At 34.6% G+C, this 109,474-nt stretch overlaps 2 protein-coding genes across 6 annotated transcripts; one reads left to right on the top strand and one right to left on the bottom strand.

The window, feature by feature from the left end:
* Positions 1-15,204: 15,204 nt before the first annotated feature.
* On the bottom strand, positions 15,205-41,707 carry LOC128555748 (ATP synthase mitochondrial F1 complex assembly factor 1-like). Of its 4 annotated transcripts, none has more exons than XM_053539086.1 (11): positions 41,587-41,707; positions 29,323-29,512; positions 27,582-27,689; positions 26,511-26,670; positions 25,761-25,823; positions 25,076-25,126; positions 24,648-24,695; positions 23,148-23,243; positions 20,081-20,147; positions 19,109-19,149; positions 15,205-15,406 (listed from the first exon to the last, which is right to left on the bottom strand). In XM_053539086.1, exons 2-11 carry the CDS (start codon positions 29,490-29,492, stop codon positions 15,230-15,232), a joined length of 981 nt encoding a protein of 326 aa, XP_053395061.1. In that variant the 5' UTR covers positions 29,493-29,512; positions 41,587-41,707; the 3' UTR covers positions 15,205-15,229. The 4 variants fall into 4 exon arrangements, with proteins under 4 accessions (XP_053395061.1, XP_053395063.1, XP_053395060.1 ...); XM_053539088.1 differs by having other exon boundaries at positions 41,598-41,628; XM_053539085.1 differs by lacking the exon at positions 41,587-41,707 and adding an exon at positions 39,318-39,652.
* An 83-nt stretch (positions 41,708-41,790) lies between these two features.
* LOC128555747 (neurogenic locus notch homolog protein 1-like) lies at positions 41,791-81,252 on the top strand. Of its 2 annotated transcripts, none has more exons than XM_053539084.1 (18): positions 41,791-41,953; positions 43,659-43,846; positions 44,449-44,529; positions 45,867-45,949; positions 47,722-47,878; positions 49,701-49,850; positions 51,826-51,966; positions 52,986-53,165; positions 56,570-58,060; positions 59,559-59,780; positions 60,027-60,269; positions 61,016-61,135; positions 64,456-64,572; positions 66,829-66,888; positions 70,981-71,072; positions 75,001-75,139; positions 75,645-75,848; positions 79,891-81,252. In XM_053539084.1, the coding sequence occupies exons 2-18, from the start codon at positions 43,777-43,779 to the stop codon at positions 79,929-79,931; spliced, it is 3,591 nt and encodes a 1,196-aa protein (XP_053395059.1). In that variant the 5' UTR covers positions 41,791-41,953; positions 43,659-43,776; the 3' UTR covers positions 79,932-81,252. The 2 variants fall into 2 exon arrangements, with proteins under 2 accessions (XP_053395059.1, XP_053395058.1); XM_053539083.1 differs by having other exon boundaries at positions 66,829-66,969.
* The last annotated feature ends 28,222 nt before the right edge of the window (positions 81,253-109,474 follow it).

Raw genomic sequence — 109,474 nt, 5'->3', positions numbered from 1 at the left:
GTTGGCACACTTTTCAAATAAGCAAAATTGTATCATATTCTATTGCCTCCATTATAATAATGGCATCATCTAAATCCATTTCTTTAAACGAAAGTTACATGTATTTCCGCCATGTCGACAGTAGTTTATGACAGTGTCATTGCAAAATCAAGCATTACTTTACTACGTAATGAAACCACATTTTAGTGTAATTAACGAGAAAACGTCATAATACTTTATTTGGCTATGGATCTTTGTGATGTACTTTGTATAGATTATGTAAATTGTGTAACCAAAATATTACTGAAACTGAGCATCACGTTATGTTGTGCTTAACAGATATGACCATTACTTGACCTAGTATACAGAAATTTAATTATCTAATGTCAACGAGAAGTAAAAGGAAAATGCTAGAAATAGCAAATTTGTCAAAAAATTCTATGTCTTTAAGGAAAAACTACGTCGAAAGTCTAAATGTTTCTTAATATTGTGCACTTGTGGTATATGTGTTGTGTTACCACGTAATTTGAATTGTCTAGATTACTGCGTGTCTTTGACAAAATTTATTATGGATGTAAACGGCCAAAGGTAATATGAGCCGTGCCATGAGAAAACCAACATAGTGCGTTTGCGACCAGCATAGATCCAGACCAGCCTGCTGGTCGCAAAGCCACTATGTTAGTTTTCTCATGGCACGGCTCATATATATTGTCGATATGTCAATGAATTTGAAACTGTCCTGTATTCCAGACGCATGCTCGATTTATATTTGTATTTATCTATGTGAATTTACAAAAAAAAAGAATGTTAAAACTATCCATCTTAGCACGTAAACACGCTCTCTACTCAATGAAATTCATTAATTTAAAAAACATCATCCCTGTTTTCTTACGTCTTAAATACCATGACGTCTGTACCACTTGCAACAAACTTCAAGTAAGGCGAGTAACGTGTTGCAATATTATATCTTCTATAATTATTGTCTTTCTTTATGTATTTCAATGAAAATATAAAATTTAATATTTCAAAAGATAGAAAAAAATTAAAAAAAAAAAAAACATATGAAACATTGCACAAAAAATTCTGTTTTACAATAAATATTTTAAGACATTGAATAAATATATAAAGATAGGCAATAATTATAGAAGATATAACATTGCAACACATTACATGCCATATTCAAGAGATATATAATTCAAAATACTTACTACATTTTGTAAAACGGAGATACCTACCCAAAGACAAACCTTGTCTGGTTAATGCCTATATATAGGGTGTACGTAGCCAAACTCATGATGAAATTATCACTGTGGACGGACCGTAAGGGGAGGTAACTTGAGTCGTAAATCGGGACTAGGGGGTACTTATCTTTGGAGTTATAATTATTCAATAGGTGCGAACACTTCCGGATTTATCTCTGTATATTGTAGAGTCCGGGGTTAGTTGGAACAATATTTACATATTTTCCATAATTTTTGTATACCATTTAAGCGTTCTAGCCTTATGAAGGGCAACATTTTACACTCATTTATCATCAATGAAAATTAGAAAAAGTCCTTTCGTTTCTTAACCATTTTTTTTTTTCAAAAATACACGATTCATTTCAACAGGTTACTTGCTAAAATGTTATTTTCCTCAATAAATGTAAAATCTTCAACACAGGATCATTAGGATACTAAATGACCAACATAAAACCAGTAAGATGGAATATATTGTTATTCTTTTTTCTGTGTTTAAGCAGTGTCTACGAGACAGGCTTTTAAAAGAACGGAAAACGTCTCATTAAAAAAATGCTCGGAGCTTGATTTTCAAAAAACAATTAAATGTTGTATCCAACAGTTTGTTAAGAATACTCTTTTGATGTCGAAAACAAGGCTCTCATAATTTAGAAATTGACTCTAATAGATATCATTTTGTTCTTAAATGTAGAGTTTATATAGAGAATATTAGGTTACTGTCTGATAAATTTAAATTTATTAGGCGAGTTGAAAAAAAATATATTAGGCGAGGCTCTACTGGGCCTTATATTTTTTCGTAGACGAGCCTAATAAAAAAAAATTTCAGACAGTAATCTAATATTCTATTTATCCTACCTGCTCAGAAAATTGGGAAAAAGTCGTTGGAAAGAGCAACAGCGAGCGGACTTGACGTCATATATGACGTTTGCAAGTGCAATTAAATACAGTAGGCCCTATGGATAAAATTGAAAAAATGCAATAACTTTTTTGTTTCTGGATAAAAACTTTTGACATTACCAATTATTTTCTTAGTTAGAACATTTCCAATACAAGTGATTACAGTTTCAATAAAAAAATTCGGAAAAAAAAAATGTTGACCACTCATTTTATATGTTCAGTTTTGATAAAATTTGTGATTTCAAAAGTTCCCGCAAAAGTGATATCTTGACACAGACTAGATAAAGCAAAGTTTATTAGGCAGGCCGATTTGGTGCTATATCTTGTATGAGGGTAGGATAAAAAGAATTACGTGCAAAGTTCATTAAACGTTATTTCTATACTCATACAAGGATGTACAAATTCTTAAAATTGCTACAATCAAGTAATAAATCTAATTTGTGTAAATTTATACATAATTGTAAGGAGTTTAAGCTCGTGTCTTGCATTTGTTTGTGATAGCATTAATTATATATCATATATCGCCATTCAGTTGATCACCATGTAGTATACAACCTATACAATTCGTAAATGTAGATTATTTGTGTGTATTAATTTCTGTATATAACAAGATTGACATCGTTTAGGCCTATATCGTGATAGCGTTTTAATATTATCGTTAAATTCAGATCTGTTCATTCTCTGCAGATGCTCAAAAGTCCTTTTGCCCACCACGTGTATTGTGTAATGTGTATTTATAGGTTAATAGATTTGTACCGAGAAATTTGCATGAGCTCTGCAGCGGAAATATTGCTCGGCTTTAGGAGCGCAATATTAGAGCTATTCCGCAAGAAACGACTGCATATTTCTTGATGCAAATCTAATAATCTTTTTTATTACATACGCCTTTTCACTAAATATTATTATACAAATGATACAGATTTGCTTTTAAGCCTGAGTGAAATTGAAAATATCGTCGTAAAAGAACTTTTATACGCGACGACATACATGAAACTGACGTCACAAATGATGTCACACATACGATATGAAATTTATCGTCATTATGGAAAAATGGAAAAATACTGACGTTTCAGGTTCAATTGAAACTTAACGGAGTTATTAAATGAATATTTAATAAAATCTCATGTTCTATTAAGAGACATATGTCGTAGGGGCCTATACGTGAATCAAATATCTGTTATGGTCTGTTCTTATATTTAAGTAGTTAGAGGTACTAAAAATAAACGCAAATGTAAATCATTTACATAAAAATTTAATGCCGTTGAATCAGAGAACCATTTTGTACTTTGTTGTATAATATATGTTAATCTAAGAACCAAACATTTGGAGATATTTCATGACCTTCTTAGCAAACGTTTGCAAATGTAGATCAACAAGTGTCTAAAAGCTTATACAATGTACTTAATTATTGTGTTCGACGTGTTAATGACTCCTTAACATTAAACCATTGTCTCCAGTCTACGAACCTGTTTTTTCTTCTTTTTAACATATACTGTAAAAGCATATATTTCCGCTGGGTCTAAAATTAGCAAAGATTTTTTTAGTTTTAGTATGTTTGGGAGGTTTAATATTTGAGAATTTGTAAAAAAAAAAAGGGTATCGTACTTTAAATTTGAATTATATTAATGGTTAATTTTTACGCGAGAATTAATTTTCGCGAGATGTAGGGCCTCGCCAATATAGCGAATATTAAACCCTTGCGAAAATTTCTGGTTTTACAGTACATGTATCTAGCACTATTCCTAAGAACTGATTTGATAATGAATTGATACTTTATGTATAATTATGTTTATGTTGAACATGTCATTGTCATATCATCATGTATCATGTAATTTTGTAAATGACAATCATCATGATAATACAGTAGAATGAAATGACTTTGTTAATCGATATAACATTAGAAATTAAGTGAGAACTGTCCATTGCTAAATGAATAGTGCTTGTTCAGGTAGGCAATATCAATAACCAGGTTGACTGTCTGGTCATTTTGGAATTGTGTAAACAAACGCATCACAGCATTTTGGGCTATGCGATCTTATTGTTTGATAAAATAATATTTTTGTTTTATGTGTTAATAGAAATTGATAAAGAAATCTACTTGTGGGTGGGTAAGTTCATCTCTAAATTCACAGCATTATGTGGTTTGTCTGATAATATATAAATAAAATGTTTGTGTACGAGTACTACCTTTCTTGTTTTTAATAACGTTATCATTATTGTTCAATATTGTCATGATAGTTATATCTAAAAATAGTATTATTCCTAGTCGAAATATTACTACGGATTATGAAGGCCTTGAAACCTTAAACAATCAATTTGTTCGTATTTCTACTGAGACTGGACTACCTGGCAAACAAGGTTGAATGTCTTTTCCAAAACTACAAAGACCTATACATAACTCATCAATTAAATTTTCCGGAAGCGGAAATATTGCGCGATTTTAAGAGCGCAATATTATTCCGCTAATTTAGTTAAAGAACGATTAATGTACTGCTTAACCTGCTACAGGCTGGAACTACTACAATCAACTTAATTACCCTTGGGTTTACATTCCTTTCAGAAAATGACTTTGAATAACAACATGCAAGTTCTTTCGTATGAATGTTCAACCTATGTTTTGAACCAAGAATATCTAAAACTATCTACAAGAACCCATTGACCTGCTCATATTTGTGCCCCATATCTACTTTTGTAATTTGATGAAGAAGAAAAAACACCAAGAAAAGATATCTCAGACATATGTATCCCGTTGTAAAGAAGCAATTTCTGTTTTCGATAAGTCGTAGTCCACACATTAGTTAACAGTCATAAATTGATGGTTACTAGTATGATGCTGTCAGATAACAAGTCTAGGTAATGGCATTCGTTTGTCACTGAAGGATGGTGGTTAGACTTTGTTGATCCTCGAAACCAACTTTCACTAATGCCTGTGCAACAAAATGTTAATACAGAATGATGTGCAATAAAATGTTAATACAGAATGAATTTGCTGGAGTAATTTCCAATGTTGATGAAAACAATTAATGAGAGAAATATGTCAGCGCTAATATAAGGATGGGAGCCAGGCCACTAGAAAGGATAAGACATAGAAAGGCATTTTATCATTTTAAAACATTTTTTTTAATTGTTTAAATACAAAATTATCAATTTTCTTTTCAACTTTTTCTATGCCCCGAAAATATATGGCGAACCTTATATGACATACGTTTTCGGAATCTGCATTGATAGGGTCATAAAGTGAACATAAATTATAATTGTGTAACCATTTTTATTGAACAAAAAAATGGCATTCCATTAATAAAACATGGTCTTACCTGTTGCGTACGACCCATTTGGGCCAGGTTTAGAAGTATTTACTAATAAAAAAAGATCGTATCTACCTTTCATTGTCCACGATAATACAATTGCTTAGATAACTTCGACTCCATGAACATATGCTATTTCGGTACTGTCAGTAATTAAAAGGTAACAGGTTTAAAGAAAATATGCAGTATCTATTTTCAGTTTTCTCAAAAGTTTTCCCAAATAATACCAGTAAATTGGCGCCGCTTGCCATCTCTTATTTGCTCTATGGCCTTATTACATATGAAGCAGTGTATACCCTTACAGAAGCAAGCCTTTGTGGCGTACATGCTGCGTATTTGCTGTGTATATGCCGCGAACACAGCAGTACGCCAGAGGAGTACATTTTACATACACCGCATGCCGCATACATGCCGCGTACTATTTCGACGAGTACACAGCATGTACGCAGGAGGTCACTAGTACACTTCAAGTACGCAGCACAGACTCTGAAAATTTAAGGAGTACACTGCATGTACGCAGGAGGGACTTGTACAAGAAAATAGTACACTGCATGTACACCGCAGATACTTTGAAATTTGTGCAGTACACTTCATATACGCGGGAAAGACTTGTACAATTTCTTTTGGCATTTATACTCAGTTTTTTTTTTATAAGTTAAAGTCTGAAGTAAACTTCATATATGCGGGAGGGACTTGTTCATTTTCTTTTGGTGTTTATACTTTGAATTTTTTTAGGTAAAAGTCTGAAGTACACTTCATGCAGGAAGGATTTGTACATTTTTTTTAGCTCTCACTGTTATTTGAATACTCTTAAGCAAAACACCATTCTATCATGTTTTATAAAGGCTTTAATGCTCATTATGTTAACTCATTAAGGCCTCACCAGATTAAAAAGTTGTTCATCGGATTTGCCGCTCGTATATTTTCAGAACGTTTTTGGCTAATTGCGCTCGCCCCATTGGAAAAAATCAATCCAAAATTTTTTGGTGCGCTACTTTTTACGGACGTAAAAGTGTATAAATGCTTATATAATTCCAGTCCAAGATTGTTCTCAGATGGATTTTAATCAAAATAAATACATAATACGCACACATCATCTATAATAAATCATAACACTTATATTTAGTTGCATTAAAGTTGTTTCCCCTTGATGCAGTTACGCCATTTTCTTCAAATGTTTACCAAATTACATGCTACAAAAATTGATTTATTTCATTGAAAAGTGGATGAAGAAAAGCATACTAATTTATTTGATAACATCAGTCTACATTATTTTGGTAAGGGTAAATACTTATTGATGCATGTCACTTATCTTTTTTCTGTTTCTTTCTGTCCAAATGATCAGCATTTGCATACAAAAGTTGGTGGGGTAAGGAATTTACATTATCACAAGAGTACACAGCATGTATGCAGCAGGAGTACACAGCATGTACGCCGCAGGACTCGGGCCAGGAGTACACAGCATATACGCCGCAGGAGTACACAGCATATACGCCACAGGAGTACACAGCATGTACGCCGCAGGGGTAGTACACCGCAGGCTCATTTGCATGTGAAAAGTGTATGTGCCGCGTACATGCTGCGTACTATTTCCCGCATACTAAATTCCTCCAGCGTACATCCTGTGTACTATGTAGTCCACAGCATGTACGTAGCAAGTAGTACGCGGCAGAGCTCATTTGCATGTCAAAATTGTACTACAAACGTACTATCGGTGTATGTGCGGTGTATATCCTGCGTACTATTTAAAGCCCTTGACTTCAGTACACATCATGTACGCATCATATACGCTGTATGTACACAGCAAGAGTACGCAGCAGGCCTTTTTCTTCTGTAAGGGTACTTTTAAAAACTCTCCTGTATTTCTAATATGCTTCTCTCTTTTAATTAAAACACGCTTACCCTAGAATGACGTCACGTTAACGTGCGGTGACGTCAAAGTTTTTGTTGCGACCAAGAAAGACCGCTATTATATTTTATCTACTGTTCTAAATTAATGTCATATTGAATTAATTTATAGTAAAACCTTGTTTTAACTCTATTTATACACTCGGACGGTAATACGTCGTCCAAATAGTTTAAATTATTACGCCCGACATATAACCGCCCATCGTACATATTAATTTTTTCTATAAATTATTTCTTAATTATAAGCAATAATATGCGACTTGATTTAGTCAGAATCCAGTAGAGCAGACAGACTATAACTTTGCTTTCGTTTCTCCTTTAGCCATTGATAATTATATATCAGTATTCCTTATTGACAATGGGTAAATCTACAAGTTTATTTTTTCATAACTTTACTAACATTATCAATGAAAAGTGAATATATATACTTTCAGGACCCTTGCATGATCCTTCCATATCCTTAGACCCAGTCCATTGAATTATTTACACATAATCTCGTGGGACTGCAGTGGACTATCTATAGGGACCGTAGCCGACAGTCCTTCAGGATATTTGTTCATACGCCACCGGGACAGTACTATACTATAATGGTTTTGCACAAAATCTTTGGGAACCCTTGCGCACAACAGCTGGAAACATACAGACAGTAAACTTGCAACTCCCGCAAGCAATCATGAGTATGCACACAATCCATCTGGAAATTTTCTACAAAATCAAAACGGCATTTGTGCACATTCCATTGGGACCCCTGCACACAATCCTCCATACGGGCCTTTGCAAACTGTTCTGCGTGATCCGATCCTTGTGCACATTTAATCTGGACCAAGATCGATCAGTGTAACTATCACGATCGCGCGCAATCCATCGGGACTCTTGCGAACAATCCATCACAGCCTTTCCGCATAATCTATCAAACTCCTCATATAAAATCCATCGGAGCACTTGTGCAAATTTATTTGGAAAAGTGGCAAATAAATCGTCAAAAGCTTTATGTGCAATCCAGCCGAAAATCCATTGATACTTATGTATACAGATCAAAAATGAAAGAGAAAACGGAGTTCGTAGAATACAGAATAGCAATGATATTGTGGAAATCTTTTCCACCTATATGTCTTTTGCTGGGAACATTCGGGAACGTTTCGGCAATTATAATACTTATGCAACGGAACAATCGTCAGTCTTCAACAGCAATGTATCTAACAGCATTGGCAGCTTCGGATTTATTCGCGCTTTGGACGGGTCTTTTGAGACAATGGATGATACATACGTTCGAAACAGACCTTACGGATCTGGTGTAAAGTGCAATTATTTTTGGTTTACACAGCATTCCAGTGTTCCTCCTGGTTTTTAGTTGCTGTCACATCTGAGCGTTTTATCGGTGTATGGTTTCCGCATAAAGTTAAACTTGTTTGTACCCCGAGAAAATCTGCAGTTGTCATTGTTACATTAACTACGTTATTTATGCTATAAATACTCACTGGATCTATGGATATAGTATCATTTCCATAAACAATGACACAGAGGTAACATGTAACATTATAAACAGCGGCGGTTACGCGAACTTTATAGAGATTATGAAATGGTTTGACTTATGGTTAGTTTCTTTGATACCTTTGACTTTACTTTCGATTGCAAACAGTTCAATTATTATCTACATTGTTAAAAGAAAGCAGAAGAAACAGAGCCGGATTGTGCCATTTAACAGTACAATGGGTAATTCAGGACGCAAAGTGTCACAAATGACTTTTACGCTTATTGCTGTAAATATTGTTTTGTCGTCTGTTCAACTCCAATATCTATTTATATTATAGAACCATTTTTTAGCAAAGCTGAAATTACAAATGAAATTCTAGCTAAACATGAGCTGTATTGGGCTGTGGTGAATTTACTCGCCTATCTGAACACTACCCTTAACTTCATTCTCTACTTTTTAAGTGGATCAAAATTAAGACAACAAGTAAAAGTGTTTTTCTTACGGGGTGGTTTTTCTTTCTCAACATACACACACTAAGCAAACACGCGTCTTGCGACTCATTCTGAATTATCCCGAGTCCGTAAAAGAAACATAACATGAAGAATTTTTACACGCCTTTTCTTCCTCGGTTCGGGAATGCCATCAACACCGGAAGAATTTGAAAAATACGCCTGGTAAAAATGTTAACTTGACAAAATACAATCGATCTCTCTTTCTGGATAACATTTTTACATGTGTGATTGCATTTTACTACTTTACAAAACCTAGTTGGTGACAGTTTACAGAACAAGTCAAATGGTTTATCGCGGCCAGAAATTTGTACAAACCGGACAGAAGTTGCGAAATTGTCATTTGTGCAGGAAAGAAGCGTTTACCATAATGTCCAGTACTGGACAGGTATAGTGACCATGCACGGACACAGCCAATTTTCTCAGAGGGGGTCCGATCCCCTGCCCCCCACCCTGGAAATTTTGAAATTTAGCACTTCATTTTTTGCATTCTGGGACAGTTTTATGGACTAACCTGTTAAATTTGGGAAAATGATAAAATCAAGCTTTCTTGAAGGTAAAATTCTTAGTTTCTTTTAGATAAATAATATGAATTACAGGGGCCTCCATGGCCGAGTGGTTAAGGTCGCTGACTTCAACTCACTTGCCCTTCACCGATGTGGATTCAAGCCTCACTCGGGGCGTTGAATTCTTCGGGTGAGGAAGCCATCCAGCTGGTTTATGGAAAGTCTGTGGTTCTACCTAGGTACCCGCTCGTTCTGAAATAATGCACGGAGTGGGATCTGGATCTTCACCCACCATCAACGCAAAAAGTCGCCATATGACCTATACTTGTGTCGGTGCGACGTTAAACCCAACAGAAATATTACACAGAATTAAAACAAAAGAACTGGGCAGTAGCTACGGTTTGGGAATTTCAAGTTCTAAACCATACTATAAACATTTTTTTTTTGCTTTAGGTTTGCCTTCTTTCTTCGAAAGGTAGCTTTATATTGTTTATATATTGTGTGTGTGGGGGGGGGGGGGGGGGAGCCTTGTTTCACAATTATAAACCTATATAAACCTATTGATACATTCAAAATATTCTCAACATGTAGAGGTTTACCCTTAGCCCTCTTTACACAAGGGAAACACTTTGTTTATAGAATGGAATTCTTGAGTGAACACCGTTTGACAATCGTAATCCTGTCCATGTTATACCATTGCAGTACAAAAGTAAGCTATCCATGTTACCTACTATACATGATAACACAGTCGTGCATCTAACAGCTGTGAAATTGTTTTCTTTGTCAGATTTTCTCATATTTCTAAATATTTTTCCATACCTTGACGCATATATACGGGTAGCAGAGATCATTCTCTTTTCGGCAATAGCTTTTTCAACAAATTGTACCTGGTGAAATTTTGTGGTTTTAACATTTTTAAAAAATTGTCTGTTTGTTGACAAATTTCATCACAAAAAAAAGATGTCACACTTTCCCCAAGAGGAGTATATGATTTGATCTGTTCATATTTCTCTTTTCAATGTGCTGATCTTTACAGCAAAATGCTACTAATTTTGCATGATTTCTTTGTGCCTAGAGGTAAAAAGTGCATGGTTTGCATGAGATACTATGTAAATAGCCACCAAAGCCTACAATAAAGTTTTAGCGGAGTTGTCTCTATTTTCTCAGGTATTTTACCAAGGATATTTCTTTCAGCTCAGATAACTCTTTTTCAGAAAATGATATCTAAAATATTTTTCAGACTGCGTACTTTGATGCAGTTGGATACATATATATCTGAAAAAGTTATAAGTACCGCACTGTATTATGGCGTTTTTATTTTAGCAACATGTAAATAAACAGTGAAGTATAAAAAAAAATTATACTTAGCAATCGCTTTAAAAGGAAAGATATTGAAATTAAGATTAATAGTTGGCTAGATGGCGCAGTAGGTTGAGTGGATAGACATGTTATCATTTTGTAGTGTTAGTTTTGATCGTTCGAACCTTTCATCTGACTTTTTTATTTTGCATTTAATATTTATACTTTGTGTAAGTTTGTTTTTCTCTGGTTTCTAATTTATTCACGGAAGCCTCAAAAACATTAGATCATATGAAGCATATTTAAACAGGATTACGTGTTAACAGTGGCATATATAAGTTAGATAACAAGTTAGTACTAGATTAACAAACTTTTGTTGTTTCCGTTGAATCGTATTGAAGTGAAATTGATTACAGTTTTCAAAATACTTTTTACGGGTCTTGGAATCGAACTCTCGACGAAAAAGTATAAGACGGATACCAATACCGCTCTGCCAACGAGGAATTACTATTTGCAGCCTTAGCGTGTGTATTGACTTAAATCTATGCTATTGTTTTGTTTGTTTTCATTTAAAAGCGCCTTATTACTGTGCGATACCTATAGTGTCTACTTAAAATTTGTATTTTCAGTTACTATGCCTACAACATGGTATATCTCTCTCTCTCTCTGTTTTCGAACTGGAAATTTGTTCAAACATGTCACTTGTAACATACACCTAATTATGATATATTGATACCTTTACAGACAGGGCACGTTACATATATCCAATTATAAATTGATGATATTTTACTACACTGTTTTCCCAAAAGGGCACATGCTTCATACATTTAATTATGATTTAATGATATTTACTGCACATTTGTTCCCCTGCCACATGAGAATGTTACATATATCAAATTTAATTATGATTTATTGATGTTTTACTAAACTTTGTTCACAACTTGACAATTTCTACATACATGTACATCTCATTATGATTAAGTGATATTTTACTCAAAAATTGTTCCCAGGCAACATAAAAGTATTACATACATCTATTTCTTATTTATTGACGTACGAGTACAGTTTGAAAAGTAGTGGCAACAGTGGCGGGCTATCCATACCTCACTCATTTTCCAAGAATAACTATGCGAGACTTTGAAGTACTCTCCACCTGGTCACCAGTACTACGGCTGAAAGATGGGCCGTGTCGTTGTCATGTAGCAGCTTGATGCCACGTGCCCCTGTGCTTGGGCGCATTGCTGTCGAGAACAGCAGAGATGACATTTTCTTTGTAATATATACCAGTATCACTACTGTTTTCAGGAACTCTAGCCACAATTCCATCACCCAAAGAACAGAGCATACATAACACGGCTGACGCGTCTGCTCCGCCGAGCAATAACGGGTCTCTCGTTATTTTCATCTTCAAACATTTTATTATTTTCTTTATTGTCAGGCACAAAGAAGTACAGACACGTCTCATCACCTGATCACCTGTAACAATTTCTTTGATAGGCCTACGCCCAAGATTCATTTTAATATTTGACGAGCAGGGTGGAACTGCCTCTTTTGCTCATGGGCCATTAAATGCGGTATCCAGCGTACACAAATCTTACGCAGGTTTAGCCTTCCTTTTAAAATCAGAAAAAAAAACTGAAGAATTAAGGCCCGACATTTCCCGTTTGCTTCACTGTGCATCTTGCATCTTTCTCGATATTTACTTTTAAAGCATTAATGTCTTTGTCAGACACAGTAGTCAGAGGGTGCCTAAAACGGGCCTAATCTTTGGTGCTGCTTCTCCCCTCTTTAAAAGGAGATACCAGTCGGGCAATACCGCACTGTCCACGCACACTTTGTCCAAGCCGGTTTTAATTCTTGATGGACCCAAGCCGAGCAGTCCGTGTATCTTACAATACCTCCTCTGCTCTTCGCGAACATTGCAACTATTTTAGCCATTTTTAGCCAGTATGATATACTACATGTATTTCAACTGCTAATTCAGTGTACTTTTGCACACGATTTTAGTGCCGTTTTCGGTCAGTTGGACAGAAAAATCAATACTCATTCCATAGATATGCCACATTTGTGGGTGCACGTGCAAAGGGTGAAAATGCTGGACTGTTAATTGCCAATACTTTTCAAATGCGAAGAAATGTGTTCCCAACATGTTAAATGTTACATATATTTAAAATTAAGTTATGTTTTACTGAAACTTGTTACAAGCAGGACGTTACATACATCCAATAATGATATTTTACTGAAAAATAGTTCCCATCATGGTTAATGTTACATTATTATGATTTAGTGAAACTTTACTGAAAATGTGTTCCAATACAACACGACAAATGTTACATCAATTTTACTGGGTTTTTTATAAAGTAAAGCTTTTATGAAAACTTGTTCTAATTATGGCAAATATTACAAGTTTTAAAATTTAGTGTTTTTTTTACTAAAAATATATTCAAAACTTTGCAAATGTTATATACATCTAAAAATTATTTAGTGATATTTTATTGAAAATTTATTCAAAACTTTGCAAATGTTATATACATCTAAAAATTATTTAGTGACATTTTACTGAAAATTTGTTCAGAACATGGCAAATCTTATGTACATGTAATTTATGGTTTAGTGGTATGTATTAAAATTACTGAATATTTGTTCCCAACAAAGCAAATGTTACACAATTATATCTTATTATGAGTTAGTTACATTAAAATTACTGAAATATTTGTTCGCAACATAGCAAAATGTTACATAATATATCTTAATATAATTTAGTTGTATTAAAATTACTGAAATGTTTGTTCCAAATATAGCAAATGTTACATAATATATCTTAATATAATTTAGTTGTATTAAAATTACTGAAATATTTGTTCGCAACATAGCAAATGTTACGTAATATATCTTATTATGATATAGTTGTATCAAAGTTACTGAAATATTTGTTCGCAGCATAGCAAAATGTTACATAATATATCTTATTACGATTTAGTTGTATTAAAATTACTGAAATATTTGTTTCCAGCATAGCAAATGTTTATATCTTATTACGATTTAGTTGTATTAAAATGACTGAATTATTTGTTTCCAGCATGTCAAATGTTACATAATATATCTTATTACGATTTAGTTGTATTAAAATTACTGAATTATTTGTTTCCAGCATGTCAAATGCTTCATACATCTAATAATGATTTAGTGGTATAATAATTCGGAACAGACTTACTTTGTAAACTTTTTACAATGACATTGGGCGCAGTTTGAGTTTCAGACTTAGTTTTTCAAAAGATACATGTAGTTGCTAGTCCATAAGTTAACGAAACAGCTTCTTTAAACTTGTTTTTGAAATATGCTCTAATGCAATGTACAGTCCGATCCAAGCCTTGGTTTATTTGCCCGACTGATATCATGACTAGCGCTTCCATAATATAAAATCATAAAGATTGTGTGTAGTTGCATACAGTATTTTAGTAAAACAGATATTAAACACACAATCAAATCGGAAATGATCCGAAAACTCCATCTTTAAGTACTGCTACGCAAGACATGATAGCCCAGAGTCACTCCCCCAAATATATTGATTGCAGAGGATATACTCTTTGTACATTTCAACTACTATTGAAAATTCAAGGACAAATTATCCAAGTTGCATTAAGATTTTGTAGTCACCTACAACTACCCCAGTTTTGCAATGATTCTAAACAAAAATCCTCTACAGTTTCAGGGATTTTTTAGAATAGATTTGGGAGCTCGGAGTAAAGGGGGGAGTGAGGGGCAGGGTAAGTCATAACAACAAAATATTTAGGACATATGACGACTTTTCCAGCATTATATTAAGAAGAACCCCAATGCACCTCTGGACATTGTGTCGAGAATGGGCGAGCGAATGGATGGCTTAAGATTTTAATAAATATTCAGAAGGCGCACTCAAGTAAAATTCCGGTAAAAGTTGTTTGAAACTGGCTATGTGGTTAAGCAGGAGATGGTTTTTAAAGAAAATGTAAATGAATGCATAACTGACATCAAAAGATCCTTAAAAACTCATTATGAGTACTAGGTGCTCTGGTGAGCAAGAAAATTAATAACAACAACACAAAAAACTGACATAATGTTATTTCTATTTTTTCTAATATGGGTTATTTTCCAGAAATTCTTTGTTCATTTTATACTGTTCTATAATATCCATATACTGAAACTGTTCAGGGTTAGTGTGAAACGTCCGCACAAGTTTGTATCTCTCTCCGGCATCTCTTCCATAATATAATGTCATCTGTTTTACAAGATTGAGTGCTTCAGTCTTTCTCTGAAAACAAAAACCAACAATCCAGATTATATTTCTTTATTTGATCTCTTAATTGTTTCAGTACATTAGTTTATCTGTCAATCTTTATCTTCTCACATTAAATTCACAAACTGAAAAAAAATCAAAGTGGTAAAAAGTTCATAACAATAGCAATTAAATCAAGTTAGATGATATTCAATTCCTTAATTGGCACTCATGTGGATTCAATTTAATTTCCTATGGGTGCAGAAATCACCTTAATGAACACTTTATGTGTTTCAATTTTCTTTCACATATTTTAATGAGTATTTCAATCTTACAGTGAAACCGCTTCAAAAGACTTGTCTCTAAGGATTTGTGTCCGTTTCAACTTTTCACATTTCAATATGACAACTTCCCAGATGAAACGATGACTTTCTTTCTTTAAGGTAAGTTTGCACGTTTGATAAATTGAAAGTAATGGCATGAAGTTATCTACATAACACAGAATAAAGCCTGGAACCAGTATATGGCCTTACTAATTGACTTAAGCAGCCATATGCCTAATCAACTCATTTAAGCAGTCATATGATTTACAAACTTACAAAACAAAAAAACTGCATGCCTTACCAACTGACTTAAGCAGTCACATACCTTACCAACTGACTTAAGCAGTCAAATGCCTAACCAACTGACTTAAATAGCCTCATACCTAACCAACTGACTTAAACAGCCACATACCTTACCAACCAACTTAAATAGCCTCATATATCTTATGAACTGACTTAAGCAGCCATATATATTACCAACTGACTTAAATAGCCACATTCCTTACCAACTGATTTCAGCAGCCATATGCCTTACCAACTGATGTAAACAGCCACATACCATACCAACAGACTTAAGCAGCCATATGCCTTACCAACTGACTTTAATAGCCACATACCTTATTAAGTGACTTAAATAGCAACATAACTTACCAACCGACTTAAACAGCCACATACCTTACCAACTGACTTAAATAGCCTCATATATCTTATGAACTGACTTAAGCAGCCATATATATTACCAACTGACTTAAACAGCCACATACCTTACCAACTGACTTAAATAGCCTCATATATCTTATGAACTGACTTAAGCAGCCATATATATTACCAACTGACTTAAATAGCCACATACCTTACCAACTGACTTAAATAGCCTCATATATCTTATGAACTGACTTAAGCAGCCATATATATTACCAACTGACTTAAATAGCCACATACCTTACCAACTGACTTAAATAGCCTCATATATCTTATGAACTGACTTAAGCAGCCATATATATTACCAACTGACTTAAACAGCCACATACCTTACCAACTGACTTAAATAGCCTCATATATCTTATGAACTGACTTAAGCAGCCATATATATTACCAACTGACTTAAATAGCCACATAACTTACCAACCGACTTAAACAGCCACATACCTTACCAACTGACTTAAATAGCCTCATATATCTTATGAACTGACTTAAGCAGCTATATGCCTCACCAACTGACTTAAATAGCCACATACCTTACCAACTGACTTAAGCAGCCATATGCCTTAACAACTGACTTAAGCAGCCATATGCCTTACCAACTGACTTAAGCAGCCATATGCCTTACCAACTGAATTAAGCAGCCATAAACCTTACCAACTGACTTAGTTAAACAGCCACAAACCTTAAGCAGCCACATACCTTACCAACTACCTTAAACAGACATATACCTTAACAACTGACTGAAGCAGTCACATGCCTTACCAAGTGACTTAAATAGCAACATACCATACCAACAGACTTAAACAGCCACATATCTTACCAACCGACTTAAATAGCCTCATATATCTTATGAATTGACTGAAGCAGCCATATGCCTCACCAACTGACTTAAATAGCCACATAGCTTACCAACTGACTTAAGCAGCCATACGCCTTACCAACTGACGTAAACAGCCACATAGCTTACCAACTGACTTAAGCAGCCATATGCCTTACCAACTGACTTAAGCAGCCATATACCTTACCAACTGACTTAGTTAAACAGCCACAAACCTTACCAACTAACATAAACAACCATATCACTCAACAACTGACTAAAGCAGTCACATGCCTTACCAAGTGACTTAAATAGCAACATACCATACCAACAGACTTAAACAGCCACATATCTTACCAACCAACTTAAATAGCCTCATATATCTTATGAACTGACTGAAGCAGCCATATGTCTCACCAACTGACTTAAATAGCCACATAGCTTACCAACTGACTTAAGCAGCCATACGCCTTACCAACTGATGTAAACAGCCACATAGCTTAGCAACTGACTTAAGCAGCCATATGCCTTACCAACTGACTTAAATAGCCACATAGCTTACCAACTGACTTAAGCAGCCATATGCCTTACCAACTGACGTAAACAGCCACATAGCTTAGCAACTAACTTATGCAGCCATATGCCTTACCAACTGACTTAAACAGCCACATAGCTTACCAACTGACTTAAGCAGCCATATACCTTACCAACTGACATAGTTAAACAGCCACAAACCTTACCAACTAACATAAACAGCCATATCACTCAACAACTGACTAAAGCAGTCACATGCCTTACCAAGTGACTTAAATAGCAACATACCATACCAACAGACTTAAACAGCCACATATCTTACCAACCGACTAAAATAGCCTCATATATCTTATGAACTGACTAAAGCAGTCACATGCCTTACCAAGTGACTTAAATAGCTACATACCACACCAACAGACTTAAACAGCCACATATCTTACCAACTGACTTAAATAGCCTCATATATCTTATGAACTGACTGAAGCTGCCATATGCCTCACCAACTGACTTAAATAGCCACATAGCTTACCAACTGACTTAAGCAGCCATATGCCTTACCAACTGATGTAAACAGCCACATAGCTTAGCAACTGACTTAAGCAGCCATACGCCTTACCAACTGACTTAAATAGCCACATAGCTTACCAACTGACTTAAGCAGCCATATGCCTTACCAACTGACGTAAACAGCCACATGCCTTACCAACTAACTAAAGCAGCTACATGCATTATCAACTCATTTAAGCAGTACAAAGTTACTTACAAAGTCACATGCCTTACCAACTGACATCAGCCACAGCATGCCTTACTAACTGACTTTAGTCACATGCCTTACCAACTGACTACCATGCCTTACAAACTGACTTAAGAAGTCACATGCCTTACCAACTGATTTATGCAGGCATGTGCCTTATCAACTGACTAAGCAGCCACATACATTCTTAGCCTGCCCGCTTAGCTCAGTAGGGAGAGCCTCTACGGATCGCAGCATCATGAGTTTGATCCCCGGGCGGAGGTGTATGTTCTCTGTGATGATTTGATAAAAGACATTGTGTATGAAATTATTCGTCCTCCACCTCTGATTCATGTGGGGGAGTTGGCAGTTACATGCTGAGAACAGGTTTGTACTGGTACAGAATTCAGGAACACTGGTTAGATTAACTGCCCGCCGTTACATGACTGAAATACTGTTGAAAAACGGCGTTAAACCCAAAACAAACAAGCAAAACATACATTCTTAACTGACATAAGCAGTCACACGCTTTTAGTAGTCACAACACATCACCCCTTTAGCTGAAAACAGTTAGCAGTATATAAATTAAACATTTAGACTATTATATAACGGTATGTTCAACTTACGATCACTTTATCATCATACTCTCCTGCCATCAGAACAATTCCTGAAAGTAACAAAACCCAGATTAAACCATTTTATCTCTCCAAGTACTTTTAGGAGTAAACTGTTGCATATTTCTTAATGCACACATATGCAGTATTCAATATATATAAGTCACTGGAACTCATAAAATTAGAACACACCCTTTAGTCAAACTCACCATCAGGTTGCAACAAAATCCCTACATAATGTATATTATCATACCTCACTTTTGTCTACAATGATAAAATCCCATTACCCAAGAAAGAGATATTTTGACTATCAAAAACATTTTCAACCTCTCTGACACGTGACCAAGCGAAAGTAACTGTCAGGTCATGTGACCGCACTGATATTTTGAAATGAATGTCATATAAGGGCAATTAACTGCTTCAATTTTTAGCCAAATGATTGCCTCCCTTGTACACAAATAGTAGTGACGTCACTATTTAATGTGTACACAGGTGATTACTGCGCTAAAGATGAAACTGTTGAATTAAATGAATTAAAAACATTTTTTTATTTTTATTTAAATTTTGTTAGGTATAATAAAATAAATATCATATGGCAGCGTGTGTGACACTGATATTGTCAACCCTCGAAACAGAATATCACCACTCGGCTTTCGCCTCGGATGACATTCTGTCCTCGGGTTGACAATATCAATGTCACACACGCTGCCATATGATATTTATATATTGTTTAATGGCTCAAATTATCAATAACTCAAACAAATTTTGCCAGTCCCATTGAGTTTAAGCAAATGAAGTTTGAGTGTATGTAGAAAAAAGCTTTATTTCCCCTAAGTCATTAGTATAACCATGATATATAATGCATATTGTAGGCTCTACTTTACAAAACCAATTACAAGGTATTCCTTTATAACTTAAAACAGTCCAGGTCTGTCATTTTGACATAATTCTGGTGAGAACCTCCATTCAATTGTATAGTCATACCTTTATCATCTTTTAGCTCAGGAAAGTGTGCCACTGTTAGACATGGTGGTGCATTTTCTTTGACAAGCTGAAAAAAAAGAAAAGATTTTTATATTATTTGATTTGGGTTTTACTGCGCACCAACACAGAGCAGTTCATGTGATGCTAAACACAACTAAACATTTTGATTTCACACCTCATATATATTGAAATAAAATGTGTAATCAAAACTGTTACACCAGCTGGAATCACAGAGATACAGTGGATTCCGTTTATTTGCATACCCAATTTGTCAAAGCAAAATATGCGAATAACCGGGCTATTCGTTTATCCGAATATACGTACATGGCATCTGTTTCGGTATGCTTCGGCTGCTCTAGGAGCAATGGTTATTACTTTGAATCAATACGGCAACATTAATTGTGTCACTAATGGAGTGATTAATCATACCTGTGTATGTTTTAAACAAATAAAGCTGTAAACGACAATATTATTTATTTACCACTGACTGGAATTTACCCGCGAATCGTACAGATATCAAAACGCCATGCCAGTAATTTTCCATTCCACGAGCACGTGCGACCTATCGTAATGCCTAACTTACAACGCCGTTACTTTTGTTCATCGACACGTATACAAAAAACGCGCGTCACGCATTCATTTTTTTATTTTATCGCTTCAGATTTTCAACACAGATGAGAAGTAATATAGTTTGAATTCTATAACGATTTAAAAACGGTTTTAACAGAAATGTTGGCAAAATTCTATAAAAACGGTCGATTTTTCATAAAATTACTTGCAAAATTTCAAACAGCGCGATCCTAAATACTTATTACTTTCTAAAAGTAAGACGATACAAACTATGGGCATAAAATTCAGACTTTTGACCAGAAAGTACAAAAAACAGAATAGAAAAATCTTAAATAATGAAAAGGCAGCAGCAATTTAAAAATATGAAGTAAAACGATTTTTGCACAGATTTCTGTTACGCGACCTCGTGAACGTAAATAGAAATTGCAGTTAAAAAACAAAAATAATGTTGTTGCGTATTTTTAATAAGTTTTGAATGAATCTTTGTACATGTATTTTTTGACACGACACTTTATAATAAGATATTCTTCTCAAACCATTTTGTAATTTCCTTGAGGGCAAATAGGTCACAGGGGTAAAAAATCCGCTATTATAGTTTGACACATTTACCTGTCAGTTTGTACAGCATATTCGCTTTAACAAATTAAAAAGAAGCTTTTTTATTGATTGTTACAACACTAGATCTACTTCTCAGCACTTAAGTACCGAGGCAGTACGATCAAACAGTGATGTGCAACATGGCGCAAAAACATGACGTAATGCCACGAAAATCTCGGGGAAACTATACAGCTTTGATCTCCACTTCTAATGTCACGCAACAATTGTCACCTAGGCGACGTGAAACAGCTGATCGGCTAGAGTAATTCACAATTCACAGTAAATTTTCGGCATCTTTTGATCATTTATATCGCTGTTTGCGACCAAATTAGTGGACTTTTAGCCAAATGTTTTATGCAATTAAGCGGGACGGATTAAAAATTCAATGCAATTATACGAAAATCTTTAAAGGTAATTATATAGGGATCGATCGGTGCTTCAAGTTCGTATGCGAATATCCAGGATATGCAATTAACTGATATGCAATTAAGTGGAACGTACTGTACAGCAAAACAAATTGTTCAGACCCTATTACTCGCCTCTTACAACCAAGCAAGGGTAAGACAGTGGCTCCAGGTCTACTCATTACACAATCTGTTGTCCCCAGAAAGACATGGGATGAAAAACAATTACAACAGGTACAATGTTACCTCTCCTGAGCCAACACCACTTGGAAAATTGTTGAAGTTATTAGTAGGGCTGGGTACTGCCTTGAAAAAAATACCACGGTATACCACGTTTTTTTCCTAATTACCGCGGTATATACCACGGTATACCACCATATTTATCGTAAGACTTACAGCTATGGTAGTGGTCATAAAATTATTGAAAAACTCTCAGAAATACTTAATTTATTATGAGCAACAACGAAGACTAGTTACTTGACTAGAACTAAAGAAAAAAAATACACTGGAATATTAACTTGACTAATGACTAGTTAGATTAATGACCCTTAGTATTTTTTACTAGCGTGTATTCGTCGGAAGACGCCATATTGTCTATAGGGAAGCACTGGGTCACATGTATATAGGTCGCGCTTGTTTGAAGTTTGATTCGTGCACCCGTTTGATAAACCAGTAACGTTTATGAAGGCTTCATCAGATCGTTTTCAAACAAAAAATAATAAATTTCGACAACATTTTCCATACTATTTATTTCTTTTTTAATAAGTGCAAATACATACTGGGATATTTTAAACTATCATCATTTAAACAAGAAGTCGGGACTCGCCGAATTTACCAGACTCAAAGTAAAAACAAGTGCGCCCATGACGTCATCCATCTATACGGAATAATCTGGAGGTTTTCGAAGGTTTTGATTGGGGATCACGCGGTCGATCATACATGTTCGCATGTTCAATTGCACCATTGGGTGGTTATTTTTGGAAACTAATAATAGTAGCATGGATATTCCAGAGAATTAAATCGGAAAATCATGCATGGTGTCAGTTGCTGTTACGGAAGGCTACATAGACAATGTAAATTAAAAATAAACAAAAGAAGGGATAATGTTGATAAAATACCGGTATTCCCCGATGGTACCGCGGTATCGTACCACGGGAAGATGGTACCACGGTTACCGGTATACCGGTAATACCGCGCACCTCTAGTTATTAGTATAATAAGTTTTTCATGTAACAACAAAGAAAATACCTGGACTAAATTATCTGATCTTTGGTTCAAGCATAAGTTACCCCTTTTGTTGTCCTCATGTATATGGTATCTTAAGATTAAGGGCACCTTGTGAAATTAAATTTCGGAAGGAGCATACTGGTGAACAAAACAATAATTCTTATTTAAAGAAAAAATTTAAAATGCATACATTACAAACAAATTTTGTTAACTTTTAAATTAAAACATTGAAAACTAATTTCTAGTACAAAAACTGACAATGAATCTACCTGATACATAGCTAACGGAGTGAAGTAAACATCCTTCCCACTAAACTGACACAGGTAAAACTCATAACCATCCCCTTTTGGCAAGGTAAATATAAACTGAAATAGACACATTACATACACAGTCTAACTGATCATAACAGTGTATTTAGTGTAGAGCAATGGAACTGGTACTTGGCTCAATTTCAAGATGAATGATACTTTTAATGAAGCTAAGATTTCAGACACTTTCTCTGATAACTTTAAGTGATACTCACCATTTTTAAAAAAAAATCATTTTCAGGAAGCAGTCAGATTTGGAGCATGTACTAGTAAATTGCTTACCAATAGAAAGGGAACTATTGCTTGACATACTAAGAAGATACGAAGGACTGTCAAACACAATCTGTTTTCCTACAAGAGATAACTGCCTTCTCAGACTTTCAGTGCTTTGATTATCAAAAAACAAGTTTCAAGGGCCATAATTCCGAAGTGCCTTGGCCGATCTGGCTAGTTATCGAACCTGGCCAAGGACTTATTGGCAAACACATTTTGTTCAAGTCTGGTGAAGATCGGATGAGAAATGTTCAACTTAGAGTGCGGACAAGATTTGTGACAGACAGACACACAGACAGCAGTAAATCAATATGTCTCCCACACCACTGTGTGGTGGGAGACATAATTATGATATATCTGAAACTGATGATACAGTCAAAACTGAATAAAGCAGCCCAGCCAAGGAAGCAACATAATCTGGCTGCTTTAGGCAGGTGGCCGCTCTGGACAAGATGAAGTAAGAACAAAAAGTCAATTTTGAAAATTAGCTGACTGGCTGCTTAAATGGTTGTTTAAAACATGTGGTTACTAAGGCATGTTCAAATGCAAAGTTTAAAGCTTTTTGTTTAGAATCTTGCCTTAAGACAAACATTAGATGGAAACAGAGGGATCAAACTAGAAACTGCTGGTTCTTTCTTACTTCTATGGTTTTTGCTACTAGGTCAAAAAGGCACGATTTGCTACGGTTAACTTTATAACAGCTAAGTCTCCATGAAGTGCTTTTTAAATATCAAGTTCTCCTTCTTACACTGACAAGAGTGGTTGAGATCACTAACTTTGAATCACTTGCCCCTTTCTTACGTTATCAAGTGAAGGAGCCATCAAACTACCTTTTGTAAGGTTAGTGGTTCTACTAAACTTTAGCCTGCTAAATTTCTAAAATGGACTGGTCCATCATTCAATTTGGGCAATACCATTTATTATTCCAAGGGGCAATCACTGAAAATTTACTGACTGAATAGCGAACAGTGCTGACCATGATCAGCCTGCACTGGCATGCAGGCTGATCTTGGTTGGCACTGGTCACCAAGGCAAAACCACTTGCTGTAGCAGGCTAAAGGTTAAGATGCCCACCTTCCCTGAAATTATGCCTGAAGGTACCTGGGAATTTCTTTTGACCCTGAAAATTGACAAGTCAACCCATGACCTAAAGTCTGATTTAATACCCTTCCAAAAAAACCTACTTACATTGGGGTTTATCTGTGACTTGGATATCAATTCATCATAATGCTCTGTCTGAAAATCAAATGTTTTCATTCATATGTATTTACAAATTCAAAAAGACTATTTGAACATAAATGCCGAATTACAACAGGAATTACAACACTGGCTGAGTTGTTACATCTCCAGTGTTTATTATTGCTCCTTATTCTTTAAATATTGAAGTGGTATTCTATATCACTGATGTATATTGTCAAAAAAACTAACAAATCTTAAACACAGTTAAAGACGTACTTATATTTCCATGAACACAAGCTGAGACTGCCCACTGTTACATAACTGAAATACTGTTGTAAAAACAGTGTTTAACAAAACACTGCTTAGCACTTAAATTTGATTCATCATCTTTCACATTAAAGATATAACAAAAATTATATAGTGAACTGGTAACTTACTGGAAATACTGAGAATATACAGTCCTTTGCTATATGATATTCCTGCCATAACTGAAATAAAGTCATTTATAAATACTGTAAAATCATTACTAACTGATGCACTTCAGGGTTCCATCAATCTACCAAATTAAATATATTTTTATTTTATCTATTTTTTAGGGTGGGGAGAGGGGGTGGTGGGCGAGGTTGAAGTATAGAGGCCAAAGACATTTTATCTAACTTAATAAGAACTTTTTTTTTAAAAATTGTCAAGAGAGAAAATAGTTGCCATTCTAAAATTATCCTTCAGTTATTTGCCGAGTAACATGTTAAGAAAGCCAGAGTGGTATGTAGTCTAGTGGTTAAGGTGCCACCTGTTCAGCCCAGGGGTTTCAGGTTTGAGCCCCACTGAGGTCATGCCCAAATCATATTTTACTACACCAGAAAGGGTTTTTCTAGGAAGTCGAGAGTGATTAAAGAAAAGCTTCAAGCTTTCATCAGAATCAAGCTAAAATAAGTTATTATAAACTACATGTTATTATAAATAACAGGCAAAATATAAAATCAATCAAGCAGACTGTGAAATCTTTTTGGTTTCACTGAGGCATTTCGGAAGTAGCCACTACATTGTTCATAGACTGAATTACTACGTCAGAAAGTAGGCAACTGACAGGAACTTCATTATAGATAAACATAACAAATTTACCTGTGTGATTGCCTTAGCATCCAGATCCTTGATCAATTCTAACTTCATAATTTCATCTAAACTCTGTAAAAAAAATGAACATATAAAACAAATAACAAGAATTAAGCATGCCATTCTTCTTAAAGTTTAAAATATGATGACCACTGTAGATTGATTAATTTTCTTGTTGCATTTATTTCACGATCTGACAGTCATCAGAGATAATGGTGAAGACTAGAATTCATAATTCATAGTAGGTAATATTTTTGGTTATAAGAAAGCTATAGAAGTGTTTTAAATTAATATGTCCCCCTGTAGCAAAACTAAAACCATCATGAAGATTACATAATGTACAGCACTAGTGAATAAAATTTTAAGGTCCTACTTTTTAACACTGTAATCTTATACATGTTAAGGTAAAGGTTTCTGAACTACATGTAAAGTGTCGACCTACGATTCCACCTGGAATGAATCAAATAACTTATTTGCAGCTGAGCCCATGGTAGCTGTTATTTTCACAAACTCTGCATCGCAACTTGGCTATACTGCTGGCATTGGTATCAATTTTAGAAATCGCCCAGTATTTAATTCTACTCTGAATGTAAGTCTCAGCCAGGAAATGAAACTGTGTCGCCAGCACTGCGGTCCAATCAATTAACAACTGCTCCACTGACTACCATAGGGGTTCTAGGATAACAGGTTTTAACTTTTACAGTGCGAAACCATACTTCTTCAAACAGATATAAAACAAAGAAGCAAAAACAAATTTACCTTAGGTGGCCATGTCCTTGGACCGCTAAAGCCAGGTATATCTCGTTTAGGAGGTGGCTCTGTCCTCTGTGGTGGGGGCTCTTGCGGTGTGTCCTCTTTCTTTGGTTTTAATTTCTCTTTCATTTCTTGTAGTCTAGACTCATACTCCTCTGGATTTTCTCTACAGAAAACAGTTCATGCAATAACATTAGCATATTAAACTTCTACTGCTCAGACAGTAAACAAATTGACACCATGGAAAAACATTGATAACACTGTTGTGTTACATTTGACTACAAGACTATTTTGATAATTTGCTTGTTTTCCCTAAATGCAATAAATTTCATATCAGCAGAGAGTCTATTGTCAATGCTTTAAAGCTTTTTGTTCCCACGATTTCTTATCTTTATAACTGTATTTGATTAAGTGGTGTACAGCCATTCTTTTTTTTTTTTTTTACAGTTTTATTTTCAGTTACATAAGGCAGTCACTTAATCTCAAAATGTGCAATTATCACGTATGAATTTCCCAAACTGGAAGGTCAGGGTCTCTTCCAAATTTTCCGGATGAAAAGCCTTGATATAAACAAAAGTGTCTACTTGATGCAGTGAGCAAAATGACCAAATTTACAGGGCTGCTTTGCTGGAGAGAATCATGCGGTAGACACGAGACATGATATCTCAGCCAGTCACAATATTCTGACATTGTGCTGACTAGTCCTGGAACTATCCTGTTATAAATGCCAAGCACCAAACAAGGAAGCTTCTAGTACCATATTCCATGTCTTTGGTATGATGCAACCACGTAGCGAACCCATGGCCTTCTGCACTCAAAGCTTGTGCACTACCACTAGGCTACCAAGAATCTTTAACCTTTAGCCTGCTGGCGGCAAGTGATTCTGCCTTTGCGACCATTACAGACCACTGCACTGTTCGCTATTCAGTCAGTAAATTTTCAGTGGAGACCCTTCAAAAAATAAAAGGTATTGCCCAATTTGAATGATGGACCAGTCCATTTTAAAAATTTAGCAGCTAAAGGTTAAACAAAAAATGAAATCCTTCACATGCTACAAATATACAGAATAACACTTACTCTTGCATGTGTTTTAACTTCTGTTTATATTTTTCAAAGAAAGGATTGCTATCGATATCATCTGGTTTACTTGAGGTGGAAAACTGTTTGCTGTTCAGTGTAAGCATGCTGCAACATAGATATACAGTAAAAACAAGGAGCTGCGTTCAATAAACAATTGATGCCCCCAGTGGCATCCTTGTCGATAGATTTTGCACCTAAGTCCAAAACGAGGTCAAGGTCAAGGTCAAGGTCAAACTGAGGTCAGGTGATGTTTGAAGATGAGGAATGGTCACAGTTTACATCTGTATTAGTATCAATTCATTCTTGTAAGGGGTATTGATGCTAGACGAAATGGTCCAATTTGGTTAACCAAGAGATGGCCCATATAAAGCAACCTAAGTCCAAAATGAGGTCAAGGTCAAACTGAGGTCAGGTGATGTCTGAAGATGAGGAATGGTCACAGGTTACATCTGCATTAGTATCAAGTCATTCTAGTAAGGAGTATTGATGCTAGACGAAACGGTCCCATTTGGTTAACCTCGTACGGACGGACAAACGAACGGACGGACAGGACAATCACTATATGCCTCCTGCATCAGTAGATGCTGGGGGCATAAAAACAATATGGGATGGAAAATATTTGTTTAAGACCTTTAAAAACATGAAATAAGAGGAATGTATAATCTCATATCTTCCACTCATGAATATCAGTTCTTACATTTTCACTCATGGCTATGTCACTCGTAAAAATTTGTATGCAATCATGGTGTACACCTGAAAGATTCCTAGAGCTGAATACTTCATTTCCAATCTATTATCAAGACAACAATTAGCAATCCTATCATATTTTCTATCATATTTTCTTCAAAAGTCAATTTTTGCCTTTAAATAATCAATTGACCTTAAGCCAGCTGGTAGCAAGTGATTCTGCCTGTGTGACCAGTGCAGACCAAGATCAGCCTGCACATGCAGTCTGGTCATGGTCTGCACTGTTTGCTATTCAGTCAGTAATTTTTCAGTGAACACCCCTTCAAATAATAAATGGTACTGCCCAAATTGAATGATGGACCAGTCCATTTTAGAAATTTATCAGGCTAAAGATAATTTAAACAATTACATAAACATCATACAACAACTGATGAGAAACACAAGAGATGCCACAGGAATAGTGCATAGAAAAAGCCAGGTGTAATAGTTGTCTAAAACTATTTCTTTTCATGAGTGGAGATACATGTATTTCTATCTATCAACTCCTCTATATGGTATTACTAGGAGCTGCATGTTGGTGCAAGAAAAAAGTTTAAAGATAATTGAAAAGAGTTGTCGAAAGTGATAGAAGTATGTCATCAGGTGAGTTAAAAGGTTAAAAACACTGCTTCAGCTACCTAAAAAAATTTGTAGGAATGCAGGGCCTGCTTGAAGCTATTAAGATCAGGTTTCATACTGTTCAATACAACTACCTTATAAGAGTAAAATGCTTTTTTCCAATAATCATTGCAACTTAGAGCTTGAGTTGTCACAGAAAGAAAATAATTTAGGCTATTATAGCCTATATGGCATCTTTCCAGCTTTAATAGAAGAGAGTGACTCCAGGGGGCACTTTGGTAAAACCACAGTCATTCCACGTGCAAACTGGATAGCTCCTGCACGTGAAACAAGCTCCCTTGTGGAATTGGACACACAGTGGTGATTGGCAGGTGATTTGACCACTATCACTTGGCTAAGGAGGCACATAACTTTTTAAAATACATGATAATACCTTGTCCACCTTTTACCACACTGGCCATTGCAGGTGACAGCACTTGTGGCCGGGTATTTATGATGCAATATTTGTCTACTAAGCTGAGATGGAATTCGTCTCCAACATGACAAGCACACACGTAACAAATCAGCTTGAGGCATCATACTCGTGTCGTAGCGGTAGTTCATACATGCGGGTTTCTAGGTAACTGAAACAGAAAAATTATTAATTTCTAATTACTCTGAAGTCATTTAATTTTGTGTGCATATCATGTCACGGTTTTGGCAAAACCACTTTTTTCATTCGGACATTAATTTGTCAGTTTCAAATTTTAAAGAAATAAATGGTGTATCTGCTTGTTCATCAGACCAGATTTCTTATTTTCTGTTTTACGGGAGTGCCATCTCTACTTTTTGACAAAATCAAAATAATTATAAAGTCTATTTCAATTCTTTTATTTTCTTTTTACCTGTCGACTGTCTATCACTGCTACTGCCAAAAATAAAAGATTTACTGTATGGTAAAGGCATTTTGTTTAATCAAGGTCAGTAGATGCATGAACAAGAGCTGTCCATAAGACAGCATGCTCGACTTTTCTCAGTGCTTGACTCTGAATTAGAGTTTTGCCAGTAAAAACTTTATAAAACTTTAACCAAAAAATTCTAAGTTAAAGTGGGGCAAAACTCTGTCAAAATTCAAATCAGAGTTATGGGAATTGTTCCTCCTGGTGTAGACTTTGATAGTAAATAACTATCTTAAGTTTCAAGTCAAAAGCTTTGATAGTAACAGAGATATTTGACTATCAAAAACTTTAACCAAAAAATTCTAAGTTAAAAAGGGGCATAACTCTGTCAAAATAAAATCAGAGTTATGGGGATTGTTTCTCCTGGTGAAGACTTTGATAGTAAATAAATATTTTAAGTTTCAAGTCAAAAGCTTTGATAATAGCAGAGATATTTGACTTTATCAAAAACTTAAGTTAAAATGGAGCATAACTCTGTCAAAATTCAAACAGAGTTATGGGGATTGTTTATCCTGGTGTAGACTTTTGTAGTCAATAACTATTTTTAAGTTTCAAGTCAATAGCTTTGATAGTAACAGAGTAGTCCAAATAATTTGACATCAGAACTGATTCTTAGATATTTCCGTGATAGGCCAGAATCCCTCTTTTTACGTCAAAACCAGTAAAGACTTTTCTGTGGTGAAAATAGATTTAGGTAAAAAAAAACAATCAGGCAATATACTTATATACTTAAACAATGAAATAGTAAAACAAAATAAAACTGAATCATTTTATGGTTTAAACGTAACAGTAAAACATAATAATAAAACGTAAACACATATTACTATATGTTTCATTTGGCTACCTTGCTGCATTTACATGTCTGCCATTACACTCAGTACAGGTCGTTATCGATCCTGTGACACGAAGCAAAGCCATGTAAAATGTGTGTAAACTTTAGGATGCGTTGTTTAAAACAGTGACAAACTGGTGTTTTACTGTTTATTCACATAAACATCAATTAGATGGAAGGAAAAAATGGATATTCTTTCCAGGTATCTTAAAATTTCACTAATATTTTTGTTTTTTTAATTTAAACAGCGATTTAAAAATTGCCGCATAGAGTAGTCGCTGAAGGTTCACCACAGAAAAGGTCCTTCCTATTAAAGTTGTACGTGGAGGAGAGATATTGCAAAAATTATCACAATATCGTGACTCGCGTACAATTAGCTGGACTAGTAACAGAGATATTTGACTTTATCAAAAACTTTAACCATCAACAGCAATGCCGGGGCAAGTGCATTATAGCTCCACTTTTTCTCCAAAAAGTCGAGCTCACAATAGCAGTGCCTGACCAAAGGTCAGAGATTGGAATAGAAACGCGGCTTTGGATTGGTTGGTTGAAAAAAGTGTAGGGAAACACGTAAGAGTCAATGACACGTAAGCTGATTGGATAAAAATTGGACAATCATAAAATTTGTGTTAAAATCAAGCAATACAATGTTTTCTGTAAAATTTGGAATATTTTACAACTGTCTGGCTGAATGTTTGACTTTTCACTTCTCTCTTTAGAATAGTAGGTGTCAGTGGGCATTGTGCCTCTAAATGGGGTAGGTTTGTCTGGAGAAAAATTGTATCGCTAAGAAAAATGGACTGCATGGATAAGCCCATATAAAATTGCTATTTTTATCTGTCTTACTGAAAGAATCACATTTCAATGGTCATTTCTCAATTTTGGGGTATGTGACAGGGTCATTTCTTATAATGGAAGTCTATGGAAAAATAATCGGTATGACTGAATAGCAAAATCTAGTAGATTTCGCGAAATCTAATCAAATTAGCGAAATCTAGACAGAAAATGTAAACTAATGAATATTTTTAAAAATCCTTTTAAGCTTTTATTAAAAGTATAAATCTACATGTGCGTGTCAATTTTCAAAAAAAAATATTTATATTTAGGGTGGTTTTGAAGCGAAAAACGTATACGGGTCTAGTACATGCGCGGAAATCTCAAGTGCCAGGTAAAATCAAGACATAAAATTTAAAGTGATGAATTTTCTTTTTAAATCATTTTAGGCTTTTATTAAGAATATATTTCTAAGTTTGCATGTCAATTTTTAAGAAAAAATATTTATATATAAGGTGGTTTTGAAACGAAAAACGTATACGGGTGTTGATTTCGCCACATTCTATATACGCAGAAATTTCAAATGACAGGCAAAAGCAAGACATAAAATTCAAAGTGATGATTTTTTAAAAAAATCCTTTAAATCTTTTATTCAGAATATATTTCTGCGTGTAATTAGAAACGAAAAATATATACAGGTGATGATTTTGCCAGATGGTCAGTGACATGCAAAATCAAGTCATAAAATTTAAAGTGATGGATTTTCTTTTTAAATCATGTTAGGCTTTTATTAAGAATATATTTCTAAGTTTGCATGTCAATTTTCAAGAAAAAATATTTATATTTAGGGTGGTTTTGAAGCGAAAAACACAATTATACGGGCCTAGATTTCGCCCGATTCTACATGCGCTGAAATCTCAAGTGACAGGTCATAAAATTTAAAGTGATGGATATTTTTTGAAAATCCTTCTAAGCTTTTATCAAGAATATATTTCTATGTGCACATGTCAATTTTCAGGAAAAAATATTTATATATAGTATGATTAATAAACGAAAAACTTATACGGATGTTGATTTCGCCAGAATTTATATGCGCTGAAATCTCAACTGAGAGGCAAAATCAACTCTTTAAATTTTAAGGAATGAAATTTCAGTCGTGTAATTTAAATATTATTAAAAATATCGCAGTTATAGTTGTGACCGATTTTAAAAGTCTATGAGTGTATAATCAGTACTGTACTACACTAATATTTAAACATCACTTGGATTTGAAATTAAGATTTTATCATGACGAAAATAATCCCAGATGTATCTAAATAATGCGATTGTGTTTTACGCTCGTTCCAACAATTTTCACTGAACTGTAATCCGTTGATATACAGAGACTATAATTTTCTACAAAAAAATGATTTCTGTAAGTTAAATATTTTCAACACAATATACACAAGAACTAATCTTACCTCACAGAAGATACAACGGTCGGCACATACAGTTGATTAGTTAATCAAATTAAATTTAATCCAATTAGTTAAGCGGGGGTAAACGATAATTTAATTAAAGATGGCTTTCTCACATGTTTATAGAGGTGCGAAATGCAGCAGGTAATCATTCGGTCAAAATTGTGCCGATTTATATCATCCGACAATTATTAGTTTATTATGTAACAAACAGTAATTATTTAGATTTGCAAATTATTTTTCATTAACACATTTTCCATATGAAAACGTCTTTCTAAGAATTAAATTGAAGTTATATGTTTAGGATATGGCCCATTTTCTTAATGTCATTCATATATGCATTCTTTCTCCAATCATTGGCGAATACAATCTCTTTCAGGTATTAAAAAATTTAGCTGATGATTGATAAATATGAAACGTGCAAACATAATTATATTCTCAATAACGGCTCAACATGATTTTAATAAATAACACAAACTTTTAATTTTACGAGTTGATTTTTTTTCTTTCGCGCAGAATAGGACGAAATCAACGTACACTCGCATAGGATATTCTTTTCAAAACCTTGCTAAATATAAATATTTTTTCTTGAAAACTGACATGCACACGTAGAAATGTATTCTTAATAAAAGCTTAAAAGGATTTTAAAAAGTATTCATCACTTTAGATTTTATGTCTTGATTTTGCCTGTCACTTGAGATTTCTTCGCATATAAAATCTGGTGAAATCAACACCCGTATACGTTTTTCGCTTCAAAACCACCCTAAATATAAATATTTTTTCTTGAAAATTGACAAGCAAATGTATATTTTTATTCCTGATAAAAGCTTAATAGGATTTTAAAAATTATTCATTACTTTAAATTTTATGACTTGCATGATTTTGCATGTCACTGACCATCTGGCAAAATCAACATCCGTATATATTTTTCGTTTCTAATTAATACTTAGTATAAATAATTTTTCTTGAAAATTGACATGCACACGTAGAAATATATTCTTAATAAAAGCTTAAAAGGATTTTAAAAGTATTGATCACTTTAGATTTTATGTCTTGATTTTGCCTGTCATTTGAGATTTCTTCGCATATAAAATCTGGCGAAATCAACACCCGTATACGTTTTCGTTTTAAAACCAAACTTTATATAAATATTTTTTCTTGAAAATTGACATGCACACGTAGAAATATATTCTGAATAAAAGCTTTAAAGGATTTTTTTAAAAAATCATCACTTTAAATTTTATGTCTTGATTTTACTTGTCACTTGAAATTTTTGCGCATGTAGAATCTAACGAAATCAACACCCATATGTATAAATATTTTTTTCTTGAAAACTGACATGCAAACTAAGAAATATATTCTTAATAAAAGCCTAAAATGATTTAAAAAGAAAATTTATCACTTTAAATTTTATGTCTTGATTTTACCTGGCACTTGAGATTTCCGCGCATGTAGAATTGGGCAAAATCTAGACCCGTATACGTTTTTCGCTTCAAAACCACCCTAAATATAAATATTTTTTCTTGAAAATTGACATGGCAAAATTGACATGCAAACGTAGATTTATACTTTTAACAAAAGGTTAAAAGGATTTTTAAAAATATTCATTAGTTTACATTTTATGTCTAGATTTCGCTAATTTGATTAGATTTCGCTATTCAGTCATACCCAAAAATAATTGCAGTGCCTGACCATTTAAGGACGGATTACACCAAACCGGAAGTGACTACTCAGTGTTACATGTGAAGTAGTCCAAAATGTAGTTCCATGCTATGGATGAAATCTGGTATAATGAGTGACATGAGGAGGTGACAGTTAAATTTTTGGCTTATGTTTATTGCTTATAGTACCCGTCTGTACTTTTTCCATGGAAAGCTTGGAAAAACAGCTTGGAAAAAAACCATGGAGTATTCGGACTCTTATTTTGAAAGATTTTGACCAAAGAAAAAAAATCAGGGAATAAAACCTCGGAAACCTTGGCGAAATAACCTCGTAAAATGCACATGCATGGAAACCTTGGAGTATTCGGACAACTTCCGTGGTACTTAACCGTGGATATTTTCCGCAGCAAAAAACCTTGGATTTTTTCCATGGATAGAAACCTCGGAAACCTTGGAGTATTCGGACAACTTCTGTGGTTTTAAACCTTGAATATTTTCCGTGGTAATAAACCTCGGAAACCTTGGAGTATTCGGACCAAATCCGTGGTACAAAACCTTGGATATTTTCCATGGTACAAAACCTCGGATATTTTCCATGGTAAAAAGGCCCGGAACTCTTGCAGTTCTCCGTGTTTTTTTTCCGTGGTCCATAAACAAAAAACCACGGAAATCCTTGTAAAATATCCAAGGTTCTAAAAACTGAGAAGCATATAAAATGTTCTCAGTTTAAAAAAACCACGGAAACCTTGGAAAATTTCCCAGGTTGAAATTTTCTTTGAATTTTTGAGTAGAGAAGTCTGAAAATTAATTTGAATTTAAATTCACATACCCAGGGGAACATGCAGTTGAAAATCGGCATGGAATTCTTTGAAAATTCATTGGAAATCATTGCAGTAAAGTTCAAGGAATTTCTAAGCATTCTTTGCAAAAGTTCGGAAAGGTTTGATGGAAAACCATTGGAAAACATTGCTGTTATTGACACAAATTTCCAGTGAATTCCTATAAATTCCATTGAGATTTGTTATGAAAATCCAAACAATTTCAAAGAAATGCAACCTAGAAAAAGATTGAAAATCTCTGGCATTTCTGAATTAGGCCTGGCACTGAGGAAAAGTGGAAAGAAAAAAAAAAGAAATATTATTACAAAATTATTTTAATAAAATATTGAGACAAGTCTGGGTTTCAAAAACACAAAAAGTATAAAATTCAAAGGGGAATAACACATCTGCCAGCAGCTTTTACATCTGTGGTTAAGAAAAATAAAAATTTACTTAGCTTAAACTTGAAAATTAAACTAAAAGATATATTAAATATCAAAATAATTTGATAGAAATTTTTTGGAGTATCATAGGCTCAATACAAGGTGGCATCAGAATGTCTCTTTGCTTTTCCAAAACCATCACCAGTGTCAGGAACTTCATTCCAGCCATTTCTGAAAATGATATAACATAATTATAGAAACAAATTATATTAGTAATTGCGATTAAAATATAATTTTAGGTAATACAGTATTTGTAACCTAGTATAGTAGTATGTGAAATGACAACTCTAAAGCCAGTTTTAATTTGTAGTTACCATTTAAACATTCTACATGTATCAAAACCATTTATTTATTTATTTATTGGACACTGAAAAGAAAATATTGAGAGCACTGCCTGTGGGTACTATCCCTCATCTGTGTAAGTGCTTGACCATACAATAATGCAAGTTTATTTTTTAATCAGACAAGCTTAAAAAGAAATTTTAGAATTTAGAACTGACAAAAAAAATAATGTTATAAAATGTTGGTGTAATGATCAACCTGTTAGTGTGATGTTAATACCAACAAAATAATAATTTATCAACCTTTTATAGTAATTGTATAGTATAAGACAGTTTGCAAATTTTAACTTACAAATTATAGTTGAAAATATTCTGTAATTTATGCTTGATCCTTGATGGAATTTCTGTCTGTGATCTCATATCATCCTGTAGCATAGCCCACTGAAGCCATCTGATTTCTCTGACTACATCAATTCATACATGGGCATACTTCAAATAACTAGATATGCACACTCTTTCATCTGAAAATGTTTAGTCAGAGGTTCAAAGTGATTTTACTAACATATTTGTACTTATTACAAGTAATTAATTATTGAAAACTGCAACAATTAAGAATGCATAAACTGTTTTCTCAGAAGCAGTATAAATTATCATTCAGTCATATACCTGAAAAAGTTACCTGTAACCAGGTGAAAGTTCAATTTACTAAGATGAATAAAGTTCCTGCCTCAGTCTGTTTATTCTAGACCTGTGACATATAGCTTTAAAACTTAAATTTTACATTAGAAAGTTTGATGTTCTTACCTGATATCTCTCTAAAACCGTTTGCCTCCAACAACATGAACAAAGAACTTCCTGTTTACATTCAAATTTTTGTATTCATGAGCCATTTTCTTTGGTACAATATAGTTACTGAAGGGGATATATAGAATGTTCTTAAAATATATAAGTATACAGTTCATGGGGAAATTTGACCATTTATTTGCTCACAGCATTTGCAAAGATCACATTAAAAAAAAAAAAATAAAAAAAAAAAAAACCAAGCAGAAATATTGGGATTATTTTTTGGGGTACAGGTGTAAAATGGCTTCAGAAGCCTGTATTTTCATTGGTCCTTATCTTGATCAGATAAGCTGTATCTCTGTGTGTTAACACATTTGTATACATTGAACAGCAGTATATTAATTGGCTGTAAAAGCAAGATAATTAATCACTGCCAATCATCAAAAGAATAGACTTATTCAGTTATGATGATGTAACATTATATTAAAAGCATAATATCATTTACAATTTGTTGTACTTATGACATGTCTTTTAATGCCTATTATCAGGTGCTGTTGTTTGAGGTGTTCAATAACCAAAAAATAAATAGCTTCAATATAAATAGGACCTTAATAATTTTCAATGATATATCTTGTTACATTAATTATAAATAAAATGATAGAATTCTAATTTACATCCTTTTAATACACAAAATGTAAACATTGACATAAATTTTAATTAGTTAGATTTCTTGTTTCATTTCAGTTAATTTGAATACCGAAGTATAATCCAAACAAATCTTGAGATTTTCAAAATGAATGAATTCTTTGCTGCAATTTAATATTATTTTAAGTGGTCTTTGTTTACAGATTGTCTCTCTAAACTGGTTAAATAATTCATTGATAATGGTCTGACTGAGAAAAAAATTATGGTCTTTTCAGACAGGTTTTGTAAAGTGGTCTTTGTTTGCAGGTGGTCTTTTAACACAGGTTTTGACTGTATTCACAATTTCCATAATTGTGAAAATTGAGGGCTGGCTTAAATAATAATTATGTATGAATATATGCATGTGCAAATAATGCATTATAAATGAGAATATATAGAACAGGATTTTCATATTCACAAAATTTCAATCTTGAAAGGGTATCTGATTTTACAGTATTTGAATGAATATTCTTTTGAATGAATAGCTGCATAAATATTGCACTCCATGGTTCAAATATGTCTAAAATATCTAGCTAAAATTCTAGCTATCAGTGTGGACTTAGTCTAAATTTTACACGGAAACATTCCGTGCCCTTTTTCCGTGCCAAATTTTGACTAAGTCGAAATTCTTTACGCTAAAATTTTCCTAAGTGTGAGTTTCCGTGCTTAATTTTTTCTAAGTGTTAGAATTTCTTCATCTTAAATTTTCTAAGTGTCAGATTCCAAGGTTTTTTCCCAAGCTTTTTCAGTTTTCCGTGGAGTTTTGATGGCATTGCCAAGGATTTTTTCCGAGAATAGTAAGAAAATGCACGGAAAATAGCAACCATGGCAAAAATCCATGTAAATCTTACATGAAAACCTTGAAATTCCATGGAAGTTTTATTACTTTCCATGGTTTTTTCAACAAGACCACGGAATAAGTACAGACGGGTATTGAGAATAGATCTAGACCATTTTCATTGTAAATTTCTTGGAATAAGTTTTATTCTTTGCGAAAAATGTCTACCTACGCGTAACTGCTAAACAGCTGTTTTCATGGGGGCATTTTTAGAGGGTGATGTTTCTCAGAACAGATTATTTTTCTTATATTCAACATAACATGTCAATATTTTTCTATTTTTGATAAGAAGACATGTTATACTAAATGACCATATATGGTTTTCATATCATTGAAATGCTCTAAAGTGCTGAAAATGAGGTCTGAATGTTTTGTTATTAATATGAAATAAATAAGGACTTGAATTGGTAGAGTGTAACCTTTAAGGACGGATTACACCAAACCGGAAGTGACTACTCAGTGTTACATGTGAAGTAGTCCAAAATGTAGTTCCATGCTATGGATGAAATCTGGTATAATGAGTGACATGAGGAGGTGACAGTTAAATTTTTGGCTTATGTTTATTGCTTATAGTATTGAGAATAGATCTAGACCATTTTCATTGTAAATTTCTTGGAATAAGTTTTAGTCTTTGCGAAAAATGTCTACCTACGCGTAACTGCTAAACAGCTGTTTTCATGGGGCATTTTTAGAGGGTGATGTTTCTCAGAACAGATTATTTTTCTTATATTCAACATAACATGTCAAATTTTTTCTATTTTTGATAAGAAGACATGTTATACTAAATGACCATATATGGTTTTCATATCATTGAAATGCTCTAAAGTGCTGAAAATGAGGTCTGAATGTTTTGTACGTGTACGTGAATATATGTCAAAGTAAACCTATATACCGTTCAACTTGGGAATATGTTCTATACCTTCACCGGTTTTGTTGTTGTTGTTCTCCCATAATTCTACCGGACCTGCTGCCGTGCTTGCGCAATAAATAATTTTCAGGACGACATTTGATAAAATAAAATTTCTTATGAACGATCGGGCGCCGCATTATTAAAACAAATTATTCTATCCAGTTGAAAATTCGCGGTATCAATAGAAATCGGTGTTATTCGGGTTTTTTCATGAAACGAGTTTATGGATGGTTCAAGCGGCCCGCTTTTTGTTTCCAATAATGAATTATGATGTAAGCTACATTACTGCACTGTTTGAATAACAAAACCATTGTTTATTTATTTCTTTGAATGTAGAAAAGCCAATAATTTCAAAAATGTCAATGTAAAACGAATATAGACACGCTGTCCTAACAAAATTTATTTATATACATAATTTTATCTCACATTTATGTCACAAGTCACTGTGGTCCAGTGGTTTGCGGAATGTTTTCCATGCGCGAGGTCCGAGTTCGAATCTCGTAATGTGCTTGAATTTTTTTTTTTTTTAGCTTCCAATGTTCTGTCTGTAAATTTTGAACAAAATATTCGAAGGCATGGAAAAGCATATATCGATATTGCTTATCTCCCCTCCCTTCCACAATCTTTCACATACATTGCAACTACTTTCTAAAAGTCAATTCACTGACTAGAGTTTTAGTAAAATTACACTTGGAAAAAAATGTTGGCTATAAACTTGAGAGACTCACTACGATCACTATCAAGCTAAGAAATTAACCTTAATCATATTCAAAAAAAGGTCCCAGACTGTTAGCAGTTAGGTAAATTAAATTGAAGTTCGACCAAGAGTGTTTGTGTTATATATAAAATTCTGGTCAAGAACTTTTTACAATGAATTTGAAATAAGAATTTCACAAGTAAATGGTTGTTTGTCATTCTCACATACACGAGTTTTACCATAGCTGTATTAGTGGAACACAATTTGTCCTAAAAGAGTGTCATTTGACAATAATGGCATTTAAAAGAATTAAAATAGTCCGTGTTTATGATAGCAGGATTATGTAAGTTCCGGTATCTATATTACAAAAGAATATCAGAACAAGATGATATTGAATGTGATGTTACGCAGGCATAATGTGTAAATTGTTGTGTTTTACTTTTTGGATTGTTTTGTCGTTTTTAGAAACTATTTGTTTGTAACAAATGAACTGAAAAGAATATGTGCATTTCCGGATTCAGAAATTTGTATTAGAGAAACAAATTGATAGCAAATGCATGATCGTTGTAAACAGAAACAAAATTGGTAATATTATGTATAAATAAATGACTTGCATCTGTATATAATAAAATATTTATCCAAAACTACTGAGGAAGAGTGTGTTTTATGCATGCTCACTGACAACACATAAAGGCCTGATATTGGGTCACTTTTGAATGACTGTTGCACCATATATAATACTATGAGGAAAATTTGGTAAATGACAAAGTGTTCGAATTTATCAATATTCGTACAGCCCCCATTCTACATACCCCTTTCCGGCGCTCACTTCGTGTGAGTTAAAATTTGCTTACTAGATATAAATTTGAATTATGTAAAGTTTTCAGCAAAAGCATTATTTTGATACCAATAAATGATAACAATTTGCAAAAATAAAAAAGTGACAGGTCAAAAATTCCCCATTCTCTGTCCGGGTTTATGCAACAGTTTCATTTTTGTCGTGTTGAGCGACATGTGAAGTTTCCACTTTTCTCTATTTTATCATCAGTACAACTTAATGGTGCATTTTGGGACTAGATTCTGTGCACCCAAATATCACTATTATCTTTAACTCATGAACACTATTTTCCATTGTCTGTCTAGTCTTGATACATTTGAAGAAATGATTAGATCTATGTTCATTTAAACAAAACTTTTTAAAACATTCCCCCTTCTTATTTTTATAACAATAGCAAAACCATCAGGCTTTCTGTCAAAACTGAAAGCCAAACAGAAAATATCAGAAAGAACAATTTAATGCAGAAAAAAAGAAAGAATCCGTATCACTATCACTAGGTTTTCCCGTCAGATAGGCAGCGCCTAATTTCATATTATGAAATAAATAAGGACTTGAATTGGTAGAGTGTAACCAAAAAGGGACGCAGTTTACTCGCGAAAATACATTACAAACTCTCTTCTCTTTCATAATAAAATACCCCAAAACATGAGTATGACTTGTAATCAAAGATTACTTAATATTTTCAATAAAATTTATCAAATATATCAAAAAAATCGATTGTAAAAGCGTGAAAATTAAAGTAAAATCTCTTAACGATTTCCCGGAGCCGGCGAAGGTCGAACAAAATCGTAAAAGTAAATAAAACATTTTATTAATAACCATTGAATGACAGAAATATTGAAGGTATTTTGGTAGCTGTTCTTCTTTCACCTTCTTCGTATGTAAATCTTTATTGTTTAATTTTGTCAGCTTGGTTTTTACGACATACATCGATCTGGATTGCGATAGTAAACAAACTGAATCAATATTTTACCATCTGTTGCTTTAAGTCATTTTCTTGCTGATTTACGCCCTAATATGGATTGATTTCCGTTTAAAGCAGATAAATATACATCGTAGAAGTTCTGTGTCAACTGAGTTTCAAACTATCCATTGAAAAATGCAACAGTGGTAAGATCAGATATCTGTCTAATGACAGTAATGTTGAGTAAGTTCTTTGACTTATAAATCAGATTGAAGGGATGTACAATTACTTCACTCCTGGTACAGCTGTTTTACTGATTTGTTTGTATGTGAGCTTATTTATAGTCGCCACCAGTAACGCATATATGTGACTCCTCAAGAAAACAGTAACGTTAGTGGGAGGATAGTGCAAGATACAGAATTTAAGACACTCGATATTCGCTAAGTTTCCCTTTTACTTTATGATTATCCTGCTAGGTTTAAAGCACCAATACACAAGAAGGAGTAGGGCTCGAACTCACGACATGGTTTCATAATCAGTCACCTACATCTCAATAACCAGTCTAAATAAACATTATGTAGAATTGTCTTGCTGATCGAATTATAGTAATTAATACACATGTAGTTTGCTAGTTTTATGCCATAAAATATTGTCAATTATGTGACACTGAAAAATCTAGTTTTGCTGCTAATATTGAGTATGAAAAAGTAAAGGGTATTTATTAAATCATAGTTGTCCCCTGTCTGTTGTTCAAGCTACATATCTTGGCCTAGAACTCTCTTCAAATTCTTCTTTGCACTCTTTTTTTATCACAACTGTCATCGTCTTCCTGAGTGGACTGAGTAGCTAGGAGATTTGACAGTCTATGATATTTTTAATGTAAAAGGGCTGTACATTCTATTTTAAGGTTTTGATTAGTTAATCGAAAGCGAAAACAAGAAAAATATATTTCTTCACTCTTCGCTCGCTTCTGATTTTCTCAAAAACAAAACAAAATATTTAAATTATTTTTTCACTTGCCACCTCAATTTTTTCAGAAAAAAATCCGATGAACAACTTTTCAATTTGGTATGGCCTTAGGTGAGTAAGAAGGTCAAGAACCATAACTCTTTTTCTTGCACATTACCTTACATCAAGCACTAAGAGTAAGGTGTTGGCAATCATAGGATTAGGTAGTGCTATTTTTCAAATGGGGGCAGTTTTCCCAATTTTAGCGGCTAGAGCTAAAAATAGAAAACCTTTTAACAACTTCTATTCATGAACCTCTTGATGGATCTTAACCAAACTTGGTCTGTAGCATCATAATAAGGTCCTGTCCCAATGTGTTTTCAAATGGGGGAACTTTGCACCATTTTGGGGCTACTAGAACTAAAATAGATTTTTTTAAAACAAATTCTTTTCATGAACCACTTAGTGGATCTTCATGACATGGTCTGTGGTACCATTATAAGGTCCTTTCCCAAGATTTTTTCAAATGAGGGCACCTGGTGCCATTTAGAAACTACTACAGCTAACAATACAAAGACTTTTGTATAACTTTCAGTTAACTTATGAATGAATATTTACCAAACTTGCTCATAAGAAAGCTCTATAGATCCTCAATGTCCCTCCTCAGGTGAGCAACTTAGGCCTATTTGAGCCACCTGTTTTGTTTGGGTCTATTTTTCTTGAATAATATTAAGGGCAGTAACTTTGAGACTTTTCAAACTTTTTGACATCAGAAAATGTGTAGTTTTGCCAAGAACAATCACTCTTGCCTGCATCTTGACAGAATTATGGACTTTTTGCACAAGAAATCAATTGATTCACCTTGCGAAAGAAACGATAGAATAAAAATCACATGATGTAGAATTCCTAATTCTGATTTTGGCACAAAACAATGATAGTTATTCATTTTATTTTCCTTTACAGTATGAGGTTCTAACTGCTTTCACTGGTCAGTTACAACAACAACAACAAGAGTGACTTACATTAGTCATATAAAGTGCGCTATGATGTCATTGAAACCAGTTTGTAGATCTATATAGTAATGGATGGTGATGTCATTGGACTTTACCTGTGTCTTTTTGCATTGTGCTTCAGAACAGCTTCGTGTATGGGTAGGATTTTGATTTTTTATTAATTACATATATCTGTTCTTTTTGTTTCAATTTGCTTTGTTTAAAGTTCTGTCCCGTGTCAACTTTTAAACTTTTCATGGTGGAAGAAGGCGTAAGGCTCCTCAGGGTATTATTTCTGTCACAGGTGTAAGCACCTGAACTGGACCACTAACAATCTGGGAGCCAGTTAGATGTCTTCCTCACATGAAAGAATTCAGCGCCAATCACCAAGCAGTGATGGCACAGTTTTAGTGACCCTTAACCAAAGAGCCTGTATAACCGGTGAAAGTAACAACATTAACAATTCTAAAATTCTGTATTGAAGTCTTTCATTAAAGTCGAGAGGTTGTGTTATATACTTTTATATTAATGAATATACAGAGCCTGGCCTTCTTATTTGTTTAACTGACAGTTAGAATTTCTGTTATTCAGTGAAATGATCTTTGCTTATCTTGAGTGCCAGTCCTGGATTTCTTTGAGTAATGTGAGTGGTCCCCAGTCATTTTCCTTGTATTGTTCAAGTTTGTGTACAACATCAGCAATTTGCATGTCCCGTCACAACCTATGAGCGATTGTTGTTTTACTGTATATGCATATTTCAGTGTGTGATACAAAGCCATGTTTGAATGGAGTGTGTACAGATCTCAAGCTTGGAGCAGAATATAGCTGTTCATGTAGACCCGGTATGTATACATTTATATGTCATTTTGTCATTGGTACATTTCACAAATACAGTCAAACTTTGTTCACCCTCACTCGAACTTATCATCAGGTCCATTCAAAGTCCCTGTATAATGTTTATTGTCCGATAACTCAAACAGATTTTGCCGGTCCTGTTGAGTCAAGCGAATGAAGTTTGACTGTACATAGTGTTTTAGTACTGATTGAGGTAAGGAAGTTTATGATAAAAAACAATATTAATATTTTTACAGCATGTGCGACACATGCTTGATTGTGCGAGGCATGTAGAATCCCGGTTATCCCACAACTAAACATAATATCTTGTTAATAGTTGCTACTTAGAGTTATGGTAATTTTATGCTTCAACCTTATCACATAATTATCAAAACTCAACAAATGTACCCATCCACCCAAGAAGAAGTGGGCTCTTAAATGGATTGCGTTTCCATTCTATAATGGGGATGACTTGATTTCAGCGAATTTGTCGAGTTGTAATCATTAGGAAGAATTTCATGCAGACATTAGAGTGGTTGGGTGTTTATACATCATCTGGTATGTGTCCATGCAGGGAGTTTACTATTATATTTACACAAGTGTTTTTGGTGTCAAGATTCAGAGAGCAATGCAGTTTTAATCAAGTTTAGACATATACATTCATAAAACACTTGGGAAACCTAATTTTGCAGTTCAGAACAGTGTATATCAAACTTGTATGTGGAGTGCAATTTCATTCCTTTTTATACCCGAAGTATCTGATGGCCATTTCGGAGACAGTCTCAATGGACAGTCTGTTTTTCTCCATAATCACTTTCCTGACTCATATTTCTGATACCATTCAAAAGATGTTTAAATAACTACTAAAGAATGATCACCAGTATCATTTGACAAGCTACATACACAATCTAGGTCAATAGATTAAGGACACAAGGACACACTTTTAGGACAACAGTTGAAATGCTTTATTTCATGTCCACTCCTTATCATTTAAATTGCTGAAAGGAATTTTATATAACTAGCATCATTTGTTCACCTCATCATGAATGAGATGAGTTGTAGAGCACATGACCGAGATCCAAGGTCAAGGGCACACATGATGGTAAAAATCATTCTTTTAATCAGTTAGTCCTTCCCTGTATAAAAAGCAGTGTTTGGGAGTATTACTTACTTTCAGGGATAGCTCAGGATAGTAAGTTAGCAGATTCGTGTTGATATGTCTAGGTACACACACTGATTTCTTAATTTCTGTATTATGAATTTTTCAGCTCTTGGTTATTGGTATAGCAGAGGTAGTGCATTTAAAAACAGACTTAACATGTGTCAAATATGTTTAAACTTGCAGGTTATGGAGGGACTGGATGTCGGAAGTTAAACAATTACAGAGTATGTGAATCACAGCCTTGCTTAAATGGAGGAACTTGTATGGTATAGTGTTCATAATTTTTAGCTCATCTGATTTTTTGAGAAAAAAAATGATGAGTTATTGTCATCACTTGATTTGCGTCGGCGTTGGCGTTGCTTGGTTAAGTTTTATGTTTAGGTCAGCATTTCTCCTAAACTATCAAAGCTACTGCTTTAAAACTTGCAACACTTGTTCACCATCAATAGCTGACTCTGTACAGCAAGAAACATAACTCCATCCTGTTTTTTGCAAGAATTATGGCCCCTTTTGGACTTAGAAATTATCAGATTTCTTGGTTAAGTTTGTGTTTAGGTCAACTTTTCTCCTTGACAGTCAAAGCTATTTCTTTAAAACTTGGAGCAGTTATTTGCCATTAAAAGCTGACTCTGCACAACAAGTACCGTAACTCTACATTGCTTTTTGCAAGAATTATGGCCCCTTTTGGACTTAGAAAATTAGGTTTCTTGGTTAAGTTTTGTGTTTTGGTCAGCTTAATTTTCTCCTAAACTATCAAAGCTATTACTTTAAAACTTGCAACACTTGTTTACCATCAAAAGCCGACTCTGTACAGCAAGAAACATAACTCCGTCCTGCTTTTTGCAAGAATTATGGCCCCGTTTGGACTTAGAAAATATTATATAGAGACAAAAAAAATCAGTTGAGTGTCTGTACCGCAAGGCGTTGCTCTTGTTATCTAAATTTAAGATTTGAATTATATGCACAAGGGCTTTTGGCTTTTAAAAAGTCATTTTCAAGGGTAGCATAAATCAAAACAAAAAAATAATGGCATTAATGGCATTAATTTTGCCTGTATAGTTCAATATATAAATGCTAACTGAACAAAATTATCAATCAACAGAATTCCAGAGAAAAATTGCTAGGAATAATCTGTCTTAATGGCCACCTGTATTAAAGATATCTTTTGTCCATCTTTCACTAAAATATTGTATCTTTAGACATAATCCTCACCAGATGTATTATACGATATTTAACTTTACAAAATATATACATTTATTTGATATGAAGAGCTACATTCTTAATTAAGTATCATGTTTTAATAGTTGTTTATTAACCCTTAGCCTCCTGGCGGCAGATGATTCTGCCTTTGCGACCAGTGCAGACCAAAATCAGCCTGCACATCCGTGCAGTCTGATCATGGTCTGCACTGTTCGCTATTCAGTCAGTAAATTTTCAGTGAAAACCCCTTTGAGTAATAAGTGGTACTGTCAAAATTGAAAGATGGACCAGTCCATTATAGAAATATAGCAGGTTAAGGGTTAAAAAAACTTCCATTTTTCAGTGGCAGTACACATTTATACTGTGTTTAGCTATACATGTATTAAGTGTGTACAATTTTTAGACCTGATCCATACTAAAATGTGTTGATTTTATGTTATGTTTGAATGAATTCTATGTTGTAATTGCTCAAATTTTCAAATATGAATTTGGGTCTTGTATACTTTTGAGCAACTTTTTGCCTTAACCCTTATCATGCTGGACACGATTGATTCTGCCTTTGCGACCAGTGTAGATCATGATCAGCCTGCACAGCCATGCAGTCTGATCATGATCTGCACTGTTCGCCATTTGGTCGGTATCTTTTTGGTAAGCACCCCTTTTAACAGTTAATGGTACTGTCCAAATTGATTCATTATAGAAATTTAGCAGGGTAAGGGTTCAGAAGCCAATCAACTAATTTCCACAATTCATGTTTCTTTTTAGATTTCAACCTGATTTAAGCAGCCATGTTTCTCTATACTGGTAAAATCTGAATGAATTAGTACATTTCTTCCAGGTTTCTGGGGGATATTTCAAATGCACATGCAGAGAGGCATTCACAGGAGCAAGATGTGAAATTGAGAGATTAATGTGTGAATCAAATCCCTGTGTTCATGGGTTTTGTGTAAATCGACCTGCTGGTTACACATGTGTATGTGATAAGGGATATGAAGGTATGTAATTCAAACCTAAACGTCTTCTCAGTTGTTTCACCATGGTGAACAATTCCCCCTTTCCAACTTTTCCTTTTAATTTGTTTGAAAAATATTTAAATATTAACAAATAATCTGTTTTTATTACTTATATCACATTAATAGGCAGATATTTATCCATATCAGTTGTGCATAATTATGTCTCCCACCACACAGTGGTGTGGAAGACATATTGATTTACTCCAGTCTGTGTGTGTCTTGTCTGTCAAAAAGCTTGTCCGCACTCTAATTCGAACATTTCTTATCCGATCTTCACCAAACTTGAACAAAATGTGCCTGACCATAAGTCCTCGACCAAGTTCGATAACTAGCCAAATCAGCCCAGGCACTTTGGAATTATGGCCCTTGAATTACCAAAAAAAACTCAGAGCGCATGCGCATTCCTGGACCCAAAAGGTACCCTTATACCACTTATTATTAGTAGTATATGGTACCTTTTGGTCCAGGAATGCACATGCGCTCTGAGTAGTATAGGAGTCCTTTTGGCTTGATGAATGTGCATGCGCTCTAGTAGGGCAAGTCGATAATGAGCCAAATTGGCCTAGGCACTTTGGAGTTATGGCCCTTGAATTACCGAAAATCGGCCGTTTTACTCTTGTCCGCACTCTAAGTCGAACATTTCTTATCAGATCTTCACCAAACTTGAACAAAATGTGTTTGACCATAAGTCCTTGACGAAGTTTGATAACTAGCCAAATCGGCCAAGGCACTTTGGAATTATGGCCCGTGAATTACTGAAAATCGGCATTTTTACTCTTGTCCGCACTCTAAGTCAAAGATTTCTCATCCGATCTTCACCAAACTTTAATAAAATGTGTTTGACCATATGTCCTCGGCCAAGTTCGATAAGCAGCCGAATCAGCCCAGGCACTTTGGAATTATGGCCCTGGAATTACCCAAAATCAGCCTTTTTACTCTTCAAAGGTATATTTGTAGTGAGTAAACGATATATAAAGACTGACTTACTATTTATGATTAGGCAGTTGTGGGAGACATGCGATTTTCTTAAAAGCAGCTCTAGTTTGAATATTCCTGTTCAGTGATTTTAAGCAGAGTTATGGCCCTTTATTTCTCTAATTTTATGATGTTTTTGAAACTTCTATTTCACCATTGTGTAGATTTCCATCAAGCATTCCAGGAGTAATCAGTCCCAAGCCTTATTATGCATATCATCGGCATGTTCATATTCATTGGTTTTCAGTGAAATTATGGCCCTTGTTTTATCATATTTTACAGTGTTTACACTGCTTGCCATGTAACACTAGGCTTTTCATCAACCTCATGAATGATCATTGTGAAGTGAAGCTGTGATTATCATGGGCATGTTCTGGTTTAATGATATTCAGCAGAGTCAGACCCTTGATTTATCAAATTGTATGATGTCTATACTACTTTGCTCATATCTCTGGTTGAAATTCAACCAAACTTCACATGAGTGGTCAGTGCAAAACCTAGTTGTGATTATCATTGGAATGATATTGTTCAGTGATTGTGACTGGAATAATGGCCCTTACTTTTTTGCATTTTTTCAATGTCTCTGTGTTTATTGATGGGAGACGTATGTTTTTCATGAAAAACAAGGTCATGTTCCCTGTTGTTCCGAGGCTCAATCAGTCAAAGTAGGAGTTGCACAGACCTTGAGACTATAAAACTTTGCGATCAATAACTGCAGAAGCTTTGGCTGCCAAGGGGTCAGTACCACATTCTATCATTAATAGTGTGACTGAGTTGAGATCAATAGAATTAACTATAAATATAGATTTTATGATAAATTTTGTTATAGGGAAGTTATGTGACATCAACAAAGACGACTGTGTAGATAACCCCTGTGAGAATGGAGGTCAATGTTATGATGGTATTAACAGCTACATGTGTGACTGCCTTATAGGCACAGCAGGGAAGCATTGCTCTAGAAAGCAGACATGTCCTGATGGTATAATGCTTTATCATTACCCGAACAAAACGTGTATTATTTATAATATAATATTAACATTCAACGTGTATTATGTGTAGAAAGACGAAAACATTCATTTCTGAATAAACAACATGTGCACACTAATATCAGTGGTGACTCTTGCATAATGAGCTGTGTCATGAGAATACCAAGATAATGCATTTGCGACCAACAGAGATCCAGACCAGCCTGCACATTCGCGCAGTCTACTCAGGACCCATGCTGTTCGCTAACAGTTTCTCTAATTGCAATAGGCTTTAAACACAAACAGCATGGATCCTGACCAGACTGCGCGGATGTGCAGGCTGGTCTGGATCCATGCTGGTTGCAAATGCACTATGTTGGTTTTTCTCATGGTGTGGCTCATACAGAATTCGATACTGTTTACAAAAAAAAGGTAAATAATACACAAAATGACATCATTCAGAAAAAAATCTTTGAAAATCAGATATCAGAATTTCCAAATGGACATTCAGTGATGACATGATTATGCAATTTTTCATTTGTTTTTTTTTATATTCTAAATGGAAAATCAGGAACTGTATTTTTATCAGAAGGCAATTTACAATTTAAGTGCATCGGTCTCATTGGCTGTTCTGTGATTTTATTTCAGAGGTCGATAATCAAGGATTTGTGTTTTCTTATATTTGTGCAAAGAAACCTCTCATGATATTTTATAGATAACTACAGCAGAATGAATGTTATTTTTTTGTGTTTATAAGGGTATAAAACACATTGTGAAGCTACCATCACAATCGAGTTAAAACAAATTAGTATAAACTATAAACACATTGAAACTTCTGGCAAATGATCCAAGAATCTTTAGCATGATTCACAGATTTGCTAGTAGTCCCAATGGAGTTTCTAACCATATAAATGCCCCAAAATAATAGTACATGTAAATCCTTAACGTTCAGCCTGCTAAATTTCTAAAATGAATTGGTTCATCATTCAATTTAGGCTGTACTATTTATTATGGTGTTCACTGAAAATTTACTGACTGAAAAGGAACGGTGCAGACCATGATCTGGTCGCAAAGGCAGAATCACTTGCCACCAGCAGGCTAAAGATTAAAGGATGAAGGCCTTAAAATGGTTTATTGTTTGATCACCGGGCTTGGGTAACAAGTTTACCAGGAAAGTGTTTAAATATCCTAGCATCTGTAGTTAGAGAAAAGCCACAAAATGATCTTGTTTATTGATATTCTAGGAGTATGTACAACTTTATGGAGACAGAAAAAAATATGATAACTATAGCTGTAATTCTATAAATATGTAGGTTATTCTGCGTTAGAACCTGAAAATCTATATCTTTGTGCAGTAACATGCCTTATTTTTATTTTTACTTTTGAGGAAAAAAAATACAAATACTAGAATGGTGGTTGAAATGCTTTGATCATCATTCAGTGAATAATAAATTTATAGGGGACTTATTTTCGTGGATTTCGCAGTTGAGTCGATCCATGATATTAAATCCCACTCCCATTCATTTTACAGTTTTAACCTTTACCCTGCTAAATTTCTAAAATAGACTGGTCCATCATTCAGTTTTGGGTAGTACCGTTTATTATTCCAAGGGGTGTTAAATGAAAATTTACAGACTGAATAGTGAACAGTGCAGACCATGATCAGCCTGCATGGATGTGCAGGCTTATCTTGGTCTGCACTGGTCACAAAGGCAAAATCACTTCCTGCCAGCAGGCTAAGGGTTAAACTCAAGGTTAAACTTGTTTAATAACCTTTCCGTTGATAAAAAAATATTGATATAATTTGTGTTTTAAGAAAGTTTATGCCATTAAAAAAACATCACTGTTTACAAAAAAACATGGATGTCCAGCTTCTGCCTGCCCGATCACTGTCTTATCAGTTCTAAAAATAGAAAGTACAACAGATTTGTATACAAACACGATCTCGCCTATAGGCATGCACCTTTAAAATCATATTTATCATTACAGGAGACCCGTGTGAGAACTACGGAGTGTGTATACCTGGGACTGGAGACACTCCTAAGACCTGTTTCTGTTTGACAGGATACACAGGGGACAGGTGTGAGACTAATATTGATGATTGTTCCAGTCATAAATGCACAAATGGAGGTAAAAATTATTTATTAGGGGAATCCTGAAGGGAGCAGATCTGCTATGCACCTACTGTTTATGTCAGAAATCCTTTTTCACAAGAGTTTAAACTGAAGATATAGGTCATTTTGAAGAGTCTTAGACTGACTCTTGCAAATTTTCATGTCAAGTTTAAACTTTTCTTCAGAGCCAATCCCCTGACCACTTTAGCATTTCCGCCTCTATAACCTCAAATACTTCAGCTACCTCTGTGCTTGGTAAGATCATGTTTTGTCTTTTATCAGCATCAATAATTGTTAAGGTGATTGATTTTATGATGAAATGATTATTTATATTTAAGTTAAGGAATACACATAGCATTATTTTTATTTTTATGGCATTGTATGATTGTCTTAAATTTTATGGAGCTGACCACTTAGCTCAATATGGAGAGTGCAGATTGACTGGTCTTGAGTTTGATCCCCATTTCGTAGTATATATTAAAAGGACTTTTTGTCTGAAATCATTTTGTCCTCCACCTCTGATTGATAGCCAGAAGTTGGCAGTTACTTATGGAGAGCAAGTTAATACTGGTACAGAATCAAGGAACACTAGTTAAACTACCTGCCATTACATAAATGAAATGAGCCGCACCATGAGAAAACCAACATAATGGCTTTGCGACCAGCAAGGATCCAAACCAGCCTGTGCATCCGTGCAGTCTGGGCCAGATCCATGCTGTTCACAAACAGTTTCTCTAATAACAATAGGCTTTGAAAGCGAACAGCATGGATCCTGACCAGACTGCTTAGATGTGCAGGCTGGTCTGGATCAATGCTGGTCGCAAACCCACTATGTTGGTTTTCTCATGGCGCGGCTCAAATACTGTTGAGAAATGACACTAAAATTTAATGTCTTCTTCCTTGTTCCATTCTAGCTTTTGTCAGTTTGCCATATAAGAACGTAAAAGTGAAATGACAAAAGAATTTTGAAATTAACAACAAAAATTAACAAAAATGAAATACAGCTAAACAATTTATTATGCAAATATTTTGTAGGTGTATGTGTAGATGAAATCAACACCTATTCATGTCAGTGTGATCAGAGGCATACAGGAGCTTTCTGTGAAACTGAAATAGATCCATGTTACTCAAACCCTTGCAAAAATGGCGCCAAATGTGTTGTTGATAATTCAGATGCAGATGGATACAAGTGCTTTTGTGTGTCTCCTTTCTCAGGTAAACAGCTGTCTCAAACATATGTATGTCTGTATATTTTCTTACTGATTAATCCACAAAATCTTTGACAGTACTTAAGATTAATTTCTTTCTTATTTTGCAAGATCCATGTGTAAGTTGTACATCATTCTACAGGTCTTTTGGGTGGTAGAATTTTCATTTGAACATTCCTTGAATCATTTTAATTTTATGGGCAAAATGTAATTTCTGTGAATTTTTGGCCCTGAAAAATTTCTAAAGATTATTTTCTTCAAATTTATTTTACACATGTATAATTTTTCTATGCTATCCATGGTATTCTGAAATTTTCATATGGATCCAGTGGCAAATTGTAATTTAGGCTGTTTGTATTAGAATACATCCTTTTGGTGATAGATTTAGAGATCTTAAAAAGTTAAAAAGAGTTCTGTCACCACCCTTGGAGTTCTTTAGAATGATGTAAAATATCAATGAAACTGTCTTAAATTTAAAGAGAAACAAGGAAAACTTTTCTTTGGGAAAAGCAGAATTACATGTTAATTACTTAAGGAGGTAGGTTTCCTTAATATTTGTATGTGCGCATGTCCAACCGGAAGCTAACGTGACGATTTACGACAATGTTTACGACAAACTAAATGTATTTGTATATCCATTCTTCTGAAAACAAATTATGAACCTGTCTCCGATCTGATGCTTTATGATTTGATAATGCATAAATAATGAATCAATTGCCGCAGAAACGCTTCAAAACAATGCTGCCTTAAAATGACGTCATGACGTTACGTGTCAGTTACCGTGCAAAATTTATAGCTTTTATTTTGAAAGTACGTATTTCTGTGCATTTTCTTTATTTAAACTATTTTCAAACAGCAATTATTTGCTGAAATATTTTTTATGAGTCTTTTGCTTTGAATAATAATCAATATTTTGCTTCTTTTATTTAGTTATATTGAAATGTTATGCGGAATGTAAGAAAATAAATGTTATTTGGAATATAGTTGGGTGTAAGGTTACTTGTTACGTCCATTTTCAAATAAAAATTCTGGCAGTTTGATTTGTAATACCTATTTTCCAGTTTCCGTATATAATTTGTTACTTATATACTAAAACTAAGCTATTATATTGTTCAAATTTCAGTAGAAAATTGTGGTTTCTTGAATTGAATTGATGTTACCATGGAAACGAAGCCCGTGACCTATATATCTAAATATAAAATTCAAAAGCGTTGACACTGGTCTATTTAAGGAACACAGCTTCGGCTTTTTATTTTCATTTCTACAATATCCATGAGAATAATAGCAGCATGCCGAACTATTTTTCCATGAAAAATGCCAGACGATGGGTACTGCTTAAGTATTTTAAGGTAATAGATCACTAAAAGTAATGTTTACAAAATGGCCTTTGCTTGGTATATTCTGAAAGGTAACCGTGTTTTGCACTATTATGCAATTTTTAAACAACTTTTACCGTGCCGTTTTTTATAAATTTTGTATAACTTATGGTGTCTCCTCAAGCTCAAGTAGAGACAAATTTCAAAGTGATAGCCACTATCCAAAACGTTTGCAGAGAACTCATTTTACCATTAATTTTAATAAAAGAAACATCAAACTATTGGTAAACAATTATAAAACACAAAATAAAAATGTCAATATCATTTTTTCTATGGTGCCTCAATTAAACGGATTTTATGAGACAGAATTCATACTTCAACATCGAAAAAATAAGGTCGAATGCTGGGTTTCTGTTTTGAATTTTGCTTACTCCATTTAAAAATAACCTTAGGGCAGACGTAAAACCTACCTAAATTTCTTCCACAATATATAATCTAAGAGTGAAAGCAAAATAGAGAACTTTCACCGTGTGTAACTCAATATTTTTAAAGATGTGTAACTCTACCCCTCCTGTTTACGTAGGAAATTCACTTTGAACACCAAGAAATCGCTTATAAGATTCATCTTTTTCCATTTTTGTACAAGAAATCAATAATAAGTCTTGAAAGAAGTAAAAACTTTCTAGAAAAAAAGGAAAATAAGGGAAAAAAATTTGGTCCCAGTAGGGCTTGAACCTACGCCCCCTCCTAAAAATTGCAGTAAAAGTAGGTTTATGGTAGGAATTGAATACTCTTCAAATAGAAGGTTCTCTATTAGGGATCTAATACCTTAAGCTGTGAAATTTGTTTGAATAAATGCAAATAACACGAAAATATAACTTACGTTAGAAATAATATGTTTTAAAGCTACATTAACAAGAAAGACAATTTTGTTCAATATTTTTTATAAGAAATTATGACAAAAAGCAAGATATAAGCTATTTTAAACATCTCTGTTGCCATGGTTACTTTAAACTTTAAGAAAAATAGGGTGCGTAAAGTGCTTGGTATTTTGCTAATAATAGTACCCAAATATTCCATGTTAGTCATTAACAGAATGGCACTGGAGCCGTCGAAAACCCCGTTTTTATACATAGTTGTTTAAAAATGAGAGAAAATGCGTTACCATGGAAACACGAGCCCCGCGACATTTACATTTTAAGCTTTTATTAGAAAGCTAACGCGCATACTAGTAAAATTATCAATTATGCAGACTTCTACGGATATCAATGAAACTAAAATACAATGAAAAGTGTTAAATATCCGTATTTTCCTTCTTCTTTCAATATAAAATGCCTGTGGAGGGTCATGTTCTTCAAACCTGAATAAAACTTGAACTTGAAGGGTCAGAGATAAACGAAATTGAGATTGAAGCAGTTAAAACATCATATTACACGGAAAACAAACAACTGCTGCGGTTCAACTTATTTGAATTTACCCTGGTAACAAGGTAACCTACCTCCTTAAGCAAAAGTAACATGATGTAAGTGATATTCTCCTAAATTTACCACAGTTACCAAGTGATAAAGGTCAGTGACTCACTTTCTTGCCACGCTGTTTGTTGAAATTCTGCTTAGGAGGTAGAAAACACTTTTATGTACGGAAGATACCAAGGGGGAGGGTTGTAGGTTCTGCCATATACTAAAAATGCTCAGAGGGGCACCTTAGGTCTTCCGTGCTTTTTTAAGACTGAAAAGATGGCAAATTGTGTTTAATAGTGTGACTAAAAATCTGAGAAATAAGACTCAAACTCATTCACCACATGGTCTTATTTCACTACTACACATTGTCAGGTAGGGGTCTTTTAGCAAAATTATTATAGAAGAAAAGACCCCTCTCTGTTTCCATTAACTAACTAAATATATTGTATGCATGAACAGAACTTAGATCTATAAAATACCTGAATATCCCTTTAAGAAGACCTATAGGCCAACCTTGGTTTAGATTCACCTGGCTTTTTTTCTAGGGTGGGCAGGACAACTTTGTTCCTGAAATAAATGTCTTCTAAATTATATGAAAACTGAAAAAATGTTTCATCTACTTAATTATGTTTTAGGTGACCATTGTGAAATCTCAAACAACTTTGCATGTGAGTCGTCACCATGTCTGCATGGGGGAGTTTGTACAGTCATGGGCACTTCATACCACTGTGCTTGCCCCCTTCATTATGTTGACCCTGTGTGCGGGATCCCTGTCCCTTGTGCAAGTCAGCCATGTCTCAACTTTGGGAAATGTGTAGCAAGAGGTGATGACCAGTATGAGTGTATTTGTTCAGAATATTACACAGGAACAAATTGTGAAACACAGATTATGTGCAGAAGCAATACATGTCAAAATGGCGGGAAATGTCAGCTAGTTGATGGCATAGAGAGTTGTGTTTGTCCTCAAGGATATTTTGGAGAGTTTTGTGAAATTCAATCCATGTGTTTTCCTAATCCATGTCAAAATGATGGTCAGTGTTCTGAAATTAGGAATTTAGATTTTGAGTGCACATGCACTGAGCAGTATACAGGAAGAACATGTGAGAATGAGGTAAGATTACCTTGTACCTCAGCACCTTGTAAAAACAATGGAATATGTTCTGATATTTCGACCAGTGAGTTTAATTGTGAATGTGCAAATGATTTTACTGGAAGAACTTGTGAAACTTCATTGAATTCCTGTCATGAAAATCCTTGCTTGAATGAAGGAACATGTATGGAGTCCAGTAGCGGATATAAATGTATATGCTCATCTCAATACACTGGTGTGAATTGTGAAACTATTTTAACTCCTGTAACATGTGACATGTGCATTAATAAGAAAAGATGTATAAGTACTGGTAATGACATACTTTGTGAATGTTTAAATAATTATTCAGGAAAATTTTGTAATGTCTCTTTACCATGTGTAAACAGCCAGTGTCAAAATGGTGCTGTTTGTGAAAACGTTAATGAAAAGGAATATCAGTGTGTTTGTAATAGTTACTCCACTGGTCAGTTCTGTGAAACAGTGTTACCTTGCAGTAATAATCCGTGCAGAAATGGAGCATTTTGTGAAAATGAAGAAGATTTTACAACTTTCAAGTGTGTATGCAAGTTTGGCTTTACAGGCCAGTATTGTGAGAGTTATCTCCCTTGTTCTTCATCACCATGTTTAAATGAAGGAAAATGTCTGAACAGTGTGGACACCTTCACTTGTGAGTGTCCTGATACGTATACAGGTGAAAGGTGTGAGACATACGACTCTTGTGGAGGTGATCCATGTGAAAATGGTGGTACCTGTGCCAAACAGGAAGATGGCTCCTATACATGCCTTTGTGATGAAGACTACATGGGCCTGAAATGCGAGACTGCAAAATTCCCTTGCAAACTTGCCCCTTGTGAAAATGGAGGAAGTTGTCAACATGTAGAAGAAGGGATATATATTTGTAACTGTTTGCCAACTTTTGTTGGAAGAAACTGTAAGACATATGTTCCTTGTGCTAGCGGGCCTTGTGAAAATGGTGGTCAGTGTTTTAACCAAGGAGATAGTTACTCCTGCACATGTCCAATCAACTTTAATGGAGGTAAGCACTTCTTTTTGTCCCCGAAAGAGGACATATAGTAATGATATTGTCTGTTTGTTAGTTTGTTTGTTTGTTCATCAAATACACTTCAGGACTTTTAAACAGTTCAAGAGATTCCAGTTAGACTTTACACAAACATTAAGTATGGTGAGAAAGTGTGTCACATGCAAAAGTGAGTTCTTTATCTCATAGATCTGCCCGCCCACTTAGCGCACTAGGGAGAGGGAAGATCTATGGATATCGGGGTCGTGAGTTAGATCTCTAGGTGAGGCATATGTTCTCCATGAAGATTTGATGAAAGACTGTTTGTGGAATCATTTGTCCTCCACCTCTTGATTCATGTGGGGAAGTTTGTTGGCAGTTACTTGCGGAGAACAGATTTATATTGGCACAGAATCCATGAATACTTGTTAACTGTCACCGTTACATAACTGAAATACTATTTAGAAATGAGAAACAAACAAGCTAATCTCATAGGTCAAGTTCACTTTATGGTTATTTGTCTATTTCTAGTGATGTTGCTGTCATACATACTACGAAAGCTTAAAACATTTTTGTAGAGGACTCATTTTCATGGATACATAAAAATAAATCCCAACAAATGAATGCATTTCCTGTAATTCTGATGTTTGAATTTTTAAATATTTACAAAGTTGTACCATAATCCCCATGAAGGAGCCATTTTAGCAGAAACCAGAATTTTTTATTCTGACGTAGCTATAGTTAAATGATTTTGCAGTATTTGTTAAAGTCTTATCAGATTATGATAAGGAATACAGTCTCATTTACAAGCTGCATTCAACAAAAATATCCATTGAAAAACAATGTAGCACAAACAAGCAATACTTGATACATGTAACTTACCGATATGTTTGCCTTTATTTAAAATTTTGTATTTTAGTCCAAACAAATTACATGTAGTGTCATGGTTATTTCTTAGTTGTTTTAGAAATAAATTTTGTCCTTATGAAGAATACTATTTACCGTTAATTTATTTATTTATTTTGTTGGGTTTAACGTCGCATTGACACAATTATAGGTCGTATGGCGACTTTCCAGCTTTGATGGTGGAGGAAGGACCCAGGTGCCCCTTCATGCATTATTTCATCATGAGGGGGCACCTGGGTAGAACCACAGATATTCCGTAAGCCAGCTGGATAGCTTCCTCACATGAAGAATTCAAAGCCCCAAGTGAGGCTCGAACCCACATCGATGAGGGGCAAGTGATTTGAAGTCAGCAACCTTAACCATTCGGCCACAGAGGCCCCTATTTACCATTAAATCGGATATTTTCATAAGGCTAAAATTTTGCAAATTTGAATTTGAAATTGGTGCATGTGGTAGATATTTACGATATAAGGCCAACTTGTGAAACAAAGAATATATAGGACTGTTGAATAATAGAGTTGAATTGAGTATCTAGGTAGTGATTATAGTGTATATAACTTCTTCTGGAAATTTTTGTATTTTACAGTGTTTACAATGTTTTATTTTACAGCTCGCTGCGAGTTTCCCCTACCGTGTGCTTCAAACCCATGTATCCATGGAGATTGTACTAATTCTCTTGATGGTTTGACCTTCACCTGTATTTGTGATGAAGGTCATGAAGGTTACCTCTGTGATAGAATTGTCTCCTCCTGTAATGAGAGTACTTGTATCCATGGCAACTGCATAAATCAAGGAGAGACAACAGTATGTGTTTGTGATAATGGGTATAAAGGTAAGTCTGATTATTTATTATGCCCCCAAAAAATTTTGGGGAGGGGCAGTTAGAGTTGCCCTTATCCATCCATCTGTCTGCCCATCCATCTGTCAATTAGTAGAGTACTTGAAAAGTCAAAAGTAATTTTCTGTGATGGGTGTATATTGTGACAGTTTGGAACTCGTGTTGTACAACTGATTTCGACATTATTTATAAACTTAAGGTTAAATGACTTGAACATTAGGTTTGTGTTGTTTTATTCAGGTTCAAAGTGTGATGTTAAACTGACACCATGTGATTCCCAACCATGTCAGAACAATGCTGCATGTAATCCTAGTGGAGCCTCATTTATTTGTAAATGTTTACCTGGTTACTATGGCAACCTATGTCAGTATCAGATAGATGCATGTTTCTCCCAGCCGTGTTACAATGGAGCAACATGTGAACGATGTAATGGACCGGAATGTGTTACACCATTCACATGTACCTGCCCTGTTGGATATAAAGGTAAAAAGAAATTAGAGTTATAAAAATTATATGGTTAGTACATGGCTATATCAGGTAAGTCAGCTACCTGTCCTGTTTGATACAAAGGTAAGTGAATACTAGAGTAATAAAAGTAATATGGTCAGTAGCTCACTATCTAAGGTTAGTCAGTTATCTGTCCTATTGGATACAAAAGGTACATTGTAAGAGGAAAGTAAAAGTAAAAGAATTATATGGTCAGTAGCTAGCTAAATAAGGTAACTCAGCTACCTGCCCTGTTGGATAGAAAGTTTACAGGCAACTGGAGTTATAAGGCTTATATGATCAGTAGCTAGCTAAATTAGGTTAGTCAGCTACCTACCCTATTGGATAGAAAAGTAAGAAGAAACTAGAGTTATTAGAATTAATGGTCAGTAGCTGGCTACATTAGAATACCTGTCCTGTTGGATATAAGAGGAAACTAGAGTCATAAGAATCCTGTGGTTAGTAACTGGCTGCATCATGTTATTCAGCTACTTGTCCTGTTAAAAATGTAAAAGGAAACTGAAGTTATCAAACTTATATGTTTAGTAGATGGCTGTATTAGGCTAGAAGGTTCAGAGCATCTTTGGACATTGCATTTGTTTCCTGAAATAACTCACTTTAAATATCATACAAGGAATAAAGTGGAGTTATAATTTGCATATGTCCAAAATTTGTTTGAAAAATTGATATTGAATTTTGTTTTATTCTCAGCTGATTTTTTTACCATCTCTATTTTTATACAGGGTTGAGATGTGACACTAAAGAATCTCCATGTGACAGTAACCCTTGCCTGAATGCAGGGGACTGCATTGAGGACAATTCAGTACAGGGATATGAGTGTATGTGTCAACCTGGATTCTCAGGTAATATAGTTATGAGATAAAATGAGGAACATTAGCTTGTTACTTCCCTTGAAAAGTTGTATGATAAAGCGCAAGGATAACCAAATATTACATTGGTCCCTTTCAGTTGGATTCCTCTGACTTTTTCGTAATAACCTTTATCCAAGATGTTGCGTTTGGTCAAAATAAATATGCTTTTATGTGTAGGTTTCTAAATAAAAATGATTAATCAAACCTAAATTTAGCAGAGGGCAACTAAAAGAAAACCTGTCCTTAATCATTTTCCAATCCAATAAAATTTAGTATAGAAATTACTTTTGAAAATTACAAAGAAGTCAACGATAAAAACAGAGGAAGGACCAATCTACTTCTTGGACATAATCAGGGGAAGTAACTGACTAATGTTCCCCATTGTTAATGTCAGCCTGGATTCTCAAGTAATGTAGTTATGAGACAGAATTGTTAATGTCAGCCTGGATTCTCAGGTAATACAGTTATGAGATAGAATTGTTAATGTCAGCTTGGACCTTAGGTAATATTGTTATGAGATGGAATTGTAAAATTAATGTCAACCTGGATTCTCAGGTAATACAGTTATGAGATAGAATTGTTAATGTCAGCCTGGATTCTCAGGTAATACAGTTATGAGACTGAATTGTTAATGTCAGCCTGGATTCTCAGGTAATACAGTTATGAGATAGAACTGTTAATGTCAGCCTGGATTCTCAGGTAATACAGTTATGAGATAGAATTGTTAATGTCAGCCTGGATTCTCTGGAAATACACTTGTGTGATATCAGTGCCAACATATTTCTGGACTTACAGGTAATCAACATATTTCTGGACTTACAGGTAAAACAGTCAATGTCTATCATTGTTAATACCAACCTTTGTTCAAATGTAATGTGGTTGGGAGATATAAATGGTAATGTTGGCCTGGATTCTCATGTAATTCAATAGTGAGATATAAGTGGTAATGTCAGCATGGAGTCCCATGTTATACAGTTGTGAGATATAAGTGATAATGTCAGCTTGTACTCTCATGTAATACATTTGTGAGATATAATTGGTAATGTCAGCTTTGATTCTCATGTAATTCAGTCGTGAGATCCATATAAGTAGTAATGTACTCCCATGTAATACAGTAGTGAAATATAAGTGATAATGTCAGCCTGGATTCTCATGTAATACTGTAAAAGCACATATTTTCGCTTGGTCAAAATTTTGCATATTTGAAATTTTGAGTATGTTCTCGAGGATTAATATTCGCGAAATTGTAAAAAATTGTATCCTACTCGATTTGAATTATGCTAATGGTGAATATTTAATTTTCGTGAGATGTAAGACCTCGAGAATACAGCGAAAATTAAACCCTCGCGAAAAATTTCTGCTTTTACAGTACATTTGTGAGATATAATTGGTAATGTCAGCTTTGATTCTCATGTAATTCAGTTGTGAGATCCATATAAGTGGTAATGTACTCCCATGTAATACATTTGTGAGATATAATTGGTAATGTCAGCTTTGATTCTCATGTTCTATATAAGTGGTAATGTACTCTCATGTAATACATTTGTGAGATATAATTGGTAATGTCAGCTTTGATTCTCATGTTCTATATAAGTGGTAATGTACTCTCATGTAATACATTTGTGAGATATAATTGGTAATATCAGCATGGATTCTCATGTATAACAGGTATGAGATGTCTTCATTAATCTCAGTCTGGATTCTCAGGTAATACTGTCAAGGGATATTGGTGTTTATGTCAGCCAGGACTCTCTATGTAATGAAGTTATGTGGAACTATGAAATGCAGTTATAAAGCATGATTTGTAATATCAGCCTTCATGCTTAGTTAACATAGATGTGGAATATCAATGTTTAAGATGTCCTGGAACCAGAGTAGCATCAGTGTAAATGTCAGATGTATAGACAATAATATTATTTCAGTACAAATGCCAACCATAATTCTCAGTGTATACAAAATGGCATGAAGGATGTACATTTTTGTAAATATATTGTTGCATTCTTAACCCTTACCTTGCTGGACACGATTGTTTCTGCCTTTGCGACCAGTGCAGACTGTTCACTATTCAGTCAGTATCTTTTTTGTAAGCACCCCTTTTATCAGTTTATGGTACTGTCCAAATTGAAAGATGGAAATGGTGCTGGGGTAAATGCTCTTTGGCCATATGGCACTAAGTCGGCCATTGTAGCCTGAAGTCACACACTAGATTTGAACTGACCTCTTGTTAACTTTCATCAATTATTTCTTTTCTTTTTTTTTTCATATTATGATATAATACTTTTTGTGTGGTATATCTTGTACTTAAAGGGAATTCCTATAGTTTTTTTTCCTTTCATAGAATTTTTTTAAATTCACATATATGATAGGAAAATGTGTGCTGAAAACAATGAACAAATAAAAACAATAGGTCACCAGGCTTGTTTTTGTGAAAAATTGTTTTGAACACACCCACTGTTGCTGAAACTGCCAGCGATTTTTTAACATTTTCATAATTTTCTGCTTTTTTATAAATACCAACGAAAATGTACATCCAGGGAGCACAATACGGTTTTTTTTCTTTTTGTATATTTTGTTATATACTTATTTGATATCATAGTCATATTTGTAATAATCTATCCTTACAATAATGGGTAAAAATGGAAAAAAAATATTGTTTCATATTTACTTTTGTGAACTTTTTTTCAATGAAAAATACCCATAGTGAACAATATTTTTTTCAATTTTGAAAAAACTCTTTCATAGAATTTTTTCCTGTTTTTCTTGTGTATAGATAATGGTATTGTGAGCATAAAAATGGCTAAAAATGTATGGGTCACCAGGCTAAATTTTATGTTAAGACCGCTGGAATACAACACCTGTTCGGACGGAAATGGCGCGAACCATGTATGTCTGCTAAAAGTTAAAAAATAGTTTTAAAAATTCTTCATTCTTTCTATAATTGAATACTAAATAATCTGAAAGGTGATATTGTCTTATCAGTACTAAGTGAATTATCTTACATTATATTAACAACACTGTCTTTGTACTAAAATGCGATGTGAAAACACAACCACAAAAATAGCAAGATACCTGTCAGGCATGATACTTGTCAATACAACATAAATCAATATTAACATTTGATTTCTGATATAACTTATCAAAAATGTTATTTCATTCAAGATTCTTCATATTTAAGGTTGTCTGTAACATGTTTCAACAAATCTTGACTTCAGTCCAGTTTTCCATAGAAAGTGTCAGCTGCGCAGAAAGATGCGCATAAAAAACTATAGGAATTCCCTTTAATGTCATCTTGAAAATATGTTCTTTTACAGGACAGAATTGTGAGATTGCAATAAATCTGTGTAGTAGCAGGCCGTGTCATAATCAAGGCATATGTGTAGCTGCTAGTGGTTCACAATACACATGTACATGTAAAGGAGCTTACACAGGTATACCTTTGGCATACTGGTTACTGAAGATATGTTGAGATGTAATGCTATTTATATGTAAAGCATTTTGTAAAGCTTCTTACTCATCATGCAGTTTTGGTTGAAATTTTGAATAATGTGAAAACACATATTTACGCTGGGTCAAAATTTCTCGACTTGGAAATTTTCAGTATGTTCTCGAGGTTTAATATTTGCGCAATTGTTTAAATGGTATCCTACTTTAATTTGAATTATACTTATGGTAAATATTTACGTGAGGGTTAATTTATGCAAAATGTAGATTCTCGCAAATATAGCCAAAAATTAAACCCTCGCGAAAATTTCTGTTTTTACAGTAGCTTTATTTACAAAGATATATACAGTCAAACCTATATTAAGCAGCCAGTCATTGAAGGGAGTGATATAATATAGCTGCTCAAGGGAGGTGCTTGCTTATGAAAAACTGAATTAGAACAGAAACTCAGTATCGGGAAAATTAGCTGACTGGTTGCTTGAAGCAAATGCCTACTTAATACAGGTGACCCGTAAGGCATTTTTAGTTGTATCTGGCAATGAGAACTGATACTATAAAAGCAGAAATTTTTGCGAGGGGTCAATTTTCGCTATATTTGCAAGGCCCTATATTTCACAAAAAATTAATCCTCGCATAAATATTCACCATTAGTATAATTCAAATTCAAGTATGATACCATTTTTACAATTTCGCGAATATTAACCCTCGCGAATATACTCAAAATTTCAAATTCACGAAATTTTGACCCAGTGAAAATATGTGCTTTTACAGTAAAAGACTGAATATTTGTAATATGTGCAAGAGATTATTGAGTTTAACTTTTCATTTTACTTGTGATGGATCATTATATGTGTACATGTACACTTTGCAAATGTTCAAAATTACATGAATTTCAATAAGTTTACACCAAAAAATATAATTTCTAACAGGTCTTTTATACCAAAAAAATGTTAGATTATTTCTTTAATCTCTTATTTTTCTTCATGACTAGTAGTTTAATTAATACATTCAATATGCACATATTATAGGATATTACACAAAGTGTCTTTTTATGCCCCCAAAGGGAGGCATATTAGCTTTCAACTGTCCATCCGTTCGTTCTTCGCAACGTTAACTTTTTGCATGAAGGCACTTTACTCGCGAACCACTGCACCCAGGACCTTCAAACTTCACATGCTGATAGTACGTATTGAGTACACGACCCCTACAGACTTTGGGGTCAACAGACAGTGCCATTAAAACTCATGTTTATTATCAACATTATTATATAAAATGTTTTAAATCAAATCTCATTTGTCTTGAAAAAGATATCCTGTATTTGCATTGCAAAAATTACACACTGTGAGAAAATAATATGCTGTATTGGGCAGTACAAGAAAAAATGGCATTGTCCAGCCATACACAGATCTGTCACATGATATGTATTCTATTATAACAATGCATGTGCTCAAATGACTGACATAGAACTTATGTATTGTTGTCGAAACAGGGACTCTTGAGGCTCAAGAGTTGCCTTAATACATAATATTTTGGTACTTTTTTGGAGGGGAGAGAGAAGGGATAGGGTTGAAAGTGGAGACAAAAGGCTAACTTGCCAGGAGACTCATCCTACCCTTATGTATGGACAAAAGAATAACAGATACATTTTTAAAACAAACATTTTCCCTTTGTAGAGTAAAGACAAAAGAATAATGAATACATTTCAAAAACAAACGTGTTACCTTTATAGAGTAAAGACAAAAGAATAACAGATACATTTTAAAAACAAAATAATTACCTTTGTAGAATTAAATACAAAAGAATAATTAATACATTTCAAAAACAAACATGTTACCTTTGTAGAGTAAAGACATAGAAATAACAAATACATTTTAAAATCAAAAGTAATTACCTTCGTAGAATTAAAGACAAAAAATAATGAATACATTTAAAAAAAAAAACAAGCATGTTACCTTTGTAGAGTAAAGACAAAAGAATGACAAATACATTTTAAAATAAAAAATAATTACCTTCGTAGAATTGAAGACAAAAAATAATGAATACATTTAAAAAAACAAGCATGTTACCTTTGTAGAGTAAAGACAAAAGAATGACAAATACATTTTAAAAACAAACAAAAATAATTACCTTTGTAGAATTATAGAAAAGAATAATGAATACATTTTAAAAAACAAAGTTGTTACCTTCTTAGGGTATAGACAAAAGAATAAATAACATTTTAATAAAACAAACATGTTATTCAGGTCCACATTGTGAAACAAAGATCAAGAACTGTGAAGATCATCAGCCGTGCAAGAACAATGGTACATGTAACTATGATTCTATATCAGCATACTGTGAATGTCCTCCACAATTCTATGGTATCTTCTGCGAATACACTAGAGGTTTGTAAATCTATTATAAAAATTGCCAGTGTTGATGACGTCTGGTTTAATTTTCTTTATCACATTGGTTATATTAGCTTGACCGTTTTAATCTTTGACTGCCGGCAAGTGATTCTGCCTTTGCGACCATCTCGTAGACGAAGATCAGCCTGCACGTTTGTGCCCCTTTGATAAACAAGTGGCACTGCCCAAATTGAATGATGGCCCAATCCATTTCACAAAATTAGCAGGGTAAAGGTTAAACAAGTGTCCGCGTTTTGTATTGAAGCAGGTTTCTCTAGAACTACTGGACCAAATGCTTTTAAACTACGCATCTGTCTTTATCATCTTTAAATATCCTCACAGGGCAAGTTACATATTTCTAGCTTTTATTTTGTCAAAAACTATGCCCCTTTTTAACTTAGAAATTTTTTAGTTAAAGTTTTGCACAATAAGTAGGTTTCTCAGAAACTGTTATATGGAATGCTTTCAACCTTTACACATGTTCTTCATATTATGAGTTGTCCTCACGGGACAAGTTACATGACTCTAGTCAAATAATGCCCCTTAATGTAGAAATTTTGCGAAAATACTGATATAAGCAGAGATGACCACACATAGCAGATATCATCATAACTCTGGCTTACATTTTGGCACAATTACACATCTTTTCCACTCAGAATGTTTGGGTTAATTGTTCAGAACTGTTGACCTAATGTACTCCGTCTTATGTTTTCGAATTCAGCCACCATAACCACTGTCGTGTTTTTGAATTTGACTGGTATTAGATCTGAATAAGAATTTCAGAATTTTTTTCATCCATTTTAGTATTCAACAAAAACAATTGTTAAAATTATATTTAAATATAGATATCTGAATAATTCACCAGAAATTTTCTTTTTCCTAGAAGATACTGGACTAGTTACTAATACAAATATTCCTTTGTATTTTCAGGAGGTAAGCTATTGAAATGCATGACTGTTGTTAATGTACTTCACTACCTCTCTATTTGTTACGTTAATGAGCTTAAACTCATGAGAAAAGCATGATTCACGGTTGATTGATAAAATGCTATGCACAATTTCTTTGACTCAAAGGATCACTATTAGTATTATGTGATTGCCTGCTAACATAATAATTCAGTTAGTCACTATACACATATCTTCTAACACAGCACTTGATATTAATGATACGAAATTTACAACAGGTGAAATGTTTATCGAGCATTGCAGAAATGTTTTATTTTAGCAAACAAAAAAGGAAATTAAACAAAATACTATACGATTTGTCATAGTTATTCAATAATAATTATAATAATTGTAGCAAACATTACATCCTATGATAAACATTGCAATTAATAGCGTTAAAGTAAATTTGGAGATGTAAGACGGCATATTAGGACAGAGAGTGCCCAAGCAACAATTGTCCATGATGAAAAATCGTAGTCAGCTGAGAGAAGAAAAAACGAGCCTGCCGAAGCAACTGTCTCCTGAAGTAGTAGGATAGCAACTGTCCTTCAGCCAGCAATAGGACAAGGAGTGCCGTCACGCAAATGGCAAAACTGTTGCGAATAAAGCAGACAAGTATTTTAACCCAAGGGCCAAAATCCTTTCATGCAACTTGACTTGAATCCAATCAAGTCAAAATCTTGGCAAGTGCAACAGTAAACTAAGCAAGCTAGGACTGACAGATCAAATGGGCAGAACCTAGAAACACAAACACAATTGCAGGCTTAAAAATCAAAATTTATCTAACCTCAATTCAAATACCCGTTGAAAACGTATATTAACTATAAGTCATGTAGTCGTATATGCCCCTAGACCTTAATTCCACGCACCAAAAAACCTAAAATGTCAGAAAAGTACGGGAAAGCATTGGATTACATTTACAAAAAAAAGATGTAAATGACAATAATATTGTTATTATGTCTGCAAGAAGTTAAATACAATATACATGTAATAATAGCAATTGACTAAAGAAAACACAACAACACGTCATATAAAAAGGTGTAGACTGCAAGACAAATGCACTTGCACTTTTTATCTATCATACTAGTTTCGAAATTGTTAAGATATTAATCACTATATTTCAGTTTCTCAAATACTTATGAACAACTGAAGTCAATTCATGAAATGTCTTTCTGTTGTAAATAGTCTCTTCACATGGATTGCACACATTGCACATTAAAATGAAATGAGTTATCACTGACGTATATACGCGTCAATAAAACAGGGTTATTATAATTGTAACTCGATCTGGGATGCTGTATTCGGCTCGAGTGGATTTTGTCAGATCGGATCTCACGCAAGCGCCGAGTGTGATCCGTCCTTGCAAAATCCACGAGAGCCGAATACAAAATCCTAGATCGAGCTATTGTTGTAATTGTTGTAATGACTCTTTTATTATAAACATCTGTCTTTTTGTTTATTGTTTTGTTATCGAACGAAATCTTTATTGTTTTTTTATTTTAAAATAGAAGGGAATGAAATTTAGAAGTTTTTGTGTGCGCTATTTATAGAACTGTGTCAAATCGTGAATATTAAATGAAAATAGTCCAGCAACATACAATACAAAAGGTACAATACGGAATTTTTTTCTGCCTGTTCATATTTACTTATGAAATACAAGCAGTATTTTCCACAGAATTTATATAGGTATATTATAAACTGTTTTATAATATACCTATATAAATTCTGTAAAAAATACGGCTTGTATTTCACAAGAAAATATGGACAGGCTGAAAAAAGTCTGTATTGTACCTTTTGTATTGTATGTTGCCGAACTACTTTCATTAATGTGCATGGCCTGACACAGTTCTATAAATAGCGCACATAAAACTTCACTAAGTTCCATGTTAAAATCGATAAACATTGAAGATTTCGTTCATAACAAAACGACAAACAAAAAGGTGGAGGTATATAATAAAAGGGTCAATATAATAGTAGCAAGATCTGGGAGTTTGTATTCGGCTCTCGCGGATTTTGCAAGGTCGGATCACACTCGGCGCCTGCGCGCCTCGTGAGATCCGATCTCGAGCCGAATACAGCACTACTATTATGATAACCCTATTATAACACACAGCAGAAACAGACTGATTGACTTAAAAGCTATGTATATCCTATTCCAGCACAGAGATAAGCAAAGTTGTAACGTGTACATCACCATATAAATTGTAGACGTATATCAAGCAGTTTTTCGTATTTATTACGCAGTCTTTCCTGCCAGCGAACTGATCCGTTCGATGTGTTTTCATATTCTAACACCTGAAGTGAAGCCGAAATACCGTTCTCTTCATACCTCTTGTCTGATCAACAGTGTAACTACTTCAGCAATTCACCAAGTCGGCCCTGAAAAATATAGAGAAACACAGCAGAGCAAAGCAGACACCATACATAACGATCGGGCGGGCGGGACGGGAAATTTAATTCAATTTTTATTTGCAGTTTATTCCACAAGGCCACAAGGTCAGACCATGTGGAAATTTTGTTTACACCACAGGTGCCACTTTGTCCCAAATGTGTTGGAATATGTATCTTTCCAGTCTATATGACATGTTTGAAACTGGCACGAAAAACTAAGGCCATTTTTATTGCTGCCTTATGTTCCTTACTACAAATATATATAAACAACTGTTGAAAACGACAAGTACTGATTATAATTCATAATGCACAATGCACATATCTCATGTGTCATAATCATAATGGCCCCGGGTAAACAATGTCATTATGGCACGTGATAGGGAGCTGAATTGTTTTCTGATATATTCTCAAATATTGATGGCATTATGGATGAAAAAAGCAATACAATTGAGCTTACAAATCTGTGGAAAACATGATGGATGAAAATACCAAGATTAAACTTAGATATGTAATAAAATGGTCAATAAATGGCAGGTGGATTGGACTTTTTTAGCACTCATGCAATAACAGCACTATATGGGCCATTATGGCAAGAAGGCACAACCAATGTATAAGTTAACCTCTTAATCATAATTTTAAAGCTACGAATGAATACATATTTTTATACTCCTAGATGATGCATGTTTGACTTCACCTTGTAAGAATGGAGGTGAATGTTGGATGAAGGATGGTCAGCCAGCATGCCAGTGTCAGTCAGGATTTTCTGTAAGTTATTGTTTAAGATAGAATTCGCCAAACATTTTTTTCAATTGGACTGTTATGAAATTTTCACAGATCAAACTTGACGATATTACCGTTTTCAGTTGCTTATTATTCTACATTTCGCTGCCGTGACCACTAACAAAGCGCAAAATGCCACACTTGACAGTTTTTTAAGCAGCGTTTTTTTTATGAAAAAATAAAACACGGCCAAAAAAGCTTTATTTTCAAGTTTGTCTTAAATTTATCTCTCCAGTGACATAACATTTGTCAAGTTTATTTCGACGTCAAATAAGCGGCAATCGATTTATGAACGCAAAATACTTAAAAAGCTGATGTCGAATATCACACGAAATTTTGTGTAAAGATGCCTCTATTTAAGAAAATGTCAGACCGTATTTTGAATAAGTTTGAACAAACGTACAAAATTTCAATCGCTATTGATTCCTTAAAAGAAAAAATGGAGGTGATGTTTCCCTTACTCCCAAGTAAAAATGATAACGTTTTTATTCCTGTCTCATAAATTAAGACCAATTTGAAAATAATATTTTTTCAAATAGAAATTTTTCTACAATGTAGATTTTAATGATACTTCTCACAGTCGTGAATAAACATATGATCTGTGATGTGGTGAAATAAAATGTATAGACCGTTTGCTTATTTTTGAGATATTTCATCATGATTAAAGTGAACCGCACATTTCAATCTAAATTTAAGACATTTTTTATTATTATTTACCATGTCAGATGTTTTAATATCATATTTTAACTGTAGAAAGATAAAAACAGTGACATTGTAATAAATTTACTCACGAAGTGCCATTAATTCATAAGATGATTTTCGTTTCCTTACGCCGAATCCTGGCTTTATTCTACGTTTTTCAGATAAATGGCGTTACGTCATCACTTCCGGTTTATCAAACGTGCAGAACTACTTTAAAACAGTGCCTGAAAAACATGTAAAGTATGTAATTTTGCGCTCTGCTGAAAAGACGACATTAATGGCCATGTTTGAAAACAGTCAGTCTGTCGGAAAATATTGTTTACTTTAATTCTTGAAAATGTCATAAAAGTCTGTTGAAAAGTGGGGAGTGGCGTAATTCTGTCTTAAATACAATGCCACGCTTTTTCACGAAGTTGTTCTAAACGTTTTCTTTTGTTTGCTTTTATTCTTGTGACATTTGAAAAAAGAAAAGAAAAGAAATAATTGCTTGACATAGTAAAGTATTCTATTTCATTGTTTGGTAATACAAAACATTATATAATTAAGTGTTTAAAGAAGTTTAACCCTTAGCCTGCTGGCGGCAGGTGATTCTGCCCTTGCGACCAGTGCAGACCAAGATCAGCCAGCACATCCGTGCAGTCTGATCATGGTCTGCCCTGTTCGCTATTCAGTCAGTAAATTTTCAGTGAACACCCCTTCGAATATTAAATGGTATTGCCCAAATTGAATGATGGACCAGTCAATTTTAGAAATTTAGCAGGATAAGGGTTAAGCTATTGCATAAATACAAGGCAATGCATGACCAAAGTGGATGGAGAAGGGAAGCTCCAAGCATCTATCTGGTATAATATTTCAAAGATATACTATGCCGATCTTTTATCATTAGATATTGATTTCCGTTACAAAAAAACTTCATCAGAATATATTAAATTGTGCTAGATGTATATAAAGTTACTACGTATGTAGAACTGCAGTCATAACTAAACGTTATCTGGTTACAGCCATTTGTTAAAAATGTGTTTTAAAGGCACTGACCTCCAGATTTGGCTAAAAATAATCTTGCTTTCGAATTGAAGTTTGGTCATATTATGAACATTAGAATTTGAGTTTTAGTTTCTAAAATATTTTAAAAATTCCAAATCAAGAAAAAAAGATGACCGCGTCGGGAATCGAACCACGGACCGCCGCGGCAATAACGACATTTTCCCGTCGTCGTAACCAATAGCGCTATAGAGGAATTAGTGACTATGATTATGACTTCAAAATATAGATATTTATAATCGAGACAGTTTACCTGAAGTAAAGCGTTACAAACGCTTTTCGATTTTCATCGTAAAAAGTAGCAAAAACAGCAATTATCGTATGTTTCCATAACATATAGTTTGTCAGTAATTAAAGGCCTAGATTCACTACTATATAAGTGTACCCCCCCTCCCCCCCGCCCAAATCCAATATACAACTCCCATCTTATCTGCTGCTTATCAGCGATTATGTAACAGTAACTGATTAGAGGGCAATTAGCACAGCAGGGACCCTAACTAGACCATGAAAAGTGTGCAGTGGAGTTAAAACAAATTATTTTTTCTTCAGTGAATGTGGAATGATAATAATAATTATTATTTTGATATTATATAGATGATAATAACTATTACTTTAATGTTATAGTAATGATTATAATAATAATAATAAAATATAACCATAATCATTATTATTATTGTTGTTGTTGTTGTTGTTATTATTATTATTATTATTATTATTATTACATATAGGATGATAAAAGATACAGTTATAATATTGAAAATAATAATGATAATAAAACACAAGTATAGTGAAAACTTCATGAGTTCTTTGTGCTGACAAAAAATATAATATAAAATTATTGTGTTCCATCTATACTCAATTTTCAGTATGTTGCCAAAAAATGACTTTTTTTTCATGCTTTGCTCTGTAACTTTGAAATGCACATTCTGTTTTCAGTTTTAGACAAATGTTATTTACAGTACTCTGCAAGCTTTAGATGAGTGAAAGTTACATTTTTCTGAAATATCACACTTATCCAGACATAATTTGAAAAAATAAAACTTGCGTATTTCTTTAAGTAAGTTTCTCATTATTTCATTATTGTGAAAATAAGTTTCTGATTATTTTATTATTGTATTTGATCAATAATATTTTTCTTTACATAAAAATGAAAAAAAAAACTAGTATAACTTTAAATGTTATCAATTATTCATTAATTTAAAATAAATTACATTGTTTCCCCTTCTCACTAATTCATACACTTGTAAGGTAGACTGACTCTCCAATAAACAATGACCCTTGTTTATTGGAACCATACTGTGATGGTCATTAGCCCCAACTGTGCTGATGAAGACAGAAATCCCTTGGCCCACTGCCAAAATCTAGGCCTTTAAGTTTTAAAGCCTTCTTAAGAAATACAGCATTTCAGATATCTAAAAAAAATTTTTTTTTTTGTCAAATGATCTGGAGGCCAGTCCCTTTAAGTTGTAGAACATATTTATTTTCTGTTTATAAATATCTTATATCTAGTCGTAAACATGTTTATCCAACGTAAACGTAGATTCTGTTTGATAACTATTGATTTTTTTCAAATGAAATTTGGGCATATTATTTCTTTAAGACTATTCTATAAATATGTCAGTAGAGTGGGACAAGGAATATCATGTATGTCAGGTTTTTATATTAAAAACGGAAGTATTATGGAATGGCTTTGTCTGTCTGTCAACATTTTTTGTTTCTGGAATCTAAGTCAGAAAGTGCAATAGCCACAGCCAGGCCAGAGTTATGGTTATTGAATTAGTGAAAAATACACAAACGTCTAAAAAGCTATTTCACGGAGAAATTGAAACCATGTAAAGTGACCTATATCCTATGGACGCACATCTAGTTCATATTAGCGATGACTTTCAAAATTTACGTTGATTTACTTGTTTCTAAGAATCCACTTCCCTAGTCACCCCACACCCCCCGACACACACTCTTCCAAAGTAATTGCTGACGCCCAGTTTTACTTCCCTGTCCAGTTTGCTTGTAAATAGGCTTATTATGCTGAATTAGGTGGTTCTCTTGCACCATTTTGTTTTCATAATATTTTAGGGTTGTACAGAAATTTCCAGGTGCATGTCTAATACCTGAAATATGCTTTACATAATGTAGCAAAACCATGTAAGTGTATATTTCATTTAAACAGGGAACATTATGTGAGAAGTCTGAAGATTTTGATTGCAATGTGTCACCATGTGTTAACGGTGGATACTGTCAGCTGGGAAAATGCCTTTGTCAGGCTGGATTTGTGGGTGCCTCGTGTGAGACAGAGGATCTTTGTTTCAGTACGTTTATTAGATATGTGTAACATTCATAACATTCTTTTTTTATCTTCTCTGAGTTAGTTTATAACTTTCAGATTATCATATTTCACATTTATGAGATAACAGTATACTGTATGATAATATTTCTGTTTGGTTTTGTAAACATCCACCAGTTCTGCCTGTCACATATTAGTATGACAAATCATATACCGTTTCATACATATAGGGACGGCTCTATTTTGATTGAAACATGTCAGACAAAACTGGAATATTTCTTCGTTGTTTTGTTTCTGTATTAATAGATAAAGTGTAACTTTTTCAATTAGTAAATTATGTTGCTTCAACAGTTTCCTCAACTAGCAGTTGTTTTTAATGATCTGTACAGAGCAAAAAACTTCATATAAATATATTCCTATCAAACCGAGCCGGTTGCTGTTTCTTGGTTTTGATATAATGCCTCCAAATGACTTTCTTGCATATAAGATTAAGGTTCTTTGATCAAACTTCACTTCAAATCTGTTTCCAGGTCATCCGTGCCAGAACAATGGAAGTTGTGCAAGAGTTAGTCAAGGAGTGGGTTACGTCTGTGCTTGCAAACCCCCATATAGAGGAACTCATTGCGAAGAAAGGTATGATGCCTGTGCCTCACAGACTACGCCGTGTTTAAATGGGGGACAGTGTTACTTCAAACCAGAGGCTATACATACACCTTTGTGTTCTTGCCTTCAAGGTATGTTTATTATTGTTGTTTTTTTATTTGCTCAGGTGAGTTTTTGTGATTGCTCAATGTCTGCCGTCTGTCAACATTTAGCTTGTGTATGCGATAGAGGCTGTATTTTCAATTGATCTTCATGGAATTTGGTCAGAATGATTGCCTTGATGAAATCTAGGCCAGGTTTGAAAATGTGTCATCTGGGTTCAAAAAATAGGTCACTAGGTCAAATCAAAGAAAAACTTTGTGTATGCGATAGAGGCTGTATTTTTCAATTGATTTTCATGAATTTTGGTCAGAATGACTACCTTGGTAAAATCTAGGCCGATTTCAGAAATGGGTCATCTGGGATCAAAAAATAGGTCACTAGGTCAAATCAAAGAAAAACCTTGTGTATGCGATAGATGCTGTATTTTTCAATTGATCTTCATGAATTTTGGTCAGAATGATAACCTTGATAAAATCTAGGCCGAGGTCGAAAATGGGTTATCTGGGATCAAAAACTAGGTCACTAGGTCAAATCAAAGAAAAACCTTGTGAATGCGATAGAGGCTGTATTTTTCAATTGATCTTCATGAATTTTGGTCAGAATGATTGCCTTGATGAAATCTAGGCCAAGTTTGAAAATGGGTTATCTGGGGTCAAAAACTAGGCCACTAGGTTAAATCAAAGAAAAACTGTGTATGTGATAGAGGCTGTATTTTTCAATTGATCCTCATGAAATTTTGTCAGTATGATTACCTTGATGAAATCTAGGCCAAGTTCGAAAGTGGTTTATCTGGGTTAAAAAACTAGGTCACTAGGTCAATTCAAAGAAAAACCTTGTGCATGTGATAGAGGCTGTATTTTTTTCAATTGATCTTCATAAAATTTGGTCGGAATGATTGCCTTGATGAAATCTAGGTCGAGTTTGAATATGGATTATCTGGGGTCAAAAACTAGGTCACTAAGTCAGATTATAGAAAAATCTTGTGTATGCTATAGAGACTGTATTTTTCAACTGATTTTCATGAAGTTTGGTCAGAATAATTGCCTTGATGAAATCTAGGTCGAGTTTGAATATTGATCATCTTGGATCAAAATGTAGGTCACTAGGTCAAATCGAAGAAAAACCTTGTGTATGCGATAGAGGCTTATTTTTCAATTGGTCTTCATGAAGTTTGGTCAGAATGATTGCCTTGATGAAGTCTAGATCAAGTTTGAATATGGGTCATCTGGGGTCAAAAAGTAGGTCACTAGGTCAAATCAAAGAAAAACCTTGTGTATGCAGTAGAGGCGGTATTTTTCAATTGATCTTCATGAAATTTGGTCAGAATGATTGACCTGATGAAATCTAGGTCAAGTTCGAATATGGGTCATCTGGGGTCAAAAACTAGGTCACTAGGTCATATCTAAGAAAATACTTGTTTAAACTCAAGAGACCACATTTTTAGTCCAATCTTAATGAAAATTGACCAAAATATTTGTTTCCATGAAATCCTTAGGTTAAACATGTTTACACTGTTATAGTATGTTTCTCAGGTGAGCGACCTAGGGCCATCTTGGCCCCTTGTTTTAATCAGGATAAGTTAGTTTCGTAGAATTTAATACTGTTAGTATAGTAATAAAAGGTTGTAAATAAAAAAGTTCTTTGTCTCGAATCTATTGTTTTGAGCTCACCTGAGTACAAAATGCTCCAGGTGAGATTTTCCCATCACCTACTATCTGTACTCTGACAAAGATTGCTTCAAATCAAATTGCCTCTTAAACCACTCGGTCAGTTTTTTGAATTTTAAAACTCTTCTAGTCAGTAATTGCTGACTGGATTTCAAAATAATACCACACATATGATCCTTGTGTGATCCTCTACCAAGATTGTTGAAATAAGTCCGATTTGCAAAAACAAAAACATGGCCACCAGGGGGCGTGGTCCCTTTTCCGTGTATGTGTATAGAGGAAACTTTAAAAATCATCTTGTCAGAAACGGCTAGCCAAGTTTTAAGATAGTTTGACAGGAGTATTCCGTTGGTGAACATCTACCAGAACTGTTCAGATTGTTCCGATTCGTGAAAATCATAAAATCAGTCATTTTTGCCCTATATGTATATAGTTGAAGTTTCAAAAATTTCTTGTCTGACACTGTTAACTTATGAAAAATATTCTGTAGGTGATCATTTACCTAGATTGTTTAAATATTTCGATTAAAAACTGGCTACCGGAGCTAAACATACAAATACCTTCAAACAGCATTTTTTTTTCTCAACTGCTTATCCCATCTTGAAATAATTTCAGGTAGAAAATCCTACAAGCTATTCTGTCTGACTAAACAACTTTTTTTTGTTAGAAAATGATGTTGGCCTGACTTAAAAAAAAAAAACCACACAAATATTTGTTTGGTGATGCTTTTTCCAAGACTTTTCAGGCGAGTAAGTAAGTAGTGGCCATCAGGACCCCAATATTTTTTCTATGTTATTTTGACACTCGAAAAGTTTTCTGTATTAAGGAATAATAAAACCAAGGAATAAATACTTGTAGGTCAAATATATAGTGACATCAAAAACAAAGAACTCATTGAGACTTTCAAACATTTGAAAAAACAAGTACATAGGTTACACTATTGATTGAATGAGTACATTACTGTCAAACTCATTTGAAAGAGTAAAAATCTAAAATATTACAACAGTTTTTGTGTTCACAATCTGTACATACACTTTTTATAGCACAATGGTTTGTATAGCACAATGGTTTGTGGAGGCTACATTTTTGGAACGTAGTTTTCCATTTTGTTGTTGTTGTTTTCCAGATGTAGAATCTGCCACAGTATTTTCTGTACAGTTTTTAGCTCATCTGATTTTTTGAAAAAAAATGATGAGTAATTGTCATCACTTGAGCGGTTGTCGGCGTCGGCGTCGGCGTCGGCGTTGCCAGGTTAAGTTTTATGTTTAGGTCAGCTTTTCTCCTAAACTATCAAAGCTATTGCTTTGAAACTTGGAATACTTGTTCACCATCATAAGCTGACCCTGTATAGCAAGAAACATAACTCCATCTTGCTTTTTGCAAGATTTATGGCCCCTTTTGTACTTAGAAAATATCAGATTTCTTGGTTAAGTTTTATGTTTAGGTCAACTTTTCTCCTAAACTATCAAAGCTATTGCTTTGAAACTTGGAATACTTGTTCACCATCATAAGCTGACCCTGTATAGCAAGAAACATAACTCCATCTTGCTTTTTGCAAGATTTATGGCCCCTTTTGTACTTAGAAAATATCAGATTTCTTGGTTAAGTTTTATGTTTAGGTCAACTTTTCTCCTTAACTATCAAAGCTATTGCTTTGAAACTTGGAATACTTGTTCACCATCATAAGCAGACCCTGTACATCAAGAAACATAACTCCATCTTGCTTTTTGCAAGATTTATTGCCCCTTTTGGACTTAGAAAATCAGTTTTCTTGGTTAAGTTTTATGTTTAGGTCAGCTTTTATCCTAAACTATCAAAGCTATTGCTTTAAAACTTGCAACACTTGTTCACCATCATGAGTTGACCCTGTATAGCAAGAAACATAACTCCGTCCTGCTTTTTGCAAGATTTATGGCCCCTTTTGTACTTAGAAAATATCAGATTTCTTGGTTAAGTTTTATGTTTAGGTCAACTTTTTCTCTTAAACTATCAAAGCTATTGCTTTGAAACTTGCAACGCTTGTTCACCATCATAAGCTGACCCTGTACAGCAAGCAACATAACTCCATCCTGCTTTTTGCAATAATTATTGCCCCTTTTGGACTTAGAAAATCATTTTCTTGGTTGAGTTTTTTTGTTTAAGTCAACTTTTCTCATAAACTATCAAAGCTATTGCTTTAAAACTTGCAACAGTTTTTCACCATCATAAGTGGACACTGTACATCAAGAAACATAACTCTATCCTGCTTTTTGCGAGAATGATGGCCCTTTTTAGACTTAGAAAATCATGGGTAGGACAATATTTCTATTACACAAAAAAAATCAGATGAGCGTCAGCACCCGCAAGGCGGTGCTCTTGTTTTAAGATTTGTTATAAATAACTGACTTTAACAACTATGTTTCAGGTTTTACAGGTAGCAGATGCGAAACAGTACTTTTAAGCTGAAAGTTTTCAAAGGAATTAATGTATTCTGAAAAATGATGTACCAAGTGATTTTAATCGTTTCAAGTCTTCATACATGACCTATAATTTTGTCGGGGTGACGTTAAACTAAACAAAACAAACTACTAAGCGTGTTATTACAATAGAATTTCGATGTTTAGATTATGAAATGATTTTAAGATGACATTTGAAATGCATTAAGTGAATCTGTTGATGTCAGTCATGCTGCAATGTCAGTATTGTCTATCAGTGACTGACCTACTTCCGCGACCATACCAGAGCTATAACCTGCCGTATATCACAATTTTCTAGTCAATTTTGAGTATTTTCAATATGTGCAATATATTTTATGTGATATATATATATTTTTTACATATCTTTAAAAAAAAAAATTTATGCATTGTTCCTTCTCTTAATGTTGTCTTACATGTATTCACTAAGAGGGACATCTATAACTATTTATTATATACTTACTTAGTGTTTTAATATAACTTATACATTGTTCTCTGATAATGTCAACTTACATAAATTCAAAAAGTGGGAAATGTAAACCAAAGTATTAGTTATCTACTTACAGATTTGTAAACGTTTTACTTTATGCATTTTTGCTATCTTCGTGTTATCTTACATGTGTTCACAAAGAGGTAAATGTATAACTATTTATTAATTATCTACTTAATAATTAAGCATTCATATTCTTACTTTATGCATTTTTCGCTGTCTTCGTGCTATTTACATGTGTTCACAAAGAGTTAAATGTATAATTATTTTTTTATTTATCAACTTATTGAAAAGTAACGTTTCATAAATGAACATTCCATATTGTTTGAAATTAGTTGTGTCTATTGATTATTACTTTCTGTTTCGTCACACCAAAATCACCTGTACATGTGATATTTAAAAGGAAAAAAGCATAAATAGTGAAGTCATTTGTTCTTCAAGTATTAACATGTGTGACGTCATAATTATTGATAATTTCAATGTGGATATTTTTCCAAATTGGGTCATGACTTTGTAAGTAATATATTAGAAATGGACTGTTTTAGAAAGATTTTCATTTGGAGATGAAATACAATGGTTATTACATAGTATATATGAACGCCATTAGACACATTTTTAAAGGGATAGTAGATCCAAATTTTAAATATTTACAAAGGCGTACAACTGTTCTTGAATTTTCAGTTTTCATTAATTTAGTAAATTTTTCAATAGTTGGCCAAGATTGACAAAATCTTGGCAGATATTTACATCTAATGTCTCTGTAATACTGACATGTCATTAGAAAAATGGTATTCAGATTCTACTGAATTATGTGTACACTTTTCACATAGTCTGTTATTTCTTTCGGTTCCAATATATCTGCCAGTTTCTATAGCTAAGCAATGTGAAGAAAGTCGGAAACGAGTCAGTAACCTTCTTAGATAGTAATCATTAACAAAAGATAGATATGGTTCAAATTCAAAATTTGCCTTAAACTTAATAATATAATATTCAAGTTTTGGAGAACTAAATACTGATCCATACCACTCTTGAATAATTTGGTCTCTTAATCTCCTCTGAAATAATGGAAAATAGGTTACATTGATATCTATGTTAGCCCAAAGATTACTATACCCTATGCTATGAAGAATTCTTTTCACCGCTTTAATAAAATCTGGAAAGATTAACCCATGGTATACAGTTAGGACTATTAATGAATCTTTTCTCTGAGTCAAATATACTGTACATTATAGAGTTAGGATTTGACATAACTTTTGGACAGTATTTCAAAACACGCTCTTTACACAAAGTAGTCAAGGAATAGCGTCCTAAATCCCCTAGTACTGCCATGGTCGAAGTCTGATACTTTACACCTAAGATTCTTTTACAGCATTGTGTATGAATCTTCTCAATATCTATAGGATTGTATACTCCCCATATCTCAGAGCTGTATAATAGAATTGGCGAAACCATTTTATCAAATAAACATAATTTTGTTTTAACATCAAAATTTAATCTAGAAAAAATAGAATACAATCCATTCACGGCTTTTAAGGCCTGTTCTGACAAGCATACAATTCCGGCTAAATTGTTAACATCAGCTGTTACTGCATGGCATTTAATTATGAATGTAGCTCTATATGCAAACATAATTTGAATAGTTAGTAAATAAAATCTAGAAAGTAGATGCCTCGGAAGCACCGAGAACAAGGCTGTGAAAATTGCAGACTCTAAAGTTTGTTTATAAATTTGAAGTAAATATCTAAAGATAAAATATTTTAGTGAAAGATGCCATTGGATATTTTTAAACATGTTCGTAAGAAAACTACATAAGCGCGATCCATACCTTCATTAAAAAGACAAGGATGTTTATTTCCTTATGAACTGGACATTACTTCATTCAATATAAATATTGTTTGCCTCAACCATGTCTTTAATTGCTTCATCCTAAATCCCATCTGTGGTTTTGGCTTGGTTTTGAAAAGACAGCATTATAAGAGTGTGCAGTTTTAATATGAAATATTCAACACATTAGTAGCGGATCAGTTCAGATTAATTTCTACCATTATTGCAACTGGTTATGACTTCTTGATTTTAGAAGTGTCTGTTAATGGATAGATCCGATCTGTCAGTCAAACCAATAATATTGGCCGATAGGATATCCGTAGACTTTGTTGCTAAGGCGCCATTATGTCTCACAAGCTTACCGTAACTAAGTATCTACAGACTGCAAAGTTCTAAATAAACAGAGTACTCTTTTACGTTCTCTTCACGGTCACGTGTGGAAAAAGATATGCTTTACAGATAAAATGTAAATATGACATCTAGAAATAAGAAAGGAAGTGACCATATGTAATAAAAACCAATGTAGAATGCTCATTTATCAAGTGTATCATTTCCAGAAATCACAGCTATTCGTGTATTTTTGAATTGGTTTTCAGACAGGTGTCACAGGATTTTCATTCGATGCTGCACTCGAGAAAAAGGCAATTCTCTAAGGCAAATAAAACATATACATGTGAACGGCGATCTCCAAATTTTGGCCACACTAAGAATTTTGATGCTAAATATTCGTGAACTGATTTTTTTCTTTTCTCCTAAGAATGTCAGAAGTAATGTCGAATGCATAATCATTTTTAGTTTCAGCCACACTCATCAGATTTTGTGTGTGTAAGAATTTAAATGCAAGATATTCCGTGAATGGATTTTCTTTTTGTTTTTTTCTCATTAAGGATATCAGAAGTAATTTTGGATGCGCGCCACGCGTTATTTATTTTTCTTGCCTTAATTAATGTTGCAGATGGTGCGTGGACCAACTGAAACGAAGATTGTTATGAAAATGATGTTGGTTGCGTTCTGATACATAAATTAACTATTTTTATAGATATAAATATGTATTTTTACATGGGAATCAGCATACATTCGGAAGAGGGTGTTTCTGCATCTTTTTTCCAACTTGTTATGTATATATTTCGGTATAATGTCTGCGAGTACGTGTGTGCGAGTGCATGAGTCTTTTAATGTAGCAATTAGCAGAAAATTTCGTAACGATGTGTACACATATATTTTTAAACTTCCTTGTTTTCAAAATACAAATCTCAGTGAATATAGAATTAACATGCGTTAAATGATCGAATGGCTTCTATATCAAATAACCACTTAGGTGTCTATAAACATCATTATGTACACCTTGTAAGAATTACGTCAATTTGTAGCATTGACTGATCAAATAATAAAATAATTTAATTAACGATATGAATAAATGTGTCGCATATTGAAAAACGTTGACACCTGCAGATTTGTTACTCTTTCTTTTCAATAAAAACATGTATTATCAATTGCAACTTTTAACATGCACCCTCTACTTGTGATTAACACCGATTTGACAATCGATCTGTTTCCTTTTGTCGTTCGCAGCGGGCGATAACCATGGTACCTGTTGCCAAAGTTTAACTTTTTCAAACCGCGGGACATTCCTTCAGAAGGTATACATAAATATTGCAGAATTTCCACACCTAACGATGTTGTAGCTACCAGTATCAGCCGAGTCTCCAGAAGAATACAACATATTTAATAAAATACAATGATTTTAATTCACATTTCAATATAATACTGGTACTTATTCGATTCGCAAATATAGAAATGAATGAAATTTTTAATCATAATATATCGGTTGCGTAAAAGCAAACATAATCATGCACGAACATATAGAATTTAGACATATTCTTGTATCGTGATTTCTTTTTATTATATGTATCCTACTTTATACCAATAGTCTGTGAACATTTTGTGCGGTCCCAAAATAAACAAATTTATCTTATTCTACGACTTTCATATTTATGAAGACCTTATTGCACCGACATTTAACGGCTACATTTCGTCACTTATCTTCATGGAGTTAATAAAACCTTAAGTATAATTATTAAATGATCCATTTAGCGCGTGATCTGACAGGTTTTTGATCTTTTCACAGTAATGAGTAGAAGCTTTAAATACTTTATAAAAGAAAACCCGTCATAGCGGTATAATGTATATCCGCCATTTTGGAGAAAGCTTGTGAGACATAGCAACAGTATCCAAGGGGGGGGGCGTTCCTTATCAGAAAAATAGGATCTATCCATTACCTTCTATACACCGCTGTTTTCTATATGGTGTAAAGAGGAATATACATAAGCTGTAGTTTGTGTAAAAAATGTTTGATTCCGGCGTCTTTTTTCTACAAAGTACAGATACGTGTGTATTTTATACTATTCATACAATTTGTGGGACATTAATTCTAGATCGTTTTAAAGGGAATTCCTATAGTTTTTATGCGCATCTTTCTGCGCAGCCGACACTTTCTATGGAAAACTGAAGTGAAGTCAACATTTGTTGAAACATGTGTTTCAGACTCCGAATATTTGTTCAGGTTTTGATTATCGGGTTTACTAATTTTTGATGGACATTTATCATGTCCGCTGTCCAACGTAATGTTAATTTATAGTGTTCTGGTTCCTGCCAACGCTTTAGGGTCACAAGAGATGAGTGTCACCCATATATAGAAAATGAAATCTTGAATTTATCTGCTTAGAGGGCGCTTTCTGCATTTTGGTTGGTCAAACTGTCCCTAGAAATAATAACTATATGCAAGCGCAAAATTTGCCGCCTTGCCAGAGCGCAGTTGATTTTTAGAATTTGTCGAGTAAGGCACGAGTTCTATAATTTATGTTTCAATTCACTACGTTTTGGGCACAGATAGCATTGTTCAATAACCGCTACGCTACGCTACGCCACACTATTGTATGTTCTACGTAAGGAATAAAAGTGATTGAAGTAGCGCGTGTATTGCATCTTTTTCTTGTTGCCCAAAATACTCGGGGTGAAGCTGCCCACTACAGTTATGAAGTAGTGCTATAGTACATATTAACGATTGCAACTCAGTTAGTAAAGAGTTGAATGATCGACAGTTATTGAACATTATCTGTGACGAGAAAAGTTGCAGTTAATTGGATTATGCATAGTTAGTGCAAAGTTAAGTTTTCTGGATTATATGTGCTTTGTATATTCCGGACATAAGAATAACAACTGGATTTTGCACAGTTAGTGCAAAGTTAAATTTTCTGGATTATATGTGCTTTGTATATTCCGGACATAAGAATTAGTATTTCATAAAATGGCTGACGGCTCGGCACGAGAAGAAATCGAAGCTACAGCGAAGAAGCTCGTCGCAAGCTTCTCGAGGATTACGAAGGCAATTGACATTAAGCTAAAGGCAGGTGACTCTGGGTTCGAACAGTTGCAGAAAGAACTTTGTGATTGCTGGGAGCAATTGCTTGACGTACGTCGAAAGTGTGAGGCGTCAATAAATGAAAATAAGCTCACGGAAATGAAAGAACGGTACAGCTTCTTGTTATCGCGAATGAGTTATTCATCTGAAAATAACACAAACCGCGGAAGTTCCGTTTCTTCACACAACTCCGCAGCGTCACGCAAGAGGAAAGCGGAACTGCGTCTGCGCCAGATACAAGAAAAACAAGAACTAGAACGCAAGAGTGAGGAGCTTCGGTGGGAGCTCGAACTACAGACTGCCCGGCATGAAGTAGAGCGGGCCGACATAGTGGGCGAGGAGTCGGATAACGACGAAGGCATAGACTACCTATCCTTACCGGACAGTTCATCACCGGACAACAAAGTGGGTGATTATGTGAATAAGTGTAGTAAGGACGTACCTTTCCAAGGAAATAGTGACAAACTTTGTGACAACGTGCCACCAGTTCAATTCGGTGTTCAGGACTTTCATGGTTTACCAAAACCGGAATTAATTAAGTTCAATGGGAATCCTGCTGATTACTGTAAGTTTCTTAGTAACTTTGAAACAAATATTGAGAGAAGGGTAAGTGATAGTAGGTTAAGGTTAAATTATCTTATTCAGTTATGTCAGGGAGATGCCAGATATTGTATAGAAGATTGTGTAATTTTGCCTCCGGACGAAGGCTATTTAAGGGCTAAAGAAATATGAAATCCAGATACGGCAAACCCCATTTAGTGGCCAGGTCACATGTAGATAGTTTGATAAATGGCAGTGCCATTAAGAGCAACGATGTTAAGGGATTGTTGAATCTGTCGCTTAATATGGAAAAATGCCACATCACTCTCTCACAGCTAGGTTTTATGTCAGATGTGAATAATACTGAAAACTAAGAAAAATTGTTGGGAGACTACCGGTCCACATTCGGTCTAAGTGGGTTGAACGTGCAAGTAGCCTAATAGAACAGGGAGTCGAACCAAATTTCGATCACCTGTTAACCTTTGTAAAGGAACGTTCTAGTGTTGCAAATACTTGTATGGTTATGACCTTGCAAATGAGTCTAATAAGCACATAAAAAACTTGCCCGAAAGTCCATGATAACCCTTCACAAAGAAATAAAGTTGTAACTGTCCACTGGATCTGATAAGAGAAACTCAGTAAATCTCTCCCAGAAAATACCCTAGGGCACGATTATCATGTATTTATTGCAAGAAGGCCCATAAATTAAGGGAATGCCAAGAGTTTAGGACTAATTGATATTGATTCAAAGCTGAGAGTTATCAGAGAGCATGAAATGTGTGAAAATTGCATGAATTTTAAACATACTGCACAAAATTGTAGGAAAATTAGTTTATGCGAGGTTTCAGGTTGTACCGGGAAACATAATACAATGTTTCACCGAGACTCTGGTCGTAACCGTGAGTATGAAAATGGGCAGGATAAGTATGTCGCTGCTTCCGAATCTCGGTCTCAACCGAATCAGGTCAGTTTGCGCATTGTTCCAGTAGTAGTAGGAACGGAATCTTCACAAGTAGAGACGTATGCTCTCCTAGACGAAGGGAGTGATGTAACGTTGTGCAGTGATAGTCTTATCAAAGGCTAGGGTTGAAGGTAAACCTTGTAAGTTCACGTTAACTACAGTTAACAAGTCTAGTCAGAATCAGACTGGCAGAGAAGTGCAGTTGCAGGTAAGTGCATTGAATGGAGGTCAAGTTATTGACCTTAGAAGGGTATGGTCTGTCAAAACCTTGCCTATCTCATTGCAGTCGTTACCGGACCAGTCTGTAGCAGGTAAGTGGAAACACTTAAGTGGCATTTATTTACCGAAAATTGATGTCGGTAAAGTAGAGTTGCTCGTCGGAAGCGACACCCCAGATGCATTCTGGGTAGAGGAGCAGCGAAGGGGAAAAAGAGGTGAGCCCTATGCAATCAGGACGATGCTAGGCTGGAGCATTATCGGGCCAATAGGTAATAGGCCATCATTAGATCACGGTAGTATTAATTTTCAGCTTGCATCTAGTACACAGTTGCAAATTGATAAGCTATGGACTACTGACTTTCGAGATGTCGAGAGTTGTGGCACAGGGATGTCACAGGAGGACCGTCGTGCCCTGGCCAGTATGGAAGGTACGGTAACAAAAGAAAACGGTCACTACAAGTTAGGGCTCCCATGGAAGGACCCTGATGTAAGTCTTCCAAATAACGTGAAGATGGCCAGTATACGACTCTGTCACTTGAAAAGAAAACTTCAAAGAGATGATCGGTTACTTGATATGTACAAAGAAACAGTAAATGGGTATATCGAACGTGGGTACGCTTCCTTGGTGGATGCTAGAGAGGGATTCGAACCCGGTCGAACTTGGTACCTCCCACACCATCCCGTGCTTAATCCAAAGAAGCCAGGCAAGGTAAGGGTTGTTTTTGATTGTGCTGCTAAGTATCAAGGCACATCTTTGAATGATAATCTTTTACAAGGCCCCGACCTTACCAACAGTATAACTGGAGTACTGATGCGCTTCAGGCAGGCACCAGTGGCACTGGTTGCGGACATAGAAGCTATGTTCCACCAAGTCAGAGTGTGTGAACAGGACAGGGATGCCCTAAGGTTCCTTTGGTGGCCTCGAGGTAACCTACACGAGGAGCCAAAGGAGTACCGCATGAAGTACATTTATTTGGCGCGACTTCGTCGCCAGTTGTGCAGCCTTCAGTTTAAAGCGCACCGCAAATGACAATATGGACAATTCAGTCAAGAAGCGGTAAGTACGGTTGAACGTAATTTCTATGTTGATGACCTTCTGAAGTCCGTATTGGATCCGAGTTCAGGAATTACACTTGCAGCTGAACTGAGAGAACTACTCTCGCTAGGGGGTTTCAGACTTACGAAATGGCTTTCCAATAGTGAACAAGTCATGAACTCGATCCCTGAAAGGGATCGAGCCGAACCGAGGGCCAAATTAGATCTTAACACCGAATCGTTCTGTGAGCGAACTCTCGGGTTACAGTGGCTTGTTAAGCAGGATCAATTTGTGTTTGATGTTAATCTCCATGATAAGGGCACGACAAGACGTAGCATCTTGTCGGTCGCGAGTTCGTTGTATGACCCACTTGGATTAGTAGCACCAGTGACTTTAATACCAAAATTGATCTTACAACGTGCTTGTAGGCTGAACTTAGGCTGGGACGAATTAATTCCAGATGCGGAAGCAGAAAAATGGTCACAGTGGCTAAGCCGTCTGCCGGCATTATCCAAGGTGAGTATTGACAGATGTATAATCCCAGGTGACCTTGACAGGTCAACGTTGAAGGCTGAACTTCACATGTTCAGCGACGCTAGTGAATTTGCGTACGGGTCGTCCGTGTACGTAAAGGCGTACGACGCCAACGGACGCAGTAAGTGCAGCCTTATTATAGGTAAGTCAAGGTTAGCGCCTATAAAACGTATCTCAATTCCAAGGCTCGAACTGGCAGCAGCAGTAGTTGCTGTCAAACTTTATCAGATAGTTACAGAGGAGCTTGACATCCAAATTTCTGGAAGATACTTTTGGACAGACTCCATGATTGTGTTGGGGTACATAAGGAATGAACGGAAAAGGTTCAAGACCTTTGTTGCAAACAGACTGTCCGTAATTCATGAGGTGACGTCACCACATGACTGGAGGTATGTACCTCTAAGAGTAACCCTGCCGACATGGCGTCAAGAGGTATTGATCCGCAAGAGAACGAAAGGCTTGAAACATGGTTGTCTGGCCCGAAATTCCTTAAAGGTAATGAGGCAGAGTGGCCAGCTAAGGTAAGTAACATAACCTTGCACGAGGATGACATAGAGCTCAAGCCTGAGGCTAGCGTACTAAACACACAAGTGAAGCGTGATTCGAGTATGGGTACGTTGCTAAGTAAGTTTTCCGACTGGCATAAGCTACAAAGTGCAGTCGGTTGGCTACTCCGTTTCAAGTGGCTTTTAATGCAAAAATTCCTGCCGAAAAGGCGAAGTCTTCGTAACAGGGTAAGTAGTAAAATCCTAAGTGCGACGGAAATGCAAATGGCACAGATGGGCCATATTCAAACTAGTTCAAACACAGGCGTTTGAAAATGAAATGTGTGAAGTGAAGGCTAACAGTCGAGTTTCGAATTCGAGCTCTTTGAAAAGGCTATGTCCTATATTAAAGGATGGTGTTTTGCGAGTCGGTGGGCGAGTAGAATTGTCCGACCTGCACGTAGATGCCAAGCATCAAATCATTCTACCAAGTAGCCATCACGTGACTAGAATCCTGATACAGAAATACCACGAACAGAATGCGCATATGGGTCCGGTACATATTTTGTCTTTATTGCGGCAAAAGTATTGGATAATTCACGGACTGCAAACTGTGAAGTCAGTCCTTAGCCAGTGTATTACGTGTAAACGACAGCTGCAACGACCGGAAGTTCAACAGATGAGCGATCTTCCAGAAGAAAGACTCACTCCGGACATGCCGCCATTCACCTATGTAGGAGTTGACTATTTCGGACCTATGTTCGTAAAATCAGGTCGGAAACATTACAAAAGGTATGGTTGTCTACTTACATGTCTGACAAGCAGAGCTGTGCACCTTGAAATTGCACACAGCCTAGATACAGATTCGTTTTTATGTGCATTGCAGCGATTCATTAGCCGTAGAGGACGTCCGGACAAGATTTTCAGCGACAATGGTAAGAATTTTGTAGCCGGCGAAAGGGAGTTAAACGAATCTATCAATTCTTGGAACGAACAAAGTATGTCTAGATTTTTTCAGCAAAATGAAATCAAATGGCATTTCAATCCACCATACGCCGCTCATATGGGTGGAGTATGGGAAAGACTTGTTAAAGCAACAAAAAGAGCTTTAAAGTCTGTCATTGGGGAACAGCTTCTCAATGATGAAGCACTGTCCACCCTTATCACGGAAGTTGAGAAAATACTGAATGATAGACCAATCACACAGGTAAGTGTCGATCCCAAGGATCCACAACCGCTTACACCAAATAAGATACTGTTGATGCGTTCAAACGCATGTTTCCCACCAGGTACGTTTGACAAAAATGATAATTACTGTAAAAGATGGTGGCGACAAGTTCAGTATTTAGCAAACCTTTTCTGGAAAAGATGGGTGCGTGAATATTTGCCGACATTGCAGGTAAGACAAAAGTGGCATAATACACAAAGGAATGTGTCCGTAAATGACCTCGTTCTCGTCTGCGATGAGCAGACATCACGTGGGAAATGGCCATTAGGCATCGTTCTCGAGGTAAACAAAGGTAGAGACGGACTCGTAAGGTCATGTAAGGTCAAGGTAAATGGGTCCGTAAAGGTACGGCCGATTACGATGTTATGCGTGTTAGAGCAGGAAACTTTTCATGCTAACTGATAACAATGATCAGCCACGGGAATTAACGCCTTAGCGAATATTCAGACGCTACTATATTGTAAAAATGTACATATATTACTGAAGTTATTAGTTTGTCTCACTCTTCTTGAGGATAGTGAATGTTTTTTATTGTTATGAAATAAGTATTATATTCTTCGTCTTCCTTAAAATATATGGATGAACTTAAGTAAAAGAGTTCATCGAGGGCCGGTGTTTCAGACTCCGAATATTTGTTCAGGTTTTGATTATCGGGTTTACTAATTTTTGATGGACATTTATCATGTCCGCTGTCCAACGTAATGTTAATTTATAGTGTTCTGGTTCCTGCCAACGCTTTAGGGTCACAAGAGATGAGTGTCACCCATATATAGAAAATGAAATCTTGAATTTATCTGCTTAGAGGGCGCTTTCTGCATTTTGGTTGGTCAAACTGTCCCTAGAAATAATAACTATATGCAAGCGCAAAATTTGCCGCCTTGCCAGAGCGCAGTTGATTTTTAGAATTTGTCGAGTAAGGCACGAGTTCTATAATTTATGTTTCAATTCACTACGTTTTGGGCACAGATAGCATTGTTCAATAACCGCTACGCTACGCTACGCCACACTATTGTATGTTCTACGTAAGGAATAAAAGTGATTGAAGTAGCGCGTGTATTGCATCTTTTTCTTGTTGCCCAAAATACTCGGGGTGAAGCTGCCCACTACAGTTATGAAGTAGTGCTATAGTACATATTAACGATTGCAACTCAGTTAGTAAAGAGTTGAAAGATCGACATTTGGAAAACTGAAGTGAAGTCAACATTTGTTGAAACATGTGACAGACAATCTTAAATATGAGGAATTTTTAATGAAATAACATTTTTGATAAGTTTTATCATTAATCAAATGTTGATACTGGTTTAGGTTGTATTGACAAGTATCCTTCCTGACGGGTATCTTGCCATTTTTGTGGTTGTGTTTTCACATCGCATTTTAGTACAAAGACAGTGTCGTTCATATAATGTAAGACAATTGACTTAGTACTGAAAAGACAATATCACCTTTCAGATTATTTAGTGTTCAATTATAGAAAGAATTAAGAATTTTTAAAACTTTTTTTAACTTCTAGCAGATATACATGTAATCAATTTGGTCAGGTTCGCGCCATTTTTCGTCCGAACAGGTGTTGTATTCAAGCGGTCATAACATAAAATTTAGCCTGGTGACCCATACATTTTTAGCCATTTTTATGTTCACAATACAATTATTCATACACAAGAAAAACAGGAAAAAAGTCTATGGAACAGTTTTTTCAAAATTTAAAAAAAAAACATTCTTCACTATAGGTATTTTTCATTGGAAAAAGTTCACAAAAGTGAATAGGAAACAAGAATTTTTTTTCATTTGTACCCATTATTGTAAGGATATAGTATTACAAACATGACTATGATATCAAATAAGTATATAATAAAATCTGTAGAAAGAATAAACTTTATTGTGCTGTCTTGATGTTTATTTTGGTTGGTATTTATAAAAAAAAAGCAGAAAATTATGAAAATGTTGAAAAATCGCTGGCAGTTTCAGCAACAGTAGGTGTTTTCAAAACAATTTTTCACAAAAACAAGCCTGGTGACCCATTGTTTTTATTTGTTCATTGTTTTCAGCACAAATTTTCCTATCATATATGTGAATTAAAAAAAATTCTATGAAAGGAAAAAAACTATAGGAATTCTCTTTAATTGTTTGAAGTATATTAGCAATTGGAGAAACCGTTAGCGAACAGCATGGATCCTGACCAGACTGCGCAGATGCGCAGGCTGGGCTGGATCCCTGCTGGTCGCAAATGCACTATGTTGGTTTTCTCATGGTGCAGCTAATTTGCATTTTGACACCATTTACTTTTGGATTCTTATAAACCGTCAGGATTTCTCACTTTTCAGCGGAGGAAATTTTGTATTGTTTGCAAAATGTTCTTCTTCCAAACCCTTGCTTAAGGATTTTCCTATATAAGGGTGACCTGCAAATTAAAATGATTAAATGTATTTCAAAAAACCATGACACTTTGTTATCAATAAATCTTACTTGAGCAGGATACTATAAAGGGAAAAAACATTAGTGTTCCTCTTGAAACACTAATGGCGAAAATGAAAGTAAATCTGTTACGATAATTCGCGGAACAGATAAGCAGAATCCAGTAGTCAAAACAAATTTTCTTGCAACATTGCAACTTATATTCTGTTTATTAAAGTGAACTTTAGGTATTGATCAAAGAGCTTTCCCTAAGTATATTTTGTTACACTTTTTGTTAGTTTGAAGCTTGAGTATTTCATAAAACAAAGAAAAATAACATTGCATCTTCTTCGACAAAAATGAATTTTGGATAAACGCATTTAATTGAAGTACATCGAAATCTAATGGTGTTGTGAAGTCACCCCCATGTGCCTTGATCTTGAAAAATCGAGTCATTAAACATATTGTGTAATGAAAGGGATTTTCCCTGTCCTCAAGATTTTATCCGTTTGATTACACAAACCTTATAGAATTCATTACAGATTTAAAAAAAACAACATGATTTTCTCGCTTAATCATCCATTTTTTTTTCATTTTCACCCATCTATGATGTAGACATTGTGCGTAACTGGTCAAAAATTACATAGATACCAAACATCTTATTTAGGCCGCAGAAAATAAATGTTTAGATTCTCATCCGAATTTTGGGAAATAATGGGCGTGGGCAGTCTTTATTTTTCACTTTTTAATTTGGAAATACGGGAGATCCGAGGTCAAAATTTATTTAAGATTTGACAAAAAATCGATGTATTAATAATACTAGTGTATGTTGTTTTGTTTTAAATTGCCTGTATATTTAAAACTCGTTTTAATATATATTTTTTAGCTCACCTGAGCAATGCTATAAAATACACAAAAAATAATTATTTGTCTGTTCAGTATATTTGCAGATTTCAAAATAATTAGTTCTGTCAAAATACAGTCAAGTTTTGTAAAGAATACCATCAACCTGTGAAACAAATCCTTGTTTTTGCCGCTGTTTGCTGTCATTCTTCAACAGTAAACATACAGAATGCGTATTAGTTTGACATGTGAAAAAAATGTAAATGCACTTGCAAATGTAAACAAATTTTAGTCCTATATCCAAATCTGTTAAACAAATAGCGCAACAGTGCTGCCTGCTTTGCCCCTGAAAATTGCTTATCGGACCTGTGGACAGACGTAAATATCCGTGTTATACACAATTTAAATTAAAATTCAGACAACAGATATTTGATTTTAATCAATGAAAATCAGTCACAATCAATTTTAGATTTGTAAAAGTTTTTGAAATCGAAAGTAGTCTTAATATCAAAAACTGTGGAATGCTGTTAAACTGTCTTTGCACCATCCCATTTTGTCAAACATATTCTTTAAAAACTGGAGATTTGGGCAATGTTTATGAAAGTGTATCAAAATCGGGACATACAATTTTGAATATCTGGATTTTGACTAATAATAAAAAAAATGGGGCGAGGGTTTTCAGACAGGGGCGGACGGGGATGAGAATCTTAAAATTAATTTTCTATTGCCTTAGACTATAAGTTTTGGCAGAACTACAAAAAATACTAGTTTTACAGGTATATAATTTGTATCACTTATGTGTGTTCCTTTTATGAGTGCAGTAATTATAAATAATAAGTTTTGTAAAAAAAAATAATAAAAGTGTTTATGGCACTGGTTCAGTGTCATTGATGAAGCAGGCGGTAAGTTAAAGAGACGTTTATAGTAAAATACTGACGCACAAGTTGTGTATGTCAAACTTCACAAAAGTGTAAAGATACACACACCAGTATCTATATTCCTATACAGAAAATTGCGTTGAACCCTCGATCTGTATTTTAAGCTTGAGTATACGAAGTATATGTATAGCTGTCCTACTCGACCAGCCGTCGATATCCGCCTAAGCGTCCGTTCAGCGTCCAAACCTTGGTTAAGATTTTGATGCACTTTCTCTTTATATCTACAATTACATAATGGAGTGGCTTCAGACTTAATATAATTATTCCTCATCATCACTCACTTCATATGGCACAAGGGTTCGAACTTTCGGACCAATATTTCATAAATTACCCATTTAGAATTTCAGGTTTGGTGTAATTTCACTCTCTTCTCTGTTGTTATAAAATGGATTTGAATCAAAGTTAGAATTGTGCCATAACATCACTCGCATCATATGGCACAAGGTTGATAACTCTAGCACCAGTATTTCATGAATTATGCCCCCTTCTTTCTTAAAATTTAAGGTTAAAGTTTTTATGCATTTTCACGATATTTATCGTACTACAGAAGGGATGTGTTTCAAACTTAAAAGGATTGTTCCGCATCATTACCCATATCATATGACACAAGAACCTTAACTCTTACACCAATGTGTTATGAGTTATGCCCCTTTTTAGCTAACCTGAGCACAGAGTGCTCAAGGAGAGCTTTTGTGATCGCCCTGTGTCCATCGTCCGTCTTCCGTCTCGTACTTGCTGTCCGTACGTCCATCGTCAACCAAAATTTGGGGAATTCTGTTACAAACTAGTCAAGGTCACAAATTTACTCTGGTTTCCAATCTTAATGAAACTTGGTCAGAATGTTACCCTCAATAAAATCTTGGACGAGTTCGATATCGGGTCATCCGGGGTCAAAAACTAGGTCACCAGGTCAAATCAAAGGAAAAGCTTGTTAACCCTCTAGAGGTCACAATTTGGCCAAATCTTAATGAAACTTGGTCAGAATGTTACCCTCAATAAAATCTTGGACGAGTTTGATATTGGGTCATCTGGGGTCAAAAACTAGGTCACCAGGTCAAATCAAAGGAAAAGCTTGTTAACACTGTAGAAGCCACATTTATTACTGTATCTTCATGAAATTTGGTCAAAATGTTAATCTTGATGATCTCAAGGTCCAGTTTGAATCTAGGTCATGTAGGTCAAAAACTAGGTCACCAGGTCAAATCAAAGGTAACGCTAGTTAACACTCTTGAGGCTACATTTATGACCATATCTTAATGAAACTTGGTCAGAATGTTAATCGTGATGTTATATAGGTCAAGTTCAAATCTGGGTTCGATGGGGTCAAAAACTAGGTCACTAGGTCAAATCAAAGGAAAAGCTTGTTAACACTCTAGAGGCCAATTTATGACTGTATCTTCATGAAACTTAGTCAGAATGTTAATCTTGATGGTCTTTAGGTCCAGTTCGAATCTGGGTTTTATGGGGTCAAAAACTAGGTCACAGGGTCAAATCAAAGGAAAAGCTTGTTAACACTCTAGATGTCACAATTTTGCCCGATCTTAATGAAACTTATAAATGTTACCTTAAATAAAATCTTGGATGAGTTCGATATTGGGTCATCTGGGGTCTAAAACTAGGTCACCAGGTCAAATCAAAGGAAAAGCTTGTTAACACTGTAGAGGCCACATTTATGACTGTATCTTCATGAAACTTGGTCAGAATTTTAATCTTGATGATCTCAAGGTCCAGTTTGAATCTAGGTCATGTAGGGTCAAAAACTAGGTCACCAGGTCAAATCAAAGAAAAAGCTAGTTAAGAGTTCTAGAGGCCACATTTATGACCATATCTTAATGAAATTTGGTCAGAATGTTAATCTTGATGATTCCTAGGTCAGGTGAGTGATACAGGGCCTTCATGGCCCTCTTGTTTACTCACAATTTTAGGTTAAAATTTTGATGCACTTCCACTTTTATCTGTTAATCCAAACTGATTTTAATTCAGACTTAAAGTAATTGTTCTGCACCAATACATACATCTTGAGACATAAGGGCTGTAACTCATGCACCAATATTTCATTAATTATGCCGTCTTTTTACTTAAAGCTTTGGGTTAATTTTGATGCACTTCTACTATATCTTAAAATAGTTCTTTTGCACCGTCGTCCTTTGCATAAGACATAATGTCGTTACCTTTGGTGCAAATATTGCATGAATTATGTCCTCTTTTTACTAAGAATTTCATTTTAATTTTTGATGCTTTTTCATCACATCTCTGTTGTTACAAAATGGATTTGGTTCAACCTTAAAATTGTTGTTCCGCATCATCATCCACATCATATGACACAAAGTCCACAACGCTGGCACCAATGTTATGAATTTTGCTCCCTCTTTACTTAGAATTTCAGGTTCAAGTTGCGATCCACTTCTACTCTATCTCATTTTTTTATTGAATAGATTTGATTATTCTTGCAGAAATTTTCTATGAATTATGTTATACTTAATTAATGTTTTGATACACTTAACCTGTCTCTGTTATTACCAGATATATTTGACACACACTTAAACTGTTGTCCAATATCTTCATCCACATGAGAGTCGTTAAACACTCGAGTGACAGCTCCAGCTTCCTCCAGTATAGAAATAGTCAAGCGCGCTGTGACAGCTCTTGTTACATACGAGGGGTGTTCCAAAAATTAATGTCACTTGCATCGGTTCTCCTATACTGCAAATGTTCTGATCATTTTAACTTGCTCTGCCCTTCAAAATACTCTCCGTCAGCCTGAATACACCTTTTGAGCCGGTCAATCCTCTTTTGGAAGCATTGTTCATACTCTTCTATGAGAACACCCATCAGATACTGATAAACTGCAGATCCAAGGGCATTTCTCGATTTGTATCTCTTTCCAGACAGATGATATTTAAGTTTGGGAAACAGAAAATAGTCGCAGGGGGGCCAGGTCTGGCGAAAACGGAGGGTGTGGAAGGACGGTAACCTCTGACTCCAAAAACTCGGTCACAATGGTGCGCCGTAAAACCCAAATAAAAAAAAATAGTTGGCAGTATGGAGAATATGCATGTCTTTTCGTTGTGTTGTTGCAGCAAAAATGCGTTTGCTATAGCAACGAATTATTCATGAAACTTGATACATGGACAGACAGCAATATTGAAAATATACACGTCAATTTATTTTATTTTGTTGCTATGGCAATAAATAATCTGAAAATGTGGCCGGTAAAGTGATTGTGTAGTACTACTTTTGTAGTAGTTCTTCAATTTTATTATTCATGAAACTTGATACATGGATAGACAGCAATATTGAAAATATACACGTCAATTTATTTTATTTTGTTGCTATGGCAATAAATAATCTGAAAATGTGGCCGGTAAAGTGATTGTGTAGTACTACTTTTGTAGTAGTTCTTCAATTTTCTTAGAACAACTTTTTTTATAGAATTTTCCTATGACCGTACTGCCTTTTGGTACCGGAATTTGAATGATTGGACCCTTATGAGTGAAAAAAATACATACAAAACCTTCTTCACCGTTCGTATTCGTTTGGCAATACTTGGGCGTCTCGCATTTTTGTGACCCAAATTCGGTTGGAATACTTCCGCTTTGGTTCAAAATAATAAACCCAGGTTCCATTACCAGTAACTATATTATCAAAAACCTTTTTGCTGTATTTTAGGTACATGTTCAGAAGTTTTTTTGCCATTGTTACACGGGTCCTCTTTTGTTCATCTGTTAACAAATTGGGTATCCATCTTGCATTTATTTTTCTAAGTTTGAGGTGTTTCTTCAAAATTCCATGAACTCGTGCTAACGACAAGTTTGTCAGTCGGGTCAATTGCCTTACGGTGAATCGGGCATCCTTTTTTAGCAAATTGAAGATTTTTTCGATGTTACCTTTCGACGTAGTTGTTGCAGGACGATCTGTGCGAGCAGCATCTTTGAGTTGCTGCTGTCCGGTCCTAAAGTTAGCTACCTACCTACAAATAGTCCTATGAGACATTTGGCCTTCCCCATAAATGTCGCACACCTCACGGTGAATATCTACAAGCTTCATGCCGAGTAGCGACCTACCTTTTATGTAGGCCCTAATTTCAAGCACATTTTCAGCTCTTTTCCCAGTCATTTTGTGTAAAGTGTAATGAATACGCTATAAAGCAATGTACACTGTACCAAAGTCAGTCAACGTGTGAGCGCGATATTTACCTATGTTACGATTCAGTGATCGTTCTATCGACACGAGGTGGTTTTGTTTACACATGACACGATTTCCGCGAAATAAAACACAAATGACATTATTTTTGGAACACCCCTCGTACTGCTGCAGAGTCAACACAATGTCAACAACAGGAACGAAAAAAAAAAACTCCGAAAGCAAAGTTCTAAAAATATAGCTCCATAAATCTTCTCCTTATTGAAGCGTACCACAAAAACTGTTTTAAATAGTTTTAGACTTTTAACACTGCCAAATGAGTCTTATCGTATTCAGATGAAAATTCCAAATGTGTAGGCATATTACAGCTTGTATATTTAATATAATCGTAATACCCATAGGTTTTCCAACGTATTCTATTTGTCCTTGACTGGTGTTTCATCGGAGGGTTAAGTCCCTAAGTAACACAAAGTAGAATGCTGCACTAACTTTAAAAAGGACAAGACATTTTGGGTATTTTGATAGTTGTAATGAGATGTGGAACCAAAATTTGTAGTCCTGTTTGGCGCCATATAACCTATACTGTGTTGGTGCGCCGTAAAACCCAAATAAAAAAAAATAGTTGGCAGTATGGAGAATATGCATGTCCTTTCGTTGTGTTGTTGCAGCAAAAATGCGTTTGCTATAGCAACGAATTATTCATGAAACTTGATACATGGACAGACAGCAATATTGAAAATATACACGTCAATTTATTTTATTTTGTTGCTATGGCAATAAATAATCTGAAAATGTGGCCGGTAAAGTGATTGTGTAGTACTACTTTTGTAGTAGTTCTTCAATTTTATTATTCATGAAACTTGATACATGGATAGACAGCAATATTGAAAATATACACGTCAATTTATTTTATTTTGTTGCTATGGCAATAAATAATCTGAAAATGTGGCCGGTTAAAGTGATTGTGTAGTACTACTTTTGTAGTAGTTCTTCAATTTTCTTAGAACAACTTTTTTATAGAATTTTCCTATGACCGTACTGCCTTTTGGTACCGGAATTTGAATGATTGGACCCTTATGAGTGAAAAAAATACATACAAAACCTTCTTCACCGTTCGTATTCGTTTGGCAATACTTGAGCGTCTCGCATTTTTGTGACCCAAATTCGGTTGGAATACTTCCGCTTTGGTTCAAAATAATAAACCCAGGTTCCATTACCAGTAACTATATTATCAAAAACCTTTTTGCTGTATTTTAGGTACATGTTCAGAAGTTTTTTTGCCATTGTTACACGGGTCCTCTTTTGTTCATCTGTTAACAAATTGGGTATCCATCTTGCATTTATTTTTCCAAGTTTGAGGTGTTTCTTCAAAATTCCATGAACTCGTGCTAACGACAAGTTTGTCAGTCGGGTCAATTGCCTTACGGTGAATCGGGCATCCTTTTTTAGCAAATTGAAGATTTTTTCGATGTTACCTTTCGACGTAGTTGTTGCAGGACGATCTGTGCGAGCAGCATCTTTGAGTTGCTGCTGTCCGGTCCTAAAGTTAGCTACCTACCTACAAATAGTCCTATGAGACATTTGGCCTTCCCCATAAATGTCGCACACCTCACGGTGAATATCTACAAGCTTCATGCCGAGTAGCGACCTACCTTTTATGTAGGCCCTAATTTCAAGCACATTTTCAGCTCTTTTCCCAGTCATTTTGTGTAAAGTGTAATGAATACGCTATAAAGCAATGTACACTGTACCAAAGTCAGTCAACGTGTGAGCGCGATATTTACCTATGTTACGATTCAGTGATCGTTCTATCGACACGAGGTGGTTTTGTTTACACATGACACGATTTCCGCGAAATAAAACACAAATGACATTATTTTTGGAACACCCCTCGTACTGCTGCAGAGTCAACACAATGTCAACAACAGAACCGAAAAAAAAAACAACTCCGAAAGCAAAGTTCTAAAAATATAGCTCCATAAATCTTCTCCCTATTGAAGCTACCACAAAAACTTTTAAATATTTTTAGACTTTTAACACTGCCAAATGAGTCTTATCGTATTCAGATGAAAATTCCAAATGTGTAGGCATATTACAGCTTGTATATTTAATATAATCGTAATACCCATAGGTTTTCCAACGTATTCTATTTGTCCTTGACTGGTGTTTCATCGGAGGGTTAAGTCCCTAAGTAACACAAAGTAGAATGCTGCACTAACTTTAAAAAGGACAAGACATTTTGGGTATTTTGATAGTTGTAATGAGATGTGGAACCAAAATTTGTAGTCCTGTTTGGCGCCATATAACCTATACTGTGTTGGTGCGCCGTAAAACCCAAATAAAAAAAAATAGTTGGCAGTATGGAGAATATGCATGTCCTTTCGTTGTGTTGTTGCAGCAAAAATGCGTTTGCTATAGCAACGAATTATTCATGAAACTTGAGACATGGATAGACAGCAATATTGAAAATATACACGTCAATTTATTTTATTTTGTTGCTATGGCAATAAATAACATGAAAATGTGGCCGGTAAAGTGATTGTGTGATAACTTTAGAAGTTCAAGATATTTTTACATGAAATATGGTTTAAAGGTATGCCTGTATTTCGCTAATGAATTCATACCCATCGAATACGATGGGACTACTTGTGTTCCATGCTTTGTAAATAATCATCGTTTCTAATAGCTTTCAGCCTAATTTGTCTAAAATTATAATCCATTGTAGCTGATGTAACACTAAAAGTAGGTATTTAAGTAAAGGGTGATTAAAGCAGTATCTTGATTTGCAATGATGCATTTGGATCTCGTGAATTTTGCCAAACTGGATCACAGGCTAGGCCAGATCCACAAAGGCAACGTGATCACCCGTCCTGATCCACTCAAACTAGATCAAGGTACTATTATGATAATAGACATAAAACAGTTTCTGAGGTCACTCGATATGCATTTTTGACAACTGTTTCACGGGTTCACAGTCGGATAAGATTTTCCAATAATTCAGTTATAATTGGGTGTGATACACTTGCAGATGGCTTGATAAGTAGGACTACAGATGCCCGTCCAGTCTTGGTGCCCATATGTGTGCCGCCCCCTCAAAAAAAGAAAGTTAAAAACTAGGACACGCTGTGGAACAACCAGAATGTCCTGTTCAGTACCAATACAAGCTACCCTGCTGCCGTTTACACATCGGGCATTTAGAAAACAGTAAACAATCCTATTCTATCTAGTATACAACCTTAAATAACTTACATTTAATTCAAAGACCCAAGAACGGCATAGGTTTTCTAATTTCGTTTTGCAACAAAATGGCCGATCGTCACTGTTATTTTGCAAGTGTCTAGACAAGTTGGCTTGTTTGAATTTAAATGTAAGTTATTTAAGACTGTTTACTAGGCAGAATAAGATTGTTTACTATTTTATAATTGCATGATGTGTACATGGCAGCAAGGTAGCCTCTACTGTTACTGAACTGGACATTTTGGTTGTTCCACAGCGTGTCCTAGTAAACCGCCATAGCGTTACGGCAACACAAGCATCTTTTCCATGTAAGAGTATATATATAGGGAAAAAAATATTTCAAATTTTTTTTTTTTTTCGTTTTAGGATTGAAACAGTGGTTTTTATCTTTTTTTTTTCTTTTTTTCTTTTTTTTTAGCTCACCTGTCACATAGTGACAAGGTGAGCTTTTGTGATCAACCTTCGTCCGTCGTCAGTCCGTGCGTCCGTCCGTGCGTCCGTGCGTCAACAATTTCTTGTCTGCACGATAGTGGTTTCATTTATAATTTTATTTTTACCAAATTTGCACACAACTTCTATCACCATAAGATCACTGTTCCTTTCTTGAACTGGCCATATCCCATAATGGGTTCCAGAGTTATGGCCCCTGAAAGGGCCAAAATTAGCTATTTTGACATTGTCTGCACAGTAGCAGCTTTATTTATGATTTGATTTTTACCAAACTGGCACACACCTTGTATCACTATAAGATCTTGGTTTCTTTCTTGAACTGGCCAGATTCCTTATGGGTTCCAGAGTTATGGCCCCTGAAAAGGCCAAAATTAGCTATTTTGACCTTGTCTGCACAATAGCAGCTTCATTTACGATTTTATTTTAACCAAACTTGCACACAACTTGTATCACCATAAGATCTCAGTTCCTTTCTTGAACTAGCCCGATCCCGTTATGGGTTCCAGAGTTATGGCCCCTTAAAGGGCCAAAATTAGCTATTTTGACCTTGTCTGCACAATAGCAGCTTCATTTATGATTTGATTTTAACCAAACTTGCACACAACTTGTATCACCACAAGATCTTGCTTCCTTTTTTCAACTGGCCAGATTCCGTCATGGGTTCCAGAGTTATGGCCCCTTAAAGGTCCAAAATTGGCTATTTTGGCTTATGCAGCCATAGAGAGACTTCATTTATGGTTTTATTTAATACAAACTTCTAAAATATCTTCAACAACAATAAATCTTGGATTCCATGACAAATCAGATCCAATCATAGGTTCCAGAGTTATTTTATATCTGATTACCTCCCCTGCTTTTAATCAAAATGGATTTATATCAGTAAGTACTTACAGGACTTATTTGAAATTTCATTATTGTTATTTGTTGGACTGAGATGATCAGGGTAGATAACTATGGACTGATTTATGTCAAATTACCTCTCTTTATTTCAAATTAAAATTGTTATATCTCCATAACTAATGAAGATACTGATCTGAAATTTCATTTATGTCAACAGATTTATTTGGCAGATCCTTCTTTTGTCCACTTACAATTTTTTTTTAATTACTTCCTTTTACGTTACTATAAATAGCTTTTTTTTAGTAACTTTTTTATTATTGGCCGTAGGGAAAACACGAGACCAGTTTTCTGTGGTACAACATGGATGGTACCTTCAATTTTTAGGTGTATTTTAACATATCTATACCTTGTAAGATTTTTTTTTCTTTTTGGTTAAATTTCTTCCCTTTGTTGTTCCTGTCCTTTGGACTTAGATATTTTTTCTGAGGACCTTCTTGTCCTCAGGTGCAATGATAACAGGTGAGCGATATAGGGCCATCATGGCCCTCTTGTTGTTTTTTTTTGGAGTTTTTTAACGGGGTGGCACCCATATGGGCACCAAGACTGGACGGGTACCTGTGGTGTCTGTAGGAGGGACTACAGCGATATTAAAAAATGTTTTCAAAAAAGCTGAAACAACATGATCAGATGAAAAATTTAGATTTGTACTCAGTCTTAAATGATATCATTCAGCAGTAGATTTTTTTTAAATTGTGCTTCAAAATTTAAAATTTTAGGTGTAAGCTCTAATGTTAGTGATATAAACAACATTTCTTACATAGTCTGAACGTTGCCCGGAGACATACCTGGTACATAGTTAAGGCTTGCTAAGGTTTTGGTTTTTAATTCCAACCAAGGAGAAGAGGACGAACTCTCTTTCGTAAGTAAGGCATTCTATTTTGAAATTGTCTCCCTTCCTCAATGGTTCACGCAAAATTGTTTTAAGATAATAAGATGTAAGTTAATGATGTTATTGTGGTAACATTTTGATATTATTTTTTCGGGAAAAAAACGCGTTTGCTCTGAAATAAACAGGCTGAGATTGCGCGACGTTAAAATATCAAGCACCCATCATCCATATTTACAGTCGTTAGACGAAGTTACAGTTTAAAAGTGTCTCGCTGAAAGAAGGTTTTCTGTTTAAAAAAGTATGACTGGAACCCACAATGAAGAGAACTATTCTTTAGGTCAATGTTTTTTGTTCATTGTCATATTGTTCGCAGACTTTCCTATAAGAGATTACAGTCTGTTTGTTTATGTGTATCTTTGTGTTACTCCAGCGATGAAAATTATCTAAGGATCGAGTGTCATATTTTGTGAGTTGAGACGAGTATAAACCAGCTAGGACTGCGAATCAATAAATCACGTTAGCAAGAAGTTCAAAAGTGGTTTATACCCGTCTTAACATATAAAAAAAGCATTCAGTCTTTACAGTAGTTTGTTACAAATATAGATGCATTGCTATCCATGTGTATCAGAAAAATAAAAATAAATAACAGTATAGTGATCATTTCAACATTTAACTAGTACATGAACAAAAACCAGCCCGAGCCATGAGAAAACCAACATAGTGCGTTTGCGACCAGCATGGATCCAGACCAGCCTGCGATCCGCGCAGTCTGGTCAGGATCCATGCTGTTCGCTTTCAAAGCCTACTGCGCGCAGTCTGGTCTGGATCTATGCTGGTCGCAAACGCACTATGTTGGTTTTCTCATGGCGCGGCTCAAATTGTGATTCGCCCTCTGATTTGAAATATTGTTAAATCCAGGTAATATCATATAACTATGATTTAATATTCTTTTTCAAACTGGTGTTCAAGATTTTTTTTAAACGACGCCATTTTGTTCATGTTTTGTGAATACCGTCAGGTCGCTTTGCAATCTCGCGGAAATAACCATCCGTAATATATTTGTGCGAAGTTTGTTTATTCGCGAAAAAACGCCCTTTTTATACAAAGCATACAGTGACTAAATATTTATAGTAAAAACTTGGATTTTAGTATTTCTATTATTCAAAGACTGATCTCAGTCCCATTGGCTTTTAAAACTGTATTTCATGGAGTCGTCCACCTTTATCGCCAGAGAGAATAAAATGGAAAATGTTACGTGACTGAAGAGGATACACCTTTTGATAAAAGCTCATAGCGCCATTATTATGAAAAAGTGTTCCCATATGCCGGTGCGAGGGTTCTTCAAGTGTGTTGCTAATTTCAGTGCCGCTCATAAATAGATTCAAAAACGCTGGGGTGCTACCGCGTTTTATGAAAGGCTTCCTCAAGATTTGATTACTCTCTGAAAATAATTAAAAGCTTCACGCGGGTTATGATTACGAAAGATCTACTGAAAGAGTTTACTGGTTATATACTGATCACGTTGATTAAAATCCTAGACATTACTACACGCTCTACCAAATCTGACTGATTTAGAAATCTGTATCCCTGAAGATAAGAAAGGGGTACTGTCCCATCTAACTGAGAGAGGTTTACAACTATCCTTCTCATTACAGTGTTTTGTTACAGTTACATAAAGCTGTAGCATCCGAATTGTACGTTTTACTTATTTGGATCTCCCGGCGACCATTAATGCTAAAACAGATGATCCATACTAAAAAGAAATCTAGAAAGTGAGGTGGTGCCTGCCTGGCCGAATTGTAAAGTCGCTGACTTCAAATCACTTGCCTCTCACCGATATAGGTTCGAGCATAGCTTGGGCTGTACAAATATTCATGTGAGGATGTCAACCAGCTAGCCTGCGGTATTGTCGGTGGTTATACCCAGGTGCCTGCCCATAATGAAATAATCTCTGGGAGGGGTACATGTGGTCTTCCTTGGCCAAGTCGCCGTATGACCTATGATTGTGTCGGCGTCGTGACGTTAAACCAAACAAAAACAAAAAGAGATGTGATATATTGTTAGATTGTAGTAACCTCTGACTGCCTGTCTTGACAAGTTGCATGAGGATCAAATTGTATGCAACATAATAATCCATAATAACACTAAAGATTAAAGAAAAAGCCATTTTCTGACACATGCGAACACAGACAGTCTTGTTAAATGTGATATCATATCTAGGCCTGATTCGCACAACACACCTTGGACAATGTTTGAACTGTGTAGAAAAGTGTTCTGTCTATATACATAGTTTTTAAATTCAGAAATATAATAGTATCAAAGCTGGTGTTTTTTTTTTTTTGGTAAAAAATGGGTCGAATATCTATCGTGCAACCGGTCGAAAACGTTGATGTATAGTTGTCAAAATTGATTAAACTCGAATTTTACTAAAATATATCGGGCAATTATCATGCTAGCATACAAATTGCACAGTTACAATGTTCATAACTTGATTAAACATACGTAGGTACTCTCAGAATTAACAATCATAGAAACTAAGGAAGACAGCAAACCATTACTCGAAACAGTGATGTTAATGATGATTCTGCTCTTATAATTTTGTATAAACGAACACTATACACGTGTGCTCAAAACATTTACAAAAGAAATAGCCCCCAGAGAAGCGCCTTAAAGGGCCCGATGAAACAGACGAGGACAAGTATTACAATATAATAATAATGATAATAACAACTTTATTTATAGAAGGTAGTACATGAAGATATAGATCAGTACAAAATACAAATAAAACATTTTAATTTTAAATGTGGCCTTCTTAACAACAAAAACAACCAAATACAATTTACACTATCATATAACCTAATTAATATCACATTCATTCTTGGACAAATACCCCATGTTGGGTCACACATAGCCAAGAAGGTGTAGCGTAGCGTTAGACTGTTAAAGGGTTGACTAACCAAAAAATGCGGCGTGAAATGATATAGCCGGGTCATAACCTCTTTTTAAATATTTTTGCTTTTATTATTTTACCAAATACAATTTGAAAATTTGCCATGACCCACAATCTTACTGCGTTTGTATTTAATGTACAAACGTCACTTGTACATAATTTTTATCTTATTTTAATCTCTGTTCATTGTACTACGTACTGTTTATGACACTAAGACTTAATTTATTCATAACACGCCAGTCTATGTTAGAATGAATTTTTACATTATTATGTTAGATGACCATATGTCAGACTGGTTATAGCCAAATATGTTATCCTCTTTAAATAAAGATGATGATGATTATTATTATTATTATTATTATTATTATTATTATTATTATGTCCCATAAAAACCAAAAGAAATGTCCCAAATTTGCTACTGAATTTTGAAAACATTTAAAAAAAAATCTAGGAATAAATAGTACTATTTAATTTAACATTTTCGATGTTTACGATTACAGTGCCCTGCAGTAAGAGAATAGTCGTAATTTATTGATTACTTTTTTTGAAGTCTTCAGCATTAACAACTTCAGCAAAGCTTACGAATTGGTAAATAAATACATATATCCCATGACACGTTGCTCAGGGTATATCCCAATCTAAGTTGGTGAAACGTACAAAACTGAAATTTTGATCATCTCTCCTATCTAAGCGGAGTTTCAGGGGATAAGTAGCCAAATACAGATTGTCCACATTAAGAATATAATCCAAAGAGCATAATGTTTTATTAAATGCAGTAATAACGTCTGCCGAAAGGTTGAAGCTCTAAGAACAGGTATGCGAAAAGTGGTACACAATACGTTTCCATAGTAAAAAATCTGTAAGATCATTCTGAAGTATAGAACGCCACCAAGTTAAATAATAGCAGACCTGTTTACTCTGAGACTGTAGCTTAAAGGTAATGTTACGTTCAACAACCCTCACGAATCCGACCCTACCACGCCATCGGCTTAATTAAATGAAATTGTGTTAATTCCATTATGAAAAGGGTCAATGATCCAAAAGTATAACAACACTGAATACTAATTTAATGTCTATTTTTAGCTATGCAACTCTGTGTCTTTATTAGTAATTCTTATAATTCATTGTATCTTTTTTTATGCTTCGGTATTCTAAATTAGTTTTAGTTGTAAGTAAAATGTTGCTTTTTTAAATTCTCAATTATATTTTTAATATGTACCACACAGTTTAGTGCAATAATTGACGGTATTATTATGAAAACATGACTTAAGGCTGTGTCAGGCCACCAATAACAGGGATCACAATCCATGGGTTTATCTTTTTGTGTTATCCCTGGTATTGGTGTACATATCATGGTTCAAAAATCTCTGTGTTATACTGTTGCTTTGTTATGTTTTCATTTTATATATCATACATTGTTTTATGTCATGATTAAAATGTGCAGACTAAATGCCAAATAAAACTTACTTACTTACTAATTACATGCAAGTAATTCTAAAATCTGTTTTAGTACGAAGGAGGTTTTACGAACTTCGTCTCAGGTTCACATAGTTAAATATTTTTTTCAAAAATTACAAGTGAACGAAAACTTTATAAAATCATATGAATTTTCCAGTACAAAGAACTTTATGTAATTTGTAATATTGTCATGAGCCTTGGAATTATTCATATCAAATGTATCTAGGATTTCGCAAGACTTTTTCATTGACCAACAAAATAGGTTTTATCCGACTTTTCGTATCGTCATTCACATACTGCATATACTTGAACTAAAAATAGAATCACTGCCACACTTATTCTCTGAAAGTTACAGAGTGCAAACACTTATCTAATCAAAAAATATAAACAATCTGAAATACGGTAACACATGTGGTTTTTGTATTATCATAATTATTATTATTATTTTTATTATTATTATCAGTATAATTATTATTATTATTATTATTATTATCATCATCATTATTATTACGACACTTATTCTCTGAAAGTTACAAAGTGCAAATTTATCTAATCGAATTACAATTAAAGAAACTGAAATACGGTAACACGTTGTTTTTGTGTTATCAATATTATTATTATTATTATTATTATTATTATTAACTGTTTGATAATAAAT

This window comes from Mercenaria mercenaria, chromosome 3 (genome assembly GCF_021730395.1).
Source record: "Mercenaria mercenaria strain notata chromosome 3, MADL_Memer_1, whole genome shotgun sequence".
NCBI lineage: Eukaryota > Metazoa > Mollusca > Bivalvia > Venerida > Veneridae > Mercenaria > Mercenaria mercenaria.
Note: the sequence above shows the minus strand (reverse complement) of the source record. Positions and strands in the feature narration are given on the sequence as shown.

Excerpts from the sequence above, each read along its gene's own strand:
- LOC128555747 (XM_053539083.1), top strand. The coding sequence starts at position 43,777 with ATGGATGGTGATGTCATTGGACTTTACCTGTGTCTTTTTGCATTGTGC. Across the intron at positions 44,530-45,866 it reads TAGCTGTTCATGTAGACCCG|GTTATGGAGGGACTGGATGT; the intron begins GTATGTATACAT and ends TTAAACTTGCAG. Across the intron at positions 58,061-59,558 it reads TCCAATCAACTTTAATGGAG|CTCGCTGCGAGTTTCCCCTA; the intron begins GTAAGCACTTCT and ends TTTATTTTACAG.
- LOC128555748 (XM_053539086.1), bottom strand. The coding sequence starts at position 29,492 with ATGAACTACCGCTACGACACGAGTATGATGCCTCAAGCTGATTTGTTA. Across the intron at positions 25,824-26,510 it reads CAAGGACATGGCCACCTAAG|AGTTTAGATGAAATTATGAA; the intron begins GTAAATTTGTTT and ends TTTTTTTTACAG. Across the intron at positions 15,407-19,108 it reads AGTATGATGATAAAGTGATC|AGAAAGACTGAAGCACTCAA; the intron begins GTAAGTTGAACA and ends TTTTGTTTTCAG.